This window comes from Pseudonaja textilis, chromosome 9 (assembly GCF_049901715.1).
Source record: "Pseudonaja textilis isolate UNSWEBS1 chromosome 9, rPseTex1.2, whole genome shotgun sequence".
NCBI classification, from domain to species: Eukaryota; Metazoa; Chordata; class Lepidosauria; order Squamata; family Elapidae; genus Pseudonaja; species Pseudonaja textilis.
This window is the reverse complement of record NC_141998.1, coordinates 27,478,980-27,599,129: the sequence shown is the minus strand read 5'-3', so window position 1 is coordinate 27,599,129 and position 120,150 is coordinate 27,478,980. Positions and strand designations below refer to the sequence as shown.

Genomic DNA, 120,150 nt, shown 5'->3' with positions numbered 1-120,150 from the left:
AAAGAAAGGAAGTCGCCCGCCACAGAAAGGTCGTTCTCCTCAGGCATCGTGAGGGACAGCCACGGTGAACGGACAAGAAGTTCACCGTGCCGAAAATGTCGGCGCGAAAGGAAGTTGAGGGACGACTTAGAAGAAGGGACGGGAAGTCGGCCATGATGGGAAGGTTATTTTTCAAAGGCACGAGGGGACGGCCAAGGAAAACGGACAGGAAGTCGACCATATTTATTTTATTTATTTTATTTGGTTTGTCAATTGCTTACAAGATAATACGTATAAGTATAAACATAGTTATGAATACATGGATACATATAAGAAAAATAAAAGAAGCAATAGGACAGGGACGGTAGGCACGTTGGTGCGCTTATGCACGCCCCCTACAGACCTCTTAGGAAAGGGGTGAGGTCAATAGTAGACAGGTTAAAGTTTTTGGGGTTTGGGGAAGAAACCACAGTGTCAGATAGAGGATTCCAGACATTGACCACTCTGTTGCTGAAGTCGCACTTGAGACACAACGTGGTAAGATCAGAGAGTCAATGCTCGGTGGTGGCATTGCCAGAATCCAGGTGCTGGGAACATCAGAGCTGGAGAAGATGCGACGGGTAAGGGGGCGGCAAGGAAAAGCAGTGACAGCACCGAAGTCAAGGAAGGGGAAATGTGACAGGCTACAATTAATGGACAGAGTGGCAAGATCAGAGAGTCAATGTCCAGAGATGGCACTGCAAGAACATTAGAGCCTAAGAAGATGTTACGGTAAGCTACATGCCAGGAAAAGCAATGGCGGCACCAATAGACTTGAGGGACAAAAAGTGGCAAGATCAGAGTCTCGATGCCCAGGGTGGCACTGCCAGAACATCAGAGGCTAAGATGATGTGATGGGTAAAAGGGGGCAAGGAAAAGCAACGGTAGCACCAAAGTCAAGGAAGGGGAAACAAGACAGGCTACAATTAATGGACAGAGTGACAAGGTCAGAGAGTCGATGCCCAGGGGTGGCAGTGTCACAATATTAGAGCCTAAGATGATGTGACGGGTAAAAGGGGTGGCAAGGAAAAGCAATGGCAGCACCAAAGTCAAGGAAGAGAACAAAACCATCAGACAGGAGTTTGTAAAGATTCTCCGTCATCCAGATCATGGTCCTGATTTTCCCAACTCCTGCATGCCTGGATTCTGGCAGGGTCACAACTTGCCACTCTCAAATGTACCTCCTGTCTGATGTCCTAAAGATTCTTTCTCAGGAGGCACAGGACTTTTTTTCCATTGGAAGCAGAGGTGGTATTCAACAGGTTCTGACCAGTTCTGGAGAACCGGTAGTGGAAATTTTGAGTAGTTTGGAGAACCAGCATATACCACCTCTGACTGGAGATTTTACGGTATCCGTCCCCTGCCATGTCCACCAAACCACACCCAGAGAACAGGTAGTCAAAAAATTTGAATCCCACCACTGGTTGGAAGAAGTTTCGCTTCTCATCCAAGAAGCTTCAGCTCTAAAAATTGCAGACTACAGGAGCCAGGAGCACTACTCAAGTGACCCTGAAGACACCGATAAATCTCCAAATGCTCCAACACCCCTCTAAAAAGATGCAGATTACCAGCTGTCTGCAAGGAATATAAATTCTTCCATTCCCCGCTGTCCTGTCACAGATGTAGAAGTTTCTTGGATGAGAAGCGAAATGTCTTCAAAAGAAAAAAAAAAGGCCTGTTGCCTCCTGAAAAAGAACATTTAGGACATCAGGCAGCAGGTATACTTGAGAGCGGCAAGATTGGAGACTCAATGCCCAGTTGTGGCACTGCCAGAATCCAAGCATATAGGAGCTGGGAAAATCAGAACATGAGATGAGGCAGGTAAGAGGACGATGAAGAAAAGCAATGGCAGCACCAAAGTCAAGGAAGGGAAAGAAAGACTGCAATTAATGGACAGAGTGGCAAGATCAAAGAGTCAATGCCCGATGGTGGCACTGCCGGAACATTAAGATGCTGCAGTAGTTGGAAGCAAGGAAAAACAATGGAAGCACCCAAGTCAAGGAAGAAACAAGACCATCAGACAGGCGGTATACTTGAAAGGCAAAGAGTGACAAGATCAGAGAGTCCATGCCCAGTGGTGGCACTCCCAGAATCCAGGCATGTGGACATTGGGAAAATCAGAATGTGAGAAGATGCAGCAGGTAAGAGGGCTGCAAGGAATTGCAATGGCAACACCAAAGTCAAGGAAGGGAAACAGAACACTACGCTTTAAGGGAAGAGGTGCCAGCTTTCCATTCAATGATCCCTTCAGACTGCAACAGGTAGAGAGGAAACCAATCTCCTACCCATCCTCCTTCCTTCCCTGCTAGGGCCAGATTCAGCCTCCCATCGTGACTCCAGGCTTGGCTCTATTGCCTGCCCTCCCTCCATCCCAATCTCACTCAATTGTGAGTTATTTCTATACCCGCCTTGACCACAGGATGGCAGTTTTCTGTCTCTTAGCATTAGCATTGAGGCCATCATAGATCTTTTTAACGGTTTAAGGCTTTGGAAGCAGGATTCCTTCTTCTGTACCTATGTTGCAGCAAATGGGCCTCCTGTTGCCCGATTAATATTAAGGAATTTAATAACTACAGAATAAAAAAAAAATTAAAATCCCATTTAAAAGTCCCATCATGCCCAGGTCGCTGCGAAAGGCAGTTGGGGGATGACTAAGAAGGGTAGACAGGAAGTCGGCCATCCTGGGAAGGTCGCTACCAAAGATAGTTGGGGGGGAAAAAAGGCTGTCGGACAGGAAGTAATCCATTATGGGAAGGTCATTTTTCTAAAGGCACTAGTGACTATGGGACAGGAAGACAATGTTTAATGTGGTTTGTTTGAATTTATTGTGATGGTGTTAATAAGGTTAGGTTTTATGTTCACTGCTATTTTTGAGACATACGTTTTTATTAAAAAGTTTTATAATCTGTTCTTTCTATTTATCCTATCAGCAAGGCACTCTTACAACAAAAATGAAAAAAAAACCCATTGTAAAACATAACTAGGATATTTAAATGCTTAAAATAAGAAATTGGAGATTTCAGTCTCCACAAACCTGGGCAAAAGCAGAGGGGGATTGATTGTCACCATGTTGCCCTCCCTGTTTTTTCCCCCTACACAATAAAACATAATTGTACAAAACAGTATTTTTAGGGTTTTTATGTTTGGTTGGGGACACTACATTATTACACAAAACTTCTTTCTCTTCCTATTGGCTAACTGCTAGCATTGGACCTGCATACTTGCAGTGGTTTCTTTCTATGAGATGTGTCCTTCCACACCTCCTGTGACAACTCCTGAAAAGGGGAAGGCTCCACTCTCGAGTCTCAACAAAAGGATGCGAGTTAACCAGCTTTTGAATTGCAATTACATTAGAGGGGGGGAATCTACATTTGAGTATTCTTACTACCATGTTTATGTCCAACCTGGGAAGCTGAAATGCAATCATTTCTTTCATTTAAGCAGCAAGTGTGCTATCCAATACATCAAACAAGGAAATCAGCAGGGTTTTTTGAAGATCATAACAAAAACAATTTTATTATGTAAATGTTGGGTGTGGGTTAAATATCCACCTCCTAACCTGCTGTACAATTTTCCCAAGACTATAAACTGTGCCCTTCCATCCACAAGAGTTTGTGGCTCAATGCTGCTTCTTTTTTATCTTCATAGGGATGCCATTGCTCACCAATTAATGTGTAAACAAACCTACAGAAATGGTGAAAAACAAAGAAGAATGCATCTTTTTAAAGATAGAAAGTTTCAGGAGAGAAGAAAGTGGTGTGACTTGGCTGACAAATGACTTTGGTGTTCTGCATCCCTTCCAAAAAAACCATGGTGGAGCCAACAGAGTGGGTCCAGCCTTCCTGAACCTCCAACCTTACCTCTTCTTCCACTCCTTTCAGTGAAGCTTTTGCCAAAGCTTGCAAAAGGCCTTTGAAGCTGCAGCTACCAAAACAGCCGGCGCGGGCCGGGCCAGCGGGCACCGGGGCAAGGGCAGCGTCCCCGCTTGGCCGCCACATGATTTGTGCGTGTGGGGGGGGCGTGGATGAAACCCCCGGGACGCGGGGACGCCTGGATCGGGAGCCCGCCTCGCCACGGTGAAAGGACGGCCATGCGAGTCCCTCTACCTGGGCGGCCCGAGGGACTTCGTTCCGCCGCTTCCACCATCGGCGCCCGAACGACGCAGGGCGGCGCGGCGCGGCGCTAGGAGACGGCGCGGCGCCATGGCAACGGCCGCGTCGCTTTCCGGGGGCGGGAGTTTTCCGTTGGGGCAGCGGGGCTCGCGGTCCCTCGCTCGGCGCCCCCCCGCAGGCCATGGCCGGGCCCGCCCTGCGGATCGGCGATCAGCTCATCCTGGAGGAGGACTACGACGACAGCTACATCCCCAGCGAGCGAGGTAGGCGGGCGGGCGCGCGGGCTCCTCGGGCCAGCCGCGGCCCCGCGGGGTCTCTTCACCGGGTGCGTCTCTCCCGCAGAGATCCAGGAGTTCGCTCGCGTGGTGGGCATCGACCCCGAGCACGAGCCGGAGCTGATGTGGCTGGCCCGGGAGGGCATCGTGGCCCCGCTGCCCGCCGAGTGGAAGCCGTGGTAAGCCTGACCGCCGCTCCCGCTCCTCCTCCCGGGCGCGGTTCTGGGCGGCCCCGAATGTCCCGGGCGGATGCGATGGTGCCGCTCAGCCTAGCTGGAGGTTCAGGGGCGAGGCGAGGCCGGGCGGAGGTACTCCGGTCCCGGGGAAGCGCCGCAACGGCCCAGCCCCCCGCGGACCTTCATATGTCTTCCTGCCTGGGTGCCAGGTACGACTCGGGCGCCGGTTTCGGGTGCGGTGACGAGGAGAAGGGGGTTTCCGTCAAATTCCATTGGTGGCATAGTTCCTGTCCCGTCCTGCTCTTTTTCTCTCTCCTGGGGGGGGCTCCAGTTTCTCTTGGGCAGGGAGGGGGTCTCCCTGAGCGGTTGCTACTTGCTGTCTCCCTCTCTGTCTGCAGTCAAGATATCACTGGCGATATCTATTACTTCAATTTTGCCAATGGCCAGTCGACCTGGGACCATCCGTGTGATGAGCGCTACCGCCAACTTGTCATCCAGGAAAGGGAAAAAATTCTGGAACATGGAGGTCTTAAAAAAAAAGAGAAAAAGAAGAAAAGGGCAGAAAAGAAAAAGGATAAGAAAGAAAGAGACCCATCGAAGCATCTTGTGGTGAGTACTTGAACAAGCATTTCCGAGAAACAGATAAAACCTTTCTGGTTTCTCATTTTGTTCTTGTTCTTCACCTCCACACCTCCCTCCAAAGACCTGTCTCCCCATGAGATAAAGGATCTGGGCTTTACACCTGACTAGCAGTAGTCAAGACTTTCCCACTTTCAGTTTTGTTTAACCCTTTCCTGACATGGCTGGGAAAAAATTCTTTTTTAAAAACTTAAGTAATAACTGGAGAGAACAATATGTTTTGTACAGCTTTTTAAACCATTCCAGAAACGTAGAGGCCGGTTCTAGCCTGGCACTTGCTCTTATTTCATGGGTGTTTCTTTCAGTCTCTGGTGCTGAAAACTTGGCAGGGTTTGCCTTGAATTCTCCCCCCCAAAAAAAAAAAAAAGCTATTGTAACTGTGCATGTCATTCAAACAGCCAATTACCATATCCAAGCTGATATCAAAAGTCTACCAACCATCATGGTGGGTTCCTCTGGCAAGCAAGAGTAAGAAATGCAGGGTTGTTTTTCCTTGCATGGCTCATATAGAAGGAAACTTAGCCTGTTTACAAAATCAGTAACCTGATGGTTTTTGCCTACTTAGGAGATGCAGTCGGAATCAGGGATTCTTCCATCAACGTCCTTTTATCGAGTATCATCTCCTGTCCTGTATTCAGAGCATGGTAGTCCTGACCTAGAGCAACAGGGTAGCCAGGTAACACAGAATGACTTCTTCCTAAAAAACGCCAAGGGAAAGATTTCAGATGCTGGTGATTTGTCCAGGCTGCTATCGAGCCTTGCCCCAGGGAAACTACAACCTCTTCTGCCAGAAAAATCTAACCGGACTCAACAGATCCTTGCAGATGTGGAGAAAATTCTTGGAAGAAATGCATCTTCCAGCCGGTCAGACATTAATCATCAAGCACAACAAGATGCAAATACAGAAATCAAATGTGCAGCTGCTAGTGGTGTTTTATCAGACTTGGAAGCTGAGGATGTAGATAGTATCCACCTCATAAAGCCTTTTTTCCAAACACTGAAGAAACCCTCTCAAACTATAGCAGGTGCTATGACTGTGTTAGCCCTGGGGGGAGTCAAGGAGAAAAAGCTGTTCTTAGAGGGAGAAAAACAAGGTGAAGACCATGGGAAAGGCCATGCGGAGGGAGATGGACTAGTCAGGAAGGAAGACTTCTTGCATAGTGTTGAAAAGGAAATGCAGCTTTCTCCCTCTGCTGCTGCTTTCACATTGATCTCATCTGGGACTTTGGAGGGACAAGGTGACATCCATTATTTTCAAAATGAAATATTAAGGCCTCTGGAGAGAATAAAGGAGAGAAGGGGAAAAAAGAACCCTTCTGAACAATGCCAGGCCACAGAGTCCAGCCCATGGCAGATCGAGACTCTTATTCCTCATTCTCAGCTGCAGGGTTCTGTTGAGCTTGGAGCCAAGACAGGAATTTCGGGGAGTGAAGTGTCATCTCCTACACCAGGTCAACTCACAGAGGGGAAAAAACACGATCCAAAGATAGAATCTGACAGCGGTAATAGCATGAGTGTTGCTAGCAGCCTGTCTGACCACCTTGCTTCTCAGGTCTTGGGTGAAGTAGACAATTTCTCCTGGGATTTACATAGCTCTTGTGAATCTGAACATCCCACAAAGCATCTGCCTTCTCCCCAAAGACCATTTTTGGAAGCTATAAATAGCCAAGCACAGAGCTCCCCAGACAATCAGTCAGCTAGTGAGTGCTATTCCGAGGATCAGAAGTTCTATCAACATGTCCTCCACATGGTGCAGAAATCTAGGAGAACAGAATCCGGCGTACCCAAGTCTCTCAGGGGTCAGAAAGACTGCAGCAAAGGGCTTGATTCTGATCAGACTGTTCATCCTGACGGAGAAGGAACTAGAGAAACGGCAGCAGTAGAAGCAGCAATTCCTGAAGGAGAGAGGTTGAAGCCCCGTGAAGGTCAGGCATGCATCCTCCAAGACAACCAGGCAGGAGAGCAGCTGATGCCCAATATGATTTTGATGGAAGGAACCTGCAGGGTTGGGCTTCCAAAAAACGGAGATTGGATTGAAGAGGTAGGCAATTGGCATTTATAATCTGTCTTTTCTCTGAGAAGACAGATTTCCCCCCACTGTAAACTATTGCATGACACCAATATTCTGATGGCTGGTTAGACCAAGAATGAGTAACTGGTGTAAGGTTCGGATTTGAACTCCAGCTTCCTACTTATTGACTGGCCCCTGAACTGGGAAGAGAGAATAGGAATATCCCCTATTAGATAGTACTAAGAAAGGAAATGTTTATATTGTTAACTGGTTCAGAGATTATCTGGGCTTAAAAGTGAGCAGCAAAGTGTTTCAATAATTCCAAAAGGACCCACTTAAGCTTGGGGAACAGCTATTAAAACAGTACATTTCTTTTAATGTATGCAAGTACAAAGTGATGCCTGGTGGGAGAAAGATCTATCCTGATTGCATACACAGTAAATAGTGGGCAACCAGAGAAAGGATCTCAGGATCCTTTTGGGTAGCTTGGTGAAAATACTGATACATTATGAAGCTGAAAAAAGATTTCATATAAAATGATTGTAATCGCTACTTTGTCCTTTACATTTTAATATTATATTTGGTGGTGTGACTGGAACTTCAAAATAGAGTAAAATTGGCAAAGGTGTAAAATACTAGACAATTGGCAATTGGCAATTAAAATACTAGACAAGATTGGAGAGATGGTCGAGATATATATAGTGTGAATAAAGGTGAGAGAAGACTTGTTTCCTCTCTTGAAATATATAACGCTACAATGGTCCTGCTGCATTGTGTCAAAGGCAGCAATATTCCAACACTCACAATGCCCATCCGGATGTTCTCTTTTGCCTCCTTTGGTCCAGGCTTTTCAAGAGAGCCTTGTGTCCTGATTATGTGACATTGTGGCTGTTTCAACCAGTGCTCTTCACAGCTCCCTAAAAACAAATGGGAGAAACTCTGTAGGACTAGCATGCTGTCTTGAACAATCGCAAGGCACCTGACTGCAGGTTGGACTGGCCTTGTGGCTCCTTTTTCCATCTTAATGCACTGATATTTTGATTGGTTTCCCTTTGGTAGGCCAACAGCTGCATAAAAAATACTTTAAAATCAAAAAATGAGGAGGAAAAGGAAGCTTGTTTGCCTCACTTGATATCCGATGTGACAGAGAAGAAAGAAGTCAGTGAGGTAGTATTTTTTTTCCCATCAAACACGTCTGCTATACCTCTGAAGGGAACGTGGTTTTTTTCATAATGTATCCCAGAAGGATCTTTGAAAAAGCCTTTCCCGGCATTGCCTCTGTGAGCCTGGGAAATCTGCTCCCAGATGGCAAGGGAGGGTGATGCGTTCCTGTAAAAGAAACAGGGCAAGAGTGCATTTAATGCTACGGGGGACACTTTCTGATCTGTCCTAAATGTGTTTTATGTGGTTCAACAACTATATAGTTATTGTGAAATGCAGTAGTTGCCTGGTTTTCACGATGGGCCCTTTGTAGACCAGGTAACAAAACCCTAGTCACTGTGCTGCTTAAGAGAAGGTTTCCAAACCCAATTCAAACTGCTCATCGTTGTCTTTAAAACGTAACTGGTATAGCACCAGGAAGCCCCAAGCAGCACCTTGACAGAACTGAATTGGCCCATCCAGGCAGCTCATCCACATCCTAATCCTCAGGAAAGTTTGACTAAAGTTAATGAGGGGGGAATTAATAAAGTTAGGAGGAACCCTGAGCAACTGATCAGTTGGAAAACCCTTCTGTCTTTTAAAATGCAGTTTGAGAACAGTGTCTGTAACTTGAGGAGCTGTATGTTTTTCTGAATGCGTTCCAGTAGAGGATGAAAGCCATTGGGTAGGGAGGCTTTCGCTTGGTTTCCTTTTGTCTATGATTCTGTGCTCAAAGCTAGTTCTTCACTGAGCTGCTTTTTTATCCCAAGTTGTTACCTTGAAATGGCATCTTTGAACTGAGGACTCACTTGTTCCTGAACAATCTATTTAGGAATGTAGTCCTTTTAGAAATATCCCAGGTCGTCTAGAGCCCATAGTTTGTTTTCCTGTATGCTTTTCGGCAACCTTATGTTGGTTTTAGGTTTTGTAATGGTCTCTAGGATAGTTTTCCTTTTCCACACACATGCTTTTTTTGTCTTTGGTTTCCAGAATCTTATTCTAGAAAAAGTCTTGGACGTGGCTGAAATACCTCCAGTCCTAAACAGTCCAAAATTTGGGGTGAACCGAGCCACCACTGAAAGCACTTTGAAAGAGGAAGTAAGTTGCTGGATTTTTTTTTTAACCAGTTAGTAATCCATCAAAAAACAGCTTTTCATATCGAGGACAAGAAATTTACCCAAGTCCCTTTGATAAGTGACTTTTTTTTCAAAGTTCGTGTATATGACATCACAGAACTACTTCAATTCACATGTTTGTTGACACCTCGGAAACTTTGGCTATTTCTTGAGGCAATATTTGCAGAGGAATATAGAGAGAGAGCTTGAAGTAGGGATGCAACAACAATTATGGAAATATCAACTTTGCCCCGCAGACAGGAGGGGATAAGGAAGAAATTCAAGACTGCCCCACCTTGACTCTCTTGGGCATCGAGGGAGGGAAAAAGAAACTTGGTCAGACTTTCAAATTCTGATATTATATCCTCTAACAATAAAATAGGATGCCAGGAACTCTCTAGTGTAAGTTTCAGACATGGCCTACCTCAAAGGGCAGTCAGGACTTATTTCTGTGGAATCCATACAGATTTTATTTCCACCAGGCTTCTTCGTTATGCTTTTTTGTTTCTGCCAATTTCTCAAGAGTAGACATTAAACTAATTTTCTGCATCTTCTTGTGTCCTTTCTTAAAAATCAATGCTACATTTGCTACCTTCCAGCACTGTGCCCAATTTGAGGATTACATGCTTTTTCTAGGAAGTCAGCAAGTCTGCAGTTGAACTATTTTAAGATCTGTTGGGTAGATGCCATGAGGACTCAATTATTTGTTATTTGTAATATCTTCAAATAATCTAGAGCAGGGGTGTCAAACTCAAGGCCCGCAGGCTGAATCTGGCCCATGGGACCGCCCTGAAAACAGTGAAGGACTGGCCCTGGGCTGCAGGCGACCCTCTGGAGCTCCATTTTCCCTGGCAGAGGATTGCAGGAGGTCATCGCAGCTGAAAATGGAGCTTGTGTGGGACACACGCAGTCCTCTTGAGCTCAGTTTTCTCTGGCAGACGGTTGCAGGAGGCCATCCAAGCCAAAAATGGAGCTCGTGTGGGCCGTGCGCATTCCTCCCGAGCTCCGACAAAGTTACAGTCATACAGTCGCAAGTGGGAGAGGATGGGTGATAAGGAGTGATGAGAAGATTAATAGTAACAGTAATGCAGATTTTGTAAATAATTGGATAGTGTTGAGGGAATTATTTGAGGCCATCACAGCCAAAAACAGAGCTTGTGAGGGCCATGTGCAATCCTCCTGAGCTCCGTTTTCGCTGGCAGAGGGTTGCAGGAGGCCATCGCAACCAAAAACAGAGCTCGGGAGCCCGTTTTCGCTGGCAGAGCATTTGGGCCACCATACCAGCACTCGGGCCCCCGACATGAGTGATGTTGAGCTAGCCACGCCTACCCTGGCCATGGCAACCCTGCCCCCCCCCCGAGATCAAACACAACCCCGATGCAGCCCTCAATGAATTTGAGCTTGACACCCCTGATTTAGAGTATCTTGTCATCTCAATTTGCTCAACAGTTCTGGTTCTTCCCTGTGAAAGTCAATCCAAGATATCCACTCAATAGCAAAGAGAGACAGAAAACCTAACTGGATTTCTTACTAATCTCTATAGTGCCCCTGAATATTCCTTTTCCTCCTTCATCATCTAAGATCCAACTGCAGTTTCCTGCTTTAAATATATATTTAAAAGTTTAATGTTTAACATTTCTTCCTATGTGCACTCCTGAAATTCTTTTTGCATGTCATACACTTTTTATGCTCCTTTTTGTTCTCCTAAGGGCAAACTTTCTTAAAAGAACCCTTCTGAAGTTTTAAAGCTTCCTGAATATGACTAAAGAGTCGTGCTGGCCTCTTCTGGGCTTAGCATTCTTGCTGAACCTTGGTTATTGTACTTTTAAATATCCTCCAGGCTTTATTGAGTGATTTGGTCCTCTTGATTTTTTCTTTCAGTCTTTTCCATCAGTTCCTTTATTTTTCATTTGCTTTTGTAGTAGTGTGAAATATTTCAAACTCCTTTCGATTTTTCAGACACATAACTGTGTTACAATAACTGTTTTTTGTTGGTTCCACAGTAGGTAAAATCTTGCATCAGATCATGATATCACAAATCTAGAAATCTCTTGTCCAGATTGGATCTGTGATATTCATCACCTTTTCAATGAAATGCAGAGCTGTGGCAAAGCTTCCATCTTTCCTTTCTCTTGCAGGACAAAAATTGGCTGGCACAGGAGAAAAATGAGGACAAAGACAGCTTGGAAGAGGAGCACAATAGTGGATCTGCTGTGGCAGAAGAGAGGTATAGAAGCCCAAATCCTTTGCAAAAAGCATGATCGTTGCACAGCCGTCTCCCGAGACCTGACTTTCTGCAGGCTTGCTTCGTTTAATTCCACTCTGTCCCCACTTGTTTCTTCCGCCCTCCTTGTGGCAGCACTGCCTGCAACTTGGAGCCACTTATTTGGCTGGGGTGGAGAGTTAGCCGTTTTTCATAGTCTGGGATGATGGATTTAAAGGCCAGCAACATTGTCTTGGGCTGCTGGAAGCCCCAAATCTAACCAGGTCTCTTAAGAGAGTCCTGTCCCTGAAAATAACAGCAGCTTCTGAAGCACATTGGTTTTCACCAACGCATGTAAGCGTAGAACAGAGACTGTAGCAACGTTGTGCATTTTATTTATTTAACGATTCTTTCATCATTAAATACCGATTCTTTCATCTTGCATCTCACTAATTTATAGTGTGGGGAGGAAGCTTAAAACCAAATATGGATAAATAAAATTTAAAGAATTATTAAAAGTTTGCTCAAAAACATGCATGTTAAACATTTTTTAAAAATTCTAATAAAGCAGGTAGGTTCCTTCGTCTTAACAAGGAGGTCGCATCAGAGACCAGGAGGAATTGCTGAAAAGGCTTAATTCTTGAATCCCTGCATAACAAGCTGTGGTATCTATAGGAATAGCTTTTTTAAATCAACTCAGTGATTAGGATGAAATGTGAATTACTCTAGAAAAAAAATTAACTTGAATGCCTTTAAGGGACTTAAGGGTAATAACCAGTACCTGGAAATTCTCCCAGAATAATATTTTAGTATAAATGAAATACACCTTCTTTTGACTATTTCCAGAGACCAGTCGGCTGCTGAATTCTGCAGTAAATAAATTTTCTACACTAGTTGCAAAGGCATTCCCACAAATAGCGATTCTGATGCTTCTAAGATATATCTGTAAACTTTGAACAAGCCAGGAAAACAAAATGAACATATTAACAAAAAGCCATTTATATTGTATGAGGTTAGCCCTTCCCCCCCATGTTGGTATCCAGAATCCAGATGATTAGGAAAATTAAAACTATACAAGATGCATTGCATTTAAAGGTGTTCAGACCATTCATAGAATGTGGTACTGTTATTTGATTCTGATATTAAACGGTAAACCTCCTCAGTATTTTGTAAGGAGTGTGTTCCAAGCACTCTTCTCCTTTTCTGAAAGTATGTATACAACTAAGCATCTAGGGAAATTCCCTTCCTCAACTCTGCCCTAGGGATTTTACCCTGCTGCAACCTTAATGGGGAAGGTTACAGCCAACTGAAGATGGTGTTTGATTTCATTGTACGAGGTGCAATGACAATAAAGTTAAGTAAGTAAGTGTGCAGTTAACAGTTCAATGTTATACTGAGCTGAACAATTGATTAAAGAGTGCTTTCTTATCCCTTTGCATATTTTGATCCTCTGGGTTTCTTCCTGTTTGAGAAGCTCATTGGCTGCAGATGAAAGAAGTGATATTACTGCAAGTAATAAAAGTATAAGATGAAAGCACGTCAGATTGAAATGATTGTTCAGGCATCTTGGTGTATGCTGGAAGCAACCTGAGGATATCAAAATTGAATGAATTGGCATTTGCTTTGCTGAGTGATGAAGAATTGTCCTAAATAGGCTTCCGTTTGCTCATAGGTCTTTTTTCTGTATCAGGTCTTTTTAGGCTTCTGTATTCTACCCTGGTCCATTTCAAGTAATAATTGGTGTGAACTTGTTTCTCTTAATAGCAGGCAGTTTGAGACTGAAATCGACCCAATAAAGCCATGGAATGTCCATACTGGAGGGTCACTGAAGGAAATAACCAAAGTGGAAGAAACAAACGTTTATTTGCTGGAAGAAAAACAGATACATGTTCAGAATTTGCAGGAAGAACTGCAACAGGGAGAGGAAGAAGAGATCCAGATGTTACATCAACAGCAAGAGTCTGCCCTTTGGTGAGTTTCTTTGAATCTATACTATGGATACTTGGTTTTCTTCTCCCACCCCGCCCAAATAAATGCCAGTAGTACTTATCTTCAGTCACATAGATTAAGTCCAAAGTCTTGGTGTTTTTAAATTCTTTCCCAGAAGGAGGCAAGGACTACTTGTTGCAACATTGAGATCCCAAATCCCAACAGAAAATGTCAAAGAAGCTACTTAATGAGAAACTTTTAGGAAAAGCTCATCCATTAAAAGAATAATTGACTGCCTTTATGTAACTTATCTGTTCGATACAGACCACAGCTATTTGACACTTCCCCTGGGCTACTCATGACTTGTGGATTTGATTGGTACTGATTTGTCCTCTGTGTAGGACTCTGGTGTATATCAGCATTTAATTCTTGCATTGCCTGATGTTTTGGTTGTTTGTCTCCCATTTCCCCCCTATTCCTGCAGTGAGGTTGTATGCATCTTTTCTCTCTTAACCAGAATAACTTACGAAGTAGTAAGTTTTGAACATGACTCTGCTTTTACTTGTGAGAGTCATGACAGTTGTCTTTCCTATTACGTTATGTCCTGCTTTTCTTCTCGGAGCTGAATGGGCCATACGTAGGGATTTTCCTTTATTTTATTCCCCTGAAAGCAGCCCAGGGAGCTGCAGGGGAGCTGCAGTGAAATCACTGAGTGATCTCTGTGGACCTGTGAAGAATCTCCTTCTGCTGGGTTTCAGTCTAATACTTTTAGTGCTCTACTACATGGACTCTCAGTTACCAGTGGTTAAAATATAGAGTGTCAGGACTGGAAAGGATTAAACATCTGATCCAATCCTTTGCATAGTTCAGAAATTCATTCCTTCAGCATCCTTGACAGATTGTCACATAGCCTCCTCTGTTTAAAGGCTTCTAGTAAAGATTCCACCTCTTCCCAAAGGCAACCTGTTTTCTCTCCCATTTTTCTGATGTCCAACTAAACCTTATTCCATTGTTTTTCATTCCATCTTTTGGAACTTTGAACAATTCTGCCTGTCTTCTATATCAGCTCTTCACAGTTTTCTCTTCTCCATGGTAAACATCCAGCACCTCTGTCCCTCAAACCTTTTTTCTTTCCCAGTACTTTAATCACCTTGGTTGCGTACCTCTCAATTCATTCCAGGAGATCAATATCCCAGAGTTTTCCTTGAAACATGCTGACTGAAACTAGACTCATATTGTAGGTGCAGTCTGATCAATGCACAGTCACTGCCCTGTGGTCAGTCAATGACCGCACAGGCCAGGCATATATCCTCTGAAGGAAACAGCCTCTAAGACAACTGGAATCAGGCCCTCTAAGGATTTATAGGTTAAAAGTAGCATTTGAAATTGCATTCAGAAACTGATTGGTAACAAACTGTTTTCAAGAAATGTTGCCAAGGCTGATCCCAAAATACATGCAAGATGGACTTTTAAAAATCTTTCTCTAGAGCCATATTGACTTTATTCATTCATGTATCTTCCTTAGTTAGAAATCACGCAGTTGGCTTTTGCTTTAAATTGCTGAAGGTTTCTGCAGACTTTAGTGGTGGTGTTCCTTTTGTTTTAGGAGCTACCCCAATTCACTATTTGCTTATCTATTAGGTCATTGAAAACTGAGTTGGAGACAACTAGGCAGGAAGAAGAGATACGCTTGAGGGAAGAGATCAAAGTGGAACTTCAAAAATTCCACACTGAGATGCATTCTGAGATGGAGGCAGGGAAGGAGAAGATCAGGTACCAGATTGCATTTAAGTCTGCTTATTGTCCTCTTCAGGGGAAGACGCGATGACGGTTGCAGGACTGGAGTCAGCCTTATGTCTAGATTAGCACTGCTGAAGTGTGCATTCTCCGTAGTTTGAAACATTTGTGGATGGGAAGGTCCCTGTCTCATGGGTGAGACTGCTTTTTATGTCAGATAAAAGCATTTGGACTTATGGGTAAGATAGGATTGATCTTACAGTTTCATCTCACTTAAGCAGCAAACTTCAACAATTACATATTTCTTTAAATTATACATATGGACATGGACTTCATGCCGTTATACTCTTTATACCCTAAGGACTTTAGTGCCTAATGAAAGGCTGTGAGAGTTGGGGCTATACAGAACTCTGGAAGGATGTTGTTCCACAGGCAAGCGCTGCAAGAAAGAAGGCAAGACTCCAGGTCCAGCAAAATAGATAGAAGGGACTCTTTGATAGAAGGGACCCAAAGCAACGCTCTCTGGTAGGGCAAGCAGGAACAGTCTGGCAGTTCCACAGATACCTTGGCCCTAGCCTAGGTAGGACTGTGTAGGTGATGACTGGCACCTTGAATTGCAACCTGCTGACAGATAAAGAGCTGAGCAAAGCAGGGTGTCAGCCTTTCACCGCCAACTGCTAGTCATCCTTGGTCTCTGGGCTTGCATTCTGTGCACATCTTCCTCTACTAGTTGATGCTGGAGGTTTCTTGCAAAACTCAGCGGATAAATTGTGAGTCTCTGTCCCTGAAAATCTGTACAACTGGAAGAGCTCATAGCTGTACATGACTTGGTCCCAGAGGTCTGTTATAAAATCCCCTCCCCTCTACAGAAGCTATTGCTCTACTGGCAGATCTCCCACCATCACCAAGAAGAAGAAAAATAATTTTGCTAAAAACTTTGGCAGCTTTGCATGCTATTTTCTGGTGACAGAATTCTCGATTCTCTGCCCTTGAATTCCAATTTGGGGTTTCCTTGGCCATATGATCACCCTGGTCAAAATGCTGATGCAAAGGGGGACTTCTGGGGGCAAGGCATCCCAAGGAGTTCAGCTTGCTGCCTGCAAGGGCTCTCTGGACAAAGCTAGAAAAGTCTTCTTGCTATCTCTCGGTCACTTCCTTTCAGGCTGGCACAAGAAGCTGCACTGAACCAGCTGAAAGAGGAGCTAGAATCCTTTCAGCAACAGGAGAGAGAAAAGCTCAAAAAGCAGAAGTGGCTTTTTCTGGAACGGATAAAAAAAGAGGCTGAAATGGCAGAGCAGGCTGAACTGGTGGCACTGGAGCAGGAGAACCAGAGGGCCCTGAATGAACTGAGGGAGAAGCTGTGCAGAGAAAAGGAACTGGTGAGTATGCCCCACTTCACCCCTCCCAGGGGCTGGGAAATCAGAAGATTAGAGCTGCCTGGCAACAGTGCTCCAATGGGACGCGTGGACCCTGTGAAAATTACAGGCGTACTGGATCTCAAAAGGGGGAATCATTCTTAGGAAATATGTCCGTGAAAAAATTAACTCAATGAACTGATACTCATCCTGGTCAAACTCCTTCAGAATGTTTAGCAAGGATAGAAAAGCAGTCTCTTACAGTATGAGAAGGTTGGTAACAATGGACATTTCCATGTTCAGGTGTTGACATCAATGATGGAATTGCTGCATGATATTGGGCGAGTTCTGTCTAGTTCTGGTCTTACCATTATTGCAAAAAGCATTTGGCTGCCAGTGCAAAACCAGTTTTCCATCCCTGTTTGTAACTAGTAAAGAAAATTAAGGAACATATTCTACAGGCAGATTAGGACACAAGTCAGGAAGAAATTTGGGGACCACTGGTCATAGAAGACAACTGTTTGTGGATATAGATAAGGAATATTTGCCAATCTTCTAATTTGGAAGCTATAAATTGATTTCTTTACAAGCTATCTTCTTGATCCTTTGGCAGGCTCTGCAGGAACTACAGGTGCAGCTGGCAGCAGATATCCAGCAACAGAAAACTGCAACAGCAGAAGAGCACCAGAAGGTAAGGCATCCATGTCAAAAGGGATGGAGCAAACCTTGCCCTTGTTCTTGCAGCTGCATTGGGGTCTCCACTTTTCATCCCAGTTTCACAAGCTGCATAGGTACATCCTGCATACTGTCTGCCATGCATTACCTCATCTGTGAATTTTTAACACCTGTAGAACAGTTTTGAGGCCGAGACCACTGACTGCTGTCCCTCAGATTTTCCTTATTTGATGGCTGTGTTTTTTGGTGGTTTTTTGTTATTGTTGTTTTTCCTATAACTTATTTTCTGAGGTGCTGGCAACTGTACTTCTCTTCCCCCCTTAATTTGTACGTTTATACCGTGTCTCTTATGTCAGCCTAGTATTAGGGGTGTCAGGAGGACTGTGGGATTCTTAGGAATTCTTGTCAAGCAGATCAGTTCTTTTTTTTTAATCCTAATATCTCAAGATAGAATATGGATTTCCCTGAGCATAGTCTTTTTAGCCAGAAATTGCAAGGAAGCCACTCTTAAAACTTGAGAGCACTGTTGATGACAGAGGGAGACACTGGGCAAACTCTTATGGAGCTTTGTAAGTTCCTCATGCAGGCACAAAGGCTTACTGGTGACTTAAATACTTAATGAAGTATAGTTAGCTTAAGAAAAACAACTGGTCTTTCCCACCAGCTAGGGAAAAATCCTCCAGTGGGTTGTACACCAACACATTGGCTAGAGATCCCTGAAGGCTCCTGCTTTATCTCCTGGCCAGGTTATTCTGACCCTCCGGATGGAAATAATGGAGGCTCAGAGAAGAGAGAAAGAAGAACTTCAGAAGGAGCTCGAGAGTGTGGAGCAAAACGTTCAGCAAAAGAGACATCAAGTAGCAGAGTATGAGCGAGAGGTAAGGAGTAAACGCCACACTTCTTACAAGGTGCTCTCTAATAGGCAGGATCAAGTCTGCACTGACAGAGGATCTGTTTCTTAGTCAGACTGTTATGCTTCCCTCTCAGTGCATTTATTTATTTATTTATTTGTTTATTTGTTTATTTATTTATTAATTAAATTTATCGGCCACCCAACTTGCCACAGGGTAACTCAGGGAGGTTTACAGTCCTGAAGAAAGGAATTTATACATGTACATTAAAGCATAAACAAACTAAAATCAAACATTACAACCTAAGGGCAGGGACGTAGGGCAGGGACAGAGCAGAGAGAGGTGGGATTGTTGTTAATCAGTCTGGGAAGTAAGAAATTATGAATTGGCTCAGGCATCCCCTCCCCGATTCCCTGGAGTATAGGAAGGAGCATATATCACAGATTTGCAAGGTTATGATAGCCAATCTCAACCTAGCGCCATTCTGGTCATCCTGTAGAGCTGATTTTCTGTTCTAGCATACCTGGTAGGTAGCACCCAGAAGGCCCCAGGTTCTTTCTTGAAGAGGTGGGTGGAGGCGGGTGGTCCTTTATAGTTATAATGACAGCCATTTAGACTCGCACGACACCTGTGCCAGTCACAATAGCTCACGTGTGGTGTGCTATTCCTTGACTGCAGTTTTGGATCATTTTTTTGTTGTAATTGTGTGATGATGGTGGGAATAACATCAGTTTAATCTGGATGCCTTTAACCCAACTGTAGCTCAGTGATCTTTTGAAAGAGAAGCGTCAAGAGGTTGAGCAAGAACATGCTAGAGAGATGGAAAAAATGAAAAAGATACACCAGGAGACTCTAGCTAGGATTCAGATGCAACACGAGGACAAGGTAAGGTTACTAATAAGCTGGATCCCCAGAAAAAGTTCCAGTAGGCTTATAGCTATTTTACTCACAGCATCCAAGGAAGAGATGGAGCTAGTTTAAAAACATGTTTATATATTTACCTGACTATCAGACTTTTATGCCACTGAATTATATTAAAGATTCTTAGTTGTTAACAATAGAGCATCCAAAATAACAGAACTCATGGGGCTCAGCTGCCCATGAAAAGGACATTTCTAGTAGACCCTGGCAGTCCTTCCTCAAGAGCTTGACTCTCTAATTGTAACTCCTACCTTCTTGGACCTCCTCTTGAATTTCCCATGGCTCCAAGGAAAGGGTTCTCTTGTTCCTCTGGCACCTTAGTTGTTCTTCTTTTGTCATTCCTTGTGACGTAGGCATCCTCATTGCCTGGGTCTTGGCAAGGAGATTGCATCTCTTCTGGCTTTCTTCCTACAGGAGAAGAAGGCCCAGGATGCAGAACTGGAGCTGGAGCTCCGAGCTAAAGATGCCCAGACAAAAGCAGCTCAATTCTGTGCCCAGGTGAGCACACACATGCACAACTGTGTAGCCCATCACACCAGTGGGGGAGACTACAGCTTGGCCCCTCAGACTGTTAGTTAACGCATAACACAGATCTCCATGTGTATCTTTTGGGAGGACTGGATGAGTTCTTTCCGGAAAACTTCCATTATCTGAATGCCTTTTCCACTATTTTCTGCTGGCTTACCGGTTTCTCCTCTAGAGGAAGAACATTGGCACAGCTTTGATGTAGAATTTCCTGCATAGAGCTGAGCTGAAACTTAAGAAGCTCTTGATCTTTATAAGATTTTACTGTATTCAGTTTTTGGCGCCCTAAATTGTCCAAGGTGCACTTCTGGCCAATCTGTGCTCTGGAACGTATCTGGAGGGCTGGTGGCGAGTCCACTTTCTTAGCCCCTATAAATCTTTGTCCCGAGGGAGGAATTTTGTGGTCTTCCCAGATTACTCAGATGATTTCTCATTTGTGTGCAGGAGGAGGTCTGGAAGAAGAAAAGGCAGCAGGTCCTAGAAGAAGAGAAGCAGCTTGAAGAAGAAAGAAATGTATGCATTGGCAGTTCTCGCAATGAGCTAGGAATCTCTTTTTCCTTAGGATGACATAAGGGAAGTCTCCGCAGTTGATGTCAATGGCAGGAGGGAGGGAGGGAGGGAAAAGGAGAGGCAGGAGTAGTACAGTTCTAGGTACAGGTTTCCATCTTTTGGCTCTCAGCTGGTCTTCTTTAGCTGAGGGCTGCCTTAACACTGAGAATTAGGAGATTGTGTTGTTCTCTGGTAGTAGCTTTCTAAAGTTGTAGGGAGGAAGTTTTGTCCAGAGAAGTCAACACATTTTTTGGCCTGGAGCTCTTAGCATGCAACTCACACAGTCGGGACCCATTTCTCTAGATGTGAGTGGGAAGGCAGCTGTAGAATAGAAACAAGCTGGCAGGATGAGTTTCTGCAGTTGAGTATCTGCTCATCTTTATCTGTGGCCAAGGATGCACTAACCTTAGCCAAAAAACTTTACATGTCAGTTGGATATTTAAAGTTGCATCTTGTAGACTCTCCCTCTCCCCACCCCACCCCCCTTGGTTTTTTTTTCAGAAAGCTGCTTTAGCAGCTCGTTCCCGCCTTGAGGAATCTCAAAAAGGACAAGAGAATCTTGAAGATACCTTACAGCAGCTGCACAGTGCTCTGGCAGAACTCCAGGATCAGAAAATAAAGTTGGAGTCTCAGGTGGAATTGCTACAGATACAGCACCAACAGTTGGAGAGGCATACCAGGTGAGATTTGTTCTTCACTAGACAAGCAGGATTGGATCAGGCTTTATGTGGTAATAAGCCACGTGACACATACGTATAGAGCTATGCCGCCAACTGGTGGAGAATGTTCTCAGGACCTAGGAAGAATGGGAAGCTACTTGGCTCACTGACCTGGAGGTGCCCACTATGTTTTAGGCCCATTTGCCACCATGCTTGAATTCAGCAATGTTTCCCAATGTTCACTTTCCAAATGTTGAACAAGAATTGGCCACTTCTGAAGAACGGTCCAGAAGTACAGATGTAGATCCTGGGCGGCAACTGACTTATTCCTTGGCACTTTCAGTGAGTTGGAAGAGACCATCAGGACTAAGCAAGAGCAGCTAAAGAAACTGAATAAAGAATGGAGTGAAGCAACTTCTCCAAGGGAAAAGGAAGAAGCGCTCCGAGTGGAAGACCTACAAGGGGACTGTCCAGAGGTCAGTGAAAGTAGGGTCAGAGATGAAGGAACCAGACAGAAGGGGAATAGTCTGCTCCATAAAATGAACTTTCAGTGGCACAGATCAGCCTGGACTTTACAGTGAGACTATAGCTCAAGAAAAACAATATATCATAGCATGTCATTCAAATAGTTTTTTGGCAGCATTCTTACAAAATGCCTTCAACGTGCATGAATTTTTACAATTCTGCCTATAAAAGGACAGAGCCAATATTGAATGGATGGTGAGGAATGGGAAAGACAAAACCTTTTTTGAGGGATGCCACACTAACGACTAACTGAGATGAGATTCCCACAGTCACTTCCTCCACCATCTTGAAGTTGGGAGGGGTCTGTGTGTTCAAATATGGCTTGAACTGCAAGGTATAACTTAAGAGTGTCTGGGGAGGCTGAAATTTGGGAAGGGCCTGGTGTGTAGGGGCTGGAGTACCTCAAAAAGCACGCTTTATTAAAAATGTGTGGGATTTCCCCTTGGCTCTATGATGACTGAATGTGAAAACACACCCTCTGCTGCTGAGAAGGGAGGCCTTTGCTGCTGCCATCCGGGGGAGAGAAACCAGTGTCTGATTCCATACAGACAGGATATTTCAGGTGTAGGTATACCAGTAAGCAGGAAGAAGGTCCTCTGGCCCAGAAGAGATGGGAAATAATATTGCCTACCTAATATTCCACTGCTTTGATTTAAGCTCCCTCCATTAAGGAAATACACCCTGTATTTGTTCTTGATGTTTCTGCTTCATTTGCCTGTTACTTAACTTTAAAAATGGTTTAATCCTAAAGCCCTCCTCCAGAGAAATGACATCTGAAATACCAAAAAGCAATGAAGAAAACAGCCTTCTCCTGAACCAGTAAGTGAAAAAAAAGTTACCAGCACCCAGAAATAATTATACGTGTAGTGTGACTCTACAGGCTTTGGAAGTTGGTAGGGACAGGACTGAGGGGAGTGGCTACTTGGCCTCTTTATAAGCTCAGATATTTTCCCCTTCCTGTCCTTACAGAGTACGGCACTACATTTCCTCTGAGGGAGCTTCCCTGAAGACAGCGAAGGAATTCTTGGTGCGCCAGACTCGTTCCATGAGAAAAAGGCGAACGGCCTTGAGAGCAGCAAAGCAGCACTGGTATGGTGGTCTACAGGGAACACCAACTGTGCAAGACTCAGGCCATTCTCAGGTGTTAGAGGGAGTGCGCAGGAACCTGGAAGAGGTGAGTGGTGAGCTACACAAAGCAAGGCAGTTCTTGAAACTATCAGCCTGAGGTGAACTTTAGAATAACTCGTCCAGGCGGTACTAACTTGGTTTGTTGTCTTGAGGAAGAGGGGGAAGGGGGAGATAGCTGTAGAAAGCTTCCTTTGGGGTTGAGAATACCAATACCAAGGAAGGGGAAACCATCTGGCTTGCTTTGGATTGTGCCTTACTGCAGTTTGGCAGCTGGACAAGTGGCCGTGCAGCGAGGAAGGGCTGCCCCTTCTGCCTTTGCAATAAGTCACACTGCGAGCCACTTCCAGAAGATTGAGCAGCAGGCCCCCGTCCCTCTCCCGCAACACTTGCATCCCTGCAAGCAGCAGCTCACAGATGAGGAGACACTGTTATCAAGAGGACTTTAAAGTCAGATAACAATGGCAGCAATATTTAAATCAGTCCTAACAAAAGTTCCTTGACTTTCTTTCCCCCTAGGAAGGAAGGCAGCTGGATGAAATGAAATCTGCCATGCGGAAAGGGCAGGAACTGCTGAAGAAGAAAGAAGAGAGGCTCAGCCAGCTGGAATCCTCTCTTCTGGAAGAGGTAGCTTTGTCAGAGCCAGCAAGGAAGCATCCTAAGTCTTCCTCAGTGCCATTGCAGCTGCCTATCCCTCTGGGACAATAAGAGATGGTCTCTCTTATTTACCTCTTCACATCCCAGGGTGTGGGGAGGCCTCATTTTTAGTTGTTGTTGCCATGTAATCAGCCAGGAAATTGACTTATCATTTTGCCTATTCAAAATCGTTTGAGATCTAACCATGAGGTGTGCTTTTAGAAGATGGTGCTGGACAAGGTGGCTGGAGTGCTTCAGTCACTGGCTCTGCCAGTAACCCGCAACCCAATTGGGGATCGTGCGAATTGTGAACACCTGGTTCAATTGCTGGTTTTGGCCTAGCCAAAGAAACTAAGCAAGCTCGCCTGGCCCTGCCTGGTGACAAGTGGCTGCTTATTTTTTTATCCTGAGTTATTGAGGCACAACAGCAAGGAAAACCCCTTCTTCTTTACTAGTTTTCTGATGAAGATACCATCAAGGGAGTGGCCTGCAAGAAAATGGTGACTTTTGACCTCAGTGACTCTGAAGACACAAGTAGCCTTACGAGTGCTGATCAGTCTCTTCACAAAAGTAAGTGTTGGGATGAATGCTAAGACCAGCATCCTACAACCTACAATCTGTGAGTTTACACTCATTTTTGGGAACCCGGTGGATAGCCTTTCATTCCCATTGAAGCACTGCTAGTCTGCAGCTGCTGAGAATTCTGGCCACCCAGTTGGAAAGCTGGAGACTGGTGGTCTGGGATACACTGTATCCAGAGTTCCACTTTTCCCACTTGCCAAAAAGATTTGGCATGTGTCAGGATTGGTGTTTCCTTACACAAGTGCTGCTATAGAATACATTTCTAAACTTACACACCCCTTTACTGTAATCTTAATATACATTCCTTCTTTAAAAGTCCAAACTGAATACAAATGAACAATGAAAACAATGCGGTGAAACTTTGAGAAAGGTGGATCTATTGTAACAAGGCAACCAAAAGGCTCTTCATCCCTCCCTCCCTCTCTCCCTCTCTCTCTGTACCTGCCTAACCTTAACTGGGAAATCCTGCCATAGAAGCCCAGTCATTTATCTGTCATCTCCCTCACGGAGTTGCAGGAGAAGCTCCCCCCAAAATCTCCCCCTAAGAGCCATTTTTCCTTGATGGATTTGATGAGGTCTTTTCTCCTGTAATTTTTGTGCAATGGATGAATAGCTGGATTAAATTGGTCTGAATAGCTAACTTTGATATTCTAGAAAGCTACTGCCCCCCCAAAAAAAAAAATACAGGAAGGTTTTAATTCTGAATTGTGGCTGGGTTTTAGTTTTCTGGGTTTAGATCTTTACTACCTCTATATTCTTTGTCTAGTAAATAATCAATACTTCTTTCCCTCCATCCCCTCCTTTTCACAGTAGCTGACTTGAAACCGGATGTCCAGTTTTCTCCCTTTGACAAGATCCAGTATTTGGCTGAGTCACTACAACACATCACCAGTGACCTGAACTGTGTCCTTCGTCTCCTGAGTACCTTCAGCAGCCAGCAGCCTCTCTTTGCTTCCACCCAAGGCCAGTCACTGGCTCCACTGGCCAGGGATGGAATTCCCCTGACTGCTTATACCTCCATGGCACGTGCCTATTCGGCTACACCATTTGCACCTTCTGCTGGACTTCAGTCAGTCTGGTGTAATTCTGGTCCCGGTTCTGCAGCTGTGAGCGGACAGTCTGTGGACAGTATGTTGATGGAGAAATGGCGCAAGTATTTCCCAGGTAAGAATGGATTCTTGAGCTGTTTCTTTCTTTTGTCCGAAAGCCCAATCTGGCATTGAATCACTGAGTCACCAACTTGTTTTGGGGAAAGAGTTTTGATGCCAGTTGAACTCTAATCCTGGTTGAAGGGCTCAGGGTTTCAGCTGAAAGGACCAGCAGAGCTTGTTTTTCTCCCTTCTTTCCCACTTTCCCTCACCAAAGATGAGGCATGATTGGTAGATTCCGGAAGTAGGGTTTGGATGATTGAGAGTCGGCGTGACGCCATAATTTGCACCTGTGCTAGGAGCTGTTTGTCTTGTTTCAGACTTTCTTTCAAAGTAAATGCCTGAGGTTTTCTCCTTTGGGTGTTTTTGTTTTCTATCCCAAGAGCATTCTGAGCATTTTGTAAAAACCGTGTTCCTAGTAGAAGCTTTTATTTGGAGCCTAGTACATGGGGAATTTTCTTTACAGTTGTTTTATCACCTTTGCTTTTAATTATCAATGGGGTATGAGCAGAAATACAATACTCTTCCAGAACTGATTTAAGATCTACAAGTGAGAGGCATTTAAGACTCAGTTATCTTTGGTCCATGGTGTGGAATCCTTTCCTTCAAAAGGTGTGCAAAGCAGCAAGCTCACAGTTGTTGATGTTCTTATTTAATGCAGGTATATGTATAGGTTGGTTGGTTGAACTTGTAGCAATGATTCCCTCTAAGGAAAAACTGAGAATTTATTTAAAAGTAAAATGTGTTCTATTTATTCATTAGTCAGCAATCCATTTCCTTTCCTGATTGATGACTGATCTAAGTTTAAGGATGAGAACTGAGTTGAGTTACATGATGTTATAGCACTAAAGAAAACATTTTAGTTATTGAAAAGATTTTTCCTAAAAGGACTTTTTGAAGAACATTCAGTGTCTGAACCAAAATTAATTTAGTTTTTGTCCATCTTTTGTCCAACAAGGAGTTTGTGGGATGGAAGCATCTAAACAAATCCACCCAGCTCTTGGAGACTAGATTTGGAATAAATAATACAATTTAATGGAATTTTTTAGAAAAGTCCAAAACTCTTGGAATGGATTGATGACTGAATGAAAAATATGACTTGCATTTAGTCTCTGTATGGTTCTAATAACGGAAAACTCTTTGATATTTTGTAAATGTAGTCTTTTCTGTTCAGGGAAGTTTCCATTGCCCTGTGGTGGGCTCCGTGCTCAAGATGACAAGCTGGACTCCTTAATAACTGGGTAAGGAATCTTCTCACATCCAAGCTGATATGTCAGTTGAGATCATTGTGTCTTGCCTTATATCTGACTATGTCAGCTAGCGCAAAACAAAATCTGTCTCCTGGGGAGTGTTTTAGAGTAGCCATTTTACAATTTGCTGTAGTTCTTTCCCTCTAGCTCAGGAGAGAGAAAGGATTGTCCTCCGCAGATCTGAGGAAGCCAGCAGGATATTCTCTAGAGAGAATTAAGGCTGTTCTGACATCAACTGTGCTCTCAGAAGAGCAAAAACCCTCCCCGCAGGCCTCCTTGGTCTCCACCTGACCTGATTAAGGTTGTTCCCTGAATACAACCAATTTGTCTGTTGCTTGACCTCTTTTCCTGGTTGATTCTGCCCACCTCCTACTTCCCAACAGCGAGCAAGTCTGCCTGTTCCAGCACCCTCATTTTCAGGGCTCCAAGGCTGAGAAGCCAAACATCCAGCGCATGATTGATGCCAATAAGAAATGGCTGGAGAGTTTCAAGCATGATTGCAAAAGGTATCCTTTTGTCCTGTTTAAGCCTCATAGCTGCTGACTGATATCTCCCACTGCAGCCAATTCCCAAAAAGGTGTTGAGATTGAGAGACACTGAAAATAATAAACTGGGTCTATAGTGCCCAAGTGCTGTAAAACTAATCTGCATTACAGTTTGTATCCATGGGGGCAGGAGAGGAGTTTAGAACCCAGCTGTGGGCTTTTGCTGGCAGGTAGATCGTTTCTTACCCTCGTTTTCAATCAGATTTGCTCATCCAGTTTCTCATTAAGCTGTAGAAAACAAAGTTGTGCATCCTTCCCTCCTTTCACAGTCCTGTAGTTACGTGAAAAAATAAGCACACCCCACTGAAAGTTTTAACTTTTTCAACATAGTTCAACCTGTAGATATTTGATCTTCAATACTGATAAAGAGGATGCATGCATCGTCATCCACTGTAATTTAAATAAACATAATTGCAAATTTCCCATGTGCAAAAGTAAGTACACCCTTTTTTTTAATACATGTGGGCTTTATCAATACATTATCTTGACTATAACAATATGTAAAAGTAAAGGGGATGTAGTTGAACAAAGAAACAATGAAAATTTGACTTTGGGGTCAGTTATTCATCTAAAAATTAACAGATTTTCCTTCAGTGGAAATGGCAAGTGCACCCTTGGCTCCAATAGTGGGTCTTCCTCCACGTGGCAGAAACAACCTCAAGTAGACTATCTGCCAGTCTCTGGCTTTGACTAGGACAGGGGTGTCAAACTCACATTGTCACGACAGCATCATGTGACGAATTGGGACTTTCCCGCCTTCACTAAACCAGGCATAGGCGTGGCCAGCATGTGCCATATCCAGCACCCCCAGCTGGGAGTTTGACAGTCCTGAACTAGGAGGAATTTTTCTGCACATCTCCATGTAGAATTTGCTAGGTTGTGTGATATTTAGGGGTTTCATACCATGCACAGTTTGCTTTAAATCACCTACAGCATCTCAATTGGATTTAGATCTGGGCTTTGACATGCCCAATCCAGAACCCTCAATTTCTGGTTTTGTTTTGTGGGGTTTTTTTTTGGCCATGCTGATTTCTTAATAGGGCAGATAACACAGGTGGGAAGACTCTGTTCTACATTCCTTTGCAGATCATAGTTCTCTCCAGAGTTTCTCCTGAGTTGTTAGGAGAGATTTGCTTCTGAGTGATTTAACTGACCCTTCATTTGCTTCAGGTTAAATCCTGATTTTGGTGGGAGATTCAGATTAATCCTGATTCCCTGAATCTTTCTAAATAAACTTATCCCTCCAATTCGGTCTGTGACCAGCTGCATGGCAATAGAAAGCCCAGTTTTAAAAAAAATTCTTTCAAGGGGAATTCTCTTCCACATCTGGCTGTGGCCAGTGTCCCATTAGTGCCTTTCTAGTTTTTGTCGCCATGTTCTTATGCTTTTCCTTCACTCAAGTTGCCAGCCCTTTCTTGGCGAGTGCTTCACATTCCTCCAGCAGTGGCTCCGGTTTGGTGCAGCTTGGGTTGGATGAGAACAATCAGATCAAGGTCTACCACTTCTAGATGGACAAAAATCCTGCTTGTCTGCAAAAAGCTTACCCACCTGTCTAACAACAATATATATTATATCTCTGTACCCAACAGCCTCCACATGTTTTCTTGGGTTGCAATCAGAGATTGATTCTTAGCCAGATTTCTCTTGGGAAATTAATTCCAGCCATTTTGTAGATTCTCCATCCCAGGGAATGTCACAAGTGTGAAAGGAAAAGAAGTTGTGTGCTGAATGGAGAAAGGTGGCTGGTAGGTTACCTGTCCATATTTAGGGAGCCAGAGAAACAAAGGGCCCACCTGAAACACATGAGTCTTCTCCTATCTCTTGCTCAGCTTCCTCTTTCCACTGTCACCTTCCACACCACAGAATCCCAAGTTCAGGTATGGCTGCTGAGGGTGCTGGCAGTGTGTTTCTGCTCCTGCAGCAACTGAGAATATGAACTACAACATCAGTCTTTGCAGAGACTAAAGCAGGTCATGAGCAAGCCCAATTCTCCAGGTGCTTCTGAATTCTGGCAGTTCATTTCTACCCCTGGTTTCTGCCCTTTTCTTAAGGGCTTGTGTGCCTGACCTGCACTGGTGGCGTATTCATTGGGCATATTCTTCAATGCTCTCAGCAACACCAGAAGGCAAACCGAGATTTGGGGGAAATGAGAGCAGGCAATAGCCCAATGTACTCTTCCTTGCAAATGGTTAGTATATCCTTTGATTAAGCTGCCAGAAGAAAGCTAAATTTCTCTCCCACCTCCATTTTCAACTGGACCCTTCTCTCGGGTTGCTTTTTAAACAATGATCACCAGGCGTCTAAACAGGCAGCAAAATTCTCCCCACCCCCCCCACCCCCAATGCCTGGTGCTACAAGTGGCCTCAGGCCTCTCCTTTGTGAGGCAGATCTCTCCCTCTGGGTGGTCAGAGCAGTTTTTCTCAGAGTGGAAGGACCTGTTTTGTTGTCCTTCCAATAAGTGAAATGCATATTATAGCAGAGGATTGGAGGTGCGCATCCTTCAGCTATTAACTGTGTTTTTAAATTCTGATTAAATATACTTTTCTACATCTTTCATGACTTTGTTGATTTTTCCCCACTGCAGTCAAGATTTTTTTCCAGGCAGATTTTAAAGTGGCTCACCTCTGCATTGCTTCATCTAGTCCCCGACATTATTTTGTGAGCTGCTCTATTCCTTAATCAAGGCAGAGGCAATCATGGAGATTGCTAGGAGAAAAGTATCTCTCCTTGGATAGCCAGCAGATCAACTTCAGGCAGATTTTTCTGGTGGCCTTTTGTAATTGGAGTGTAAATGGTGGTGGGCTTTCCAGGGATTATATACTGAGCAGAAGTCCTGTGCCTTCTGCTCTATGCCTAATCCTTAATCCTTGCTTTTCCCTCTCTCCTGGTGGGCTTTCTATTGGTGGGCACCATTGTGTGACCTCCCTCAGGCCTCATGCATGAAGATTGGAGGTTCTGAAATGGGAGGCTTCTAGGCAGGCCATTCAGTGAGTGCCCCTGGCATCCACATATGGGAAGGTAAAAGCCATGGGGAGTGTGCCTTATGGTTATGGAGGATTAATACCAAAGCATCTTCTTGGGGGCAGTTACCTTACCATAAACAATGAAATGAAGCATCTGTGTTATACAAATATCATATCTGTCGGCCCATACTACAAACTTCCAAGTTTAATTAAAAACTTTTAGTTAGGACTTGGGCAACAAGTCGATTCTGAGATAATTTCACATGTCCAATTCCTAATCCATTATAAGGGCCAAAAGCTGTTAAGACCAAAATCCCTGTAAATGGATTAATGGAATTCACATAGGAGAAACATGTCAGTTAAGCCTTACAAGCCAACACTGCGGGAATGCAGTCTTGAGGTACAGAGGGTTTAGCAAAACACCCTGGGGGGTCTTTGCCCTTCCCTTTTGGGAATCACTGCCCCACCCCCAGCTGATCAGTGTGAGCTTTCTTATAATTCTGCTTGCCAGATATGTTTGGAAAGAAGAACTGGGAGAACCACCACCTCCTCCTCTCCCCAAGTTTACTTGCCAGCATTTCCTACAACCAACCTTTTCTTTTGGCTGATGCTGTTACAGGAATAGCATCCCCCACCACCACCACCACCAAACCTTCTCACTCTGCTTACCTGGTCTTCTACCCTAGCATGGCAGAGGCGTTCCAAGACGTCCTGAACAAAACATCTTTTGCTGCTGCTATTCTTGGTTCCTAACCATAATCAGTTATGATATGAACAGAGAGAGAAGTGGTAGTAAGGGCTCACTGGTCATGGCTGCCCATCTGACACTGGCTCCTGCGCTGCTGAGAGGAGGGCACCTTTGGGTGCTCGGACGATCCTTCCCTGTTGAGGCAGGGGGCTTTCTTGCTGAGCTGCTAGAAGATTTGCCAAGCAGTGATCCAACGGAGCCAGCTGCTATGTTTATCTTTAGTCCTGGCACCTGCAGTAAACAGTTCACTTGCTCAAAGGCCATCCAGAAAGGAAAACGATACTTTAGTCATGAACATGGTACCCTCTGCTAGGGAAGGTGGAGTATTGCCTGGGCTGAAAGTCTCCTTGCCAACCAGGGTTGCCGATGCAAGGTCTCTCCCCAGCTGAACCTGCCCTACTAAAAACCATTTGAGGGCCTTTGTCAACTGGAAACATGGTGGATTGCTGTCTCTCCCGGTCTGACAATTCATATTTTATTTCCTGTGATGAGGAAAGGAAAATGGCACTTTAAAAGGTTATATTAGACATTGCAGCTTTTAAATAGCTTTGGTGCCTAAGAGATGTATATATAAAATAATGATCTGTTTTATGCCTGACATTTGCTAGAATGGCTTCATTCATGTTAAAAACAAGATGTGAATTGCAGGATCTCTGCAATAGGACTCCCAACATTTATTCTGACAAAGCCACCACTGCCACCTTTATCCCAGCTTCCTGTTTGTTCTTGGAGATCAGCCTACACCAAACAAAGGACTCTCATGTTATAGAAACATAATTTTTATTGCACACTGCGCTGGCTTTTTTTTTAAATAGAAATAGAAAAAAGTATTAACACAGGCAGATGCAACTGGAAGCAAATCCCATGGTTTACCAAACAATAAAACAACATGCAGTGTCCCAAAGGGGTCTTTAAAAAAAAAAAAAAAGGCTGCATGATGAGAGGGATGGGAAAGAGCACGTGCCCATCAGAATTCAGCACCCTCTTCCTCAACCCCGAAAGGAGAGCAGGGCTTTTTCCATAAAAGAAATTCCTGCAAATGCTTGAAGTCCTCTTGACTTCCCCCCAGTTCTGGAGAAGAGAAAAATAGTTTCATTTATACAAAAACAAAAATCCATTCTGCACAAGAGCTCTACTTAATTCCAGTATAAATGACTTGGAGAAAGAGCCACCTCTTGGCTGTCCTTCCTACCCGCTGCTACACCAGCGTATAGGATTTGGAGTAGGCACCAGTTCCTTGTTTCTGTGGCCTCCCTGCGCCAGATGTACTCATTTCTAATAGTGAGTCTTTGGATCCCCCGATCTTGCTATGCATAGGCAAGCGTGGCTCAGCAACAGGACCCGGGCTAGGTTCAGAGGCCGGGGCAGGAGCAGTGGTGGAAGCAGCAGGAGGGGCACCACTAGCCGAGCCTGGCATGGCGAGAGTTCTCTGAGGTAAGGTGGTGGCTGCAGTTGTGTGTGGCGCAGCCGAGGCTTTGCTGCTGGCTTCTAAAGTCAAGTGTCTGGCCTGTGAGTGGTAAGCCCGAGCCAGGTTTCGTATGGAGGCTTCCCGGGGTGGCACTACAGGACAAGGGTCTTGAAGGTCTGGCTTGCGGAAGAACGTTTCAGATTTCATATACAAAGGCAGGTTGCAATAGTCACCTGTAGAAGGCAGAAAGAAAGGGGGAACAGAGAAGCTGTAGGCAGGGCCAGAGTAGCCCCAAGGTTACTCAAGGACAAAGGGGGTGCAAGAGGACCAGTCCCCTGAAAACAAGTAACTCCTTCAGGGAAAAGGCAAAGCAGGTGAAAGAAGCCTGGGGATCCAACCCACTCCACGACTGGCAAGCGCCAGCACTCCCTCTCCCTCCAGATGCCAGCTCTCTGGAGCAAGCCTCATCATCCCGATTTATAAAGCTCTCAGACCGGCTCTGGCTACCTAACTTGAAGGTTGTGTAGCCTTTCCCAGCCCAGAGCACATCCCATTCCACTATCCAAGCTCATCTGGATACTTTACAGGAAGCTTGTCCTGAACTGCCTCGTGAAGAGGTGCAGTCAAGAGAGCCCTGGGCGCACAGTGGCTAAAATGCAGCATTGCAGGCAGACTCTGCCCACAGCCTGGAGTTTGATCCTGACTGGCTCAAGGTTGACTCAGCCTTCCATCCTTCTGAGGTCAGGAAAATGAGGACCCAGGATGCTGACATTGTAAACCACCCAGAGAGTGCTGTAAAATGCTATGGGGCAATACACAAGTATAATAGCTATTGTTATTTGGGGCTGAGCTCTTCATTTGGGGCACCAAAAGGCAGCAGCTGCATCACGGCTCACTTTTATTTGCTCGGTGAGGGATAGGCACAGCTACACCCTTGCCACGGTCGCTGTCCTGTGGTTTGGGAGGAGAGGCTGTGAAACGGCAGATGCCTGGCTCGGAGGGAGTGCTCATGGAAGTCATGCTGTCAGCATTCTCATTGGTGCCAGTGGTCATCTGGTCAGAGGAGCTGTCAGAAATGAAGCACTCTGTGATTTCAAACTTGGCATGCTGCAGCTGCTCCTCTAACTTGGCATGCTCATAAGCCCGAGCCAACTCTTCGTAAGTGGATGAGGCACTCTCTGTGGACACCATGCTGTTTCGGCCTTTGTCTGTGGGAACAAGAGGGAGACAATGTAAACCCTGCCAGGACAACCAGCAAGGCAATTGATGGCACTCCAATTCTCCTTTACTAAGTTGAAACAGCTGGGGATGGAAGAAGCCAATTCCTGCACTTCCTGACTCCAAAGCCAAAAAGGAGATGTGGTGGAAATGTTATCTCAGAGTCTTTGAATATCCGGGCAGGAACAGACAGATTCAAGCTGAATCCTGACAAGACACGAGTGGATGTGACATTGGAAGCCAGTGGTATCCCATCTTTTCTCCTGGACAGTGTCTTCTCCCTAAGCCTGAAATGCTTCAGAAATAGGGGTGTTCTCCTGGATTTGCAATATCTGCTCAAAGGGCAGAAGGCTACTGTGGCTAGGAGAGTTTTTGTGCAACTCCATCTTGCATGCTAGTTACAACACTTCCTGGATTAAAAGTATCTGTTCACATCACCTCTTGTCTTAATTCCTGCAATGAACTCTCCCAGAAGCTTCTACCTATTCACTAAGCTCCAACAGAAACGATACCCTTTCAACCCACAATAACGCACCACGAAAGATGGGTGACTTTTTCTTTGCTGCCCCTCTCCTGTCCCCGCACCTGAATTCAGATCATCAACAAGCTGCTGGTGTTCAGAAGAGCTACTTAGATCTGGCTAGTTTGATGTATAATAGACACTGTGAATAACATTCCTCGTGATGATGCATGAAAGAGAGTGGTAGCTATTGGTAGAATTATCTCAGTTTATGTTATAATTTTTGTTGTTTTTAATTGAAGGTGCTATTTTGTAGAACCATTAAAGAATCTAGTTTCTCTATGCCTGTAAATTATAATAAGCAAATAAAATATGAGGAAAGACGAGCGAGCCTCCATTTTTATCTCTTGAACATTCTGGGGTGGCAGGACACAACAAACCGCAGCTGGATTTGAAAGGCTGCACTTTGTGGCAACTCACCTGTGTCCTGGGACAAACTAGCACTGAAACTGTCACTTTCAGTCACTGTGATACCATGCTGGGAGCCAACCGCTCTCCAGTCGGAGGCCAGAGTCCGTGCTGGTGTGGAGGCCTGGCACTTGGTGAGAGTCCACTGGCTGGAGTATCTGTTCCGGGCACTGTGTGTAGATTTCACACTTTTCCTTGAAACAGGATCTGCAAAAGAAGATGGCTGCCTTTTCTGGATTTGGAATGAGAAATGAGAGCTGTGTAGGTTGGACCCTGCAAGGCTAGGTGGAAATCTGCCTCATGTTGTAGTTTCTCACTAGTAGCTTCATTTTTATGTTGGTGATGCCTTGTATCTAAAATGATTTTTTTGTACTTGTAGATCATTCTCTACCCCCTCCCACCCTTTGCATATAGTCACAGTGGGATGTATGCAACATTCCGGGTATTGAATATGTCACATGCAGCGTACGAGATGGAGCATGACACAGATGAAGACATGGACCAGGCCTAGACCTAGAAGGCCCATTCTCTGGCCAGGAGCAGCAAGCAGAACACAAAGCCCTTGGTGCAAAGGGCAGGAACCCTGACAAGACAAGGGACAGGCAAGTGCTGAGCAGCTGGAGAAGATGAACCAGTCAGGGAGGAGAGAGGCAGCTATGGGCTGACTGGTGTGCCACCTGTGGGCTTGAGCAAGGCAACAGGAGATAAATGCAGAGCAACTGCTTTCTTTTCGCTGATGATATAAAGCTATTCAACACCACCGACAATATTGCTACCCTTCAAAAAGACCTTGACGTTGTGTCAGAATGGTCAAACAAATGGCAACTTCAAATCTCAACAAATAAATGCTCCGTCTTACATATTCGCAAAAAAATCAGAAAATAAAATACAATCTGAATAGTCAAGACCTTGTTGATGATCCAAACTCTGTCAAGGACCTTGGAGTACTCATCTCTAATGATCTAAGTGCTAGAGCCCACTGTAACTACATAGCCAAAAAGGCATTAAGAGTTGTTAACTTACTCCTACGTAGCTTTTTCTCCGGTAATACCACTCTACTAATTACAGCATACAAAACATTTGCTAGACCAATACTTGAATACAGCTTATCAGTCTGGAACCTGCATTACGTATCTGATATTAATACAGTTGAGAAAGTCCAGAAATATTTCACAAGAAGCGTTCTCCACTCCTCTACTCATAGCAGAATACCTTATGCCACCAGACTTGAAATTGTAGACCCAGACAACCTAGAACTACGCCACCTTCGGTTTAACCTAAGTATAGTACATAAAATTATATACTGCAATGTTCTATCTGTCAATGAATACTTCAGCTTCAACCATAACAACACAAGAGCACGCAATAGATACAAACTCAAGGTAAACCGCACCAAACTTGATTGCAGGAAATATGACTTCAACAACAGGGTGATCAATGTCTGGAATACTCTACCTGACTCTTTGGTTTCTTCCCCAAACCCCAAAAACTTTAACCTTAGACTGTCTACTATTGACCTCAACCCTTTCCTAAGAGGCCTGTAGGGGACATGCATAAGCGCACCAACGTGCCTACCATCCCTGTCCTATTGTTTCTTTTTTTTTCTTATTCTTATCCATTTCATGTATTCATAGCCATGTTTACACCTGTTATCTAATAATCGCTTGACAAAATAAATTAAATAAAAATAAAATAAATAAATAAAATAAACGTATAGGATCATCAGAGAGCAGAGAAGGGCCAGACAGACCAGTTTTCATTCAGTCCCTCTAAATTTTGGGGAGGCAAGACCTGAAATCATTAAAAGTGGGCTACTGTCTGGCCATATGCCAAACCCCAATACATTTATTTTGCAGATAAAGGACATAAATGGTCAAGTTCCCACAACCTCACCGCTCCAGCACTGTCAGGATAGACTAACTTAAAGACATGATTCAAAGCCTCTTTGATCAGAGCTGGTTGCTGTCAGAAACCCAACCCGAGCTAGAGACAGAGAATTTGGCTACATAGGGCCAAGAGTCCCCCAGAGATCTCTCCCCTCCTTCCGTGCCTTCAGAGGAATTTGCTTTAAAGCTTCTCTGCTTGGGTGAAGTCCTCTGTCTGCAATGCTTACTTGTGCCAGGGCGGATGTCTGACATATCAATCAAAGGCCCCGTGTTCTGGATCAGTGCTGGATGGTGTAGCGATACCCCTGTGCAGAAGGTCTGCGGATTGACAGTCTGGTTGAATTCTGGGTCAGAGGCTGGGACGGTTGCTTTGTCATCTCCTATGGGAAATAAATTGGGATAATGACCTCCCATCCCAGGACTGCTAGGAAGCAATAGCCCCTCCCCGCAACCCCTCCTGCAAGAGCCTCATTGGGGGTGGAGAGGAAGGCTGGCACCTGCAATTGGCCACACCCAACATGCTTTCCAGGTGTCCCAAAAAAACCATTCCCACCCAGTTGACGCTGGGAAGGGGAGTACCCAGAGTCCACCTAGGACTGCAGTCACACCTGCACAGATGAGCCACCCCAATCCAAGACCCAGGGAGAGGGCAAAATGCAAAGGAGGCAGCTCTGAGGACAAGGCCAGGCCCCTGAACTGGGAGGTGAAGCGAAGCCGCTCACCAATCTGCTTGATCCCCTCTTTGTCCTCAATGAGCAGCTGAACTCGGGGGATGTCGATGTGCAGCCGAGGCCCTTGGGGAGGACCCTTCACTGGTGTGTCAAAGCTACGATTATTCTTACTGTGAAGGAGGAGAAGAAGGAGGAGAGCATTTGGGACTCGAGGCCGTATGCATCCACCCTGCATCAAAATGCTAAGCCAACAAGATTGGAATGTGGTGACCCACCTGATGAGCATTTCAGCCAAACTCTTGGCATCTGCAAGAGAAAGAGCAGAGAGGCCTGAATGGAGGCAGCAGAAGCAGCCCTCTGCCCCAACGGCTCCTGTGCAGCTCGGTTCACTCCGAGATCACCGTGGGTGCTCTGGCCTGGCGGGGAGGAGGTGTCCTCTCTGGGGAGCTAAGGCTAAAGGACTGCAGAAATAGTCTCCTCGGGGCCCCAAGTTCGCAGAGAAACCAAGAGGAGTTCGTGCCTGTGCAGGCAGTTTCAACTTACCAGCATTCTTTCAGGGATGACAGCACTGGGAAAGTGACTTATGACCAGTACTTGCACTTACGTCCATCTCAGCATCTCTATTGTCACCTGGCTGCAATTTGGGTGCTTGGTGACTGACAGTTGCAGCCTCCCGTCCCGCCATTGGTGTCCTTCCCAGCCAGCTTCTGACAAGCAAAGCCAGTGGGAAGCTGGCAGGGAAGGTTGCAAATCACGACCATGCGATGCTCACTTAACGACTGCAGCAAAAGAGGCTGTAAAATCAGGTGTTGTTCTGTGAAGCCTCACTTAATGGCTGCAGCGCTTAACCATGAATTTTCCAGTCCCGTCCCAACTGTAGGTCAAGGACTGTCCCTACCACCAGCTCTAACGAGGCTCGCATCCTGTAGCATCTGCCTTTCTCCCTGCAACCCACCTACCTAGGCAGCTGCAGGGACCGAATCCTCTAGAGGGGAAAGCCAGGGGGACGCCTGCTTGGGCTCATCCGACCCTGGGGTTTCTCTGCTGGCTGTTGAAAAGGGATTCCCAAGAACCAAGCATTCACCTCGCAAACGCTTCAGGCGCTTTTCCTTCCGCTTCTTTCGAACAACAAAGAGCAACGCAACGCCAAGTGTGGCCAAGATGACAGGGCAAGCGATGGTGAAAAGCTTCTTGACATCATCTCCTTCCCCTTGCGCAGACTTAATAGGCGGAATGGTGCCTGTGCAGAAGAAGTGCCAAAGCACAAGCTGTGCACCCCCTGGAAAAGCCCAACCCACAGGCCACGGGGGCTTCTAACCTGCCCCAGCCAATCCACACTCACTGCCATCGTAGTCCAGGGTGGCGAACTGCAGGGTCTCGTTGCCGCAGCCGGCACTGTTGCACGCCTTCATGCGCAGCTCATACCAAGTAGCTTCGTGCAGGTCAGTCAGAAAGACTTCGCTGGAGTAATTAGCCCGCAGACTCTGCCAAGCCCAGGTGCTTTTGGGTCGGAACTCCAGGACAATTGCCACAATGGGGCAGCCCCCATTATTCCAGCCTTGCAGGCTCAGTCTAGCATGGGTGGAGTTGATGTGGGTGAACAGATGTTGGTCCTTATTGAAAGATGGTTCTGGAAGAAGGAGGAGGAAGGTGAGCTCTGATAGAATAGAACAGAACAATAGAATAGAACAGAACAGAATATAGAACAGAACAGAACAGAATATAGAATAGAATTAGAACAGAACAGAACAGAACAGAAGCAGTTTGCCAGGTTCTGGAAAGTGGCCCTAAGGGTTTCTTTCATGACCTGTGTTCCCTTAAGGTGTACTGTCTAACCCGCTAATCAATAGAATGTAAAGCACACATTGTCTTCTTCATCACCATCACCACCATTGATTTAGGCACTATAAAAGCCAGAGCTCCCCATGAGCTGTCTGACATAGCAGCAGCACAGCCTGGGCAGGCGCTCCCTTCGGCCAAGCTCCTCAGACAGCTGCCCTTTCCCAGCTGTGCTGAAGAGATGGAACGCTAAAGGATCGACTCCCTCCCCACTCTAAGAAAGGGGGTTAATTAATTTCTCTCCTCCTGCCAAAAGAGATTGAATTAGTATTTGTTGAGTTGCAGGCTGCACAACATCCATGTTGGTTGCCAGCTATATAAAAATTAATTTTAAATCATTAGTAATTGATGTTCAAAATCATTCAAAATATCTCCAGAAAAGAAGGAAGGGGGCGGGCAGAGGGAGCTCTGTCAAGGGAAAAGGGTTCACGATCCTTCCATAAGGATCCTGTATTCATTAGGAGACCTTCTCAACACAAGAAGATTTACAAGAAGACTTGGTTTCTACATGGTCCAGGTAAGAACAGCACCAAGCTTGCAATCGACTTGATGGGTGTAATATTTCAATTAGGCTTCTGGTGATGCACTTGTCTCTGGCATTCCTGAAATGGGCAAATCTTTGAAACCATTGATGCTGGATGCAAACTATTATAATAAACTTGTCTGCCTTGTTTAAAACAAGTCCCTTAGGAGGCCAGGGTGAAATACTGCCACAGGAGGCTGTTCCTCCTTCAGATGAGCTCCAGGCCAGGAAAATAGTGGGATGGACGGCATTTTTATGCTCCATTTTTTAAAAGGTGCACAGGAACCAGTTTCCCTCTCTGAAGTCTTTCTTCCCCAATTAACTCCAACTTTAAGAAAGCCTCTGTCTTCCTCTGGACAAATCCCAACCTCCAGTCTGCAAGGGTCCCATCCTCCCGGCTGCTGCCTCCCCAGGCCCCAGTCACCTCTACCATGGGTCTTGGCCTCAATGATCTCGCTGATGCGACCAGCTCCAACGCTGTTCTTGGCTGCCAGCTTCACCTTGTACCAGGTCCCACATTTCAGGCTGCCCAGCTTAAAGGAGCGCTCTGCGGAAGCAATTAACACGTCCTTCCACTCCTCACTATTATCCACCGAGTACTGGAGCACAAAGCCTGCAGGGGTGCAGCAAAGGCAGCAAGTCGGAGAAGGGAGTCCATGCAGCAGGAGCCTCTGCCATCCCCACCCCCCAGTTTGTGCCAACAGCTCAAGCTTAAGCCCCTCCCCCTCCCCCCACCCCCAGGAGAGCTGTGTGTCTCCTCCAAAGGAAGAAATGGCAAATCTTCCATTGGATGCCCAGGCTTCGAGACAGCCACCTTCCCTTGGCAAAAGGCAAATTCAGAGCTCAATAAGCAAAGCTAATCAAACTGGAAGGTGCAGGCTGCCTCAGGGCCCATCTATGCGTGTCATCAGGGAGGGGTGCGGGTCCTGCAGTTGTGTGCTTGTGCCAGAGAGGGAGGTAGGGATCTATTTGGGCAGCTGGGGACCTGCTCCCACCTATTCCCCCCACATGCGCCGTGAAGTAGAAAACAGCCTCTTGGGCTCCTGCGGTTGTTCTCCTCCATGCGCCCATCCTTTTTCCAGCCCTCTTCTTGCTCCTCTGCTTGCTCCACCCCCACTGCCCCCAACCAAGCAATAAAGCGGCCCAGGCAGGGGATTCTACCCCCATCAGATGCACTGCAGCACTTCTGGCTGTATCTGGCGCTTTCAATTAAAAGGAAACATATCGAGCAAATGCTGCTGGCTAGGGAGACTGCCTTGTAATTATTTTCATGTGTTTAATTAATTGCAAGGCGAAAACTCCCTTCCCTCCTCCTTCTGGGGCTGCCATTGTTTCCCTGAGGGCATTGAAGTGGGTGAAGAAGGCACTGGCACACAGCTTTACGCCAGGAGTCAGGCCGAGACCGGGGAAATGAATCTTGGAGCCCTCACTGATTCCAGGGTGATCTTGCACCAGCTGCTATCTTTCAACTCTAGCAGACTAAAGCCCTGTTGTGAAATAAAAATGGAGGGTTGGATTCTCCTCCTCCTCCTCCCCCCACCGCCAAGAAACCTGAGCCCAGGTAAGAAGGAATGGCCTGACTTTCCCTGACTTTCCTAAAATAAGCTGCAGCCGGAACTGTTCTCCCTCTCCCTCTCCCATCCACCCTCTTCTCTCCTACACGAGGCCCAAATTCAGAGAAGGAAGGGGAGACAGAGTTGGGGAGACCTCCAAGAGCAGCCAAGCTTCCTCCGTCTATCTGGCAAGTGCAGCAACCCCCACTTTAACTTGCCTCGGATGGAGCTGCCACCATTGTCACCAGGAATCCAGGCCAAGGTGATAGATGAAGCCGAAGTTTTGGACACCATCAGCCGGGGCTGGTCTGGAGGGACTGAAAGGGAAGGCCATTTGGGTCAGTGTCCTTCTCACCCAGCTCCTCCACGTTCGGCTGTAGGACCTCGCAGAGCTGGGCACGCTGGGCAGGGAAGTCAGGAATTCTTTGGGGCTATGAGCTGTCCAGTTTCCCTGTCCTAAAGACAAAGCTCCCTCCAGGAGTGGGACGGCGGGGGGCGTGGAGGAGAGGAGAGGAGCTCCTTCTGATAGCTCACCTTGTACCAGCAAGTTGACAATGATGGTATCAAATCCCCAGCTATTTGTGGCAGTGCAAGTGTAATAGCCCGAGTCTTCTGCTTTCACAGAACGCAGAATCAGGGTGCCGTTGGACTGGATCTGGCGATGACCGTCCAAAATGACCGGAATAGCCGAATCATCACTGCAAAAGAAGACCTGAACATGAGAAAGGCAGGGCCTGGCCAGAGACCTTCCAAGCCCCGCCCCCACCACTTTGGTTAAAAAAAAATACCTGTCTTTAGTCCACTTCACAGCCGGGAGAGGATCCCCCACTGAGCTGCATGGCAGTCGCACATCTTTCATCCACGGGGTGGTAACTGTGCCTCCAAATGAGATGATCTTGGCTGGAGCTGCAAAAGAGGGGGAGGGTGACAGGGTGGGGGGGCCCACAGCAGCTGAGCTGCCAGACGCTCCCCGTTCCGCTTGCAAACCTTTTCCAGCAGGCTCAATGGTGACTTTCTCGCTCATGTTGCCCCGACCTGCGGAGGTAACAGCGGCAACCCAAAGCAGGTACTGTTGCCCACGATTCAGGTGGGCAATGCGATAGAACAGCTGCTCCGGACTTGTTTCATACTCGCTGGGAGCCTGCAGGAGAACCGAAGGAGAACAGGCCTGCAGCTGGATCAGACTGCTTTCCTGCTTGCCCAGCAGAGGCCTCTGGGGAGCCCACCTACCCCAACAGCTGCCCCCCACAGGCCTGGGTCCCTGGAGGCAGCATTAGCAATCCCTGAGCCATTGCTCAAGTTGCCTATCTCACGCTTAGGGGCTCTCACTGATATACACCTTCACTTCCTTCTTGGTCTATCCAAAATCTCAGCAACTCCCCTGCTTTCTGGTCTTAGGAGAAAGGCTTTTCCCTCAACTTCTGCAAGATCTCATACATTTGTGCAGAAAGGTTTTTCTTCCTACAATGGACCAAGTTTATTATTTACTCTCCAAGTAGACCGATACTTTTGGATTTCTTCACTGCCTGCTTCTGTTTTAAGCAAAAAATACCTGCAACTTCATTTTTCATCTCTAACTTGGCTTCTTTTATAAACAAGTTAAATCGCCCCAATCTCTGCCATTTAAGAAGCTAAAGGGGGAAATATCCCAGATCTCAGCTCTGAGGCTTGGCCTTACCCTGTCTCTTGCGTCATCAAAATGCGAGGCTTACATTATTGGCCTGGAGCTGGCAAATGGTGGCTACTTGTGTGTTTGTCACCCTATTACAACTCACAAATGCCAGCCTGCCCGGCTTCTGACTCCTGCAAGATGGTTCTGGGGCAAGCAGAGGAAATGCCTGTTCAAGAGAGGCTTCAGGCTGCTGGGACTTGCACTGATGGTTGGCTTGATGGAGCGTCCAGGTTGCCTGGCTGGACCACTTTTAAACTGTGGCCCAAGGCACATCCATGTAGAACCAGGCAAGCAGGCTGGCCACTCAGCTGCCCAAAGCCCTCAGGTCCTCAGCATCTGGGCTTCTCTCTGGGATCAGGAGGAAAGGAGGCTCTCCCCTCCTCCTCCTCCTCCTCCTCCTCCTCCTCCTTGGGGAAGTCTTGCATTCCAGACTCTAGGCTGCCACCCAGGGGGTGCATGCGGCTGCCTCAGAAGCGCCATCAAGGCCAATGTCAAGCCTGACTGGCGGACAAATACCTTACCCTGTGCCCAAACAGTTTTGGAACATGGACTGATAGATCCACAGGCATAATACTTAAATCTAACCAGTGTTTAAATATGCAAGCATAAATATTACATTGCATGCATAATTTTAAGCCAAATGGCAGCCTTGACAAGATGCCAAGGAAACAATATCAGATCCCAGCAGCTTCACCAGTTGCTTTGATGAAAAGATTATGTTGCCCTGGAAACGAAGGGCTCAGATGTTAAAATGAACTGCAGAAAGGGATCTTGATAAGCAAATGCTGTCCCCGCCCTCCTTCCCAACCTAACAGAGCCTGAATGTTCCCAGGAAGCTTTGGGGGCCAACTAAGATCTGGGCTGCATCCATTTCCGTGTTACTGCTGCCACTGGTGCAACTGTGCTAGATGGGGCAAAGGAGTCTGTGTTCTGCATGGACCAGAAGTAGCAACAACCAGAGGGGCAGCATGCTTGAAAAATCAGCAAGATCCACAGAGGCCTAGGACAGAGCAGCCTAACCGATCTTACCTCCTGCAACTAGGAGGTGTGTATGGCCAGCTGAGGCCAAGGGTCAGCCACCCTACGGCACAGGAAGGGAAGTGCTTTTTTCTCTCCAAAGCCTTTCCTGTAGACCAGCACCCCAGCCTCAGTCTAGTCTATGGCAGAGAGCTCAGAGCAGAACCGGCCCAAAGCTGTCTCCTAATTTGCACCCAACTCTCTAGCAAAAGCCGAGGCCACCCTAGGGAACACAAAAACCCTGGAGGGGGCAATTGGGCCTTTGACTGGCAAGGCCAAGTAGTTGGCGCTGGAAGGACATTCCGGGTGCCCTTAATTCGGCACCCTCCTGCTCGGACTGACCTGAGGGAAGGGGGTTTCTCCATCAGGGAAGGGCCTGCCTGCTGCACAGGTGAAGTCAGCACTTGATGCTTCCCCCTCCCCATTGGAAAAGGAATATCTCAAGTAGATGGTTCTGACAAAGTAAGTTTTAACTCATGAATGCCATTTATCCTCGACTTTTGCTGGTGTGTTGTTAAACGCCTTGTGTTTCAAATAGAGATTTCTGCATTATTGGGTTAGCCATTAGGCAGGATTTAAGTTGAAGTAGTAAATTAATGCTGGCCATTTAAATCTATTTCTGCATTGTAAAAGCAGCAACGATACACTTGTCAGCCTATAAGTTATGGGATGTGGTGAAAGAGAAACAATGGCAGGAGGGAGGGAGAGAAAATCCTATGGGAGAAAGGCCTGACCCACTATCACATTGTTTTTTCCTACCCCATCCTGGGGTCCAAAATAGTCTGAGATGGCCCACCAACTTCTGGCAGCTGCTTTTGGCAGCTCCTGATCACAAAACCTGGGCTGAGGATCCCCAGAGCAAAGCTGCCTGAGGCCAGTCCTCTCTTCAGGGGACTGACAGTGCTTGGCACCCTGCTGGTTCAGTGGCCGGGCAGCCTCTCCCAGGAGCCCCATCACAGCTGCTCACCGGCTGGCCAGAGCCTGGGCTGGAGCAGAAAATGGTGTACTTCCGGATAACTCCATTAGGCTTTGAGGGTGGCAGCCAAGACACCACAACGCTGCTGGAAGAGGAAGGCACCGCTTTGATCCCGGCAGGAGGACCAGGGACTGCAAGAGGAAAGAAGAGGCGTGATTCTCAAGGCCTCCCTCCAGCCCTGGCCTCCTCTCTAGGTGGGCCGTATAGGTGCCATGCCACCGCAGGAGGGAAGGAGCACAACTCAGTGTCCTGCCGGAGGGGGTGGGGGACAGTGGTCTTCTTTTACCCCAGTTGTGCAAGCCACCAAAGGTCTCACTGGCTGGACAACAGTCTCTCCCTTCAGAGCAGCTTCTGCCATTTCTGCAGGGAGCTTGCTGCCAGCCCAGCTGGAGATCCTTGACGGACCAACCGAGACAAGCAGAGCAAGGGGCCAAGGGAGTGGGGCTCCAGCAGAATGCTGTCTTGCCACGGGCACAGGAAGGCTGCTGGAAGGGATCAGCTGGCCAGCCCACCGCTGGGGATGCTGCCCTCCAGGTGGGCTTCACCCACTGCACTTCCCCTCCCCTGAGGTGCTAGAGCGCAGGCCAGGGGAAGCGCCCTTTCCTGCCCTGAGATGGGGCAAAAGGGCAGGCTGGCCGAAGCCAGCATGTGCTCCACGGGGCCTTTTCTGATCCTTCAGTGGGTGGCTCTCTCCGGGTGGACTCTGCAGGTCTCCGTACTGCCTCCTTGCAAGCTTCCTGGCCCTCTGGCTTCTCTAGGGCCTCTGATAGCCAGCAGCCCCTGACTCTGTCCTGTGGCCCAAACGACACCCTGCCTCCTCCCAGGAGGGAGGCCAGAAGTGCAGGCCAGAGTCACCGCAGGAATCGCAGCGTCAGGCTGCCCCGGGATGGTAGAACAAGCCGCATAACTAGGTTAAGCGGGGCGGCAAACTCTTGCTTCCCCAACTCCCGAGGGAGAGAGAAAAGCGGGGAGAGCGAAGAAGCCCCGGGCCCCCAGGGTGGGCCCCATGGAGCCACAGCAAAGCAGAATCATCGCCACCCCAAAGAGGGCAGCTGTCCCCCGCACAGGTGCCGGGGGGGGGGGGGCTCTTCACAAGCAGGGAAGTGGTCCCCCTTCCCCGCAGCTTCCCCTTAGGCACTCACTGTCTTCCTTGGTCTGGATGTGGAGGACGTTGCTGCGGACCCCGTCGCCCGCCTGGGTGTAGGCCAAGACCTGCACGCTGTAGTTGGTGAACTTCTCCATGCCCCGCAGCTCTGCTCTCTCCCGAGTGGTGGTGACGTTCTGCATCTCCCCCCACTCTATTCAGGAAGCAAGAACACCCTGTGCAGAGGCAGGCAAGGCTCCCACTGCCCTCCGCAGCCTTCCGGCTAGCTCGATTTGCCCAGGGCAAGCGTGGGAGCCGCTTGCTGTCCGGCACGTGGACAGAGCCAGAACCCAGCGCAGCAGCAGCAGCGGCGGCGGTGCCCCTGCAACCCGTGTCACGGAGGTGCCGCCCTGCCCTCTTCAGCTTGCTTCCCGGCCCTCAAACAACAGAAAGCTTAGCACAAGAAAGGCCCCCGAAAACCCGGGGGGGGGAGCCTTTCAAGGGCCAGCCACTCTCTGTGGAAGGCAGCATACTCTCCCCCCCACAGGATGTCATGCACACCCGCAAAGAGTCTAGCAGTCCAGCTCACAGAACCCCCGCAAAGTAGTAAGCCTGCACTGCATGTTGGAGAGCAAAGAAAGAAGAAGCTGGTTTTCTCAAGGTTTCTTTTTTAATCATGGCCCCTTGTGAGCCTCACTTATGACTCCCCCCCACCTCACAGCCACTGTTCTCTAGAAACAAAAGGTAATTTACTACCGTCCTGTTTATTATGCTAATCTGTATCATATAGGGTCAATTTCAATATTTATGTGAGGATGGAAGACACCTCAGAAACTTACTGGGCCTCCATAATAATGGCCTGAGGACCCCAGGGGCCTCTATTCAGGACCCCTGGTTCAGACCCTCCCCTCGCCCCACCCACCCAGGCCCTCCTGCCCAGAGCCTCACTCACTTGCCAGAAACATAGCTGAGGGAGCCTCTGGGGCTCAGGAAGGGAATTTGCTTTCTCTGCCACAGTCTAAGGGGCTGCTTCTGTTAGGGGCTGCTTGCCCTGAGTGGGAGGCAGGTTCGAGGAGCACTGCAGCCTGCGAAGTGACTCCAGGAATCCCTCAGAAAGGGCGCTGGGTCCAAATCCAGCAAGAGCCAGCTACTGGAACAAGGCAAACAATTGCAAGAGGTTCCCAGAGGAGAGTGAATTCCCTTATCTTGCAGTGGCATGAGAGCCGCTGAGTGACAGGCAGCACCAGCTTGGCCTCCAGTATCCAGTTGGAGGTAGGAAGAACATCATTTCTGACATGAGCCATCTGAAGATCTGGTGTGTTGGTGGAGGAAACACAGCCTTCTGCCCTCCAGATATGATGCCACACTAAATTCAATTAGTGAAAAATGAAATAAATGAGGCAATGAGCACATTGCTCCCAACTCACCACCATCCATGTAGAGGGACCAGAAGATGACACGGTAGCCCTTCAAGATGCCATTGAGTGTGCTCCGAGGGGGTTCGGACCACGAGATGACGGCCACATCGGAGGTGATGGACAAGGCCCTCACATTTTCAGGGGGCTGGCTGGGAACTGAAAAGGGAAACACATTAAAAGGGATGCCCCTGGTTGCCACAGCACCTTGGCCATTCCTTCAAACACGTGGGCAGATTAATTTGCCAGTCCATCCATGCTCCCCAGAGTCCCAGGATAAGATCTCTGCATTTTCTGCTAGACCCACAAGGCTGTGCAGTTGCTTGAAGAAAGAATGACGAAGCGAGCGTTTGGGGTAGAGGTAATGAGAACCCGCTGCCCCCAAAGAGAGATCTCTAATTTTTATGAGCATTTAAATGATGATATATCATCCTAATGATCACTCGGAAAAGAATGATCGTTTCAGTTTATTTATGTGTAAAGCCAAACGCATGCTGTAATTAGGGGCTGGTGTTATAAACTAATAGAGAGTCCGTTTGAAGAAAATGAAGGTAATATAATTATGGGAAATAACACTATTGCTAAAACAGGGGCCCTTGAATACCCCAGGAGGAGTGCTAATCGAGGCAGGAAACGATCCTGCTTTGACAGGCTAATGAGGGCCTTAATTAAGTATGAAAAACTGCTGAACCAACGAGGAAGAAACTTTTCTTTTGTTTTCCAAGCGTTCATCTCTCCTCCATGAAAACCTGTGGAAAATCCCCAGAGAAAACAGGGCCGCTGCAGGCACAGCAGAGCTGTTCCTTGGCAGGGCCACCTGCTGCATTTTGCACAAGGCACTGTTGTTGGAGAGCTCTGGAGATGGAGTGGCAGTTATCCTCACCAATCCAATCTGGGGTGCTGAAGGATGGCACACTTCAAGCGCTGACCAGAGTGGCATTCAAGGAAGGCCCAGGGTTCCCCTGAGGTAAGGAGGAACACCGGGCACCCATAATCAGCAAAATCAGACTGGCAGTCTATGCAGGCCCTTTCACCCCCAGATGTCACACTAACATGGTGGAGAGAGACGAGGCATTCCAGGTCAGGAATTTTATCTTGTGCCGATCTTGAAAAGGGAAGGCTCGCTCTCTTCCACTCACACACTTGTCCTAATGGTGATCACGCGACTACTATTTATTTCAGCTCCCACAGAGAAATTGCCACCTATTTGCAGGCACCTAGAACTCCAAAATGCCTAGAACACAATAAAACCCAAGTGGGGAGCCCACATGCTTCTCCTAACAATTATCTCTGCCTCTGATGATGAAACAAATAAATCCTTTTATGCACGGAAAACAGAAACAGGCCAGCCTTTAGGAAGATATAGCAGCTTTGGGTGGAGGGGTACCATCTTGCAGGAAAGCCTGGCTGGATTGAAATAAAATGCAATACCTGCTAAACTGCCAAGAAATTGTGAGGACTTACCATCCTCCAGGGTGGTGGCATTGATTTCACTGGACGAAGGGCCAGTGCCTGCCCGGTTGAAGGCCTGCACCACCACACCATACTGGGCAAATTTCTTCAGGTTGTCGAGGGTGTAGACTTCACTGTCCCCCGTGGCTTTCATCTCCACAATGCTGTACTGCCCATTGCTTCCTGGGCTGTTCTCTCGATAGCCAATCTGGTAGCCTCGGATAACCCCGTTCTGGAGTTCTTTCTTTGGGGCCTATGAGGTGGGCCAGTAAAGAAGAGGAGTAAAAATAGGGAAGAGAGTCCAGGGGAGAGTCAGAGCATGGCAGGCAGGTTCAAGGTGACAGAGGGGAGTAACTCCCCTACCTAACCACTTAAATATTGACTGCCTACATTCCCATCCCAGTTTCAACTGACTGATGCACAGGCTTGTTCAAATGGCTCAAGAGTCCACCAAGCCATCGATGTAGCCTGCCCTCCTTACATTCCCATGCTCTGGATGACAGGATCTCAGCCGGCAATGGAGAAAGGCAGAAGAGTTGGTCTGCCTATTGGTACAGTACTACAGATCCAAAAAGAAGGATACAGCAGAAGAAGTGGGCAGGTGGAAGCCCTTGCCAGCACTCTGCCAGCACCTAGGGAAGGCTGGCTGGTTTTAGAACGAGCCAAGAACACTCTTGTTTTTAACCTTCCTCTTAAGACAGAATACGAGCTCCTTGCAGGCCAAGAAGGGAGCCCCTGCCTCAGATATTTAACTCAGTCGTTCAACTGAAGCACTTACTGCAAATATAGCTCTCTCCTCAGCATTTAAAAAGAAATTGTTATTTTTTAAAAAAATATTTATCTATTTATTTTTAAAATATCCACTCAGAGTCCCTGGGTGGTGGGCACTGGGAGTCAGATGGCAGATACATTTAATAAATTATTATTATGGTTGGCCACACAGTCAGCCAGATGTTTTAGAGTGGATTTGGCATCTATCGAGTCCACCCAAGAACCTGGAGCAGACAGATGTGGTTTGAGGGTGTTAAAGCAAAGTTCCCCAACCTTTCTGGCTTGGTGGACCAGCAGTCAGGGGGAGGGGAAGGTTCCATTTGAGCGGTGGGCAAGCTCACACCCACAGCTCCATTTGTGCACACAGCAGAGGGCATGATTCATTGCCATTATTTCTCTAGCCTTCCTACCCAGGGCTTGACTTTAGTTCTGCTTGAGTCCAGTCTACTATTCTAGCTGGGTATCTAGTGACAGTAATTACACAGATGTTAATTGCCTTGACAGTTTTTCCTCCAGTTTTGACTTTTAGATCTTCTTCACTCTAATGATGTTATTTATGTTTAACCTTCTTCTTTACTTCAGTGTGGTTGATGTTTTCACTATTTTGCTCATTCATGTTGACGGTAAGAAAGCACATTTGTCCATTCCAAATCGCATTGCAGTTTCGTGGTTGTATATATGGACAGTGCTGAGCAGGGATTCTATTTCAGATGATGTTTTCCTTACAGCTTCAGCTCATCCATGTAAAGGAGGTGGAAGAGCCTGGCAAAGGTCTTTGATGTTTGATAGTCATGGCCTAATTTGTTCAGTATTGTTCAAAGAGGAACCAGTGCAATGACAAATAGTATTGGTGATAGTAAGTCTCCTTGAAAGACTCCTCTCTTGATATTAACTTCTCCCAGACTATCATAATAGACCAGCAACCATGTCTTCCATTGTGCCATCGATCTTTGCACAAAGCTTCTGACGTTTCTATTGACTGTTATTATTTCCAGCATTTGATTATCCAATCATGTGCCAAGGAGTTCAATGCCTTCTTTTAAGTGCTCTTCAGTTCAGCAGGACTGAAAGGGAGGCTCTGTAGTGACCCTCACGACCTTTGGCACAAAGCAAGCCAGCAGCAAAGGCTGGTGGGCTAAATACGAGAGCCACAGGGTCTCCCCCACATTGCCCCCTCTGGGCTGCATCACCATTTCATCCCTCTCTGGTTGCCTTGGGTGTCAAAGGCCCAGAGCTCCAAAACAGCCAATGGACCATGCCTGCTCATGTGCTGTTGTTTTTGGAGTTCAAATAAATAAAAAGCGCCACTGATCCCAGCCCTCAGTCAAGCATGGAACACGCATACTTGCCTTCCAAGTGACCTGGATGCTTTGGGATGTCATTGGCTGCAAGGTGACATCTAGTGGGGGACCATCAGGAGCTGAAAGAATTGAAGTTACATTACGCGTTACACAGACAAATTCTTTCTTTGTTCCCAGTTCTTGAAAGGTAGCAAAAAAAGAAAAAACAACCCCGTGAATGTGATGCATTTCTGGCAGTGACTTTGCATGCCCATGGCTCATGCCTCTGGCTCATGCCAGGGGAACCAGACCTACTGGAATGGATATAGGCATCTGTTCTACAAACTTCAGCAGTTGCTTCAGCTTGCTGTGAAGGCGATAGGGTGGGGAGAGAAAGCCGGTGGTGAAGGCAGCAAGTAACAAACCAACTGGAAAACCCACAAAGTCCTTCAGCTTAATGCTCACAGAACGCTGTAAATTATACTGAAAAATAATTATTCTGTGGCATTTTGGAAGACCGGCCTGTTTATTTTGACACAAGGCATTTCATCAGAGAGATTCCCCTCAACCAATATTTTCACTGTGCAATATACTAGGCAAGCTTTTAAAGGGAGCCAGGTCCAGTTCTCTCTGAAGAATAGATTAGCCCAGTTGGCCCACAGCTCAGCTCAGGAAGGGAGTTTCCTGACAGGACCAACCCAAGAAAACAAGCAAGTAACTTTTGCCCCAAGGAACAAGGACTTCTGCCAATCTGACATGTGCTCTCACACACACATTGTTGCAACACAGACTTAAGCATCCCTCCTCACCCCTCGCCCCAAATCTTGTCTATGGATCCAAGACTTTTAGGTGAGAACAACAGACTCTTGGGCACAAAAACAAAGGGGGGGGGGCAGGGAGAGAAGAAATGGGTCTTAAGCACAGACATCAATTGTGTGTTCTCAACCTTCATGACTTCCTCTTCCTCACACTTTGCCCATTGCCCAATTTGTTTCATAAATTATCTTGTGGACACAACCCTGAGGCGGATGGGCACCTGCTTCCTCTGTGCTGATGGTCAGATCCTTGCTTGGCTCACTGCGGCCAATCTTATTGAAGGAAAACATGCGGATACTGTACACAGAGGCTGGATGAAGATCCACAATATTGGCCTGGTTAATGGAGGGAGAGATGTTCCGGGTGGATTGCTTAAAGTCCCAGGAATCTGGAAATAAACAGAACAGCTGAGGGATTATTTGTTGATACAGAGTTCCAAAAACAACAAAAGCGTGTCATAAATACTTTGAAATCACAAATAATGGGAAAGAATGTCAAGAAGCTTTACTTTTGAGCTTTCTGCTCATACCTCCAAAATTATATGTTCCTCAGAGGCTGCAGGTTAAGATAGAGTAACAAGTCAGCCAAAGCCATTGCACAGAAAAGTCAAATAATGTCAACCAATAAATAATAAATGTATGTATAAATAAATAATGAATAGCCATGGCTATTAAACATCAAAAACATCTGCCAGAATATCCCACCTTCTTTACATGGATTATTTGAAGCTATATGGAAAAACATCATCTGAAATAGAATCCTTGCTGAACACTGTCCAGATAAACATCGAAGTAATTGCAAGGGAATTTGGATTGGACAAATGTACCATGCTTACCATCAAATGGGGAAAAATAGTGAAAACTGAAGGAATAAAGAGGTCCTATGGATGTAAAATCAAGAATCTGGATGAAGACTACAAGTACCTGACCATCCTTCAAACTGACAACATCAACCACACTGAAGTAAAGAAGAAGGTTGAACATAAATAACTTCATTAGAATGAAGAAGATCTAAAAGTCCAAACTCAGTGGAAAAAATACTGTCAAGGCAATTAACATCTGGGTAATTCCTGTCATTAGATACACAGCTGGAATAGCAGACTGGACTCAAGCAGAACTAAAGTTAAGCCCTGGATAGAAAGGCCAGAAAAATAATGGCAATGAATCGTGCCCTTTGTTCACACTAGTATTGACAGAATTTCCCTTCCAAGGAAAATAAGTGGAATGTTGCAAATATACCAAAAGGCTGAAGAAGAAGAAAAAAGGGCATTGGAAAAATCTCTGAAGGACAGTGAAGAAGATGCACTGAAACGAGGATACCAGGGAGGCTTACCAAGTACTAGCGAGACCAGACTGATCTACAATGGACCAAAAAGAAGAATGGAAAAGAGGCATGGAAAGACAAAGCACCATGTGGCCGGTACATTAAAAAAATAGTAGGCAAAACAAGTGACAATGCGACAATGACTAAGAGCATGGAAGTTGAAGAAAGAGACAGAGGCTGCACAAGCCTTAAGAACTAAAGTATACCGAGCCAGAATTGAGAACACAGCAACAGGTAGCAAGTGCCACCTATGCAAAGAAGCTGAAGAAACAGTGGACCACCTGGTTAGCTGTTGCAAGAAGATTGTGCAGACTGATTACTGATTACCATGGCATGACAAAACAGCAACACTGGTGCATTAGAAGATTTGCAAGTAATGTCCTTTGCCTGCAAACAAGAACTGGTGGGACCACAAAATAAAGTAATAAAAAATGAAGTGGCTAAAGTGCTCTGGAACTTTAGAATTCAAACAGACAGGCATCTGATGCACAACACGCCAGACTTAACAATTGTCCATAAGAAAGACACAAACCATCTAGACAGCGGATGTGACAGTACCTGGAGACAGCAGAAGAGAAGAGAAAGAACTGGGAAGATAACAAAATACAAAGACCTGCAAATAGAAATGAAATAACTGTGGCAAACAAAAGCAAAGATGATATCAGTAGGCCTTGGGTGCAATCCCAAAACATCTGGAGCACCACTTGAATACCATGGGCATTGACAAATTCACCATCAGTCAATTGCAGGAGGCAGCTTTACTCGGAACAGCTGACATCCTGTCATGATATCCATAATACCATCAAACATCCACTTCGGCCTATCCCAGATCCTTGCGAAAAACCAGACAGGTGGATAAAAATGGCAAATCCAATCTGAATATCTGATTGACTGTGTGAAGAATGATAAATAAATAATAAAATGGTTTTTACAACATGTAAAGCTAAAAGTTTCCCTGTCCAGTCGTGTCTAGCTCTAGGGCATGGTGCTCATCTCTGTTTCTTGGCCGGGGAAGCCAGAGATGTCCAAAGAATTTTTCTTGGTCATATGGCCAGCATGGCTATACACCAAAGATGCACAGAACTCTCTTACCTTCCCGCCAAACTGGTACCTATTAATCTACTTGCATTTGCATGCTTTGAAACTGCTAGGTGAGCAGCAATGGAGCTCACCCCATCGCACGGCATTTAGATCTCGAACCCAGACTATCAGGTTTCCATCTGGCAAGCTCAGTGTCTTTAACCCCTGAGCAATCGTGCCCCCTTTTTCAACATGGAAGGAACAAGAAAAAAGTCAAGGAAATGATCAGTTCACTAATGGGAGAAGGCAAGGAAGTGATGGATAACAGGGAGAAAATGGAACTGTCTAATCCATTTTTGCCTCGGTCTTCCCACCTATCAAAAGCAGTAGATTAGATGGAAGAGTAGGAATACATGTCAAAATAGGCAAGAAAATGGCCAGACATAACCTATGCAATATGCATGAGTTCAAATCGCCAGGCCAGAGAGGTTGCATCCCAGAGTTCTGAAGAAGCTGGCAGAAGCACTGAACAAAATCTTTCAAAGCTCCCGGAGAACCAAGGAACTGCTGGGGGGTGGGGGTGGGGGCTGGAAAAGAGCTCATGTAGTTCCAATCTTCAAAAAGATGGTAGGGGGAGTGAATCTAGGAAACTAGAGGCCAATCAGCCTGACAATAATAGCTGGGGAAATCTTGGAAAAAGATAATCAAGCAGTGGATCTGCGAAAACCTAGAAATGAGTCAAGTGATTACTAGAAGCCAACATGGGCTTCTTAAGAACAGATCGTGCCAGTCGTTATTTCCTTCTTTGACAAAGTGACTAAATTAGTGAATCAGGGAAATGCTATGGAGGTGGTTTACTTAGGCCAGTAAGGCATTTAACCAAAAAAAGAAAAAAAATGGGAAAGACAGCATCCCCAGCAGGTGGACTCATAACAAGCTGACCAACCGCCCTCCATAGGGAGTCCTCAATGGAACCGCCTCTCCAAGGACCTGCAACGCTGAAGTGTGACTTCTCGCACCCAAGCCCCATTTTTCCTGGCACTGCATTCCGCAGCATCGTTTGAGGCCAATCAAGCCAACATTCTGTTCAAGTTGAATTTCTCCCATTTTCTCAGAACAGAAAATGTCCTTGACTTATGACCACAACTGAGCTCAGAATTTCTATTGATCAGTGAAACATTTATTAAGTGACTTTTGACTCATTTTACAACCTTCCTTGCCAGATTTGTTAAGTTAATAACATGGTTGTTAAATGAATTTGGCTTCGTCATTGACTTTGCTTGTCAGAATGTCAGCAAAAGTGACCACAAGACCCCGGGGCCACTGCAACTCTCATGAATACATGCCAGTTGCCAAGCATTTGAATTCTGATCAGAGGACTGCCATGGCCAAAAGTGTGAAAAACGGTCATGCATCCCTTTTTTTCAGTGCCGTTGTAACTTGGAATGTTTGCTAAAATGAATTGTTGTAAGTCAATTTGTTGTAAGACCACCTGTAGTGATAATTAACACATATCTTTTTTTAAATGCATGGATCTTAAGCAAGGGGTTTCCCAATTCCTCTTTCCACTCAGAATGTCATTAGTTCTGCTCACCAGACTTATTCTTGTACTCAATATCAAAACCCGTGATGATGCTGTTGCCATCAAACCTCTGAGTCCATCGTAAGTTCATACTCCGGGCTTTCACTTCTCGGATCTCCAGTTCTGGAGGGTCTGGTGGCTCTGGGGAGGGGTAGAGGGGCAGAAGTAAGGAATAGGAAATGCCACCCACCCCCATGCACCACACACAAGCAGGCAAGGAACTTTTACACCAGATCCCCAGCCTCTGACCCAGACAATGCCAGAGCTGGGAAAGTTAGCAAGAAGGGTAGAGGTGCCACGAAGGACTTCCACATGCAGGAGGTTTTCTTGAAAATGCAGGTAAAAACAGGTTAGCCTACTGAACAGTACATCAAAGAGTGAATAAACTGAAATTGCATATCCAGCCAATTGCACAAAATGTAAAAGCTGAGGAGAAAAAACCGTTTTGGAAGATCCACAGCCTGCTGGATGATGGATGCAGGATGGCCGGGACCATTGCTAAGCGCAGCTCCAAAGAGCCAGGTGCGGTCGCTGAACTCCATTTCCATGGCAGCTCAGTTCAACCAGGGAAACCTGCCTTGCCTCAGAAGCCCCGGCTAGTTCTCCCCAGACACAATGCAGAACTTGCTCAGAAATGATGGGAGCAGGAGACCAGCAGCTCCCCGTCTTCTGAAATCTGGGCTCTGTTTGTGTGTGTGTGGGGGGGGGGAAGCACCCTTCCACCTCCACTTTGCATTCTAATTCCTTGAGAACATCTAGGTGCAGACAGAGGGATAAAATTTAGCTTAAAAGATCTCAACAGGGAATCAGACAGATTATTTTAATGATTTTAAATCCGTGTTCATGTCTTGCTTTTCTCAGGAAATTGTCCATTAAAAAATAGAAAATGAGCTGACTCCCTTCAGTTTTTATTGCTAATAGCAGCTTTACTAAAATGTGGTCAGTGTTCTGCAACCCTCAAAGCATCACTTGTCATAAACTGGGGATTAACCCAGCAGAAGCCATGCACCAAAGCCACCAGCAGTGTCTGAAAGGTCTCCACAAAAGGCATCACTGCATACATGCATACATGCCCGACAAAGGACAATACCTTGTACAGTAAGTTGAATAAGTCCTCGGTCTTCACCATAGGAATTGATTGCATGGCAGGAAAAAAAAACAGAGTCTCCTCGTTCGGCAGGCTTGAGCTGTGGAGAAGGCAACATCAGCTCAAAGCTCAGTGCCATTCCCTGAAAGATCTCTGGACAAAGCAGCCCGTTGGAGGTTCCAGCATCCAAGGAAAGCCTCACTCCCTGCTGCACCCAGGGGTGCTCCAAATCGCCAGGCTGGCTGTGCTGTCCCCCGCCACAAAAGGCCCACCAATCCCAGCACCTGAAGGGCCCATCTGCAGCCCTGCCCCACCCCCCTCAGCACGGCAGCCGTGCTTCTTACTTTGAGGGTTGAGATGACCTCGTCGCTATTATCCTTCGTAGCAATGGTGTATCGGACGTTTCGGTCGGGATCAATCACGGTGTCTCCTTTCTCCCAACGAATGATAATGGGTCGTTCCCCGCGAGCGGTGCAATTCAGCTCTTTAGCCTGGCCCTTGATGGCAATGGTGGTGTTGGGGTGGGAAGTGATCATAGCCGGGACTACCGAGAGAAGAGGAGAGGAGAGGAGAAGCAAGGTGTGGCTGGCAAGAGAGGAACCTCGAAGAAATGGGGTGGTGGATGCTTCAAAAATCCTTCCATTCTCTGTTCATGTCCATTTCTGACCAATGTAGTCAATTAACCAATTTCTATACTACCTTCAAAGTTATTTAATATAAAGCATAATTGAAATAAAGAAAAAGGAATTGAAATACAAATTGCTATAAATTAAAATAATCCTATGTGAAATATTTTCAGAGATATAAATATAGAGTTATGAGAGGGACAGAGCAGGGAAGGAAATACTTCAATACCAAAAATAAACCATTCACACTCCTAGACTTCAGAGAGTAATTAGGACTGCAGAAAAAACAATTACTACCAACCTGCTTTCAATCAAGAACCTGTATACTGCACGAGTCAAAAAGAGGGCTGTGAAAATATTTACGGACCCCTCACATCCCGGACATAAACTGTGTCAACTCCTTCCCTCAAAACGACACTATAGAGCACTGCACACTGGAACAACTAGACACAAGGACGTTTTTTTCCCCAAAAGCCATCATCACTCTGCTAAACAAATAATTCCCCCAACACTGTCCAACTATTTACAAAGTCTGCACTATTACTGTTAATCTTCTCATCACTCCTCATCATCCACCCCCTCCCACTTGTGACTGTATGACTGTAACTTTGTTGATTGTATCCTTATGATCTATATGGACTGTTTCCCAGTATAATTTGATGGCTTATTGTACCCTATCACTATTATTATTAAGTGTTGTACCTGATGATTCTTGACGAATGTATCTTTTCTTTTACATTGAGAGCAAATGTACCAAGACAAATTCCTTGTGTGTCCAATCACATTTATCCAATAAAAAGAATTCTAATTCTATAATGCAACCAAGGAAATCTGTTAAAGTTTCTGTTGCTTGTAATGTTTTCTTCTGAATCAGAACATCCAGGCAGGGAGAGGCAAGGTTATTTTTGTATTACTGTGCTGGTTAGACAGTATATAGTTAGTTGGGAATGGGAGCTGTTCCCTTAAGGGAATGCCTCATGGGAGATGTAGTTCATGACATGTGGTCACATCTGTAATCCTGGTTGGTCACTGAATTGACCTCTGGTTGGGTTGTGGAGAGCTTTGTTCATTCTTACTTGGACCCCAGCAACATGATGAAGTCTTTCTTTGCTGTATCATTACGGGACGAAGATAACTATCTTTTCACACCATGAAGACGACAATGCAAAGATTGGACATTAGATGAATCTCAACATAACTGTGAGTTATACCTTGAGGATGCCTGATATAATCCAATAAACAAACTTTGTATGGAAGTCTTTGCAGTGTTTAACTCCTTATTTTGAGAAGATAAATATTGCCTGAGATGAGACAAAAAGATAATTGATTTACTATAAAACAGTGAAATGATGGGTCCGATTTCCTCTTAAATTAGTAAAAAGAAGCTTGATTCTGATTTCCTTTTAACCAAGAATGAAGCTGAGTGAAATCCTTCTTTCAAGTAAGAATGAACAAAGCTCCCCTCCAACCCAACCAGAGGTCAATTCAGTGACCAATCAGGATTACAGATGTGACCACATGACATAAACTATATCTCCCATAGGCATTAACTACATTTCCCATGAGGCATTCCCTTAAGAGGACACTTCCCATTCCCAACTAACTATATATTGTCTAACCAGCACAATTACAGTGTAACTTCCTCAAAGGGGAAACTAAACTAAACAAGAAGCTCCTAAGAAACTTGAACCATGCAGCTGGAAGCTTAAAGATCTGGCGGCTGCAGCAGGACAGGCCCTGCCCTTTGGAGAAACAAAGCTCCCAGCCATCTCTTTTCGGTGCGGGAAAAGCACCTCCCCTCGAACCAAGAGTGCTTTGGGGCATGTCCGGATGTTTATCCACCCTTGCAACCCAGAGCTTAATCGGATGAGCAAAAAAGGTCTCTAAGTCACCCGGAGAGCTTTGTGGGTCACAAAGCCAGCCATGCTGAAGGCTTACGTTCACCGGATCTGCTGCTAGAGACAGCATCGAGAAAGGGGGGAGCAGTGGGGTGAGGTTTCACAAAAGAGAGGCTTGGCTTGAGGGGGGAAACAAAGATAAAAATCCCACCAAGGGGTCTCCTTTCGCTCCAGGAGCTCCAAAGGTGGTCAGCAGCTGCTAACATGAAAGTTGTGGCCAGCCCTTAATTGGGCAATTGTCCTGTGTTTCCAGCTTTGGTCAAAGGGGACCTTTCCACCCTTTGGTCGTTTTGATCCCATAGACCTTAGGGAAGCAGAGGGATTTCTGTGGCTTTCTTGAGCTGCGATTGACAGAGTCCCAGAGCTTCTGTGCAGGGCAGAATCCGCTGAGCTGAGCCAGCAAAACAGTCAACCTGCAGCAACTGTTCACAGCCTCTGAATGGAAGCGGGGAAGAATTGGCAGAAGCCAAGGCAAGGCCATCTCCAAATTAAACAGCAACAACAACAACAAAAGCCATACAGACAGGCAGAAGCAGGTAGAATCGTCAGAGCCTAGCAGAGCATGGGGGGTGGAAGGTGAGATGCAACGACCTGCTTTTTGAGTGAGAGGGAGGGGGAGGGAGAGGGAGGGAGGGAGGGAGAGAGAGAGCGGGGGGGGGATGGATGTCAGGGCACAGGAAACCAAGCAGGCAGCCAAAATCTGTGTTTGCAGAGTAGAAGGAGGGAGGGATGGGCTGCTGGACGGCCGAGTCGAAGGGCTTGAGAGCAGCATTCGCCTTCCCCCTTTTCTGAACTTTGCCCTCCGTTGTTCTTGCATGGGCTGCTTCGCCTGCCAGCTGCTTGCGCCAAGGCTCCCCCGCCCCACTCCTCAGCTTCCACAGCATCTTAGCCTGCCCATTAAACTTCAGAGAAGATCCCAGCAGAAGCCATAGCCTCTTGCTCACCACAGGGGCAGTTGCCACCAAGTCAGGCGAATGCACGCTATCCCCTCCTCTTCTTCCTAATCCAAAAATGGTGGGGGGAGGGAATGCTGCGTATGCAACCAGGCTGGCTCAGGGGGCAGAGATTAAAGAAAGGCCCAGCTTACACAAAGAGTGCGGTAATATATGGTAATGACAATCAGCAAAGGCAACACACACAGTTCTAATGGGACACTGGGGGGTTTAATGAGCTACAGCTTCTCCGCTTTCCATGGCAATCTAATTCAATTAGCAGCTGGGAAAAGGCTTTCAGTTTGCTCCCATCGGCAGCATGTGGACAGGACCAAGGGTGGACTGTGATGCCACATCGCCACACAAACCATTTTGCTGCAGGACTGGAGTGCCCCATAACCCTCTGGCTGAAGGGGGTGGGGACGACAACAGCAGGCAAGGGCAAGCCAAAGAATGGTGTGCATTTAATGCTGGCCATTCACTCGGGAAAGTGCCCACTTGGGCAATTTAGCAGAACAGAAACTAGGAACGGTTTTGCTGGGCAGATGGCACGAAAACCAGCCCTCCCCTAAAGGGCTCGATGAGTCCAGAGAGAGTGAGAAGGGGCAGAGGTAAGAAAGGGAAGAAAACCGACTCGGGAGGGTGACTTGGAGCCCAGCCTGGGGGACAAGTGGCAACCAGCAAGGGGATCCCCTCAGGTATGCCTACCGGCCAGTCACTAGCCCAGTTAAGATGCCAGTCTTGTTTGCCACACTTTCCACGAATGACGTGGGCCTTCCCAAATGGAAGACCGCTGTGCTGATAACTCCAATGGTTAACCATGAAGGGTCATCTTTTTGGAGCGTGGGTTTTAGTGAAAGCATTAACAGCTCTTGCTCACAATCACCCATGCCTTAGTCATCTCTCGTTTGGATTACTGCAGTGTGCTCTACATAGGGCTGCCCCTGAAGATCATCCAGAAGCTGCAGCTGGTCCACACTGCATGTGCGGTTTTGGGCACCAGGGCTGGTTACTTGTTGAACCCACTCTCTCTGAGAGGATCGCCCCCTCTTAGGTTAGGTAGGGTCCCCTCCCTTAAACGTTGCCACCGGATGGGAGCTCAAAGACTGCTTTCTCAGTGACCAACCCGGGCGTTTAGAAGAGGCTCCCACGGGAGACCAGTGGGACCCTTTTAGCCTTTTGGGAGACGTGAAGACCAGTTCTTTCCTCAAGCACCAAACTACGGTATGGGAAGTTGGACCTGGCGCTCCAGAGGGAGGGTACTTTCTAAATGGTATTTTATGGATTATTGTGAACAGCTTAGGCTGATTTTATGAGATAGGCAGCCTCTAAATGCCTATGCATTTTAGATAAATTAAGAACCCACAGGCCTCAAATTTTGGCTTGGTTACTACGGTAGATGCAAACCCTTTGAACTGAGCTCCCAACCAGCAGCTTCACAAAGCAGAAAATTATGCCCATGCTCCAAAACTCCCATGCTGATCTTAAGAGGCCCCCAATATCCCAGAGAAATACCTGGAGCTGGGAAAGCAAAAAGAAGCAACCCATCCTCTCATGTGCCCATTGCCCATCGATGCCTCTTCAAAGCCATCTAGGACCTGGAATGGTTGCCAGGGCCACTTCTGGTTAAACTCATCCTTGACTCCCCAGAAACTGTTTTCCTATGCAAAATGGGCCCTGGGGCCGCCGTCTTCTAAGTCATACCAGATGAGGAGACAGCAGGGAGGCCCTGAAGGTCATCCAGTAGATTTGAAGAATGGGAAAGTCGGGTTAAGAAAAAAGGACCTTTTCAGAAGACACGCAAAGCTGTTGAATTCCCTGCCAGGAGCAAGGCTGGTCCCAGACTCCTGCCGGAACGCTGTTTGGTACTTGAGAAGGGAGCACTAGCGCAGCACAGCCAAGAGGAAGGCAGACATTGAGTCTGCCCACCAGCCCTTCATCGTGAAAGAGTAGACCACAGGCACGCCTTTGGAGGCCTGCACTCCCGCCGCCCCATCTGCTCCATCTCCCCCGAAGAAGCAAACCCTGCCAAAGGCCAACACCCAACCGCCAAGCAAAGCCTCTTCTCCTTTCAGGCTCTTCCTTTTGGTGTCTCGTGAGCAAGTTGCAGGCAAGAGGCTGTTTTCATTTGGTAGCCTGAAACAAGACAAGCTACACTGGGAATTGTCAGTGTTTGGGGTATGCCCCGCCCCGCCCAGTCCCACTAGAGCAGAGCAGCAAACAAAATAGGGAAGAGAGCCAGAGCCAACGTGGGGATGGTCTTAAGTGCAAGCTCTGTGATGTTAATTTGATTGCACCCTTTTCAGCTTCTTGTCCACCCTGATTAGCTGCATTTCACCTGAAGCATGAGATTAATTTAAAATGCATGAAAGCAATCAGTAAGGCTTAGACAGTGAGGCCACCTCTCTGGCCTTCATGCACCTGCTGACTCTAAGGAGCAAGTGAGCAACGGCTTCCAAATGGGCAAAGGCCCTGATAGGGGCTGGGGACAGCCCCCCGCCACTCCCGGTCTGGCTGTCAGTGCCAAGAGCGTGGCACAAGTAGAGCATAAGGACCCAAGAGGGGGATTTCGTAAGCTATAATCACCTCAGGGGGAAGGTCTTCCCACAGCCATCAGAATAAGGACTGACAAGTGGAGAAAATAATTAGCCTCATGCAAACCCCGTGTAAAGCAAGGGATAAAAAGAGGGATTCGGTCCCCCCAGGGTGCTTCCTCTGGGGGCAAGGCAGGGGAAGATCCCCCCCCCCAATGCTTCCCATGTCTTTCCACCCACCTACCCCAAACTGTTCTGGGCTTCTCTGTGGAATGCCTGCCATTGGGGACGGCTGTCTTGCCTCCTCTCACCGTCAGCGGAGGGCCTGCTTTTCTTAAAGTCAAAGGCGTGTGTCGCCCGAGAACTTCCTTGCCTACTGGCTTCCAGGACTGCAAGGGAAGGGTTAGAAGGGAACCTGGCTGAGCAACGGAAGGGCCAATCTGATCAGAGATCACCTGGGCGAGAATCTCCACCAATGGAACGGATCCATCTTGGTTCAGATTCAGGGCTGCCACAGTGGGGGATGGGCAAGCTGTGGGAACGGGAGAGTAGAGAAAGGGAGGACAGGCACAACAACATTCTTTCGCCAGAGATCAAGGACGAATTGCTGGAGTGTGGTGGGGAGTGACTGCACTTGGCGGGAGTTCAGAGTTGAGGTAGATTGGAGAGTGTGAACCGGGAGTCATAAAAAGGGGCAGAGTGTAAGTTTTAGTGTGGAAGAGGGAAAACGTGGGAATTCAGATTCAGGTTTTCGCCAAATGTGCCAACAACACTTCTCTAGTGAATTCTTACTTCGATGGACTTTGTCTCTGAGTTTTGAATCGGGATGGACAGTTTAGTTGGAACGCTGACATAAGACCTTGATCAGAGGGGCTGCCAGAATCCGATAGATTAATTAACAGAGTTGGAAAGGACCTTGTAGGTCATCTAGTCCAAACCCACCCACCCCCAAATAACCTTGCAAATGGTGCAAAGGAGGGACACCAAGCTAACAACTTTTATATTCGGAATGGGGGCTAATAGATGCACAAAGCAGCCAGGAGTGGCCCCATTCCACGAACAAAAGCAGTCTCTTGGTTGCCCACAAAAAGTGTCCCTTAAACAAACTGTGCTGTGACTGAGAGAAGTCACTCACTCTTCACGGTGAGGAACATGGACTTGCTGATGTCTGTCCCAACTCCGTTGCTGGCCTGGCACAGGTAATAGCCGATGTCTTCTTCTAAAACGTGCCGGATGAGCAGCGAACTGTTTGGCAGGATCTGGATGCGGCCTGTCAGGGGGACAGAGTGGTACTGCTGGGGGTTCCCACTGCCTGGAAAAAAACGACAACGAGAAAAAGCCCTTAAATGATTGGGAAAAGAGGGGAGCCGCCAGCCGGAGCAAGCCACCACCCACCAGGCCATCTCTGGTGCTCTTCTCAATGCTGGCCTGTCTTTTTCCAGCTGTGGACCAGGGGCCCTGCTCCACACACTTTGAGGGCATCGCCCCCTCCTCTGCAACTCCAAAGGAAAAATCTCGCATACCTTTAGCATGTTTCCACATGACTTTGGGAGGGGGATACCCATCCACCGAACAGTTCAAGACCCCAGCTTTGCCATAGATCCCATCCTGATTGTTGGGCTGGACCACAAAACGAGGAGGCACTGTGGGACAAGGGAGCAGGTGAGGAACAGCACAGGGACGTACCCAAAGCCTCCCTTCGCTCGTGGGGCCTTGACTGCCAATTCCTTTCATGCCAATATTCCCAGCCCATCGCCTTCCCTTATCTGTCTTAACACCTCAAAAATGCCAGGCCTGAAGAAACACTGAAGACTCCTCTCATGAGCCCCGCTCCCCACCTCCCATTTGCAGCCACCTTTTACAGAATAACAAAGTTGGAAGGGACCTCAGAGGTCTTCTAGTCCAACCCCTTGCTCAACCTATATGATTCTGAAGAAATGGCTGTCCAATCTCTGGGCAACCACAGTTAGAACAGAGAACACCTGCTCCCATCAGGTGACAGGCACAGGCCTGCCTCTGGAGAAAAGGTCTTTTCTTTTCCTTCGGCAGATGTGTGGGGTGGGGGAACTGCCAAGGTGCTGCAGATGCCGAATTAGTTCCAAGGCCAGCAGTGCCATACAGAGCAGGGCTGCCATTCAGTTCACCAGTTTTGCTACCTTGTTTCTTTCTCTATTAGAAGCATAACACGTAGAAGGAAAATGTGGAAATCCCAAACACCCTAAGCATTGAAGAAGGCCTTTTACAGCAGATGTGTCTCTTGGTTCTAATGGCTCAACCGGAATAACTCTGGGGCCTTCCCCTGAGGGTTTGGTGGACAGTCTGCCACCGGCCGCAGGCTGGAAGGAGCAGTGATAGCAACCCAGGAGGTGGCTTGGGTTTGGGTTCATCGGGGTGGGTGGCGGGGTGGCTCCCTTGGCCTTGTTGTGTGCCCTCCCTTCAAAAGGCCATAGCTGCGCCCAACAGTCCTGGACATCCAAACTCCAACCTGCCTTTATAGAGAAGTTGGTGGGAAAGGCAGTCAGGCCTCAGCTTCAGAGGTCCCCAGCAGAAGCAGATTTTCTCAACCTGTTTCAGTCGGTAGGTATATAAGGCCAGGATTTAGTTACTTTGGTTGGATGACCTTTGGTAGAGCTAGGCACATGGTAGGATGTATGTAGGACTCTCAAGAAGCAGGTCCAGAGGTCTTTTGCATAGGTACATGTGGTGCGCACGTTATGCCCTTCCCTGGAGTGGGAGGCTCTTCCAGGACTCACTCAACTCCTGGTCACCTCACAATTGAATTACTCTCATTCTCCCCATGCTACAGGGCGCTGCCCTCGAAAGCCTTGTAGGAGCTGCAGTCGATCCATGAGCAGTCATGGGAGCATTGCTTGGTGCTCATGGGACCCTCTCTGTTCCACCGTCTGCACTGATTGCCAACTGGCTTCCTGGTGCAATGCAAGGGGCTGGTAGAGACTTTTGAAGCCTTCGTGGCACAGGGCTGGCTGCTCTCCGCTTGTTTCTGCCCATCTGGGCTGTTCAAGCAGAGCAGGTTCCCTCCAGATGCCATCTATCCAGCAATGTCACGTTGCAGCACCCAGGAGGTGCACCCACTTGGTTGCAGCACCTGCCCTCTGGGATGATATTCCACTTCCTCGCAAGACGTGTACAGCTCCCATCCTCAGGATGTTCGAGACAGTATTTTAAAACTGATTGTCTTGGGCCTTGGGATAGGGTAGGTGTGGAGTTTAGTTTAGCTTTGTTCTGGTTGGCATTTTTATTTATTTATTTATTTCATTAATCTCTTGTATGTAAGCCACCCAGAGTTGTTAAGAAATCTGACAACTTCAAAACTGGATTAAATAAATGATTAAGCAAATCCTGCTTCCCAAAGTGGCTGACTGGAAGCACCACCACCCCAGCCATTTTCTAAAGCCCCTTGTAGTCTTTCTAAGTCTCTTGTCCACGTATCATTGTAGCTGCCCTTCTAGGCACTTCTGTTCCTCTGACCCACTCGGTCGCACCAAGTCCTGTTCCTTTGTTCTGAGTCCACTAGAGCTGGGCCATCTGAAATCCTAACCCTTTGCTGAGTTCATCAAGCAACTTCTTCCATGGCCTCCTGGTAATATATGGCAGATGATGCCAAGCTTGGGCCAGTGGCCTCTTCTATCCAGTGTCAACCCTGAAGCTGGCCGGACCGAAGCCATTTTGTCTGCTTCAGGGTTGCCACCCAGGAGCTGAGGGTCAGGGAGGGAGGGTTTGAGTTAGAGGGAATTTTGTAGCCAAAACAAAGTACTTCCTCTTGGGAACCAAGGACATTATCACACCTGGTCAGAAGGAGGCGGAGTGATGCCACCTGGTTGTTGGATTGCATGGTGATTTGACCATGTAACTGATTGTTTTGAGAAAGTAGAAAATCTTTTACTTTTAATAAGACGAAAACCGTTGGAGTTTTCATAGTCGATTTTCACCAGATATGTGCCAATATATTTCCAATAAAAGGGTTTTTTTTTGCAAACCTCAATTGCCTCGGAGTCTGGCTTGCATTGGATTTATTATTTGGAACCCTGACATCCAGATCATCATCTGGGAAGGAGCCCAGCCCCTTCCTGGGCAGCTCCTGGTAAGCCAGCCGGGACCACCATGGGAACCATCGGGGGCTTTTCCCCACCAAAGCCCAGTAGGCGCCTTACCTCGCACAATCAACTGCCGCTCTCGGCTAATGGTGGCAGCGGCATTGCTGGCGATGCAGGTGTAGTTGCCGTTGTGTTTCAGGGAGACGCTGGAGATCTGCAAGGAGCTCATGAACTCCTTGCTCTCAATGGTGATGCCGGAGCCTGAGACAATCACCTGCCCGTCCTTCCTCCACGTGATGCGGATCGGCATATCTCCTGAAGAGACCACGCAGGGAATGTACAGAAGCTGTCCAATGGAGGCCGGAGGGAACTCAAAGGGCTGGATCAGAGGAGGGACTGCCAAAGAGAGGAAAACATGTTGGGCACCACGGAGTCCTGGAGGTTGGGAAAGCAGGAAGCCCCCCCAGGGAATGAGCCCATGGCTCGAGGGGAGGCCTGTTCAGGCAATGGAGAGAGATTCTGCACAGTAGCTCTGGGGCACCAAGGGAACTCTCAGTCACAAGTTCAGGCTCTCTTTTCATGGCAAGTCTTACCTATTTTGCAAGACAGTTGCAAGCCCTTATGGGTAGACTTGGCACACTCGAGTTTGGTGAACAGCAGATTTGAAAACAAGCAAGAATACAGCCTGAAGATGGATGGGTAGCAGATAATTCTCTGCTGTGGAGAAATCCCTGCCTGCCTGTTAGAATAGACAGGACTTACAGGAACACACCTTTTACTGCAGGGATGGGTAACCAACAGAAAGGAAAACTCCCACATTGAGAACGTGGCTAGAAACTATCATGCATTATAGCACAAGCACAAGAGAAAGAAAGCTAGAACCCAAGAAGCAAGGTTACTTACTAGAATCCTTGTATAAATCCATTTTCCTAATAAATCTTATTAACCTAAGCTACTTTGCTAATCTTCCGCAGCCCTGATTGTGGCTAGGAAGATCTGATAACCTCTTAGATCCAAATTGTTTTCTGGGATTTTCAGAAAATATCTTGCACCAAAACTGTTGTTTCTCTCTAATCTTCTCTGCGACTATTGATGCAATTGTTCCCCAGTGCCCTTTCCCTGCTGAGGTCCCTTGCTCTTCCCAAGGAGCCCATGGCGATGAAAGGGTGGACAAAGGGCTAGAGAGAACCTGACGGAAGATTCAGGATGAATTGGATGACAGTTCAACCCATTTCAAGGCCTATGGCAGCCTCACAAATCCCTCTGATCGTCACTGCTGGAAACAGTTTCCTACCATTTTGAGATGAGGAATTCATATCAATTAGCGGCAAGTCCTAAGACACATCACAGTCAAAACACACACAAAAACCTAACTACTCTCCCCAAACTGCCCCACAAGTTTGACATGGGCCCATATAATTTGCCACAGCACCCACAAAACATATGAAACACAGGGCTTTGTGAGCTTGTGGGCAAAAGAGGTTCATTCATTCATTTAAAAGATTTTGAATGAAGCTGACCATCTTCAGTGTAATAATGCTGGGTGTCTGGTTTCTACATGGTGAAGAACAGAGCTAGACCAACTTCCTCTAAGATGTAAGAGAAGTTTGGGCTCTCAACAGGGCCTCATCTCCTGCTTGGTGATACTCCACAAGCACGGGATCTCTCTCAGCTCCTGCTGGAGGAGCAGGGAGGAGGACTTTTGCACAGCTGCATCCTGTGCACCAATTGTGTCTCCTCCGGAATCAGGACACTTAGTCACTCTAGCTGCCTCCTGCTGAGTGATTGTGTTGTGCTCGGCACCAAGCTATCCTTAAACATTTTTGTTTACATTTTGTTCCAGCTACATTTTGTTCCAGAATGTAGCTGGAACAAAATGAGCAGCCTGGGCAGAGATGGTGTTTCCCGTTAGATTAGACTGCTTCCGTAGGTGTCTTAGATGCTAGTTGACTTCTAAGTGGGATTTGAGGCACTAACTTACATTTTTAAAGCGCTTGTTAGCCCTGGGCTGGATTATCTTTGGGAGCATCTTGCTTCTCTGTCTGTCCAATCCAATCAAGTTGGCTAACTTTGTCCAGAACCCATTTCCTGTGACTGTTATCGGATGAGACCCAGGAAATTGGCGTTTTTCAGTTGTTGCCCTTCAGCTTTGAATCTCCTTCTCCCCGTGGATACCTGGCCTACCTCTTCTCCCCTGGGTTTCTGAAAGAGATCTGTTAAGATCTGGATCCTCCACCTAGCCAGGAGGAAGGCATGCTTTGAACGATTGGATTTATTGGCAGAAGCAGCATTCCTAACCACAGAGATGTCAAAATGTTTAAATGTATTGTGATGCCACAATGCTAGATCCATTATTTAGTATTTGCAATGCAGCTTCACATAAAAGTTCAAAGAGGTGGAATTTGCACCATGACATATGCTTCATCATGTTGCCCCAGGGGTGGGATTGTACCGGTTCAGACCGGTTCTATAGAACCTGTTATGATTCTGAGCAGTTTGGAGAACCAGCAAATTGTGCCCCTGGCTGGTCCCGTCCCTCTCTGCCTGCCCCTTCCAAAGTGGGGCCTCCCCCTGCTCTGCCCTTTGGGGAAGGAAGAGCCAGAAGGGCAGCTTAACCTTTCCACCTTTTATTGGCAGTCCAGTTGCCCAGAGATTGCCACAGGTGCAGGGCTCCCTGCAGCATCCAAGCAGATCCCCTGTGCTCAGAAAGTGGCATAAAACCTGGCAGATACAGAGGGAAGGGGACCTGTAGGCTGAGCCAACCTTCTTCACCCAATGTCCATGCAAACCTGCTAGGAGCCAGCAGGAGCCCTTATGAAACGAGAAGGCCAGGACAGCAACACTCAGGGAAGCCAGGACAACTGCTACGCCTTCTCCAGAGCTGCAGCAGTTGCCTCCCAGTTGCAAGGACTCGTGCAGTTCAAAACCATCTCCAGCGTCACCCCCCTTGCCCCCCAAATGCAGCCTGGCAAGGGCCGGTCCAGCCGTGAGTTCAAGCCGAGCAAGCCCAGGGATGGAAAGGCGAGGCATTATGCCCGCCTCTCTTTCAATTCATTAGGGCTGATGGCTCCCCAAACCGAGCTGAATAATGGATGAATTGCAGAATGCTTACAACGCGCTCGGCAGGACGAGAGAACGATCCTTTACAGAGCTGCAAAGAGAGGAAGGCATCCCCAAAGGAGCTCTGAACAAAGGTCAGCTGTTTCAAAGTGGCATGTTTACACGGCCCACTCGGCCACTCGGCCCCAGCGCTTGTTGTTGGAAAGAGATCCCGTGGATCGGGAGACGGGGGAGAGGGGGGATCTGGGCTGCAACAGCGGTGGGATCCTCTCAAGCAAGCGCACGCTGCTGGAAACCCCTCTGGAACACCAAGGCCCCCTCAAGCTAGTCCTGCTGATGGCTGCCTCTGCCCTCACCTGCTCAAGAACCATTCCCCTCTTCCAAGAAACAAAGGCACCGCACACCGGGCCCTCTATCCCCTTCCTTGGCTGGCTACTTGCCGAGGGAAGGCCTTGCCCAGCTCACAAGAAGACCAGGGTGTCCTCGTTGGGAACTCCTGCCTGGGCCCCTGATGCAAGGCTGGCCCCCTCCCAGCCAGGGCCACGGAGGGCATTAGGGGGCCATATGCCAGTCCTGATCGAAGGCCTGCCATGGAAGGAGAGGCGCAAGAGTGCCAGGGAGGATTCCGGCTTACGGCCACCCACCTTTCACAGTGACATGGACGCTCTGGCTGATAGAGAGCTGCGGCTGAATGAGGACACTGCAAAGGTATTCTCCTTCGTCCATCCCCTTCTGGACATCCATCAGCTTGAGGGTGCCATTTTCAAAGACCACCTGGCGGTGGTTGTCCGGCAGGAGCAAGGAATCCTTATACCACTTGATCGAGTAATACGGGTAGCCGATCACCCTGCAGTTGATGAAGGTGTCCCGGCCTGCCACCGCTGTGATGTTCTTCATGGCCCGGATGCTGGGAGGGCCTGAAGCAGGGGAGGAGAAAAGGGCAGGCTAGGGCAATTCAAGGAAAGGGCGGCTTCGCTCCCACGGAGGAGGAATGTGGGAGAAGGACCCCCCCCCCGCCCCCACTCACACCCAGCCACGTTTCTGTCAAGCTGGCTTCCTTCAGGTGATTCCAAACACTGCAGGCGACGGAGAGTCTCAGCCATCCAGGTCACGGCTGCCCTAACGGTGCTTTTTCAAGAGGCAACTGGACTTTCTCTGCTTGGCTTGAAGACGCTTCGCTTCTCATCCAAGAAGCTTCTTCAATTCTGTCAGAACGGAAGAAGCTTCCCAGATGAGGAGCAAAATGTCTTCCTCGAGGAAAAAACGAAGTCCAGGTGCCTTCTGAAAAAGCACCTTTGGGGCAACCATGGACTCCAAGCCTTGCTAGTGGGCCATCCTGTGCACGGTAGCCAGAGACGGAGCGCTGAGTGAGAGCCCAAAGGCTAGCCTCCCCCATTCCACAGGCTTCCGGGGAGCCCACAAAGGGACATGGAGGAGGCATAGCAGGGGTCCGGGAGAAATGCACAGGGCACTGAACTGCGCGGCAGGAGCCCAGGGAAGGGCTTAGCACGACCCATCTTGCCAAGGGCCACGGCGCAGAATGGCGCTCTGCCATGTCAGCTCCACACACCCACCCCCGCCTTTTCTGCCCACCCACCCAGGTCCCGTGGGGGCAACAGCCTACCCACGCTTTGCTTGGATGCCTGAGATCTGCATTCTCCCCCAGCACCCTCTGCCCTGCCAAAAGGCACCCTATGGTCAAATTACACACAAACGTAAGGGAACAAGGCAGAACAAACAGCACAACCAACCAGAAACAACAACAATGCAAGAAGAGCCTAGGCTGATATTGAAAAGTAGACAGGCACCTCTTACGTTTATTCGCGCTTGGTATTCGGCACTGCCCACCGAGTTCCGTGCAGTACATCGGTAGACGCCTCCATCCCTGATGTGTGGGCCCGTCACATTCATGTGGCTCACAGTGGTGCCATCGGACATGGTGTACTGGTTGGTGCGGTGGCTGCCCTCTCTCTGGATGGGCTCATCGTCCAAGGACCAGGTGATGGTGGGGGGAGGGGCTCCCTTGGCTGCACACATCAGGGAGAACTGCTCACCAGGGTTCACCACCTTCTCACTGAAGGAGGAGACAATCCGGGGAGTCCCATCTAGGAGAGAGAGACCATGGCAGAGGTGTGGATCAACACAATTCCCCTTTCCAGCCAAGCATCTCTTTTCAACGATAGGAGGGTTGAAAAGGGTTGAAACACCAAATTTCAAGTCCCAAATCTCAAAAACATTCCTGAAAGCCCGGAAAGAGTAGGATGTAACTTTGTAGGCCCCTCAGCATTTTACAGAATAATTATCCTTCTGTCCTGGCAATTCATACTCTCTCTGACCCAAAACTGACTTTTTTTAGGAATACTATTCATTGTGAAACTATATTAGCCTTGCTGGCTTAACGGCCACCCTGTTCAACACCTTCCAGTCCACTAATTTAATAGTAAAGGAGAGTTTTCCCCCTCTCTCTCTTTCTTCCTCACTCCCACTCCGCTTGTTGTGGGAACCAGATTCCAGGGATGGGGATGGGGAAGAGAAGGGAATATCGGGGCTGCCACCGCTGCGGGATCCTCTCAAGCGAGCACCAGCTGCTTCTGGAAACTCCTTTCAGGCTCTCTCCTTCCTTCTCTGGAAACCGCCCAGGACCAGATGGGGAGCCCAGAAGCCCCTGTGCAGGACTGGATGCTCACCCTCCAAGACAATCACAGCAAAGTCCTGAGCTGTCTGGACTTTCCTGGTGGCAAAACACTGGTAGGCCCCGGAGTGGCTCTTTTGGGCAGCCGTGATGAGCAGCGTCTCATTGTGGATTCCCCGGATGGAGACAAAGTCATCTGGGACCACCAGCTCTGTATTGCGGAACCAGCGGATGGAGTATTCCGGTGAGCCAGAAAGGGCGCAAGAGAGGATAACGGTGCTTCCAATTCCAGTCTTTAGCTTCTTTGGTGTGAGGGTGACCCGCAGTGGCTCTGTGAAAGACAAAGAGCACAACCCATTTCAAGAGAGGAGGATACCCGCATAGGATTCTGGCCACCAGCAACTCAACCTCTCTTCCCAACCCCATCACCCACGGCTTCTCTGCAGAGATGCTAACACTGAGGTGAAACCAAGAAGTGGGAATGTCAGGAACAAGACATCTAGTTTGGTTAGAAAAAAGGCAGCCAAGTTTTCCAGAGTGTCAGAGCAAGATGGTTACGCTGACCCACAACGAAGGCCTTTTGACAGGTCAGGTGTTTGAAAGCTTCCCTTCATTTTTCTCAGCTGCCTTATGTGCAGTCACCATGTTCCTTAGATTGTCCGCTATGACTCCAAGATCCTTTTCCTAGTTAGCTACAGACAACCAGTCCCCCAACTGTATCTGTAAAGCTGAGGGCTTTTGCCCCAATGGGGAATGTTAACTAACAAGTTCTCTGACTTTAGTGGAAATGCATTTGTTCTTTCATTGGAGAATCACACAGGAGACCATTCTGGAGCTCTTCAGAAAATTTGGGTTTTGCATTCTGAATAAGTTACATTTCACTCACAAATATGGGTAAGTTACTAGTCTCCCAAGCAGCCGGGTCCCCCAGGTGTGCATCCTCTGTAAAAATATGGAAGGTCTTGGAGCACATCCATGCTCTCTCTCTCTTCTTGTCCTCTCCCTCCTAGTAAAAGAGCTTTTGTACACAGCACCTGGGCATTTTCACCCACTCACCAATTACTGCCAGGGTCCCAGTGACCTCAGCAGACCCGAAAGTGTTTGTGATTTCACAGATATAGGTCCCACTGTCTTCCACACGCAAATCACTGATCATCAGGCCTGTGATACGCTTGGTCCATCGACTGTCAGAAGGCAGGGGCCTTCCATCCTTTACCCACCGGATGGCAGGATTCGGGTACCCAGAGGCAATGCACGGCAATTCCACTAGTTGCCCCACCTTTGCTTCCTGGTCCTGGAAGCTGTCTAGAATAGTTGGGATGGACTCCGCTGGGTCTGAGAACAGAGAAACAAACGGAATTCAGGTGGGGCAATCCCGCCCCAGTCCGAATTCTATGAATGCAGTGCACGACAACGAAAGGTACTCCCAAACCCTTCTCAGGATTTAGCTCTCCTCCCAAATTGGCTGCAGGGTCTCTGCCAGGGATGGGCATTCATTTAAAGCTCTCGACCAGCAGAACCCAGAAGTAGAATCTTCCAAGTCTTCTCGCTGGCCCGTGGCCATTTGGACCAATATTCAGGGACTGCTCTGGATGAGGGTCAGATCAAGCGGGGTGACTCTGCTTCTGCTATCTCAAAGAAAGGTGCAGAGCAGCTTTCCCAAGTTGCACAAAACAGTAAACAAAAACAAACAAAAAACAGGACACGGAGCCCTCTGGATCCTGTCTCTACGATGCCGCACCATTTTTTTTTTCTTTTCTTTAAAGAAACTATTTGTACCGGGAACACAATCCACCTCCAACTGAGTAGCATGGGATTAAAAAAAACAAAGCACAACAATAATTATAAAAAGGCAGTACGATATACAACAGGGCATATAAAGGCTAACAAGGTAACATATTTAAAACCTTAAACTTTTTTAAAAATCTTTTTAATTGTTAAATTTATTTGTCCCCTCCCCCAACTCATTTTGAAATGACTCTTTTTTTTCAGTTGGGTTCATTCAAGGTACTAGCCAAGAGCTTGAGAAGGAAAATCTACCTTTTAAAAAACTTTAAAGGCCAGCAAGGTTAGACCATCCAAATCTTTTTGGGAGGGGGCGGTGTACTGTTTCAAACAGCAGGTGCCAGGACAGAGAAGGAACAACTCCTAGGTGTCATCAGATGGTATTATTTTGTGAAGGGAATGCAAATTAGTCTTTCATATTAATGGAAATTTGTTTATTTAGTATGCTAACTATTTTACTATCCAAAGTAACTCTTGACAGACACAATTGGAGACTGAGGTCTTGCAAATAACCCAGCCCAATGTAGCTCATAAATTAGAGGTGTTACATGGATGTAACAAGGTTTGCTCATAATTACCTGCACCGCTGCTTATTGGAGCAACTGTGGCCACCAGCTGGCTATTTGTAAAAGCACAGAAATAATCGTGTTTTGCCACACATCACCATAAGGTTGTAGTTAATATCTCAACCATGCATAGATTCACTTTTTGTTTTATGCCAGTCACCTCTGAAAACCAGAGTTTTCAGAAACCAGAAGCAGAGCTATGATCCGATCCAAGGTCACTGCCACACCATCTTCCAGGGATTAGTTAAACTATCAGAGTCTCAAGAAAAGCCAAGATTCCCACTGGAATCTAACAGGATCTACCAAGTTCTTGAGATGGACCAATCAAACAGATCCTTCCTCCCTGTGTCAGGGGGTGTCTGCAAATAATTCTGATGTTCTGACCACAACAAAGGACCTTCCAGCGACATCCTCCAATACCAGATCACATCAGCATTGTCCCAAAACAAGAACAGGTGATGAGAATTGTGCGCTGGGCCTTCTGCAGTCTTGGTCACCGGGAGATGAAAAGTTTGTTATTCAAGATAGGCGAACCATGTAACTCTGCACGGGACAGACTTTTCAAGAGCCCAGCCCTTTCACAGACCTGCTCTCTGCCGGGATTTACGGAGTGCTTCTTTGAGGCCCAGACAGAAAGAGGAGAAAAAGCCATTTCCCCTCGCCTGGCAGGATGGGAAGACTGGAGCTGCTTGGCCCAGAACCTGCTCCAGGCTCTACCCTCAGCAGGACCCCCACGTGATCCAGGAAGCGCCTCCGCTGCTGCTGGGAAGCAAAGAGGGGAGAAGGCTCAGGCTCAGCCAGAAGCAGTTTCTCCTCCGCTGCCCCAAACCTTTGCAGCAGCTAAAGGCTGAGTAAACAGGCAAGCTCAACACAGGGAGAAAGCCCTGGGTCTTTCTTACAACCCAAGAACCACTGGAGGATTTTTGTACCACCCTGGTTGGTGGGAATACTTTTCCTTAGTTGCCCCAAAGTAGGTCTCCTTTCCATACTGGGTGTTAAGCATCACTTGGTGCTAACCCCAACCCTTCTGGCCCAGGATAGAAAACTGGCTCCCCTGACCAGCACTTTGACCTCCTGCCTTGTGGCTCTGGATAGGATTAACCAGAAGTCTCAGACACACAGATAAAAGTTAGAAAACGATCTTAGCTACAGACTAGCAGGTCACCTGGGCGCCCACTTCACTGGTTCAGATCCAAAGTGTTTTCTTCCTACTACTTCTTCCTACTTTCCCTACAAGTATAAGAACAGTTCGAGCACTGTTCAGTGGCTTTGAAACTAAACCAGAATCACAAAATGGAAAGACTGGAAGAGATCCTAGGGATCAGCTGGTGCAACCCTCTCTTCAGTGAAGGAATCCGCTCTTGGCAGCTCCTCAGGCCTGAGAACTGCCGGCTCTCGGGCTGCTTTTCGTATCGATAGTTCTTCAGAAAAGCTGCTGTGGGCGGGCCTTCCTGTCCTGGAGGATCTGCTCCCATCAGCAGGGCTCCACAGAAGCCATGAACCAGCATTCACACTCTTGCCTGCCCCCCGAATTCAGGAAAATGGCCAACTCCCTGGCAAATGACCCAGCAAGACCTACCTGAGACAGACAAGCGGGCGCCATTGCTCTGTCGCGTCTCCCCACTATACTTGTGTTTTGTAATGCATCTATAGGTGGACAGGGCATCTTCCTTCTGGACGTCTGATATGTACAATCCACCATAGAAAGTAATGAAAAACCTATTTTCTGGAAGACACAAGCAGAGAAAAGAGAAGAATGTCAGCATGTTTAGGCCCCGGAAGACTAAAAGAATCTGTGCAGAAGGGAATCAGCAGCCATGCAACAGAAGGACGCACCTTGCTGGCTCTAACTTCTGCCCCTGGAAAGGCAAGAGCAGCAACGTGCCCGGAAGGGGCCACGGCCCAGCCTGCAAAGGGACTTCTCCTTTTGGCAGGCTGGAAGGAGTCTGGTTAAGCCCCCAAATTAACGCTCCTTAGAGATATTGAGATGTCTTAAGGCAGCTTTGGTACTAAAGCAGACATTCTGGTTAAGCCCGTCAGAAAGAGAGGGCAAGTTATACCTGTCTGCAATCTCAGCCACACACTACAGGCCCCTGTGCAAGCACAAAGTACAGACGCACATTGGAGATGAGATGCCAGCAATAAGGCGTGCTTCACTCATCCACACCAAGTGGGTTGGCAGTAACACCGAGACTGCAAGGGGCCATCCACCAAGGGACCTTGGCAGAGAAGGAAGCCCTGTCAAGGAACGCAATGAAATGTAATTGGCATGGGGGTGGGGGTGGGGAGTTGCTTTGCAGCCTGCAGGGATGGGCTCCAGTTGCCCAGCCGATCCCTAGCCACCAGCATTGCTCGAAGCCAGCTTTTCCTCCAGGGCATCCCCAGCATCGGGGAGAAGCAGCCTGGCAAAGTCCTTTTCTCTGGAGGACCACCCACCCACCATCCTCAGTATAAGCCATGGGTTGAAGTCCAAAGTCATCAGCCTGGAGTGGTGGGGGGGACAAAGGGGGACAAAGAATCCAGATTCTCCCAGCTGCCTGAGATCCAACAGCCTGGAGCCTGCCTGCCTCAGAATTTGGGGGTGGGGGGAGGCAGTTGCTATGGCAACAGGCAGCCACTGCTTTGCAAATGGCTGCTCTCCCCTGTCCAATTTGTATGCACATTTAATTGATGGAGTAGCTTTCCAGAAGCCTCAGCTCTTACGTTCTGCAAGGAAGGAAAAGGCCTTGAGGGAAGGAGGCGGCACTAACAAAAAGCAGGCTAAAGGATTCCCTACTCTGGAAACATGGGGTGGGGGCAGATCCTCCCCAAAAGAAGGAAGCATTTGAGCCAACAGGCTCAGCCGCCAGTCCAGGGGGGCCCTCAGACCCCTTGTCCTGGGCCAGTCTTTCCCTCTGGGGAGGGTGGAGGTGGAGGTGGCGGCAGCGGCTCAGGGCCGCCTCCTGATTCGTGCTTAGGCTGTGCCCCAAAGGGCCAGGGAGGTTCATGGCCTCTCCCACTTAGCAAGGGGGCACGTCCTGCGGTGTCTCCAGGGATGGGCCTTCTCCCCAGCTGACTCAGTAGCCAGGGCTACTGTGTATAGACTTAAGAAACGATTTTCAAAGCCCACCCAAACGCACCTTGTCTTGCTTTCCCGGCTCATGGTTCGGTTAACTAAATCAGGAGCTGGTTTCCATCTGATTTCCATCTTTCCTGGCTGAACTATTTCAACCTAAGCAAGCCATGGCGAGAGCTTTACCTTTTCAGTCCAACCCCGCAACCCCCCCCCCCGACTCCTGAATGACAACTACGAAGAAAGGAGGCTCCCATTCATAAAAACCTTTTCCCCACCAGGCCTGGGGGTTTCCCTGTTCCTCAACCACCAGGCTTGCCTAAGCTGGCAGACTCCTGCCCTTAATCTCTTCTCTAAGTACAGCTCTATCTTTCCCGGTTAAAGGATTAACACCCATCTCTCATTCAACTATGGCAACGAGATTTTATTTCTAATTACATCGTAATAAAACTGGGAGCGCTCCCAGGGTTTTCGCCAAATGACTTGTAGACACTCTACAAGATTGGATCCTACTTGGCTGCATTGTAATAGCATTTTCTCTGACATTCATTAGACATGCATGAAGGAGAGGGCTGAAGAACGGAATTGCATTTAAATGGATTTCCTGGGAAGGAGGGAGAAAGGGAAGAGAGAGGAGGGGGAAGGGAGAGAGAGGAAGGGAGAGAGGGAGGAGCTAATGGGGGCTGGGCTCATTGGAGAGCATCCTATCTGGCCCACCAACAAGCAACACATGCCAGAGATCAGAACAGGCAAGACAAGGTTTTGGTAAAATGCAGCTTTTATGCTGCAATTATTTTTGCATAGATTTAATTCATAAACTAGGTTGTTTACATTTTATGTCATCACTTCTCAATGCTTCCTCCTTTCTTCCCTCTGCAATACTGTATTTCATCTGTAACTAGAATAACATTTCATGCACCCAACCGAGCGAAGCCTACCCCTGTGGCATAACAGATCAGTGATTGTCTGAGTTTCTGCATTCGAATACAGTGCAAAGAAGCTAGCTAACTCCTCATTCACAGAAGGGAAGCAAATAGACACCACCTTCTAGTGCAAGCGGTTTCCATCCCCTTGGCAACCCTGACCCTCAATCTGAAACTTTCTAGGAGGCGTCCAGCATCTGAGGCAGTCACAACCAACCCAGGTAGGCTTCACTGACAATCCCATCCTGTCTGAAGTCCCTGAAACAGAGGCAGCTTCCCTTTTCAGTGGGACAAGGAAGTAAAATTACCATTTTTCCATGGCTTGTTGGGGCAGCATTGTATCAAGGAGTGTGCTGTCCAGCCAGTGTATGGGAATTGGATAGTTAGGTAGCAATTGTGAGCTGTCCCCTTAAAGGAATGCATCATGGTAAATGTAGTTAAGGTATCCTGGGAAATGTAGTCCATATCACGTGACCACACCTGTTATCCTGATTGGTCACTAAATTGACCCTTCTTGCCTGAACTCACAGGCTGGTGGTAACTGTTCTATCGCTACAACATGAGGGAAAAAGGATAGAAGATAAATCATCTTTTTACCTACAAGACAGATATACAAAGGATTGGTCATTAAAGAAGAACTTCGTCACAAATGTGAGTTATGAGGATACCTAATGAACCAATAAAAGTACTTTGTTATGGATGTTTTGTGGAGTTATCTATCCGCATCTGTACAGGATACAGAATAAGGAGGCTCCAAAGAAACCAATAACTGAAAGATGCCGGAGAAACAAAAAGGAAGTTTTCTTTCCGGAATGTATGAAATTGGTATCTTTTAGTCGATACCAAATCCAAACAGATTAACAAATTAATAAAATGCTAAAATAATTGATAGTTGCAGGAGAATGAAATCTGTAGGAATGTGACCCTCTGAGACAGGCTGATCCAGCTGGAATCTGATCTACATCCGTCATTTGATTGTGAACCACCCAGGCTCAAGATAAACGATTGTTTATGTCATCTAGCGGCACAGCAGGAACATGGCGGCACCTGGGCTGAGCCAGAGCTGCTGAGCTTAGACTGTCTCTGGGCACCCTCCCCAACTACCGGGACCCAGTGACCACAATTTTGCTCAGGATGGGTGCTAAGGAGTGGGGAGGGGAGCAGGAAGAAGGAAGAGCTATGGATGGGCTATAAGATGTTGGGGAGGGAAACAGAATCTCTTTATGAATTCTGCCTCCTTGCAACCAACCTAAACAATTTAATCTTATTCTCAAAGAAGTGGGTATCACTGCTGCTCTTCCATCACTCTCTGCTCTTTTTAGGAAAGGCACCAAGTTTTCCGCATGACAAAAATTAAACCTTTTTTTTTTTTACAAGTGGTGCAAGTCTAGCACCAAGGAACCATTTTCCAGAAAGTGATCTAGCAGGGGAGATGCAGGTTAAAAGGCTGTAGAGAGGGAAAGCAGGATTCGAAATCTGACCAGTATCATTTGGGTTCTAAGTCTGCAGTTTGGAAAGAAACGCCGTTTTGGAGGAGAGGGAATGATTCCACCGCTAAGGCAGAGAGCTCCCACCTTCACTCGCTGATTGCTGGCTAAGAGGAAACGGGGAAGTGCAGATCCATGCATGGCTGGCTCTGCTGTTTCCCAGACGCCACGTTCTCCCATGTTTCTTCTTCCGTTAGATTCTTTTTTCCACTAAAATGTAGAACTAATCAAATTTCATGCTAATGAACAAAGAAGTCTGATCAAGATGTGCAGAAGTTTGCATCTGAAAGCATGAAACAGGGAACAGAGTGGACTGGGCATAGCGGTCTCCCTCCCTCCCTCCCTCCCCACCCTCATTATGCCCAGATTATTAAGCAAGACTTCTTGGCTTGTCACTTCAGTTTCATTAACCTTGGGCAGCTCCATTCCTGCTCCACCCCTAAGAATCTCTTTGAACTCTCCCAATATCTGGATTTTGCAATGCAGCCCAAAGGCCTATGAGATGGAACTTGGAAAAAGATCCTGTCTCCATCTCCCCCTGAAATTCTCGGCCTCCAAAAATCCAGCATTCAGGAAGACTGCACTTGCACAAATATTCTGCCTAGGTTAGAAAATGTTTAAGGGAACAGGGGTGTGTGTGGGGGGGGGGGTGAGAGAGAAAGAGGGGGGGAGCAGGGGTGGGATTCAAATTTTTAACAACCGGTTCTGTGGGCATGGCTTAGGTGGTGGGCATGGCTTGGTGGTCATGTTATTGGCTGGGTGTGGCCAACTCAATATCACTCACATCGCATCTCCTCACCCGGCCTCTCATGACTGTGGGGATGCTGCAACAGTGGTAAGTGTGAAAAAGGGTCATAAGTCCCTTTTTTCAGTGCCACTGTAACTTTGAATGGTCATTCCACACAAGCAAAGTACCAGCAAAGGAGGGAAAAATAACTCCAGAGATGTTCCTGAGACAGGAAATCTACTCCTGCCAAGAATGTAATAAGGGTTAATGGAGAGGTGGTTTCTGTAAGCAACACCAGAATGTTTCCTTCCTGCCTTCCTTACAGGATTAGGCCAGTAATTTCTTCTAACAGCTGGTTCTCCGAAATGCTTAGAATGTTAACAACCGGTTCTAGCGAATAAGTGCGAACTGATAAAATCACACCGGGGGAGGGGGAGGGGGAGAGAGAGAGAGAGAGAGAGAAAGAGACCAGTCCTGCACAACCCATAGACTAGAAAAGACAATACTGATAAATTAAAAATAATTGGAGCCACAAATAATACCTCATCAGCCGTTTGGCAGCTGTGCTAGACCTGGTGAGACTTGGAGGTGCTCGGCAGCATGGCTTCCAGAGTCACAGCGGATTTGTTCTTTATTAATCAAAACTGGTGTTTGGCAGACCATGTGTTTGTGCAGGCCCAATCTACACCCTGTAACAAGTGCCCAAATGTTGGAAGACTGCTATCATGCCCCCTCTCAACCTTTTCTTCTATGAGGAAAGTCAATTTTGATTGTACAGGAAGAAACATCAGTTCTTTTAAGAGTTCTTCATGGGATTTGGCTCCATAACCCTGAACATCTTGTTGCTTTTCACTGCATTCTTTCCAGGTCTTCAGCCACCTTCTTGTATTGTAGTAACCAAAACCGGCAATGAGAGTGGTTTGTCCAGAGCTGTAGAGTAGAACTGTCATTTCCCATAATCTCAATGTTATACCTCTGATGATGCAATCCAAGACTACATTGGTTCTTTTGGCAGCTGCAGCACACCGCTGCTCAGGTTTAGTCTACTGGGATTCCCTTCTCACCAGCACTACTGCTGAGGAAAACAGAACTACTGGAAAAGCCTCAATGTTCAAATCTACCAAATTCTTTTGAATCTCAATGTTGAGGTGTTAGCAATCCCTCTACCCAACCCCCTACCCCCTTCTTTGTGTCTCCAGCAAGCCCTTCTAGCCCTTTGTCTATGTTGAGGAACTCTGGACCCAGGACAGAACCCTGAGGTATGCCACAACACCTGGGATATTCACACAGACACAGATCCATTAAGGACCATGCACAGCTAACAGCAAATCCATCTGGTAGTAGGATCATCCATCCTGCACCGCAGTTAACTTTATGTTTTTATGTTTTATTGAAATCTATGTGCACTGCATCCATTGCATTCCCTTTTTCTATAAATGTAAAAGAAAAAGAAACTCAGCAAGATTAGCTTGGCACAATCAATTTTTAAGAAATTCATGCTGGCTTCTAGAAATTGCCTTGTTCCTTCCCAAGTGCTTGTAGTCCCAAGGCTTGACTATCTTTTTCTGGGTATTGATGTTAAGCAATAGTTTCCCAAGTCCACTTTTTTAAAAATACTGGAACAACGTTAGTTCTCCAATCTTCGGTGCTCCAGGAGTTCTCAAAATTACAGTTAGTGATACTCAGATCACATTCACTAGTTCCTCTACACCCGTGGTTCCAATGCTCCTGATCTCTGTGGCCCTCTTTCAGATATATCCCCACCTCAAATGCCCTCACTCATGGTTCCATAGAAAGCATTCACCACGTGCTGAGCTGGCCTTGACCTTCCACCATTATTTCTACAGACAGGACAAGAATTGCAAAGTGAGCAAGCTAGCACAGATGTGCACTCTAGCTGCTCATTATCCAAGAAGGAATGAGAACGTGCAAAGGAGATGAGAATGGACAACCAAATATGACAGCACAGTTGCTCTAAGCCTTTGGCTAAATTAGAAAGCAGTTTATTGAGGTGGAAAGCTGCAGCAGAAGCTGAGGGCAGAAGAAGCCAAAACCATCTGTAGATTTAAAAATAAGCCACACAGCCAAGGAACACATTTTCTCAGATCTAAAATAAGGAGGAATTCCTTGTAGTTATGAAGTATTAGGCTTAGGAAAAGGAATCTCTTAAAGATGTTCCAGAATTGTTGTGTCCTGAAGAATGAAGCAATCTGGAGTATAAAACAGGTTAAAAATAATATTTGCTCTTTTCCCCTCTACTCTCTTCGCCTTTGCCATTACAGCTTGGGGGGAAATGACTGCAATTGGGGCTTGCTGAAATCCAGGGCAAGCGGCATCTTCCGCACACTAACAAGCTCTGTGTTTTCTCCCTGACAGATGCCTCTGCACAGGCCATAAATAGAGATGGTCTGCCCCCTTTCCTGCCGCACACGAAGGCTGTATGTCTTAATTAAGCAGGACACTAGCAGCACCGCTAACGATTTTTGCTGCTTACTATGTAAATCTCTGCTCTTTGCCAGGGTTAACTTCCCACCAGAATTTGTGGGAAGCCTCAAGAAGCTCAGATCATTACTTCACCCCAGGAAGCCTGAATGCAAAGTCTGAAATGTCCATCACTACTGTCTTCTAACTTGACCCAGAGCATCCCATGGCCACCAGTGGGATGGGGACATGGGGGAGATTTGCTTGAATGGCACCCCTCCTTAAGAAGAATCTGAGAGGCTCGTAGGCTGAGAGAAGTCCTGGGGAGGGTGGGCAGGATCTTCCAGCAGGAATGCAGCAAACTCTCCCTGCATTCTCACTCACCTGGAAAGCTTTCAGGAAGTCACAACTATCTGAATGGTCAAACAGCTGCTTCAGATTCTCCAAAGGAAATGAAGCACCATTTCCAGTGGCACTAAACCATTCATTTGATTTGCACCTCTTATATTGGGTTGATCAAAAATCCAAAAATTTGATTTCCAGTGGACAATATAAGGGGAGACCACACTGCAGAAATGCAAAGGTCAATCAATGCACTGGTTGTGTTGGAGCTCAAACACAGAGAAACTTCAGGGCCAGCTCCAGCCACAGGAAAGGCCATATGGGCAAACAAAAGCCACCGTTTCTAAACTGCAGGAAATGCAAAAAGTGTCAGTTTAACAGAATAACCTCTCATTCTGAATGCAAAGGAAGCACGCTTTGAAAATTAAAGAGGGTAACAATTCCTGAACAGCAAAAATAAAAGAATCCATCATTGTGCTTATTTCAGTATCAAAATATTATTGTATCTTATCCTTCTTAGCCATCAGGCCAACAACCTGCTGATGGAAAATACTCCCAATCATAAGTAATGGAGGTTGGTGGATTTTTTTCTGCATTTTCCAGCTCTCACACAGTTTCTGAATCTTCCTGACCCAGAAAGATGGGCAACACAGAAAGAACACAAGGCGTATCCATCTTTCTTCCTACCTCAAAGTTGATCCCCACCAAACCTAAACAGGTCCATTTCAGAAAAGCCATTGCAGGTGACAGACTTGTTTGTTAGAGCCATCTCTGTACTGTGTGTCACATAAATGACATCTCTGTAGCATACACTAAAAGGTAAACATCTTTTTCCTGCAAAACCCCAAACTACAGAGATAAAAGTTCATATAAGATATACAAGTGTCTTAAGCTATGACTTTTACCAGCCTAAAGCTTTGTGGAAATATGCTCCAGAATGGATTCCAATAGTTTCTCCTTTCTTCCCACAAAAACTCCATTTTCATCCCGATCTTTCCAATGTAATCAGACCTATCCAGGCATACAAATGCTAAACATGAAACATGAGAGGCAAACTATTTATTTATTTGTATCCCACCTTTACTATTTCTATAAATAACTCAGGATAGTGAACATACCTAATTCTCCTTCTCCTCTTATTTGAAAGCAAACAGACACTTTCTTATTTGAATGAAGTTTGGACCAGATTTTTCAGAATATCAGAATCGCCCAAATGCAGTGCTCTAAAAGCCAAGGGAAGAGGGAGAAATTTCATTCTCAAGGCCGTATCTCTGCAGGGGAGAATGTCCTGGCTGGCAAAGTATGCCAAAGGCCTTCTAAAGGGACATCAAAGAGCCAACACCCCTGGGGGCTTCCTGACCGGAATGCCTGGAAAAGCCACCCAGAACAGGCTCCAAGAGGCCCTTTTGCATGGGAACACCTGTCCCTAGAAGATAGTCAGATCTAGAAGGACCGGTTGTTGAGGGTGAGGGAGGGGGCAGGACAAAGGGTGCCCCTCACACGTAGATGACATGGATGGTTTTCCAAATCTGCTATAGGATTCCGGGCACCTCTAAATGGGCACAGCCTGCTTCTATTTTTTCTCACATCCCTTGCTTATGTAAAGTCTCGATGCCTAATGAAGTTATAAGCTATTGAGCATTCATCAGGCTTGGCTGAATAATCAATGGGCCACTAGGAAACAGCTTTCCTTCCCTAATAGAATGTCACAACCAGACAAAAAGAATGCAATTAAAGTGAAGACACTTGTTCTGGGATTGATAAAGAATAATCCAGGAGGGCAGGACCTTCGCTGAGTGACACCACCACCTGAGCTTAAGCACTAGCAATTCCATGAGGCTTCTGAGAGGTGGCTTTCCTGAGACCTCTGCTCCTTTTGCACAGGTCCTCCCAGGCAGGTTGAATGAAGGGCCTCCAATTCCTATCTCAATGCCAGAACTAAGGTGCCAGAGCGGCTCTTCCTCCTCATGCTGGTCACGTTGCCAGCAGGAAAAGACACCACTGGGCAGCCCTGAAGACCCAGAGCTCAATCAGCAGAACAAATGCTTATCCGATTGTTCTGAAATACTTATGATGATGGAGGGTGGGTGTGAGGCATATATCTATGTCTGTATCAAAGTTTAATTATAACTAAGTTAATTAAATTTATCTCTAAAGTTTAAAACTTTCTAGGATGGAGGTAGTGAATAAATGGCACAAATAAATAAATAAAATATGTCTTCCATGAATTTAATTTTCCTCCTTTCAAAGCCACCCAAGTTACTGTCCTCCACCACCACAACTTGTAGGAACAACTCGCAAGTTACTTTGGGATCTTCTGCCAAATGGCAGCTCTGCCATTCTCCCGGGGCTTGCAAGGACAGCCAGTGACAGAGGAGAGGGCCCCTTGCAGAACAAGGGGAAGGATCCAGTCTGCAGCATCTCTGTCCCCAGGGCCCTGACAACAGGGAAACCTTCCCCCTGCTAGAGCTCTGGCATTTCAGTCCCACCGCCAGGGCCAGCGGGGGCTCAGAGAGAGGGGAGCAGGATCTTCAGACATCCAGATCTGAATTGAGCTGAACTGAACCAAACTGGCTCCACCCTTAAAAAGTGTACTTCCTGATAGGGCAGAAAAAGCAGCAGAGCAAACCTCTACCATGCCATAAGGACTCTTCAACATAGGTGAATGAATGAAAAATGATCATTCAAGCCCTGTCCAGCTAAGCGCTACTTAGCCACATTGTTTGATGGGAATGGGATCTGTCAATATGCATTCCCCAAATACATGAACAGACAAATAAACAGAAAGTTAATTTTTTAAAATAATTATTTTTCCCTGCATTATTTGCTTTACATTCAGTAGTCTGAGAAGCTGGCACTTTGGCTGCCTTTCATGGGGGCTCAGAACAAAAGTCTTCTAATAGCATTATCTAAAGGCTGACAAGAGGAAAGAGGAAAGAGGAAAGAGGAAAGAGGAAGAAGAAGAAGAAGAAGAAGAAGAAGAAGAAGAAGAAGAAGAAGAAGAAGAAGAAGAAGAAGAAGAAGAAGAAGAAGAAGAAGAAGAAGAAGAAGAAGAAGAAGAAGAAGAAGAAGAAGAAGAAGAAGAAGAAGAAGAAGAAGATCATCTCCTTACCCAAGGATGGAGGAATTTCCCATGGCTGCTGTGGCTCGTCTCCCCCCGCTTTCTAACTAAAGTTGAACCCCACCCTTGTAAACAGGCCATCCTGGGCCTCTTGGGAACCCTGAGGAAGCCTCGAGCCTCTTTGGGAAGAGAAGGACACCCATGGACCTTTCCTGCCCAGCGCCTGTCATTGTGGAGTCAGGACAGCCTGCGAAGAGGCCCACGTTCCCTGCGTTCAGATGGTTGCCACAACCAACATTTCAAAAGAAAGTTTTTCAGGCTCAGGGTAATTATACTTGTAGGTTTGCAAATAATGACATAACCCAGTCACCTTACTGTGGAAGATTTATTGCAAATAACAAAATGTTACTATACGGAAATTAGTCTCCACTCAAATGGAAGTCTGAGAAGAGTAGCTGGGAAGTCAATTTAATGATGCTAGCAGTAATCCGATACCCCACCCGCCAATGGCCAGCACCCACAGGTTTGGGACCACAGGGATTTTAACGCCTTGTCCAGGATAGAAGGAAGGGAAGAGTCCCTGTTTGGGGCAGCAGCACCCTACACAAAGAATGACTCCACACCGGGCACCCTCTCTGCTTGATACAGGAAAAGATACCTTCAGCTCAGCAAACAATTGGCCTCAGGTGGCAGCTCTGGAGGAACCCTGAGTGAAGCAGGCAGGTTCCGGTGCCAGGAGGCCCACCAAGCAGGAGATCCCGTCGGGTGTCCTCACTCACCCTGGGTCCCACCAGGGCTCCAGTCATTACCCAGAAGAGCAGCAGCAATGCAGAGCTTACCTGCTCTACCGTCATCCGGAGGGGTCCAGTCCAATCAAGGAAGGAGCTGCTGATCAGGATTCGGGACTGGACAGGGAGCGACGCAGCTCCAGTCCAGAGGAAGCTCAGCCTCAACAGGTTGCTGCCTGCCCCTGGAAGGTGAGCACAGCAGCAGCAGCGGCAACATCCTGGGGCCACCTTCTCTTTCCCCAGGTGCCCCAGCCAGCAGAGGCCTGGCCACTGCAACGGGCAGTCACATGGATGAAGAAGCCTCGTGGCTGGGCCATGAAGCGGAAAAGGATTTACAGATGTAAGCCACATCTCAACAGGGCTTGGAACAAATCCCTGACAGTCATCACCCCGCACAGCACAAATGGTCCAGCTCTCTCCAGCAGAGCGGAAAAGCAGCAGGCATTGTCTGGAGGTGCCTGTTCGCTTTTCCGGGACTCTGCAACATGGGCAAGTATTGTACAGCAGGAGGGTGAAGAGTGGCAAGTATTTGCCGTCAGGGACGAGTCATTTGCCTGTTACTGATCTGCAAGGATGGCAAGCTGGAAGCTGCCATCCTCATTGGCCCCAGGGAGTCAAAGTGGCTGGCACATGGGCACACTGTATTCGCACATTTGCTTTCCTCTGTGCTAAAATGACAAGCGACCTGGAATAATAAGGTGGCTTAGGATGCCTAAAGGGGAAAGTGCTGCCGAGATGGTCTCCAAGACCGCTGACTCTGCCTCATCGGGGACTGAAAAGGCAAATGGGGGAGAGAGCCACAGAAAGACAGGGCCAAGCTGGTAAGCATCGCACAGGGCCCAGTCACCCGGGTCACACCATCAACCTCTCCCTATCCAGCAAGGGAACCTCCTCATCAACAGCTGGCATCATGGTAGAATTTCAGGCTGTCCGTTTGGCAGAGACGGGCCATCTTACGGTGAAACCTATCCACAATTTCCCCTGGAAAACAACATGGGCTGTGGCTTGCAACGAACTCCAAAGGGTGGGACTTGGAAATTCTTTCTTCTCCCTGTTATGGCTGGCCAGGAAATTCTGGAAGCCCATGCACCTTAAAGCTGCCAAAGTTGAGCAACTCTGCCCAAGACAAATCAGCAGAGAAGAAAGGGCCTAGGCCAGCCTCAGTGTCGCTGGACTTTCATGCACACACAGGCCCTTTTCTGTGTGGGCAGAAGACAAGGCACCCATCCCCCTGGCACTCAGAGAGAGGGGCTTTTTCCAGCCCACTAGACTGCTCCAACAATGAGCTCGCTTTGGGGAGATTGCTGGGCATCTACATAGCATCACACAAGCACTAACTTTACTCAGAAAGGTATGGAAGGAAGCACCGCCTTACAAGTTCCCCACCTTTCACCGAGAACAAATGGCTAGAAAAGGGCCCCATTTGCGGCTCCTTGGCATTCCTTGGGGTATCCCCTTCAGTCATCCTCGGGAGTACCTGTCCTCAGGCTTTTCCATATATTCCAAGGACATCCCTGTAAATAATAAGAAGGAAGAAAACCTTTTCTTTGAGGATCCTGGTCCACGGAATATCCCTCCCTTGAACAATATTATTATATCCTTTACTAGTGTTATTCTTCCTGGGGCAGGTCACCACTTATCTGTTTGTTTCTTCACGTTTATGCAGATTTATGGTAAGTAATTTGTTTTCAAGGAGTTGACATGACCCATCTATTCTACATGCCTCCTGCTGGAGTGCTTCAGTCCAAAGGAAGTACAAAAATATTTTGAAAAATAGAAAAAAAGCAAACCTGCCCTTTCCCTGGTCACCAACAGCCTGGTTCCCGGCTGCCCCGAGATCTTTAGGCCGTGCTTTGTACTCATAAGGGAAGCAAGGAGGAGAGGAGATTCTGCCCTTCCCAAGCTCTCTTGACCCCAACCCAGACATATGAGACTCCGATCTCCTGGCCAAGCCTGCTCACTATCAGCTTTCTGTTTAACAAAGACACCCGGACGTCGACAGCCAAGAGTTCTCTTTCCAGTGTAAACAACCTCTTCTAGCAGAGGTCATTACACTAATTGCAGGAAACCATTCATTTTCTAATTCTTGTTCACCCACCGCATATCATCAGGGGAATGCGATTTGGGATGCTTCACCCACCATCTCTTCTCCCACCCAAATTCAGCTTTGCTGACTAGATGTTCAGGAGGCTGCTGGAACAATCACTGAGTTGAAACCATCAGGCAGCACTTTGATGCCACCAACCTTACTCGAGCATATGCAAACTGCCTTCCTCCAGCCTGGCCCAAGAGGACAAGATGAAGGTGGCAGCAGATCAGAATGCACAAAATCATTGAAAACTCTTGGCCTCCCTCTGCATCGCACAATAAAGACATCCACCAAACCTTCCTTCACACCCACATAGCTCTCTCTTTAAAGGCTCCCAAGCGTGCTTCAGCTGTCCCACCATCCATTCTTCATTTCCTTCTGACTTTCTACGTATATCTCTGGAACCATATTAGCAGTCCTGAGTCTTGTTGTTTAACTCAGAGGAAAGTCTTTAGTTAGCTACTATTCGATCTTTAGCCTCAAATGCCAGAAGTTTGTTACTTAAGCAGCTAGTCTGGATAAGGAAAGCTGTCAAAGAAAATACATCCTAACTTCACTTTCCTTGTATTTCTATTTGAAATATATGTTTCTGGTTTTTTGTTCACCAAAGCTTAGCTAGTACTCTGTCATGTCAAAGCTAAAAATGCTGCTATAACCACACACATCCTCAACTTTTTGCAACTTCAAAAACACCAACCTGCAGATGGGATTTCCAGGAGTGTGCATCTTTTTTACAGGTGACTGTGCAAATAACCATTTTTTAGACTTCACTTCTTTTAGCAGCAACCTCGACTTCTCAGGGCCACCGAAGGACTTCTCAGGCGAGGGTGGTGGTGGTGTCAGAGGAGTCTCCTCTGTTTATAGGGGTGGGGGGGAAATCTGCCTACAGACACACACACACATACATACACACACACACACACACACACACACACACACAGACAGACAGGGCCAGAAGAGCAGGCTACTCCCTCTAAAACCCTGCGGCAGGCTGCCTAAAACCCTCCTGAAATGCAACAGCAGGGAGCCTAAACTGGGTTCTGTGTAGCATTTAATCTTAGTAACATTCCATCCTGGCTGACAAGCTCATGTAAGCCACAAGTGCCCTGACCCCCAACAGCTGGTGGAGAGCCAGAAGGGTCTCCCTCCCAAGTAATCCCCTTGCTCAGGACTCCACTGTAAAGGCACTGGCTGGGTCTGTGGAGGGAGGCTTCTCACCAGAGGAAGCTGCAGGCGCAGATTTCAGTTCCGCAGCACCCACCCCTGACCTTGCCCCAAGAAGGGGGGGGGACACTTTGGCTCAGCCTCGTGGCTTTGCCCCCCCCCCGGGGCAGAAAGGAAAAGAGGAGAGGAGGGGATCTTAAACTGAAAGGCGGGGAGGCAGCCCTGCCATTCCAAAACACTCTGGCCGAGTGAAGTTGCACCCCAGGGGGAGGACTGTGGGCCCCCCTGCCCCCAGGCTTCCTTGTGAGGCCTGCGAATGAATGCAGGTGTTCCCAGAGGACGCTTCACACTCCAGCCGGACCTGAGGAGGCGCTCACCAGGGCCCCGCTGGGAAGGAGCGCTCGCAATCTTGTTCTCCCTTGTGGGTCCCAAAGACAGGTCTGCCCAGAGTTGTTCAGAAGGTGGGTGGTTGTATAGATGTTTTAAATAAATAAAACGAATGCATTCACTTGCATCAGCTGGAGCTCAGCTCCAAGACGGGGTTCCTCCTGCCATGCAAGTTACTTCACAAAATGTCCACCATATGCCTGTTCCTTGGGAAGTAGCCGCTACCACCATGCATGGCCACATAATTGCTCAGCTCTTGAAGAAAGGAGGTGGGGGGGCTAAGCCAGGAGGGGCCTGGAGAGCCAGAAATCAAACCTAATGTGGGGAATTAGAAGTAGACTCCCCTGCACAGGAAGTGACAATTTATAGCGTTGGGAGTATGTTCCTTAGTGCAAAGGGATGGGTGACATCATTTTAACACTTTTTACTCAAATAGAGCATATATTGTTTAGAGTTATTTGCCATTGAAGGAGCATATAAGCCTGAGAAATGAAGGAGTGAATGGAATGAAGAGTATCCTTACACTCGGCCAGGTCTGACCCACTCTAGCCAACCAGGAGCATCTGGAGAGCTCGCAACCAGGGGGGGCAAGATCGCCTGCCGTGATTCCACCTGGAGATCAGAATTCATGGCCTGGAATGGATTGTCCTGCCCACCATGAATTGATCCCCTAAAGCCATTACCCTCACAGTGTAGCTCTGCACAGTGCACAAGACTAACTTTTATCTTGGTCCACAACCTTCCCAAATTTAGTTTTATTAAGGATCAGCCAAGTTCTAACACTACATGTGAGAAAGTAAAGGTGTCGCTTCTCGTTTTTCAGTCCATGGAAAATTTTAAACCTGTTTCTGCTTCTCTGTCTTTCCAGCTAAGTTAAGAAACTTGTCAGAGTGAAACTTCCCCCGATGGCTGGGCATTTCTGGCCAAGCAGTGCAAATGCCAGCAAGCTTCCCAACTCAAGGCTGAAGGATCCTTGGTCAGCTGCCACCTTCTGAATGGTGGTTGGGGGAGCCCTCCAGCAGGGTGTCCTGTGCAGGAGGGGCAGGTTCAGCTTCCCCTTCATTTTGCTCAGCCCTCCATGGGCAGAGCTCAAAGTTCCTGGGCAACTTCTGGAAACCTCTCAGTAGAACCTTAAACAAAGACTGGAAAGTGATCGTAGAGCAGCTCCTTATTATTATGGCTTTCTCTTGGCCCCAACCATTACTTCGCAAAATGGGTGTGCCTCTGTCTTCCAAATGCTAAGCCTTGGAACTGACCCGGCAGGCAATTCTGCTTAGGGTTCCCTAGAGATGCCTCATTTCCAACCTGCCATTCCCCTCCCCGCCCTTCCAGAAGGGCTCCCGGACTAGTCCTTCACCCTCTCCAGTTTCTCCTTACAACATTTTCTCTAGGGACGCAATAAAAGAGCTACCCATCCATATTCATTCCCTCTGCTCACCTTTCACCAGATTCCCTGACAGTACAAAGTTTATGGTTGCATATGGCAACCTTCAGATGATACCCTTGTTTCCTCTTTATTTCCATGGTTCCCTTGGGAGAGCAAGGGTTCATCAGGTTAAAATCACCCAGGAAATATCCCTACCATGGTATAGAGATAAAGTCATATAATGAATCAGAAGCAAGCAATAAACTTGTCACCTTAGTTCCTCACACCATACATCATGCAGCAACCAGGATAAGGCAGCCACCCTCCCGCCCAAGTGCCCTTGGCAGCCCAGCCTCCAGGCCTGGTGGAAAAATTGCCAGCCCCTTCAGGTGGAAATCTGAAATGGAGAATTTTTCCAGTGCCCTCAATAGACTGGGATCTAATCTATCTCCATTCTGAACATCCCCAATTCCAGTACTCATTTTAAGCATGTTAAAGTAGTTCGGATATTCTAATTAAAAAATCCAAATATTTGTTTTGAAACTATTCTTATCAGAGAACTAAGGCGTCCTCTGGAATTTTTGACATAATGACTTTTCTTCATCCCGGTTTTGTGAAAGTCAGTCACAAAAACTCCTCTTTTTATAACTTGAGTTGATCATTTTGTGGCATTAATTTTCTATGTGCAAAGGGAAATTTCTTGTCTGATTTATTTGATTTTGAAAATTCTTATGCATGCTGCCAGTATTCAAAGTAGATTGCAGAAATGTTAAGTAAATAAATAATAGCTTCATCTGTTAGGAATACAAGTCACCTAACAGGTATTTGGGTTAGAAATATATAAACCAGGATAGACATTTTAACACTGTCTCTTTAAGGGAATGCAAAAACTGCAATTGGGTGTGATTCTGCAAATGGCCATAAGATGGAGCCAGAAACCTGGTTTGTTTTAGTCTGAGTCTCAGAAGAGAGTGTGAGTGTATCTCTGTTTCCTTCTGTTGGAAAATATTGCCGTTCCTCCATTTTTCCTAATTGAATGATATTCCTGGATTTGATGTAAGTCTGATACTGAACTGTTTTTTTTTTGACACTGGAATTTGTTATTGGATTATCCCTGGATTGAAAAACGGACTGATTTACCTGTGAATGATTTTTCCTAACAGGGAATTACCTCAACATCATCTATTCCACAAATGAAAGGCACAAAAACTTCTTAAGATATTAACTCATGCAAAGAATCTTCCATTAAGTCTAATTATGGTAATCAGAAACATTAAATACGGCTTAAAAATGGCCTGGTTTGTTTGCTTCCACGGGTTGTGCTCTTACGGAGTTTAGAAAATGGTCTTTTCAGAAGAAAATATTCTATTCCACATTGCTGATCAATTGTTCTGAAGGAAAATCAGGATAAGAGTTATCAAATCTGCAATGATACAAATATGGTATAGCAAATCCTTTAGAATAATATCAAGATTCAGGAGGATTCTGATAAATTGGAACAAAAGACAGAAATTGGGTAGTTGTAGGGAATCAACAGCTGAATTCAAGTCATAATCCAGCTGCAAATAAAATAAATGCAATTCTAGGCTGTGCTAGAATTGTGAAGGATACTGCTGAAATCAAGAGAAATCTCCGTTCCTCTTTAGGCTATCTTGGTTAGGCTGCACTTACAATCCTGAGTCCAGCTCTGAGCATCACACTTGCAGAAAGACATGGACCAATTGGAGTGGGTCCAGCAGAAAGTAACCAAGAGAAAAGGGCCTGAAAGTAAAAACTGGAAGGATGTTTAGCAGAAGAAGAGAAGACTGGAGGGAGACATGGCAAATGCCTTCAAATACCATACAGCTGTCATGAAAAGCAGGGGCAGAATAGTTTCAGAAGGGAGAAGGAGGAGGAGGAGGAGGAGGAGGAGGAGGTGGTTCACATTACCAAGGACCAAACCTCTTTGGCTCTCTTTTGCTGGGGGCATTTGTACAGAGACCATTGCCACTACCTCAGGCAGAACAGTGCCTCTCCAGCAGGTTCCCTTAACTCCCTCTGCAAAGTCAAATTGCCCCCCCCCATAACACCCCAACATCCAAGAGAAGTGTGCACAGTTGGATGGTGTGGGCTGGAAACTAAGGTAAGGCCTGGGTGCTCTTCTGCTAGGGACCTGATGATGAGCGGCTTCAGTATCCCTCCTCCAATGGAACAGAAACTGCGAGATGGGCACCATTTTAATAAAGAAAGCAGCGGCCATACAAGCACCAGACATATGCACAGCTAAAAATGCGCGCATGGTAGAAGCGGTTTTTGTGTGATGGAAGCCAGGCAGGAGAGGAATCTGACTGGGGAAGAGAATGCTGGCTCCTGTCCTCTGGAGGCTCCAGGAGCCTCTGGAGATTGCCGAGGGACACCAGAAGGAGGCAGCACAGACCAGACTTTGGTTATCTTTCAGTGGCTGCTCTTAACTGGAACGGACAGAAGGACAGAAGCAAAATGGGATTTTGTGTTGGTACACCTGCCTCCGGAAAATAAATCCACCTGTAATTGTGGTTTAATTTTTATCCTTCTCTCACATCCAGTTAAGACTGAAAAAGTTGTTCAGATTATGGGAAAACATGATTGTAGTGCCAATTCTTTGGCTTCATGCATTCTCTTAGAGCTTAAAAGCTCTCCAACCCCGCCCTCCCAATCCAATAGAAATAAAGATCAAGCATATTTTTTTCTGGAGACATAGGATCTTATCTGAAGTTTAAGAGAAATGCAAGAATATTGATTAAAAACATGGCTTCATCACAGAGATAAAAATTGCTGGAGTCTAAGACTGCTGTACAAATGTGCTATTGAGTAAATGTTGGAGTTAGCACTCAATCTTGAAAATGGCTCCCTTTGACCAAAACTAGAGATTGGCTAATAGACAACAATAAATATTAAAACAGATTCTAGCCAAGGTCCTCATGATGGTTTGAAAACCAGGTATCCTGGTTTTGGCCATTTCCTCCCCAAATATCACCTTCAGGGGGTTCAGCATAAGACAAGCCCCCAAACACTCAAGAATTTGATGACTGTAAGGAAGAGCAAGCAAATACCAAACGGAATAGCAGAATATGAACTATCTAAACATTTAGAAAGTACTCTCACACACACACAAAAGACACAGTGGCTATGGAAAGCAGAATACGTATTTCTTTTGCAGGTGACCCTGAGCAGCGTGCAAAGATTACCAGCATGAAAACTACAAACCTACAACCCTGGTGCCCAAGGATAAAATAATCTGTCGTTCCCCCCCCTGCCCCCCCGCCCCCATCTCAAGGAGATATCAACAGCAGCAGAACTTACCCAAATCTCTAGCCCAAATGTTTGGGGAAACGGTCAAAATCCCTCCAAATTACTTTCTCCTCTTTCGAAGTTACCACTAGATTATTTTCTTTTCTTACCTTTCAACTTTCTCTGATCTACTGAAAATATATTTAATCAAGTAAATCACTGCAAAGACTTTCTCCGATTTGCTGGAATGCATCAGTTGCTACAAAACTTGCCTCCTAAATATCTCTGCCCTGCCATTCTGCCTCTCTCCAGGAGCTGCTTTTCAGATGCGTCCTAAAAAGAACAAATAGCTATTCCACCACTGATCATACAATGTCCAAGAAGTCCAAACAACACTGAATAGAACTGCAATCTCTCAGCCACCTCAAGCTTCTCCAAACCTGTGAGTTGCACCAGAGCAACCCCCGACCCCTTTGTGCAACTGGAAATCCCCTCATGGTCACTCAGAGCAAGCCCCTCACAGCCACCACAGGCTCCAAATTGTGTATCCTGGGACAAAGAACTACCTAATCCGAACACAGAAAAGCCCTCCTTGTTTCACAGCCTGAGACACAGCAGACTAGATGGAGGCATTAGAATCACAATTCCTTCTCTGCAGGATCAACAATGAACTGGGGCAAGAGGAATAGGAGAGAGAAGCTGGCAGGTCAGGACTTAGTGGCCACATGGAAACAGCTACCCATAGTTTTAAGGAAATGCCTTGTAACCACATGAGCAAGGAGGAAGCCCTTTCTCACAGGAAGGCAAATCTAGGTATGAATTGCAGTCCTAATCCTTCCCAGCCAGAGAACAGGCTCCATATTTCACTGCTTAGCAGGAACACAACAAGGCTCATTTCAGCAACATCCTTTGGAGACAAGAAGTGGGCTGGAGAGCAGAGCAGAGGATTCAGAGGGCTCTGAGAACCACTTCAGGAATGCTGGGGGAGGCACCCAAATGCTGCGCACATAGAGCGACAGGTGCTCAGCCTAGGAACAGGGGTTCTATCCTCGTCCCCACATCCTGGCTGTTGTCCGTAACCGGCAATTCTGCCAAGCAGAGGCCACCTCCGCTCCTCCAGATGCCAGATGGTGTCACCACTGCTATCCAGGCTGGCATGTTTGCACAGCTCCTCCTCCTCCCAACACAAAGGCCTACAGCAACCCGGTAGGAGCAGCTCAGAGCAAGTGCTCTACTTCCAGCTGTAGTTAGGATTAGAAGCATTTGTTCCGTCCATGCAGATGGTGGCAAGGGAAACGGCCGAACTTCCGATACTTGATGAGAGGGAGGTCCATTTTCAGTGGCCTCTTCAAGAGCCACAGGCTTGTTGTAAATCTGAAGATTACTCTCTTTTGAAACAAGCTGTTGGCCATCGAAACATGGTAACACCATGAATAAGAAGGTGGATAGACTTCAGAGGAAAAAGTGTGTGTGTGTGTGGGGGGGGGTGTATCAAGAATTCCCTGGTGTTTGGAGCTGCCTTTCCTCCAAAAAGCATCTCTCTGAAGCACTTAGACTTTTTTTTCCTTGTTCAATCATGTCCAATTCTTGGGAGACTGCCTAGAGTTTCTCAACAAGCGGCTTGCCGTTGCCTCCTTCCTAGGACTGATAGAAAGTGATCAGTCCAAGGACCCTCATGATCAGATACTTGATAAGAAACTCCTGTGCTGATGCCCAACAGCCCAAAACATTTCATGCCAAGCAAGGGAACAGAGCAGAGGACAAAATGGCTGACATCCACCACCTGCCTGAGGCAGTGCTTTTTGTGCTCCAAACATCTCAACTGGCCGTGAGCTTCTAAATATCACGCTGCTACTTTGGGCGATGTCCTGCTTGCACCTGTCCTCATCCTGCCCACCCACCCATGGCCTGGTGGCCCCTGTCTTGGCCTTGTCACCAGCTCTAGAGGGATACAGGCCTAGGTTTTCCTTAGCCAAACTCTCCCCTTTTCCAACACTACCCCAAAGGTGCACCCAAGGTACATAAAAGCAGTGAGGGTTTACCAGACGCGCCCTTGGAGGGCTGACCCAGAATAGGACAGAGGCAGAAGAGGGGGTGATAACAAGGGCAGCAGCCCTCTTCTTGGTCTTGTTTTCTGCCAATTGGGTGGAGTGGGGAAAGGTTAACTGACCAATCATGGGAAGAAGTCCGGTCAGCAGAGCAAGCCGTGGGGCTCAGACACAGACAGATCAGCCCTCCACAAGCCGCATCTTCTGATCCAAGGCAAGGCCAGGGCTCCGGATCCAGAGTGGGCACCCCGTCTAGCACCCTTCTAGCCTCGACACTGAATGCGACACACCTCCACTCAGCTGCCACTGACTCACCAAACCTACTTTCTCTGAAGGCATTCTACTCCCTTAGAGGGTGAACGAGCAGTCATCCCAACTGCTCTGATTAATGTCCTAAGTTAGGGAAATGTACAGAACGGTTTGCAGACTAAGTTGTTTCTGCAGCCTTTGGGTGGCAAGATCAAACTCTAAAAAACAGGCCGGGCTAGGACAAAAGGAAAGCCTACTTTAAGATTTAATGCTGACCCAAAACGAAGACAATATGTATTCCGTATTTCCTCCGTCTGCCATGCTAAGTGTGCTAGAGCCTGCCTGCATAGCTTGTGGCCCTCTTGCTCTGGGTCACCGCTCTCCCTTCTCTGGCAGAAGAGGGCCACTGGCTTGAAGGAGCAGCTCCCATTCCCCTTCTTCCCTGTTCCCTGCACTTCAGCACCCACAGGGACTCCTCTCTCTCTCTCTCTCTCAGGAGAAGAGCATGGCCCAACAACCCAGGCCAGTCAGGAGCCACATTTGGGAAAAAGGGTGAGGTTCCCTCTAGAAGAATACAAGAACGGAAGGAAAGGGATCAGCCCAAGAGCAGCGACCTTCCCCTTCTCTCCCTCCAGGGTGAAGAGAACACACTGTTGGATCAGCTGCATCCCCCTGGTGTGTGGGGAGGTTGTGTTCTGAAACCAAAAGGAAATAGGGCTCTCCTTGTCCTAAAAAGAGAGGAGATGGAGAGGCAAACAAGACAGCCCTCTCTCTTTGGGGAAGAACGGGCTTGCAGCCCACACATCTGTTCCCCCTACAAAATGAAAGACTTGGAGAGAAGGAATAAAGCCCAGCCTGTTTCAGGAAGCGGGGGGAGGGGGAGCCGATATCCCTCCGCTTCTGTCACTGCATACATTATGCAGTCATCTTTGCGCTGCGGGTGGGGTGGAGACATGCAACTGTCACCCTTCCAAGTTCAGCACCTGCTCTTCCCTACAAGAACCTAACCTCTTCACACACGTAAGAATAGCACAATGCTGGGCTTGCCGGGAAGGCTCCCTTTCCATTGTGAAGTGGGTCCCCTTCTCTCCACCAGCGCCAGCTGCAGGGCTGGAGAAGTGTGTGACATTGGAGGAGAGTCCCTTCCTCAGCTTCAAAAGGACAAACCAATTTGAGCAAGCAGAAACACTGGATGGATACAACCATCTTCATGTCAATTGCCAACACAGATGGGCCTCCCAACCAGGATCTTTCTTATTCCTGGCAATGCTTGCTTCGGCTGCAAGAACTGTGAAAAAAGGACCTTTGTGGTGTAAATTCAATATATTTCTTCCCTACAATGGAATCAGAGCATTCTCAACTTTCCCTGGGAGGAGACCAGGTTTGGCAGGGAACTGTTTTCTGCAGTTCTACTGAAGGATGCTGCAGCCAAGAGGCACGAGATAATCTTATACTGTCCTATAAAAGAAGGCCCAGAAGACCGATGGAGCATTCACTCTGAGGACAGCCAAGGCCCTGGCGTTAAGGTGGGCGGGTGGTGGGGTGAGGTTATTCTGAATCTTGTGGACTAGTTGATCCACCTGGAGATTATGATGAGATAGGCTTTGGACTCCAACTGGACTTTTAAACTAACTAGAAGATTATTCAAGTCTGAATTCTCCCATTCTGTTTGGGTGAATCCTCTAAATTGGAGCTGGTGCAATCAAAGGGAATTGCTAGGAGCCCCATAGATGCAATCCCAGAGATCGGCACTATTTCATCAAATCTGGGACTGAGGCACCATTTGCCAAGATCTAGCTTCTGGAAGCCAAAACACTCTGATGTCTTTTTGTGGCTCCTCCAGTAAGATCTGCCATGAGAGAGGGTACTGTTTCCTTTGCCCAGTGTGGAAGTTTGTATGCCTCCATCTTCCTCAAGAACTCCTTTGATCTGCTGCTTCCCTCTTTCTTGACATGGCTTTTAATATTCTTGTGGAGTCTGATCTTTTGGAATAATCTAGAATGTGTTCAGATCTTACCATGCTGAATGCAGTTCCAGAGTTTGGCTTCCATCCATGGTATCTGCAGTGAAATGGATCTAGTGCAAGGTCATGTGTACGTGAACTTGATTAGGACAACCACCACTTGAATGATTCCATTTGCTGCTCCTTTGAGAGGGAAAATGAACGACTACTGATATCCAAGAGGGCACCAAGATGCTGTAGGTCATGTGACAATTGGAGGATGCTGTTGGACTGATTGAAGTATGATGGTGGATCCCTGAGGAATTTCCTGGAAAGAAGTTGTAGGTAGGTACCCTGTAAGCCCACCGAGCCCCAGACAATTGTTTTCTGGAAGAGTCCATATGGTTTTCAGAGTTTTCTTCCACGACTGATAGTATTTGATTGCATGGTGCATGCATTTGAGGTCCAAGGTAGCATGTCATTCCTCATCTTTCTTGAATTATTGGGGAGCCCTGGTGGCACAGTGGTTGGAATACAGTATAGCAGGCAAACTCTGCTAGTGTCAGGAGTTCAATCCTGCTGGCTGAAGGCTGACTCAGCCTTCCATCCTTTCAAAGTCAGCAAAATGAGGAGGCTGATTGTTGGAGGCAACAAAGGTAGGGTGGAGGGCACACACAGCCCTCCACCCCACCCGTCCTCTGCAGGTCAGAGTCCATGTGTTGTGGTTTGCTGGCAGCCGGTGCAGATGGCAGCGGAATCGGACAGTGGGGAAGAAAGGGGACCAGCCAGGGAGTCTGGAGAGGACTTGGATGAGGGTCCTGCGTCCAATGCAGGGATGGGGCGAGGACCGTCTGGGAGTGGGGTTCTGCCTCCGGAGCCTTCAGAGTCTGGCAGCAGCAAACAGAGGACCCAGGGGAGCCTATTCCCAGTGCGCGTGTGCACAGAGCTGCTAGAAGGCGAGAGCAGCTGAAACAGAAGGGGCAACTCAGGAGTAAGGCTGGGAGGTGATTGCCCCTTTCATAAGAGATAAAAGTCAGACTTCCATAACGAAAGCTTTGCAGGAAGCAAAGTAGTTCAATAGATTCCAAGTCCTCCTTGAAGCTCTGTGTACTCTGGTTGGTTTTTTCTGGTACTTCGGTTGGTTTCTGTTATAATTAATTGAATACTTCTGGTTTTGGCAATATTCCACAGCACTGAAAGGTGTGTGCTTATCTTGGGGAACTGTTTATAATTAGTTCTGGCTGGGAATGAATTAGGTTTGCAATAAAATAGGTTTTGCTTTTAAAACAAGTTTGATATTCATTCCAGTTGATGAAGCCTGGGTCAGAACACCATGTGGCTAACAACCCCAGCTTCTGATGGCCATTCTGCCTTTCCACACAGCCACTTCCCCACCCCACCCCGCTTTGTGGGAAGGAGACCAAGGACCCCGAGGTGAATACAGAGGGACTTGGAGACCATCTAGCTACTCTGGAGACCAAGGAAGAGAAACAGCGCCCTCTGTGGAGCTGGCCGATGTTCTCACAGCACTTATAACTTCATATCACCATATCTTTGTTCTTGCCTGGTACTTTGCTGAATTATTCAGCATCTGGCCAGAAAATCCTAGAAAATATTATCCACCCCATGAAGCACTGATACAAAAAAGCAACAACAAACTGGTGACTTGGGGAATTATAAAGATGTTGAGAGTTCTCAAACTCATTGGAACTACCTTCTTACCAGTGGGCCCGGGATCAATCAGGGCCTTTTCTCTCCTTCCCCAATCCCTTTCCTGCTACCTAACCCTAAGCCATTCGGAAGGCAGGGAGATGAGTAAAAGCCCCTTCCTCCCCAGGGGCTGGCTCTCACTCTGGGGAGCAGAGATACCTAAGGCAGCCAGAGTTAATTGCCAATTAAATTTCAGGAAGCAGGACCTACTGATGGGGGAGAGGAGGCGGCCCATGCAGCAGTTGGGCACTGCCATGCAAGGGGGAGCTTTGAGCAGAGCACACATAGGAATGAGAAGGAGGAGGAGGAACTCAAGGGCTTAGCTGAGGGGAAGAACTCAACATGGAACTTTTAAATCTCTCTGGGCCTTTGGAAAAACTTATGGCTGCTCTCTCTATATGTATATAGATTTATATATATATAAATACACACACACATACAGTACATACAGTGCATACAGACATACATACATACGTGTGTGTGAATGATTAAGGCACACTTGACAAATTAATTGTATTTCAAACACACCAGTAGGTGACATGTTGTGCCCCCCTCACAAGAAAGGGCAGGATGATGACACGCCAAGGCCCCTGCAGAAGCATTCCTTCTTTTGCTGCCTCATTTGAAATCTTCATCGCCATCTGATCTGAATATCTAAATCTGAATTATCACAGTAAAAGAGACATGGTGTTCACACTTTTTTTTATCTTGTTGCCATGGTGATTAGATAAAATTCACACGAAGACGGTGGCGGGGGTGGGTGGGGTGGAATTATTGCAGACAGACTCTCATCCTGTTGTTGAGATTGGTGCCAGGGATGCCGCGCTTTTGACCCCTCTCAACTGGCGTCAGCATCAGGAAGGGGCTGGTCAACAGTGGGGGGGGGAAAGGCCGGCAGGGTCCCCAGGTGCACGAGCGAGCGGCTTTGCTGCAAAGCCCCTGTGGGGTTTCTTGAATGCATCAGACACAGGCAGGAATTCCCAAGGAGACACGGAATATATTCAAATGAGGACGGATCATTATTTCACATTTCACAGCACAGGCCCCACCGAGGAGCTCGGAAATGGGTTTTTTTGCACGCATGTCAAGACTTGCATCGTTTGGCTGGCTTGAGTGGAATGAAAAGCTGAAGGTTTTGCCCAACCACTCAATAGGGCTGAAATGCTTTCATCCGGAACCCGGGCTTGGATTTGGGGAAGGGAACTATGGCGGCCAACAGTGGCCCCGCTGCACGCTCCCACCTCCCCCCCACTACAGATCCAGGAGATGAGCTCAATCCCCCCCACCTACCCGCTGCCCCCCTTAGGAACCTGCTCAGCAACTCCTGGAAAGGGATTGACCTTTGCGTTCCCCTCAAGCAATCAAAAGGGAGACCTGAGGAGGGAATCCTTGCAGGTGGTGAGACTTCCTTAGTCGGATGCAATTCTCCTGCCCCAAACAGTGAACTCCCAGGTGAGGGGGGGAAGGGACAGAGGGACAGGGCTGCATCCACACAGTGACACACAACCATGGCCGCTAATAACAGGGACCTCTCTGGGCAGCCACGGAGAGCCGGGAAAGGGCGCGCTGGTTTCAGCCCTTCTGCACTCATCCCAGTCCTGCTCATGCCTTCCCTCCAGAGAAGAGACTTGCAATGGCAGCATGCAATGGGGGGAGGGGGGCCTGGGGAGGGGCGGCTCCTGGAGCAAAGACAGGGCAGGGTGACCCATGCCCAGCCCATGAATTCCTCGGGTCAGGCCACGAGGCAGGAGGGGGCACTGTTTGAGACCTCTGGGCACACTCTGTGGAGGCTGGCAGCCAAGCTATGATGCAAAGGCTTGGCTCAGACAGCGGAATATGAATGTGGGTGCCACAGCCATAAATATCGCCGGCAGCCTTAATTTGGTGTAGCTTCATGCTGAATCTCCAGGAGTTCATTACATTTGGAGAGGAAATAAACAACTTCTAAAAATATAATATTGTGAAATTCCCAGATTATTAAAGGCTAAAATGTAACCTGTAAAAGAGCATCCAAAAAAATATTACAATGCCACCAAGTCAGCTCCGGAATGTCCCGCAAGCTGACCCCTGCTAGGAGGGAGGCTTAGAGGGTGGGGTGGGAAAAGAAGGGCAGGGCAGGCCAAGGGGCTCAAAGCAGGCCCACCGGCCACCTCTACGTTCACTGTCCTGGACAGGGAGCCTCCTGCCCTCCCCCCACCAAGCAGACTCCCAGGCAAACGGCTGGGAGGGCACAGCCAGCTTGCTCCCAGTCCACCCTGGTGGGACAGAGGCCTGGGTTGCCACAGAGTGCCCTGTAGCCCCTGTGACCCCAAAGGGGGTCACCACAGAAAACGGTTATCTCCCAGTCGATTACCAACCGCAGCCTCTCAGCCCCGCTTCAGAGGGGGGGGCCTCTCAACTCAGAGTGATCTGCCTGTATCAGCTTTAAATTATCATGGGATGAACAGCAGTACATTTTTCAAGATACCTATGAAGCTCTGGGACAGATGAGGACATACATTTCCAAAACAGCCAGTTTCAAAATTCAAAGGGGGGGGGGGATTAGGAATTCACCCCAGAAGAACTGCCGGCAGAACAAAGAAGCTTCTCACTGCCCCCTCCCAGCTGAAAAAAAACGGCCTCCCTTGGGAAACTGAGCCTTACTCTCCAAGATTCCTCCTAAGGCTTCGGAAGAGGTACAACATTACTTTAGCTGAGTCTACCTGCCTCCAGAGAACAGATTCAGCAGAAAGGATACAAAGGTCTAAAGGAGGAGAAAAAAAGGAGAAAGGAAGATGTGGTTGGCATCAGAGGTTTTCCAGTCTCGGGAATATCTGCATTTCCTTCCTCCTCACACTTGGCAAAATGTGATCGGTCTTTCATTGTTTCACCTCTACTCCAGAACATGTGGCCAGGCCGGGTTTTGGTGCTAGAAATGAAATTTTGCAGAAGGATTTCCAGTACATTATTCCAGATTTTCTGAATTGTGTCATATTTCCAATTAGAGCCCCAGTAGATCCAGATGCCTGTCCAGCCACAGAGCTGTGGCTATTCAGGGATGGCCGCAAGTCCCATTTCTAGTCCCACGACCTTTCCTTAAACTCCTGCATCTGTAACAAGGACTTCTTGGCAAGAGGAGTCAGAACTCAAGGCGAGACTGATCTTGACAGGAGCACCAGCAAAGTAAATAGGTTTTCAAAAACCTGTAATTTCTCTGCAACCCTTGACTTGACTAAACACACATTTTTAGACAGAAGCACAGTGAGATAGGCATTAAGCAAAAATGAGGCAGACTAATAATGGTCCATGTATAGGATAACCTTCTATAAGGGAATTTATCTTTGATTTCAGGGTAAATTTCAGCATTGTCAAGTTAACCAAATAATACAACGAACAATTTAACAAGCAAGGGGGAGATGAAGAAGCTACTGCAGCCACAGCAGCCCGGAACTGATGAAGAACAGGAGGCAACTGGGGGCGTTAAAATATTGGCTTTGAAAACAGGCCATTGGTTCACCTCACAGTGGATGCCTCTGAGAAGCTCAAGAAACAAGCCAGGCAGCCTGGAACCGTTGGCAAAGGTAACAACACTTCAAGGAACAAAGGGGACCTCCAAGAACCTTCTGATCCCTGAACCTCATCAACAGAGACCCTGGGGGGGGGAGGGGGGGAGGATTTTTATGCTGCAAAAGCTGACCACTCCTCAAATGAGGCAACTTGCTTCTGCAATAAGATATACCAAGGGGTGGCCAGAAGCCTCCAGCTGTGGGACGCCGGAGAGCGGGGACTGCAGCACCAAGCCTGCCCTTTATAAAGAGGTATGGGCAAGTCAAAGGTTGAACAAGAGCATCACCATAAATCTCAGGCAATGATGATGTCAAGACCAGATTATAATGTGAAAGTCTTCTTTTTTCAACCGTGGCAAAATCTTTTGAAGAGCAACAAGAAGAAACTTTGGAACCTGGATAAGACTGCTAAAGTGTTGCAGGTCAACTATCAGATGTAAACCCCGCCCCATTTTTCTTGTTGAAATCTATCAAACAGCAAATGCAACCCTAAGTCCTTCTGTACCAGAGATAAGTTCCTTGTGTGTCTAATCACACTTGGCCACATAAAGTATTCAATTCAATTCAGTTCAACCTTTAAAATCCACGAGTCAACAATAATTGCTTCCTGGCCAGCCTAGTTTTAGAGGTGGAAGGGCTCAAAGGTACAGGTGAATTGAAGGTGCAGCACTAGAGGACCTGCCAAAGTTTCTCACAAGACATGGTGTGGAAGTGTTAGGTGACATGATGGCAGCGAGACAGAAGCTCATCGTCTCCTTTTCTAAGGGCGCAAGCAGCACATGAGACAAATGGAAACAACCCACTGCCAGTTCCCATCATCAGTATTAAGAGTTAGGATTAAATACGGTACCAGTTATCTTCTGGACCCAATCCGTGACATCGGCAGCCTCCAATTAAAAAGACTCCAGTTCAAGAGCAAAGCTGTGGATGTCGGCCTCCAGTATCAGGCTTCAGAAGTTAAACAAGTGAGATGTTTCAGAGAACACACCTACTAGTGATCTGGGATTAAGCCAGCCATGTGTTTGGCAGCCATGCTCTGTTACCTGGCAAGGTGACAAGGCTCAGGAAAGGAATTATTAGCCAGCTCATTTTTCACTCTTTAGCAGGTCACTTTCCCCCCCCAAAAATGCTTAAATGGGTGGATAGTTAACAATACAATAGGAAATATTAATATCCAATAATTGAATATTAATAATATCTTGTGTCTTTCTCAATTCCCATTTGCTTTCTAAATATGAATTATAATTGACAGAATTATGTTCCACCAATGGCCCCAAAGTCTTGCCAGGTACCACAAGGGGCCCTAATGTGAAAACTGTTTCCCTCTTCAGGTCCCCTCCAATATACAGCACAAGTACTTGCTCAATGGCAGACTTGCTCAAGTCTCTGCCACAAAGCAATCACCTTTACGGGATTTTTTTCCAAAGAAAGCAAGGTCTACCTACACACACACATACACGCACACACAAGCTGTATCTCCAGAAGGAACAGCAACATAGTCAAGAAAGACTTGGACAATTCCTTCCTACCCATCAACCTGGAGTTGGAATTTCCCCACTAGATTATACGGGAAAATGTCTTGGTTCTAGAGACCAGCTTTCTGAAGCACCTCAGCAACCAAGTACATTCCATCCACTTCAGCCATGCCTCCAAGTTACCCCAGCCACAGCATCTAAAAATCAGGACACCAGGATCAGAAGACCAGCAGGGCCTATACAGAATTTCTTCAAAAGGGACAACCTTTATCCTACAGATCAAACAGAAAATGCTCCAGGCAAGCACAATTCACAAATCAATGAGCTATTTATTGTTTCCCCTTTATTTTTATCATGCAGTTTGTACACTGGAAAGGTCAAATAGAGGGGTGAGATACATGACTTTCTTCCTCTTCCAGGCCTATTCAAACTCTTACAGTCTTTGCAAAACTGAAGGGCATGAAATCTCCTCTTGGATGGAAGATTCACCGCAGGGCCTTGTAGAGTTTTGCCCTCAAATTCACTCAAGACAGTTTCAAGAAAGCCACCCATCTATGGTGGATTCCATTTAAATGTATTTCCAAGTCGAGCACAAACACTGATTCTGCATATAGGTGATTCTTTTTTAACGACCACATGTTCAGCGACCACTGAAGTTGCAATAGTACTAAGCAAGTGGTATTTAGAACTGGTCCTCCAAGTTCTGGCCACTACAGCATCCCTGTGGTCACAAGGTTGCAATTCCTGGCACTCAGTGACCCACTTGCAATGTGACATTGCAGTGTCCCAGGGGTGTGATGTCTCCGACAACGAAGCCAATGGGGAAGCTGCCAGGAGACACAAATCAGGACCATGGGACATCACCCCCTTAATGATGGCACAGGATCTGCTTAAGGAAGGCAGCCAGAAGTGCCATCACTATGAGGCATCGTCACTGACGTGGCACTTTATAATTGCATCACTTAGCAATGGAAATTTCAATCCTAATTATTGCCATTTGCTGAGGACTACCTTTAGCTCCCATTGCAACTGATCTCAATTGCCTTCTCTCTTGACATGAACAATAAAACAGCTTCACATTTTCTCTTTTAAATTTCATGCAGGAATGGCTATTTCCCCAATCTTTGAATGCAAAGCTTGTAAAGGTGACATACACACAGTTATATTATCACACAGGCTATATAAAAGAAAAATCATTAAAATATATATGACACCAATTTGAAAGATAAACGCTTTGGGTATACATGGCCACATGTCCTACCAAAGTTTAAGCAAGGAGATACAACAAAACAGGTCTGATTAATGCCAGAGCAAACTAAACTTGTATTAACATCCTAAGTCAGAGACACTAGGTGAAAAACTTGTTAGAAGCTTGGCAAATCACCTGAAGCAAAAAAGCTTCTCAAAGATATCTCCTATTAAGGAAAACCTAGCCAAAGTTTGTGACCAGCCTGATTAGATTGTACTTTTAACCAATGACTTTTGGAAACACACCCAAAAGTAGACCTACAAGAGACCCCTAGAAATCCCAAGCAATAGAAGGGGGAACATTGCCATTACCCCTCTTACCAGAGATGATAGAAACTGTATCTTTCTCCCAGGATACAACATTAACATATTCTTGCACTGAAGAAGGAATGAGGCACTTAAAAACAGCCACGTTTCCACGCATTGATCTTTGATCCTCCACTCGAACTGTGTAAGGTTCCCTGAACACTGGAAAGAAAAACAATAGGTGAGTAGACAGATTAGCAACTTGTGTATTTCACCCAAAATTAATGTCACACTTTCCCACATCTCTTCACCCTACAGGATGAACATCAAAGAATGCCCCAGACCATAGCTTCACTAATTGGGATAAGACTGCAATTGATATATGTGTTATTTTATCCTGATCTGCTGGTTTTCCAGCTTCAAAAACAGGAGAAGACAAAGATGGGAGAGTAGAAAATGCAGTACATGTCTCATCCTAAACTGAAGGTTAACAGAAGATGTTCATAACCTGAAAATTTGTTGCAGGTTAAAGATTTATCTTCAGCGCAACTGATTGCTATGGGTGGCTTTTAACTGAGATTCTTAAAAATGAATTTCTGCATTAAAACAATTCAATGGAAAGCTTATTAAAGCCAGTGTGAAATGAAAGAACAGATTAGAGAAACAAGCCTCTTCTGGGGACCAGAGGCAAGTGCCAAATAAGCCTCTCTGAGGATGGCATTTCACTGTTGATGCTACCTCCTCCCAGGAAACTCCTGCTGGTCTCTCTTGGTAGCCAAGCCCAGAGATTCAGAGGTCAGACTGGCTGTGAGTTAAGACTAGAGTGGAACTGCAGGGGCCTGGGCACCTGACAAAGAAGGAAAGGAGAGGCTGCTGTTGAAAACTTCCAGAACTTCATAGAACCAGAGACCTAGAAGGCATCTCAGGGGTCATCTAGTCAAGCCTTCTCTTCGGTGTAAAATCCACCAGAGCTTCTCCAACAGATGATTATCCAGACTTACATTCCAAGGCCAGCATTAGCCAAGGGGGAGTTGTACTTTAGGACTCTTTCCTCTCTTGGTTCCATCTTGCCTGTCCTTCATTCCTGGCCCTTTCCCAACCTCATAATACCAGATGTCCTCCCCCCTGAATAATATAATTCCTTATAAGTAGACACCCTGTTTTAGCTTTCCTGATAAATTGGATATAGGATATTTAGATAAAACTCTTAAAGGTAGACCTAATAGAGGAGTTACAGGGCTTAACATGCCCCCAAGATTGCTTTAATGTACAAGGAATGATTATAGTATGAAATTTGTTCTTACAGATCAAACAAACCATGCCATCGAGCAAAACAAAAATGTTAAAGCATTTCTCTTCTTCATATCCCTTCCTTTACTTCGTCATGATTTGGATTTGTTCCATCTTAGGGAGAACTTCATTGGAGCAGAGGTGAATCTCCTCTTTGGTTTTCTATTGCCACTCAGCAATTACCCTCTCTTTCCTAGGAAGTTCTCCCACTATCCTCTCTGAGGAGGAGATGGCCACTCCACGTCCAGTTTGAGAAGTCCACAAGCTGGACATGAGTGCCCAGCCCATCCTCGTGCACGGCTCCTTGCTGTTGCTGTTCCTTATCAGCTCAGAATTCAGAGAAGAGCATAAAATGGTTTTCCTGACACTTGCCACACTCAAGGCGGCAAGCTTCGTTTTAAAATACACAATGTCAGTGAAACCTTGTCCTTTTGCCTCTTTCAACTTCTTTCATATCCAAATGTCTATGGAGATTCTCAGTCATCCAGATCATGGTCGGAAAAGGTGCTTCTTCAAAAGGTGACTGGATTTTCTTTGTTTTTGCTTGAAGAGGTTTTGCTTGGTTGAGAAGCGAAATGTCTTCAAGCAAAAGAAAGTCCGGTTACTCTTTGAAAAAGCACCTTTGTTTATCTCAGACAACTCCACTGGGTTCAGATTTAACGAGATGAAGGAAAAAATGTTTTAATCCTTTGTTTCAAAGCATGCACAACTTCTACCATTTTCACATTTATTCACTTATTTTTCTAGTTAATGAAGCCCCCAATATTGGAGTTCTTCCTCTAATCCCCAATCAAAGAGTTCTGTGCTTTCTTCTGGTTCCACAGAGTATCTTTTGAGTTGCAGCAGCAACCAACTGAAGTCCAAACGGAAGCTAAACAATCATAGTCCTGACTCAGCTCAAGTGGGTCAGCTGCTCTCCATGGGAACTTCAGGTTTGGCCTATGGGCAGAGGTGCCTCTCCCTCCACCTGACCAGAGACAAATCGTTTCGCTTGCTCCCGCTGAGCGAACTTCCCTCCAGCATGATCAGATGCACTAGACGTTTCTGGGGAGTCCCAGGGCCCTTCAGTGAAATCCCAGCCCCAAGACAGAGGCTGGGCCTCAATCTCTCCAGACAGACCTGAAGTTTCTTTGCCCTTGACTCTGCTTCTTTCTGTGCTGGGCCCTAAGAAGTGAAGACATGGAGACATAGGGTTTTGGACACAACACCTGGGAGGATTTCCACAGGCCTGACCCTTGCTGAACTTACAATGAGCTAATTTCCCAACCAGGACGAAACAAGAAATGAAGTTACAAGAAACAAGGACTATCACAAGTCTATTTAAAAAGAGTCTCTTCCCCCTTGCTCCTCACACCCAAGAGAACAGGATGCAAAGGAAGAAAAGTAAAAGCTGCCTGTTAAAAATTCTAAGGAGATCATCATGGCAGGGAGCCCTCAAAATAAAAATAAAATCATGTGTACATATAGCAACAATTGTGTAACTAGTATTGTAATTCAAATAAATAATTCACTTCTTGGTCTTTCATGTCCTATCCCAACTTGTGAGGCAAGGAAGGAAGAAGCTGGTTACCAAGCTGGTCTGTGTACTTGGGCAACCGGTGTTTAATGGCTTACCTACGGGAACCAGTGGGGCCCCTCATCCACCCACTTGGCTGATCCTTGACCGAAAAGGGTCCCCCACCTGCTCCTCCCTTCCCTCTGCTTCATCAGTCCTCCAACGGCTCAGCCTGTAGCTCATAAAGGAGAGTGTCTGGGGCTCAAACACCACCCATAAAGCAGAATCATGGCTAGGGAAGACCCATCGCATCCCGGTGTATTTTCCTTCCCCTGGCAAATGTGATTCTCTGGGACCAAACTTAGCTAGCAACCCCCACCCCCCACCCCACCCCCCACTGCCCTCCCTCAGCCATCCAATACCTGCTTTGACCCGGATGTTTGGGCTCCGGATTTTGCCCACAGAGTTCTCCGCAGTGCAGAAGTAAACGTTGTCGTGGATAAAGCTGTTGAAGGCAGATGGCGAGAAGGGGTAAAGTTGAAGGGTCCCATTGGCATGGACATGGCGGATGTGTGGGACATCGTAGATGTCATCCCCAGTAGCAAGATACCAGCGAAGGGTGGCACTGGGAGATCCTGCTGCTGGACAAGGGATGACCACTCCCACAGAGCTGGAGAAGGTCACCTGCTGAATGGAGTCGTTCACAAAATAGAGGCTGGTACCCACATCTTCAGTGTGCGCTGTGAGGGCAAGCAGAAAGTGAATGCAGTTCCCGAACTGCAAGATCACCTGAACTCACCGAGCCCCTGCCTCCCCCCACCCTTGTTCCCCCGGCTCAGCAGTCCCTTCGCCCAAGTGCCATGCAAGGCTGCTTGCGAGGAGGAGAGGAGCCAGTTGGGAAAAGAGAAGCTCAAACGATCTGGAGGCTAATGGAGATTAGATGCTTTTGATAAAAAAGTTGCCGGGGGGGCGGGGGTGGGGAACATGAAGCCTAGCAGGGGAAAAGGGGACTGTGCTGTTAGACCATCAGTAGTTTTTTTTGTCCCATCCTCTGAACAGTTTGATTTGTGACAGCCAGCTCAGCGTAGTGGTGAATGCACCGGCTGTAGATGACCAGGCACAGCCTGAGGGAGGGATCAAACATGTCATCAGTCTTAAGTCCCTTCCTGCCCACAAGAGACCTAAGTCCAGCCCACCTTGAGTTCCATGGACTCTCCATCTACCGCCAATTTGTTTGGACTGTTAGTAGCTCAGATTCCTATAGAGAGTGTTAGCAGGCAATACATCTATATTCATTTGAACTGCCTTCTTGATTTCTTGCATCTAACACCAGATTAGAAACTGGGAGGCCGTCTATTTTAATGCCACCTTAGCTGAATGTCCTTGGGCCAGTCACTCTGTCTCAATTCTAGCAAGCAGGCAGTGGCAAACCAGTTCCAAAATCTTGCCAACAGCGTTGCAGTCAACACTGACTTGAAGGCGTGCGCATCTCCACAGGATCCCTCCATCGCCCCAGAGAGAAGAACACAGATCGTGGCTTTTCCTGAATGGAAGCCCCCTTCTGACTAAAGGCCTTGAAAAGCTTCCCAAGTTAGCACTCGCAGGCCTGCAGACCACCAAATTTTCCCCAAAGTGCTCCAGTCCAGGGAACAGGCTCCTGAGGGGGGAGTGCAAGATTTCCTTGGAGGTTGGGATCAGGTGGGCTTTTCTCAAGCCCAGGCCATCTCCAAGACTGAGACTCCCGTCCCAAAAGACCTTCAGCCGCACTGACAGGAAATCTAGGAAGATGGACGCATATATGTCGGAACCACCAGTGAATTGAGAACAACAAGCTGGCAACTTAAGGGAAGGCATGGAATCTGGGAGGCAGCACGCTCACCTAACGCCATTGCCAAGGCAAAAGCAGCTCTGGAGGTTTTAGTCTGGCCTAAAACAATTCCGTCCCTCACAGCCCTGTTGCCCCAGCTCCACCATTTCCCAGGCCCTGCTGTGCTCCAGTCCCCGCTGGGCTGCCCCGTCGCTCCCTGCAAGGCTGAGATCCAGGGCCTCTTCCTGGCTGCTGAAGGGTTTGGTGGCAGTTGGAGGCCCCAGAGCCATTTGGATTGAGCCCCCTCGTCAGCTGCGCTTAGGCAGGTGGCAAGGCCAAGACGGAGGACGGAGCCTTCTTGCGCCAGCCCCACAGGCAGGGCCCCTCCCTTGCCTGCCTCTTTCCCTAGCATTGCTTTTGTGGAGGTCGGAGGAGGAAGAACAGGAGCAGCCGCAAAACAGCTCCTCTATTAATATTCCAAGCCAAGTGCTTTACTGGCCCTCCAGGGAAGATGCATCCCAACTGCTCATTTGAGGAAAGGAATTAAAGCTGCGTTGGGCACAGCAATTCACACCCCATCACAAAGCAGTGATGAGACCATTAGAGCTAAGCAAGATGGGAAGAAATGCTTGTCTTTTCGTCATCATGGCAGCCATTTGGAAGCTGCAGCACGAAAGCCCTTTTGGCTGGCATTCAGAGAAACGGGAGCTCAAATGTCTTCCTTCACTTCCCTGTAGAGGGTCACAGACGCCCCTTGAAGCGGTGGGTTTCAAAGCAGCAGAAAAGTCCCCATGGAAAACCACCCATGCTGTGTCTAAGGCGGAGGGTCCTCAGCAACACAGGTGATCAGAGATTCAGGAAACAGCTGCCCTTGGCTCACTGAGAATCGCAGGAGCCATTGACCTCAATAGGAAGCGACCTTAGGTAATTTGTGGAAAGTGTGTAGAAATTCAGGGATGCCCCTGAAGAGCACCGGGAAACTTCAAACGGTCTAGAAGGCAGCATCCCTGGCAGTGATGGCAGGCCTCAGGTTGCCTCACAAGCTGCCCTTGCTGGCTTCCAGGTGAGGTTTAAGGTGCTGGCTGTAATCTATTAAGCCCTTCATGACACAGACTGACTACCTGTGATGTCAGCCTTGGCCCTTTAATCCACACGTCAGCAGGGACGGGTTCCTTTGATTCAACAGGGACATCTATCAGGACCCCAGGAGCCCACCTTCTCAATCACAGCACCTGCCTTCTAGAATGAGGTTCCCCCTGAGATCCAGAATATGTCCACCCTGAAAGCATTCTGGAGGGTCTTGCAGACTTGAATTTTCTCTGCATGTTTAGTATGTGATATGTTTATATTGTGAGGCACTCAAGAGTTGTTTGGAGCTGGATGGCGACTCAATTAAAGTAATAAATATACAAAATATGCCTTCTACCTGCTTTTTTACTCGGGGCTTATCAACACAAAGCCACATTTATATGAGAACCTCCATTTTTATCTCTATGCACTTGTAGATACAAATATGTTAACTGATGATTATTCAGAATCGAAATATAAAAATTACAAAAAGGCAAAGCGACTAAACTCTGTGAAGAATGGTTAAAAGAGTAGAGTGTTTTTTAGCCTAAAGAAGAGGAGGCGACCACTCGCAGATGGGAGGGACTCTCCTGCCAGTGGCCTTCCAAGTTCTGGAGGTGGGAAGAGGGTGTGGGTTTGTTCTCCATGGGGACTGGGGAGAGAACAGCTTCATAAAGGAAGATCCTCACTCAAAATTAACGATGAGTCCCTATGATTCTATAAGATCCTCAACAGTATGCACACTCTGCTACCCTTACAGTACCCCTGCTCTGCAATAGTTTAACTTTTGTGTTTTTAAACAACTGCTATTGATGTGTTATCTCTTTTAACCTAAGACCCTTGGGGGAGGTGACAAATATTTTGGGAAGTCCTTAATGAAATCGACACGCAGCCTAGGTGACAGAAGGGAGCAGTTCCAGCCCCTCAAGCCACGGAGTGCCCTTTCCGGAGACAAAGGGGCACCCGAGAAGTGGCAGCTGCCTCCCATGGAGCTCCCTCTGCAGCCTGCTTGGCACACACCTTCCTTGAAAGAGAGTCCCCAGCAGAAGAGCAGCAGAGAGTGCAAATCCAGGACAGAAAACAGCACAATATCTCATAAACAAAGAGAAGAAATTCAGACTGGCTGGTAAGGCCTCTGCAGGTCAAAAGAGGCAGGATAGATTTTCCATATAAAATGGAAGTTACAGGATTGGTGGCAGTTATGAGACAGACGCATAGAGTTAAATCCATCTAATCTCCTTTACCATTTAACGGTGTACATCATCCTAATTCCATCTTTCATAAAACTGCCTCCAAATCAGCAAAAGAGATTAAAAATGTAGAAAAAGCCTGCAATATTTTTAAAACAGAAATCACTTCTGGCATCTGGTCCCAAGCTTTGGATGTAACCTACATACCAGAGGCATTAATTTAGACTCTACCTTCAGAAATGATGTAAAAGGGGGGGGCCTCCCTGCAGAAACAAAGGGCAGCACAACAGTGGAACCCAGATAAAGAAAAACACATTTTCACGTTCTCAGAGAGCGATCTACCAAAATTGCAGAATACTGCAACCTAAAGGTATTGAAATATTAATGCTTCTGCTTTGTTCAAGGAATCTTTATTATCATTCCACTCCAATATTGAATTGTTTTCCTCGCTCAACTTTTACAATGTTGGCAAAGTTAGACTGGCCTGCCTAAAGAAACCACCCCCATTTAAAGATGTAAATCACAGAGATGCCTCAAACCCAGCCGACCCGTTTCTCAGCCCTCCACCACCTTCAGCTACCTCTGACTGTACAAAGGAGAGCCCACCAACATCCCATAACCAGACTCAAAGGGGGAAAGGGGCCTCTTGCAAGGGGTACCTGTGCCTTGCACAGCATGTTCCTGGCTGTCCCCCTTCAAAGACAGCTGGCTGATTGGCCCAGGAGGGCGAAAACAGTCAGAAGGTGGATATCACTACCAGTTAGTCATCTTCAGGGGAAAAGTGGTCCCTGTGATTTGGCTGCTCTTGCACAAAGATTTGGAAAGCCAAAGAACAGCCCTCCCAAATGAAAGGACTGTAAAGCACTGTGAAGTGGTATATAAGTCCAAGTGCTGTTGCTATTGCTTAGCTGACCAGAGCTGAATTGGTGCAGCAATATTGGATGACAAGTGTAGAAGAGCAAATATTTGTCCGCCGAGATGGGAAGGAGGCACATCCTGTCCCTTCTCGTGAGCTTGATCCAGTTTAAATGTCATTCCTCCCATTTCACCTGGCTTAAATTAGTCACCAACGGTCTTCAGTAAGGTTTTTGCCTCCTCGGAAAAAGTCACCTGAGAGCCAGATAGGAGACAGGCAGTCCATAAACAAGCCTCCCTCCCCCAAAGGCAGGGTCTGTTCCAGGATGATTAACAGGAATGGAGACAGGCAGGGCCGGGTGGTACCCAATGGGGGTTACGAAGAGGCTGCCCAGTAAGTCCTCTACCTAGGCACATCCCCATGCTGGGGCAAAAAGGAGGTTGCCTCTCTCTGAGAGCAATAGCCTTTGTCAAAATAGTGGCAAGAGCAGCCATGCCAGACGAAGGCAGCCTCAGGGCCCAAGCCATGAACATGCAAATGTGGCGACTCATAAGGAAGACCTTGTCCCAGTTGGTGGGGGAGGCTGCATCCCAAGAAGCCCCCACCTCCCACCACTGAGAGGATAGACTGTGCCTGCCTCTTCCAGGCCTGCCTCATTGTCTCGGGATCATCAGGCAAAGGAAGGATTGTGCTGCACCCTCCTCCGGCATTAAGAGCAAGCATTTCCTCAATGGGATTTATGAGCAACTGGGGCAAGGGGAGGGAAGAGCAGGACATCGGAATTCACTCACTGCATCTGACTCCTGCCCTACTCACACCAGGCCAAGGTCACATCCACTGGAGACCCTATCCGGTCAGGGGCTTTGGAAGACAAAGCTTGACCACAGAATAAGCCACCAATGAGCCACTAGGGGGACCCTGGCATGTGGTGGCTTAAAGTCCAGCTGCCAAGCCTACAGGAACCCTTAAAAAGTGTTCACAAAGCAAAGGCAATCCTATAACCAAAAGGAGCTAAAATGTTCCACGCAAACAGAACATCCCTGGAAGCAATGGGTTCCTTTCTATCTACTGGTTTTGCCCATTTCTGATTTCCCAAGAAACTAAAATTGACGAGGCCTCTGAAAATGCAATTCCTCATTTGGAAACTGGCTGTTCCCTTTCCTGTTCGGGGAACAGTTGCCTCCTGGCTGCTGGAGATTGGCAAGGGCTCGGTCTCTGCTCCTGACCAAAGGATGAATTCACACCTCCCAGCAGCACACTGCAGAATGGGTGGGCCGCCATGTTAGGAGGCTCTCAACACAGAAAGGAAGGCAGCTTTTTTCCTTCTCTTCTCCCCCAGAGCTTCGATGCGGACAGGAACAGATGGGGAGGCTCACACCCCCCCTTCTTCTCTTGCTGTGCTGCCAGGGACAGGAGGTGCCTACAGGATGAATGGTAAAACCAGAAATCCTGCCCAGCTCCCTCTAGACAAGGGCAACTTTTCCAGGTGGATTCCAACCAAAGGTCTTTTGCAGCCACTGCCCAGTTTTGGAGGGCTTTGAGATCCATCAGTGCTGAACAGGTATGGGGAAGGTGCGGCTGCCTCATCTGTTACCTGCTCTGAATGCAACTGCTCAGCATAACTTGGGATGTGCGAAGCCAGTTTTTTCCCAGTTTAATGAGGATCCATGTTTAATTTCCACAGCAAACAAAGCAAGGCACAGTGAAGGGGGGAGGAAGAAGGAAGATTTCCAATGGAGACCCTAGGGCAGCCTGAACTGAATAAGGAAACAGAAAATGACAGGTATTCCCATCACACTCAACACCAGGACCATCTCCAGCCTGTGACAGGAAACCAAGGTGCTCTTTTCCATTCGCTTTCCCATCACAAAAGCTGTGCCACCCAGCTCCACCCAGGAAACTCCCAACCTGTGCTTGTAAGCCATTCATAGGGAAATGGGGATTTTTAATAATGAAGAAACAAAAAGGGGTCTAATCTACTGAGAGATATTCCCAAACTTCCGTGTTTTCCTGGAACAAACAGTTGGGTTTTTTATTTTACAGGAACCCATTTCATACGGCACAAACTATTAAGCTTCTGTGCTTTGATGCACCAATATATTAAATATCCAAAATGGTTTTCATGCATTAAGACATTCCATTTCTTTTCTTAATGTCACCTAGCCTTATTATTCACTTTCTGGAACCGCTTCAATATAATACTTTGTAACAAAGAAGCAGTTGGGGTCCTTATTTTTTAATCATGGCTTCCAAAAAGGGATGAGGCTGGTGAAGATTCTCTTTCAGAATGAAGGTTGTTTGATTTGGTCTCCACAAAAACCAAACCAGCCCGGGCACCTTCCTCGCCACTGGCACTGAAAACAATCATTGCATCTCACATGAAGTTATAAGTCTGGCTGTGAAAAATCAAAAGGGTCTCAGCTCAGATTGTGTCTTCTTCCCCCCTCCCCCTTTCGCACAGTCAAAATGCAAATGAAGGCAAATCAGACACTGGCATGGATGGCAGCGACAAGGAGAAAGATCTGGGCAGCATTCTAGAAAAACAGGCAAGCCCTGGCTTTAATTAAAAAGTTTGGGGGTGATTAATCACCCATTTTCAGATATCTGGGCATGTCCCTAAAAGGAATCACAGAAATAAGTAAACGCTGTTTCTGTATCTTGCCCCCTATCACCGCCTCCGACTGAAGCAAGGGTAGAGACACTTGCTCAGCAGGAGAGAATAAGCTCATGCCAGAACCCATGAAGCCGAAGGAGAGCCTGTCACCCCGAAATGCCGCGGCAGCAGCGGCTACACGATGGGGCTGGAAGCTCCTGCACCAAACAGATGGCAGGAGCTGCCGCTGTCCGCTCTTTTATGCAGCGCAGATCGATTACTCTACATCGGATTGTAATTTCATCCAAGGCAGCCTCCCGTTGCCTTCTCATTTCAACAGCTTCATTAGTTTGGCCCCAGTTTTGACACCCAAGATCGCTGCTCCTGATCTGAAGCTGAAGCATCTGAAGGAATTGCATTTTCCACCTACCCCCATCCCATCTCTATCAAACTGCTGGGTTGGACTTATGGAAGCGCTGCCAGCTTTTAAAGGCCCGCCGGGCTTGGGAATATGTGTTTCCTGGGTTTCAGAGACGATTCTCCATCTACTTTGAGAACTGGAGACAAGAGAACAAAGCGCTAAAAGTAACGCGCTCCGCGTTAAGCCTCGAACAGTCTCGCTTGGAGCCCAGGCAAAAACGCTGCGCTAGAGTCTCTCCGACATTCCTGTAATTAAGGACGTTTCTGCAGCGACGGGCTGAGGGAGGCGGGTGGGATTCATTTTAATTTCCTATTGAATGGATTCAGGGCTCTAACCGCGCGGTTGCCAGCTGGGATTCGGAGGGGCGCTGCCTGCTCATCCCGGCAGAGGCCGGGAGGCAAACGGTCCCGCAGCGGTCCTTGCCTCTTCAGAAGGGGCTGTATGCACCCACCGTGGGTGGCAGGACAAAGGGGCGGCAGCCAACCGGGGCTCAAGGGAGGCTGCCATCCCTTCGCCAAAGGGGCAAAGAGGGAACACTATCAGCCGGCCGGCCAGGAGCAGCCTCAGTGGCAAGCCTGGGCACGCTTAGCCGCTGCCCCTACCGAGCTGGGGAGGGCAGAGGGATCGCAAGTTGCTCCCGCCTCTCCTGGAGGGAAGAACCGCCAGGACAGGAAAGCAGCTCCCGCAGAAACTCCTGAAGTTCCCGCCCCAACGGGGCGCCCCGCCGCCGCCTACCTGGGCTGGTCCAGGAGTTGAGCAGCAGGAGGCAAGAAGTGACCAGCCACATGCCATCCAGGGGGGCCGGTGCCGCGGGCGGGCGGGCGCCCTGCCTCTGCCCGTGTCCCCGGCCGGCCTTCGCCAGCTTCCCCCGTCGTCGGATGCTCCGCGCTCCGCACCGCCAGCCCGCCCGCCCGCCAGCCTCGCGCTACGCTCAGCCGCTCCGACTGTCAGCCGGCGAGCGAGCGAGCGAAGGAACGAACGAACGCACGGACGAGCGAGCTAGCGAGCGGGCGGCGAGGGAGGAGGAGCGGGCGGCCTCCCACATCCCCGCCCACCAGCCGGGAGGGGGAGAAGGGGCGCCTCCGCGCCGGGCCCTGGGCAGGTGCCCCGCTAAGGCGGGCGGGCCGGCGCGCGCCGCATCTCCTATCTCGCAGGGGTCTCTCTGCAGCCCGCCCGCCCGCCCGCCCGGCTGAAGCCCCCGGGCGCCGTGTTGGGCCCTCCGCTTACCTCTGGCAGCTGGGAGCGGCCTCCTCTCAGTCGGCCTCGCCTTTCACAGGAAGGAAATGGCGGGAAAGGAGCGCTCCCAAAAACGGCGGCGGGCAGTTCTTGCTCCCGGCCGAATCTGGGCTGGGCAGGCGGTTCCGGCGCCGTGCAGCTGGTTTCTCCTTCGTGCAGCCACTAAGGAGGGGGGGGCGGGCTGTCGGCGTCTCCTCTCCGCGGCGGACAAAAGTTTTGCGGACTCGGCGGCGGCCCTCAGGCGTCCAGGGACGGCCGTCTGGCGGCGCTGGGTCCCCTCGAAAGGCCCAAGCCAGGGGACCCCGGTGCTACTGGCCTGCCCTGCCCGGCAGCTGCGTGACACGAGCCATTCGCATGTCGAATTCGATTCCCTGGCCAACCGTGGCCAGGTTCCGGTCCTCCGGAGGACCACCGGCTTCCCGTTGGCTGGAGCCGATCTCCGGTCGGCTGTTGGAGGGCCGCGTCCCGCGCCTGCGACACGTGGGGCCCTTTCGGTCCACGAGGAAGCGGCCTCCGCCTCAGGAACCGGACCGGGAGCAGGCGGGGCTGAGCCGCGGGGCTGAGCCGCGGGGCCGCCGCTGCGCGGGCGGAGGGGCCCCGCCCCGCCCTCCGAGGCGGCAGGTGCTCGTCCCCGCTTCTGGACCCCGACGGGCC

General features: G+C 47.5%; 2 protein-coding genes across 15 annotated transcripts; one reads left to right on the top strand and one right to left on the bottom strand.

Annotated features, from left to right (window-relative positions):
* The first annotated feature begins 4,266 nt into the window (after positions 1 to 4,266).
* Positions 4,267 to 35,629, top strand: CEP164 (centrosomal protein 164). 11 transcript variants are annotated; one of them, XM_026709041.2, is made up of 25 exons: positions 4,267 to 4,393; positions 4,473 to 4,584; positions 4,980 to 5,190; positions 5,786 to 7,261; positions 8,291 to 8,398; positions 9,362 to 9,469; positions 11,625 to 11,713; positions 13,454 to 13,660; positions 15,260 to 15,391; positions 16,518 to 16,734; positions 17,324 to 17,401; positions 18,132 to 18,263; positions 18,999 to 19,121; positions 19,572 to 19,655; positions 20,127 to 20,195; positions 20,733 to 20,911; positions 21,234 to 21,366; positions 22,167 to 22,234; positions 22,385 to 22,589; positions 23,060 to 23,167; positions 23,632 to 23,746; positions 24,569 to 24,922; positions 26,081 to 26,147; positions 26,540 to 26,662; positions 28,110 to 29,250. In XM_026709041.2, exons 1-25 carry the CDS (start codon positions 4,312 to 4,314, stop codon positions 28,207 to 28,209), a joined length of 4,680 nt encoding a protein of 1,559 aa, XP_026564826.1. In that variant the 5' UTR covers positions 4,267 to 4,311; the 3' UTR covers positions 28,210 to 29,250. The 11 variants fall into 11 exon arrangements, with proteins under 11 accessions (XP_026564826.1, XP_087795385.1, XP_087795382.1 ...); XM_087939259.1 differs by lacking the exons at positions 26,540 to 26,662; positions 28,110 to 29,250 and adding an exon at positions 34,346 to 35,629; XM_087939256.1 differs by lacking the exon at positions 8,291 to 8,398.
* Positions 31,330 to 119,203, bottom strand: DSCAML1 (DS cell adhesion molecule like 1). 4 transcript variants are annotated; one of them, XM_087939253.1, is made up of 33 exons: positions 118,996 to 119,203; positions 110,748 to 111,065; positions 107,616 to 107,762; positions 75,601 to 75,747; positions 72,727 to 73,005; positions 71,726 to 72,001; positions 70,847 to 71,143; positions 69,683 to 69,955; positions 66,096 to 66,374; positions 63,447 to 63,566; positions 63,059 to 63,235; positions 56,278 to 56,477; positions 55,937 to 56,033; positions 54,859 to 54,987; positions 51,142 to 51,309; positions 50,175 to 50,245; positions 48,067 to 48,307; positions 46,615 to 46,761; positions 45,246 to 45,401; positions 44,095 to 44,234; positions 41,426 to 41,606; positions 41,227 to 41,344; positions 40,973 to 41,136; positions 40,657 to 40,755; positions 39,310 to 39,498; positions 37,866 to 38,153; positions 37,608 to 37,763; positions 36,799 to 36,829; positions 36,575 to 36,693; positions 36,080 to 36,232; positions 33,979 to 34,173; positions 32,717 to 33,028; positions 31,330 to 32,053 (listed from the first exon to the last, which is right to left on the bottom strand). In XM_087939253.1, the coding sequence occupies exons 1-33, from the start codon at positions 119,045 to 119,047 to the stop codon at positions 31,611 to 31,613; spliced, it is 6,162 nt and encodes a 2,053-aa protein (XP_087795379.1). In that variant the 5' UTR covers positions 119,048 to 119,203; the 3' UTR covers positions 31,330 to 31,610. The 4 variants fall into 4 exon arrangements, with proteins under 4 accessions (XP_087795379.1, XP_087795380.1, XP_087795377.1 ...); XM_087939254.1 differs by having other exon boundaries at positions 41,426 to 41,579; positions 118,996 to 119,202; XM_087939251.1 differs by having other exon boundaries at positions 41,227 to 41,606.
* Between the last annotated feature and the right edge of the window lie 947 nt (positions 119,204 to 120,150).

Excerpts from the sequence above, each read along its gene's own strand:
- CEP164 (XM_026709041.2), top strand. The coding sequence starts at position 4,312 with ATGGCCGGGCCCGCCCTGCGGATCGGCGATCAGCTCATCCTGGAGGAG. Across the intron at positions 8,399-9,361 it reads AGAAGAAAGAAGTCAGTGAG|AATCTTATTCTAGAAAAAGT; the intron begins GTAGTATTTTTT and ends TTTGGTTTCCAG. Across the intron at positions 22,235-22,384 it reads AACAGCCTTCTCCTGAACCA|AGTACGGCACTACATTTCCT; the intron begins GTAAGTGAAAAA and ends CTGTCCTTACAG.
- DSCAML1 (XM_087939251.1), bottom strand. The coding sequence starts at position 119,047 with ATGTGGCTGGTCACTTCTTGCCTCCTGCTGCTCAACTCCTGGACCAGC. Across the intron at positions 72,002-72,726 it reads TGGGACCCTGGCAGTAATTG|AGCCACTGCGGGTCACCCTC; the intron begins GTGAGTGGGTGA and ends TGTCTTTCACAG. Across the intron at positions 41,607-44,094 it reads GCCCAGGCTCTGGCCAGCCG|GCCTGTTCTCCTTCGGTTCT; the intron begins GTGAGCAGCTGT and ends ATCCAGCTGCAG.